Raw genomic sequence first — 144179 nt, forward strand, 5'->3', positions numbered from 1 at the left:
AGGACTTGAATAATAGATCTTAGAGGATAACAAGTCAATTAGGTGCAGGACAATTGGTGCAGAACAGACAACTTCTAGGAAAAAAACCATAGAAAGTATATTTAATATATTACATATTTGTTTTTATTGATCTCCACTCATTTTTTCAAATGGTATAACCTGCAAATCTCCATTTAAATCTTATTAATTACTTGACGTTTCTCACTTTTATCACTAATGATTGTCAACTAATGGAGTTTTAGAATGATTAAGTAATTTAGGAAAAGATTACAATGGTATGGTCAATAAAATATAGTAATACGACAAACTCAATCAAATCGTTGTGATTTCTTTTGTCAACAAAATGTAACAGTTTAAAATAAATAAGAACAATGAATCTATATAGAAAGAACAAGATTACTCGAAATAAAGTGAAGTAATAACGGATAAACTTAGGACAAGCAATGTCAGACAAGTAGAAGTTATAAAAAATAGAAAACATTTAATCGAGAGAAACATCCCATAAAAATAATAATTACCTTTCGTTTGGTGTTTTCGAAAAGGGCATTTTTTTCTTCTGTAATAGCCTTCATATGAACTTCTTTTCGCTATGTCAATTTTGGTTCCACCCTTTGTCTTTTACTTTTTACTCATATCATCGGTCCACTTTTCTTCTTGTTAAGTAGTGATTGATCTCCTCCTCATAGTACACCCTTCTTATCTTGATGCTGTTTTTATGTCTATTAGGCTTCTTTTGATATTCTTGTCCTGCAAATATCAAAAAGGAGATTTTATTTTGGTGGTCTACAACTTCCGTTTAATGTTGGATCTCTTTAAGCTTATTCCTGTCGTTTACATGCGAAGATGCTGGCTTTAATATTTTTTTCTTTTTGTCGAATGAACATACCCAAATTATTTTTAAATTTATACCAAAATTCTCACTAGATATTTAGTTTTTTAAACTAATATGGAGTTATTCCCAAAAAGGACAAACTTAAGTCAACAGGCGTTTGCGTCTTTTTCCTCTTCAGCTTCCGTCTCCTCGTCGGAGGTTGTAAATCAATATGGTGATTATAACTTTGTATACCGTTCTTCTAAACAGTTCAGTTGTAAGTCCAAAACAATCTTGCAAGTGCTTAATCCAGGATGTTCTTTCTCTGCCTTGGCTATGTTTACCTTTTATTTTTTCCTGCGTTATATTTTGTAGCACTAAGTATTTTGGTCTTTTAATGACGGGTTAAAAGCATTAAACCCTTTTATTTTCAGGGTGCTGATAATGTCTTCACTTTTTTTATCATTATCTGGAACATACATTGACTACTGTGTCAGTCCATAATACTTTTAACATGCGACGGTAACACCATCTTTCGACGGCCGTAAGCTTATCCATTTCAGTTTTTCTGAGTTTCCAAAGCTCTGATCCATAAAGAAGAGTTCAAAAAACCGTAGCATCTTAGCATTCTTATTTGGAGCCTTAGATTGAGGATACTACAATAAAGAAACTGTTATTTATTTATAAATGTTGCTCTTGCTATTTCTATTCGGACTTGTAGTTCATGTATAAGATCCAGCGTTTCAGCTAACCAGCTACCAAGATATTTATACATTTTCACTCCCTGTATGCTGAGATTACCCGAGATGATATGTTTTTTTGCCAGGGGACTGGCTAAACAGGAAAAATTGGAGAAAACGGTTGAGTGAAGGAATACAGTGAAAACTGTGGAAATCCTTGTATATATATATATATATATATATATATATATATATATATATATATATATATATATATATATATATATGTTTTTTTGAAATGACCAATCCATAGGTTTTACATAAACAGTTTAATCTTTTTACAAATTTTTTAAATCCTCAAGGTTATCTTTTATCAGAACAACTGTGTTGTTCGCGTATAGCTACCTCTCCATGAATAGGTACACCCTTACTACGATCGTTCAAAAATTCGCGGAAAATTGATTTCCTGTATAAATTAAATAGAAGAGGAGAAATAATACAGCCCTACCTGTCACCATCTAAAATTTGTACTTCCTCATAGAGCTTATCATATATGTACTTTAACTGTTGCTTTGTGCTTCCAATAAAGATTCGCTATGATTCTGATATTCGTACTGTCAATATGCATGCCTGTGAATATCTTTATATGAGTTTGTGATGTTGGACTTTATGAAATGCTTTTTTGGTGTATAAAGCATACATATAAGTTCTGATTCGCATCCAAACACCTTGGAGCCAATACAATAATACCAAACAACGCCTCTCTGATGATCATGCCTTTTCTAAACCCTACTTGATTCTCGCTGATTTCAGACTCTACTTTCTCAAATATTCTGTTGATAACTCTAAGAAAAACATTAAGAATGTGGCTAATGGGGGCAATCGTACGATGGAACGTTCTTTGACGTTCGGTTTTCTGGGCAATTTTACGAATGTCCTACAACCAATCTTTTGGAATAGTTTTTGTTAAACAAATTAAGTTAAAAAATTCAACTACAATCTTAATGTTATCTTAATCAATGAGTTTAAAGTGCTCTACTGGTAGCTAATTAGATCCGTTTCATTTCCTCCTTCTTTTCTTAATCGCGTGTATAACTTCCTTACGCAAAAGTTAATCTTCTTTAACTTTCTTGCGTTCCATAATTGTTCGTTCTTGTTGTAATTCTGACCTTTATCCCTACGTTTTTTCTTTATTTTGTTTTTTTTTCATTCCAAAATAGGTACTGCTCTACTTTTGAAATCTTTAGCTAGTATTTAATTTAAATAAACTATTTAATATTACTTTTAAGCAATGGTATTTTAACCTTTAAATATGTATACCTTTGAAGCTCCTTTTTTTGTTTTGCCAATACTAGAAATATTCATCTCCAATAACCAAACACTGACGCTTTAAAACTTATTTTGTTTGATTTAATCTTGCATCTTTTAACTAGTTAATTATTGTAAACCCTTACTGCAGTCACTGTTTTACTTCAAATACGGTGGAGCAAAATTCTTTACATGTCATGTCGCTTTAGGAGCATTTGGTTTTTTTTTCTGTATCAAACAGTTGTGTTAAACATAACACCTTTAGTTATAACAGTACATACATACTTAATTTTTTTAAACAAATGTCTAAACAAAACAAAAAAGTTATACATATAAACATAAATCTTAGTTTAGCCGCTCCCTCTGTTAGCCGCTCCCTCTGTAAAACTTCATAATCAAAACAGAGTTTACTTGTTCGTCAATAATAATTAATAAATACATTTTTAAGTTTCCACCAAAAGTATTTTTGTGCCATCAAGTTATTAACATGTTATAAAATGAAGTGCGGAATAACCTCATCAAGGGATAATAGAAAGATAGCCTGAGATAAAAATAACGTTTCTAATATATTACAGAATTCGATCGAGGAAATAAATTTTAGATTACGCCGTAAGGTGAACGCACTGCTTTATCTACAAGGTGACAGTCCCCGGCTCCCTGAAATATGACGCTCGATAATGAAACGTTATAAATTTCATTTTTCCAGGATGTATTAAGCAGTAAAAGGACAAAAGGAGGACGACATTGACATGGTAATTCATTGGGTAGATGCTTGTTTGGTTTATAAACATGTAAAAAGTATAAAAATAACACTGGAGATTAGATTAGTTGAAGAGCTGATGTTATTATTAGAGGAGCAAATTGGATATTTATTAAGGCAATAAATTTATCGGATAATTTATGTAGCGAGTAAGACAGTGACGTACGAAAATAATTGCTCATGGAACTTTTAATGTTTTATGGAATAATGGTATGCAAAATACTAGATAAGTGATGAAGGATAAAAGAATATTTTAGTACTTATGCATTGTGTAAACGTGATATTAAAATATATTTTATTATCAATAAACCACAACTTAAATTTTTCTGACTGCAGATATCTATTTTGATAGACTACCGTATAAAGAAATCTTAACTTATTGTACAAATAATTCCTACCACTGTCAGTAAAACATCATCTACTCTTAATAGTATCGGTTATTTACAGTACCTGCAAATTACTTGCTCATTTATTTAACGTAAAATACTGTAATTATAACGAAAAACAAATCCAATAACCAGTATATCCTTAGATTTTCTAAGAGCAGTTACAAAAGTGGTCAGCATACATACATATTACGTAAGTCACTGTCAATCTGCAATAGATCTTTCTCCTTTATTCTGATAGAATCTCCGGGATATTTTTGGTTAAATATGTGACCAAATGTTTTTAAAACTTTTATCCGACATTGGCCTGTGATGGCATCTATGTATCAACTAAGACTTGAGCAACTTCTTTGGCGTACTCATCACTGAACGTAATTGTTCGACAATGGTCAATTGCACAATAGAGGTTGTCTATAGAAAATGTCACACTGAGAGTGCAGTACGGGTAAGATACGGCAATGCTTTTCTTATGGAGAATAAACGCGCAGGGTTGTCGGTTTTCTTCAGCTGTTGATTGCTCATTGTCTCACAGGACCGGCTTGGATAAAATGCATCTACCGGCAGTACGAGTAAAATATTTTATATCATGTATACGTATACAGTAGAATAAAAAGGCATTGATGAGTTATTGACAACGAAAACTATGAATTTTGCATATAAAACGTCAACATGAGATATGTTTGTTTTTAATTATTGATTATGTAAACTTGTTTTTTTAATAACATCGCCGGGATTAAAAAACGTGCAAAGCTTTTTCGATATTCCCGTTCCTGATAATTTTTCACATATTTACAAAAGAAAAAGTTTTTTTGGATATTGGGCTGGGTGCACGGAAATCGAGTTACCGGAGGTTCCACCCGGTATATTTATAGCTATCAAGAAATGTAATTAAAAATACATTTGTTAGTTTAATAAAGTATACAGTTTTATAATAAAATTCTCGCTAAAAACTTAAGGTCTGTTTATTCAAATTCATGCCTCTTATTTGGCTACTTGAAGGCAATTATTTTATCAATATATTATTTTATAATAAATAACAGAGCCCGGCGTAGAGATCTGGGTACGGTTCTGTGACTACCACTTGGACCTGTTTGTATCGCCAAGCACAAAGCGTGAAATCCGGCAATTGTGCATTCCTATATTAGCCGTACTGCACTCTCGGTGTGACATTTTCTATAGTCCGTTCACGAAGGGTTTGTTTTCTTTCATTTGTCAGGCAAAGTGTTGGTTATAGACAATCCTATTCCAGAAAATCGTTATATACTGCATATACTTGTTTTCAGGGCAGCACAACCAACTTGTTGTTGCAGTCGACATTCCATCAATGGTTGTTTGAAGCTGATGTGTTAGCTAGAAGACGAGATTTATGAATTTAAAAAAAAATTTATTCTGTCCTCAACGACCTTTGCTAGATGTCAAAGTTAAACCTGTCTGATATCTACGTACAATTCTGCCTCATTAAACGGACATTAAATAATAAACTAACATCAATAAACAACATATTAAATTTAAAATACATTTTACATGTAGTGACTTAGTGGGTCTGTCCTATGCTTTTAATATTATTTTAATTTGTGACGTTTATGTATATGTACTTGTTAGCACCGAATTTTTACATGCTTGGTAAGTCAAAAGTTTTTCTTTTAAACCGTATTATGTCTTTGATAAAATGTTTTTTTATTCAATATTTCCTGTCGAAACGTCGAAAAAAATATATAAAAATGTCTTAGTATTAAAACAATCTTTTTTATTAACCTAAGCCCAAGAAAATCCACTAAAATATATATGGTCGTGTGCAACCAAGAGCTAATAATCAAAAACATTCATTTTTCAGCGACAAAGTTTTCGGTTTTTTGTATATGTCTAATAAGTCTTGCACATGTAACATCAAAATATTGACTCTGGCTGATGCAAAAACAAACAAAAAAAAAGAATAAATTTCAGAGGAATCCAACTGATATAACCAGCTGTAGGTAAAAAAGATCAAGCACCCGATAATGTAATATATAATATGTAACAAGAGAATACAAATAGAATACTTAAGAGTCCGTGGACTGACTAAGTCATAAATGAGAAGGTCCTCAGAAAAATGAAGAAGAACCAAGAACTACTGACCATCATCAAATCTCGAAAACAACACTTCGGACACATTACCCAATTTACCCAAAAATATGCAATAAATATGCATTTTTTTAGAAAATATGGATACTATCAATGGAAATATATACTATGTTTATTAATGAAATATTAATTAATGTTTCTTTTATTAATTAGAAAACACTATAAATAAATTTAAAAACTAAGCAGGTAATTTTAATATATTAATTAATTGTAATGAAAGTAGTAAATAAGTAAAATACTATTCCTTACAATTATGGAAACAATAAATGACCAAGTGTTTTTCAAAATTTTCCAATTAAAACTCGTGGCTTCTATCTGTGTACATATATTTGTAATTAGAGAAACTTCTTTCCACATCAACGGATGTAATGGGAGCATATTTTAAATTCACTAGAATATTTTGGTTCTTTATCTATTTTTTCGCAAAAATTAACAACAAGGACGTCAGCTACCTCAGTAAGTTTCTAAAAAGCTTTGTTTTTTTGAATTATTGTTTCAAATTAAAAAAAAATCTTTTCCAGTGTCACATTTTGACAAGCTGATATAATTTCTTTTATTAAGGCTATGCTTTCTACCACGGATTAACTAGTTTGATGATTGTAATTAAGCAATAGTTTTTTGAAGCAAACTAAAATTTGATTTAAAGAATGAAAGTTGTTGCTGAAAAACGTTGTTTTTAAAAATTTGTTTGGCATCTAGCAGATTTGGGAACTTTCATCCGTTAAAGACTCATTTATATTTTTTTAATCTATGAAATATTCTGAATAGAAAAAAGCGTCTTCCAACCATATTCCCTATCGTGTTGGAACGGATTCTGGCGGAAGTGGAATATTTGGAAGCATTTCTCTATAAAGTTGAATTCTGATAGGAGATTTAGTTGTGGATAACTTTTTTATTCTTGATATCAGGAATTTTACAAAAAGAAACTATTTTCTAATTTCCTCCGCAACTCATTCCATGTGCTAAACAAGTAACATGTATTAAATTGGTATAAAATATTTTTAAATTTTGTCTTGCCTTGACCATATATGGTACAGTATCGGATAAAAAAGCAATAATTTATAGCTAGAAACAGCTGCAGGAAGAAAAAGATTTGATATTTCTTCTTGTACAAAAAGTGATTTTGTTGCAGAGTTGGATTTTTCTAATTGCTTGGATGAAAGTAAATAGGATTTTGATACGATTTGATCGCTTAGAACACCAATCATTAAATGAGCGAAATATCTCTCTGGCGAATCAGTGGTTTGATCAACATATACGTAGAATTAATTTTCACTAATATTAGTTTTTATATTATCTATTACTGACGAGTAAAACGCGTGGTTTCTCTTTAGAGTCCTTTCACTTGGAATATTCAATTTACAATATTTCTTTAAAAAAGAAAGTTTTCCTTGGATAATTTTGACAGCAGTATATTTGACGAGATTAATGCACGGCACAAGTCTTCATTAAAAGTATCTGTTCGTTTCCTTTTTTAGAACTTGAACGAAAAGAATTGGAAACCAAAGCTTAATATTTTTTTTCCAGATTTCGTTTTGTCTTTTTTGGCTAAATATGATGCAGTTCTGACGTAGACCTATCTGAAATTTTTTATCGCATGCAACCTGCAATAAATTTTTTAATATAAATAACTACAGTTAGAACCGATTTCCTTATAGTTTTAAACTAAAAGCATCAATAAAAGAAACTCCATTCAAGTAATTGCACGATTATTACATGGCAGTCACTGATATTTCAGCTATAGTTAAAATATTTATCTTACAATAAATATACATAAATACATATTGGTACTATATTAAAATTATTTCCGTTTTATTAATGTTAACGTATGCAATCATTAAAATATTTTAAAAAACATATCAAATATAGAAACATATTCTGAACATATTTGTACAACTGAACAATAAACTACGTCCATATCCATAGTTATCTTTGTAAGGGTTAATCCAAGTCGCGATACTATTTACTTTCGTTACTTTAAAATCAAAATTGTAAACATTTTTTTTATAATTAAAATATTAAATAATTTTTAATTATTTTACCCCTGTTGCTGAGACGCCAATGGCCGTATTTGCAAATAATATATACGCGGTTGGTCGTGTTTACCATTAGGAAAATTCTTTGGAATATACCGACTGTCTCAAAACACGGAAGATCCGACTTATTATTCTCGATAATCCTCGGTTAATTCTTTCCGGTTTCAGGCGATTTCTTTTTGATAAATTAGGCGATTTGATAAGTTTTATGTTTCTCACGTTTCCAATTGCTAGTACCGTTCTTTACCTCGAACCTTTCTACCTCGAACCTTTCGAACTTTTTACCTCCTTAGAATGACATACAGGCTAAGTTGTCATTTTTAAGTGGAGGATATCTCACCTTTTTTAGGAAGAAGCTTGTGAAATTTGAGAGGAAGAATGGCACTTCTGGCAGGGCGATCTTTGTGTAATGTCGCTTGCTGATATTACCGTCTCTGTGAATTTTTTCTTTAAGTGTGTATACACTTAAATGTTTCAGGTCTTAATCTAATACCATATTAGATTAAAGATTGGTATAAACTACCTTTAATTTAATTTACTTCAGTGTTTAATACAAGTAAAGTATTTAGCTTCAGTGAAGAGTGAAGCAGGTTTACCGTTATCATAACATTCTATCTTTAACTATCTGGGCGAATCTCCGTCGACTATTTCTTCTCCTGTAGTTAAGGTTAACTACTGAGTTAACATTCAATTAAGGAACATTTAATATTTCCATACGAACTTTCAATCAACTATTAAGATATTCTAAATTAAGAACATTTAATTCTCAGTTAATCATTAAACAACAGTGCGATATAGATAATTATCTTGAAACCAAGTGCGGGTGGTTTATTTTGATAATACAGAATTCTTGAAACCTTTTTGTATTCTTTAGAATTTAAATTTAATCATTTTGTTATTTGCTATAATTGTCATACATTTTTAACCCATTATCTCGAGATAAGCTCATAAAAAGCAAAAAGTGATTTATATCAGCTTTAGTTGAATACTATTAAATACGATCAGGTTTTCTTCGCTGAGAATTTAAATTGTGCCTAATTTTATTATACTGCATTTGTAAAGGTATTTCTTAATTAAAATACTGTTTATTGTTATATGTATACCACCATTCAATAATTGATAGTGCATTTTTTATACATGCGTATACATTCATCTGCCTGTCTCATAGTGGTGTTGAATATATTGGTTTGTTTTATCAATGAATTTTATTTCTTGGCTCCTAATAAGTTTCCTGGTATAACAATAACACTGAATATTTGTTTATTATATTAAATAATTATTATATCTTCTCCCAGAAGAAAGATCAGGCTGATTAAGTTTCGTAGGAAAGTAGGTGGACGGAGTCTACCTAATATATTTATTATTTGTTTGTATACTGTGTTGACCAAATTTGTTTAATAATAAACTGTTGCTATCTTTCCTTGGAATTGATCTCAGAACCTAAATATCTTTCCTTACCTCTTTTCTTTTCTGTTTCTTAATTTTTTCCTTGAACCCAAAAAGTTAAGTGGCGCCCTGTTTCTATCTTATCTTATCTTTGGTAGTTTTAGCCATCTATCTTTTTGTTTATTTCTATATCTTTTCTAATATCTCTTATCCTGCTCTACCTTTACTTATTGCGTCCGTTGGACCAATTCCCGGTTCCAAAAGCTAGTTTCGAACCCACGACTCGCTCACCACCAACCATCTGGCTGCCTTCCGCAATGTCTCCATTGGTGACCTTTCTAGCACCATCCAAAAAAGGTTTCCGAGTTTACAAAATATATAGTTAACAAATTAAACAAGCTCGACTGACAATGCTTTTTACTTTCACTTTTGAGAACAAAATGATTTGTAAAAGGACAATTCTGTCCATACCCCAAGCAAATAAATTTTTGAAACACCCCTTACGGGATTATATTCAGTTATCTGCTACAACAATAACAAGAATATTGGGTAGTATCTATAGATACTATGTATTTGTAAGATTGAAGATTGAAATATTGAAATAAAATGAATATTAGAATTTTCAGTTACCTAGTCATACCAAGGTTAAATAAATATTATTTAAAATCCGCAATTTGAAATAAATTGACGTTTGTGCATTTTATGCAACTTTTTGTATAAATATACAAAACTCCTAGATATTTGCATAAAATATGCAAAATATGCAATATATGCATTTTGCATATTTGCGTAAGTGTAAATAACTAAATAGGTACCATGTAGTCAATGTCCAAAAATCCTTCACTTAATTAAAGGCATTAATTTGGAGAATTTTTTTACATGTTTAGCTTGTTTTAACTCGATTGTTTTAAAAATATAACCATATAAGTATCACCGTAATAATTTAAACCGCTTAATACTCCATCACAATAAACGATATGTGTATAAAACATTATGAGCTTTACATGACAGTCACAATTAAAACACAGGACGTCAACAGTCTTTATCTTACATATTAAGGGTATTATCGCTTTGTTGTTGTTTGTAAATAACTACTGCATTTATTATATTTTGTAATTCTTGTGCGGTGCTTGCTATTAGGACAGTATCGCCAGCATACCAGATTTTGTCTATGCTGGTTCCGTTAAGATTAATTTTACCTTAGAGTTCGTCTAACGCTTCTGAATATTGATTCCAAATACAAATTAAATATAGAAGGTGATAAGACGCAACCTTGTCACGCTCCTCGTTGAATTCGTATATCTTCGGATATTTTGTGCTCTATTTCAATTGTTGCCGTTTGATGCCAATATAGTTCGGAGATTTCTGAGATGCCAATATAGATTTGAATATAATCTTCTAAATTATTTTTAAACTCTGGAAAAACTGTTGCCGTTTTAAAAATAATGCATATTCAAACATAATGTGGTACTTTAATAAATTATTTCATATCTACTACCACAAACAAACTGCTTATGACTATGAATTAAAAATTGTACTTATTTCGATTTTTTTTAATTGAACAATTTCCAAATAGGAGATTGAAACGTCAATAAACCTATTTCAACCTTCAATTGTAGCTTATTCCCATTAAAATTGTAAGTAATTAATTGTATTTATACCATACGATAAATTCCATTCAACGAAATACCTATAAAAGTTTTCTTTCAGTCCCATCGTCAGTTGATATTGTAGGAACCAGAGTCAAAGGAAACAAATAACGCTAAGCTATCTTCAGCAACTAAGCCGTACGAGTACTTGTTTGTCAAATACAAAGTATCATCTCGGCAAATAGTGCATAAAATTGTGTTTCGCCGAATACCGGATATGTGTTGCTTAGCCGGGCAGTTTTTTTACCTAAGATCGTTTATGCCAATCCCTTATAAAAGTAATACAAAATACATATTTTCTTTCTGGAAATGCATTTATAACGTCTTGTAATATAACCAAATAGCTTGTATCCGAAGTCAAAAATGCCTTCACTTAATTATATTAATTTGGAGAATTATTTTGGCATGTCCAGCTTGTTTTAACTCGCTTATTTTAAAAATATAACCGGCTCAGTTTCACCGTAATAATTTAAACCGCTTAATACTCCACCACAATGAATGATATGTTTATAAAACATTATGAGCTTTAAAAACAAACAACGCATCAACAGTCTTTATCTTACATAGTAAGACTATTATTATGTGAAATAGCTTTTCCTTGAAATTTATATTTGTTTATGAGATACATTTCCGTAAATTTGATTAGATTTAAGGTATAATGTTGTTTATAATGTTGGTTATTAACTACGTTATTTTTAAACCAATTAAAGTACTAAGTATGTGATAGTAAATTAAATTTTTTAATCTGCATAGAGCAGGGATCTGAAGGTATTTACAGTTGTGGTTGTTTTTTGTTATACAGGATCTAATAAAAATGTAGGTCATAGACTAACCACATTTTTTAGGAACAAACATAGCTTTATTAAACCCATCGAGTTAGAATCTATGTAGAAGCTATGAGCATATTACCGTGTGTATTAAAAACGGCGTCAGTAGGTATGGCTAACGATCATACCAATATGGCGGTGGGATCAGGGCCTGACTCAACAATATTAAAACAACTATACAAATATGACTAGTTATTCAGAAGATTTAATCATAATCTAAAAAAGTGCATTACATTTTTAATAAACTATGATTTATTTATCCCGCGGTAAACACTAAAAACAAGACATATTATACATAAAGATAAATTAATACAGTCAAATAACAAGTTGTATCTGAAAGAGATAATAATATAAATAATATTTTAAAGGGTAAAATGAATATACGGTATGAAATAAAAGAAATACGTTCGTTTTACAGCTCATGTATTTGATAACTACAAATTAACTGACACTTAAAAATTTAGTTCAATTAAAACAGTTAGAAAAGTTATTATTAAAAATAAAAATAAAAACAATTATGTTGCAGTAGTTAATAGGAAATTTTAAGATATTTAGGATGAAGATATTTGAGTATTCTCAAGAATATCTCGATCTACCTTACTTATAAGATTTTTTATGAATACTATTAATTTATTTTCTAAAGTACGGCCCATTACTTTGTTTACATATTTATATACTAACCTGTGAAACGTTATTCCTAAAGATTTTTTATTAACAATGCTTCTGCTACTGCAACTATGTTGAGAACAATAAACCATTATTATGCACTATCACAATATAATATTACAGTTTTTATAAAAGTATTATAAAACTAAAAATATTCGAAAAACAACAAACGTAAACAATTATACACGATCTGTCAAAAATTCGTGTTCAAAAAGTGATTATTATATCAGTGTTTAATTATAAATTTTGAGAAAAATCTACTTATTAATATATATATATATATATATATATATATATATATATATATATATATATATCCATTATTATTAATCTACTGAAGAAATAAAATATGATCTGGCAACCTTTCTGGTGCCGGTTTAGGCTTCAGTCAGTCTGCTGTTTATTCGCATTTAAATAAAATTATAAACTCATTAAAAAAAGCTTTTCCCCAAATATGGTAAATTACTAATTCTGTTAAATACCATTTAAAATTTGGGCTAAACGTGGCATCCTATTATATTCTGTGCCATTGTATTAGGTTTATGAAATACGGAGAACTCTTGTTTGTTTTCACGTTTAACCTAGCCATACGGACATGACTATACACAATTCATCATCCTATCCTACACAACTTAAATTGGCTACCTACCATAGCATGTCTCATAGATCAACAGAAATAATAGTCAAAAAACAACTCTGAGATAGAATTGAATATTATGAAGCAAATAGCAGTAAACAATGGGTACAACGAACAATCAATAAATAAAATTTTAAAATAAATCTACAGAAGAAAGCCCTGAAATTAGTATTTCCATCACTAGAGAAAAAACCCTTCTGCTCGATACAATATACAGGCAAGATATTAACAAAAATTGCCAAAGACATAAAAATGAAAGGAAGCCATCTTTTAGAATAAACAACAACTTAGGCAAATATATTAGGAACAACAAGAGCCCAAAGAAAAGGCAATTATATAGCGGTGTATAAAAATTAAATGTGGCGACTGCCCAAAAACTTACATCGGTCAAACTGGTAGAACTTTTATCAAACGTATAGCAGAAACATACGATGTTTCCCTTAATAGCAGAAGGTGGCCTTTGACTGTGTTTTATACGCTCTTGAATATATGTGAATTTAAGTCCCAAGTGATCTATAAGAACAGCAATTATAACTATACATTAAAGCGTCAAAAAGATTTGAAATATCTTAGTTTGTCACTGATAGCAGATTGTAAGGAAGAAAGGCAACACAATCCTCGGTTACTGAGAAAACTGCGTGAGAGATCGTGCTATAAGACTGCATATTGTGATGAACCCTTGCCTAAACGTCAGAAAATACAAGGTAGATGTGTGGTGTGTCCCAGAACAAGAGACAGAAAAAGTAACTACGTTTTTTATTATTGCAGGCATTTTGTTTATTTAGAATATGCATATATCAAATGCGATACTTGCATCAACGAGGACAGTCAGTAGATGATGTTGTAAATTGTGTTGATATATGTATTATTCTTTATAATGTTTATTAGTTTATAAGTAAATAATGAAAAATGTCTTTTGTTTTGTGTTTTAAAGTCTTTAGTTTTTTTTTACATTTCAGAAAAATGTGATGATTTAAGGTACTATTTCTGTTATTTTTGAACTATAATAAACTGCAATAAATTGTTTGAGCCGATAATAATTTTTTTTTAATAATATGTTTTATTTCCAATAAAAAGTATATACTTTTGATGCAGATACTCAAATATTGAGTTTTTCAAGACGTATTTTACTATAGGGTATGTCACACCCCACCACACCAGGCACGTAAGTTTTAGCACCACACCAACACAGGGTTAATATTCACTCTAATTTGAATCTAACACTGAAATTATGCCTTTATACTAGGTATCCATATCAATTCAAAAGGTAGAAAAATTTTTATCTAATAATTACTTACTAACATTTTTATATAGTCTTATCCAATTGTCTATTGTTAGTACGTAAACTTTCATGCACTTGATTTTATAAACTTTAATTGGTTTTTATGTTAAAACTTTCACAGATTTGTCATTTTTATTACTATTGCAATCGACAGATTTTTTATTTCTATCTTCTGTAATAACAATGTTCAGTAGAAGTAATTTAAGTAAATTCACCATAAATTCTATCACTAAAATTCTCGATTGTTAAGTAGTTAGTTTCTTATCCATATGCTTTCGAACTTCTGAAAATACTTAAAATTAACCACATATAGGTAAATGAGGATTTGATCTCGAACGAGCTTGTTTATGAATTTTATTACATTACTGACAACTGACCTGTATATGTTACAAAAGTAACGAAAAGGACTCAAACAAATTATAAATTGTATACACAAGATAGGTTATGTAATATTTATTTTTAATTCCTTGTGTGCTAGTAACTAACGATCCAAAAGAAAGAAGGCTTATTCCAGGGCCTGCACTAATTACGATTTTTTAATGGCTCTATATAAACCAACACAACCAGTATTAAAAATTGTTTACGATACTAAAATTTTATAAAGAAATAAATTTATAAAATATTATATATAAAAAATAGTTGGTAAAATAATTTCCAGCGGTTATCTCTATTTGTCAGCAAAAGCTATTTTCGAAATTGAATTATACAAGTTTAACACTTCACAAAAGTGTTTTAAACTCCATAAACACGCCATTCAAATGTAAATGTAAAATGGAGTTCATCCGTGACAGATGCATAATTAATTCACCATTTTTATTATTAATGTTTTGCATGGCGATGAGGTGTTTAAAAATGCATATGCAGGACCGGCGCAGCCGGAACAACTTGTATTGGATCGAAGATGGGTGGGTTACAACAGTTAATTTATTAAATAAGTAAAGTCTAATGTTGTGACTTCCGTTCAAAGCTTTGCTATTAATAAGTTCACCATTATTTTTACCTCAATGATAAAAACAATGAAGGTTGCGCTTTACGAATGTCTACATAGAGCTCCATACAACTGTTAAATTTATAGAAAGGGAAAAAGGGCACATAAACAGATGCAATCAAATAAAGAATACCTATTATAATACATAAAAAATGCTGTAAAAATATATCTTTGTGGAAAGCAATCCCTAAAAGAATAATCAAGATTAAGATGAATGTATGTGTGTTTCGAACCAAAATTATAATACTCGGGGAAGTAAACGGTAAAGAACCTGTTGCTATGAAAGATGAGTTTTATCATCAACTAAATAATGAAATAATTAAGCAAGGGACTTCAATAATTAGCTTGTAGGTCAAATAAATAGGCCAAGTAAGTCACCCATAAGTCACCGGTCAATTAGTAATCATAGAAATTGAAATTTCAATACAATTATACAATGTAATTTTAAATAACGGTTAGAGTCACTATAAAACAAATTGGCTCATGCAGAGAACCCATCGACTTTCTACGACGTTATCAAGACAATAATATTATACCCTAAGGCTTGAAGCTAAGGCCATCCTATTCAAGCAGAAGATTGAACAGAATCTTACACAAACCCAATTTAGCCATAATAAGGGAGAAGATTCAATACCACAGGTTTAATTTATTTTCAATAAAACAGAAAATTTAAAATATTGAAGACTCTCTTTATCATACAATATCAAATTCTACACTAACACATACAGCAAACAGAAAACCTCACACATAAGCAAATTCAACAATATTTTAGAAAAGAGCACAAATAGTTGTCAATTTATCTAAAAGAAAGCTGAACACAACAGAGAAACTGATGCTTTCAAACTGATAGTCTGCAGTTAGTCTGCAATTAATGCAGTTAAAAAAGTCTACCAAGAACTACTACCAATACACGAAAAGGAAGAATATAGAGTACTGTGCAAAAAGGAATTAGAGAAAACCACAAAATCAAAATCAAATGTTGGTTAAGTGAAACTCAAAGCTACCAAAGCTCTAACAAGATATGCCTATCATAATATTACCAGCTAACAAGAGCAACAACTGTAATTATGGACAAAGAGGAGAACCAGGAGAAAATCCAAGAATTGATTGCAAATAAATCTTCATCACAAAAATAAAAAAAGGATCCAACCAAATCACTAGAGAACAAAATATTACATATATTAAAAAATACACAAGGAATATTTCACAAACTTCCAAACAAGAACACTAGCAACCAACTGCAGCAAGACACTATACTTATACAGAATCCCAAAAATAGACACAGAAAACGAACCACACAATATATACACATACAATACAAAAACACACAATACATAAACGCACAATACATAAATATATAAAACAATCAGAATTTGATATCATCCTGAGAGTACAAATACCGCTCTCAGAATTTTTAACTAAAAGCATGTGTGTATTTGGGCATATACGTACTAGTTTGTTCTGGCGGTCAGATTTTAATACCCTACAGAAAAGGATCATAGGTAAATTCGCTCCGGCCATATATTTCTTAAAAAAGATAGTTTAATAGGTAAAAATATTAATGAAAAACCAGAAATACACTTTCTGAAAAACAAAAAGGAATAATTGTGAACGGTGATGTTCATAATACGACCAGCAGTCGCGTATGGAAGCGAAACATGGACGCTAACAAAAAGAGAAATAAATAAATTGCTGGTGTGGGAACGTAAAATTCTTCGAATGATATATGGCCCTTGCAGAGACAGCATGACAAACAAATGGAGGGGCAGATACAATAACGAGCTAGAGTCTCTATTCGTAAAAGAAAATTTAGTCAGATATATAAAGGCCCATAGACAGTGTTCTGGGAAAAGCCAGAGGGAAAAAGGTCTGTGGGGCGGCCTAGAAAAAGGTGGAAAGATGCAGTCAAAAAAGATCTAGAGAAAATGGGAGTGCGACAATGGGAATTACAGGCACAGGACCGACAAACATGGAAGGCAATAGTAAACGCGGCAAAGACTCACGAAGAGTTGTAGCGCCATTGATGATGATGATGATGTTAATCAATATTTTGCAATATGCGGACGACACAGTATTCCTAGCATCTACTCAAGAAGAACTGCAAACATTACTTGACAGTATGGTTGAGAATTGTAAGGAAGTAGGTCTGGATCTGAACATTCGGAAAATCAAAATACTCGTAATAAGCAAATAATATAATAAATCCTATAAATAAATAATATAATAAATAAAACCGTCTATATATTTAAATATTACCAAATTTGAGTAAGTTAATCAAATTGTTTACCTTGGATATCAGTTAAACTGTAACGGAGAAAGTCACGGTAAAATTAGATCCAGAATTGAGCAGGCCTGGACCGCTTTTAGAGAGACGTCCAAGGTATTATGTAACAGAGACCTAAAATTAGCATTGCGAATTCGCCTACTTCGCTGCTACGTGTTCTCGATCTTATTTTATGGTGTCCAGTCTTAAACTGTTATTAAAAGTTATCTAAATCGCCTTGAGACTCTTGAAATATGGTATAAAATGCATCAAGAAGGCAAAACTGGAGTACTTCGGTCATGTAATGAGAGGTCCCAAATATAGATTGCTACAAAATATTATGCAAGGGAAAATAGCAGGCAAATGCAGTCTAGGACAAAGAAAGACTTCATGGTTAAATAACTTGAGAGATTCGTATGGTATTGATAGAAGCATGCTATTTAGGGTGGCAGTAAATAAAATTAAAATAGCTATAATGGTAACCAACGTTCTGAAAGGACATGGTACATGAAGAAGAAGAACCTCAACTACCTTTTACTTAAAATTTTCGGACCATACTAGTTCTCTTTTACCTTTCGCCCTTTTCCCCTTTTACCTATACTAGTTCGCTCCGAAGACCATATACTAGTTCACTCCCATGGTTAAGCTGATTAAGTGTTTAATAACAACTAAGTTCTAGAAAAAGTAATATCAGTAAAATTGGTACTGTGACTTTTGTATTTTATTTAAAAATTATATAAAATATTTGTTGTTACATATTTACAACAGTAAGTTGCTGTTCCATCGTTTTCGTGGTCTTCCTACTGATCGTCTTCCTATTGGGGAACCGTCTCTTGCCGTCTTTACGACTATCAATTTTTCATCTCTGCTGTTTCTAACATGCTTTTTATCCTCTCTGTGTTAGGTCGTGTTTCTGCCGCGTATGTCATTATTGGTCTGATGACTGTTTTGTAAATTCTGCCCTTCATTTCTTTCCGATATTTTGATTTCTCCATATTTGCTCCATTTACTTGATCTTTCACTTCAGTTTCGAGCTTTTTGTAGCTAGATAAAGTGATGCCTATATATTTAAACTTCATCACTTGTTCTATTATCTGACCTCCAGCTCCAATTTACATCTTAGTAAATTTTCTGTTATATCCATGCATTTTGTCTTTTTGGGTAAATTAACATGTTAAATTTGCTGGCGGTTATATTAAAGTGGCGCAGCATACGTTGTAAATCATCTTTACTTTGAAAGAGTAGTATTGCGTCGTCTGCATAGCAGATTATTTTAAGTTGTTTATCTCCCATTTGGTATCCTTTTTAGTTCTTATTTTTATTATTATTTCATCCATAATTAGCTGCAACAATAGGGTACTCAGGGAATTGGATTATATTGCCAGCTTCAATAGGGTTGGTTAGTTCTTCTTCTACTTTTACTTTTATTGTGTTGATTTGGTAGATATTTTTGATCGTTTTGATTATTCGTGGAGGTATCTCTCTTGCGTACAATAAGTGGATAACGTCCTTTAATTTAACACGGTCAAATGCCTTATAATGTCTACGAAACATAGCTATGCAGGTTTGTTGTATTCTAATGATTTTTCTTGCTTTAATGCATCGACGCTCTGAAATAAAGCGTCGATGTTATTTGTCTTTAATTTTAGTGTTGTGTTTAATGAATTAACTCCTTTGTAATTTTCCGGGTCCAATTTGTCTCCCTTTTTGAAGAGAGGTATTAGGATGCTTGATCTTCATTCTTGAGAAATTCTGTTTTTGAATTAGCTTTAATAGTTGTTTGGTCAGATCTGGTCCTCCGTACTCTAGGAGTTCCTTCGGTATTCTGTCCTCTCCTGATAATTTTCTATTTTTTAAGTTCCTTAATGCTTCATTTACCTCTTCCTCCTCAATATTTATTTCCTCGTTTGTCGTCACCTCTGGTGTTGGTGGTTCATTATCGTCACCTTTAGCAAATAGGGATCAAAAGTAGTCTAACCATGTTTCCTTCTGAATGTGTTACGTTTTTATTAGTTCATCTCTTTTCTTCTTCCTTTGATCATTCTCCATATTTCTTTTTGTGTTCCGTAGAAGTCGTGTTCTATCTGTTTTTAGAAGCTCTGCCAGTTTTTCCTTTTTATGTGTCTAAATAAAGTATTCGTTTCATTTCTGATTCGTTTATAGTGGTTATATGTCTGTTGTGTTTGTTGTGTTCTGTATTGTAAAAAGGCTTTCTTCTTTTCTTCTTATTTTGTCTTCACTTCCTCTCTAAACCATGATGTTTTCTTTTTTGATATGTTAGTGTTCGTTACTTTCCTCTCTCCAAGTGATTCAGTTGCTGCGTTAATTATATTTTTTTTGAATTTTTTCCAGCTTTCCTTGATGGTGCCGTTTTCTAATATTTTATTCAAAGCGATCTTCTCTGATATTCTTTTTCTGTATAATTATTCCGTAGATTCTGTATTTAATCCTTCGACTTTGATTTTTGTTTGTGTTGGTGAAAGTTATACATTAATATTTAACATTCGTACTGTGACTTTTGTATTTTATATAGAAATTATGTAAAATATTGGTTGTTACATATTTATGTATGAGCTAGTTTAATTAGATTATTTAGTTACTATTTAAATGGTAATAAACCGCAATTAAAGGTTAAAGTTAATTTATTGACGTTTTAATTTCCACTTCGGAAATCGTACTGTCAAATAGATTATTTAGATTATATTCTTTTTATTTTTGTCCCTATTTTGAAAAATGTCAGTGATTGATTTAAAAATTTTGATCTGGTTTATGAATTTTGTTAGCTATTTTGATATTAATTTTGTTTTAAAAAAATCGGTTGCCTGTAAAGTCGGTTTTACGGGCGAAGATTTTACGTGACAACGTCTTTTTCTCGGTAGAATATTTATTGATATGAATATTATTAAATTGCACAATAGTTGTTTGCAGTTGAAACGCGCTGTTTCTTCTCAATCGACTGAATTACGATTGATTGCAGAGTGATTTAAACTAATAATTTACTTAACACTATCAACATTTGTCAATAGTATGACATAACCTATAAACTCAGTTTCTCAACTTTTGTGTCAATCTAACAATTAATCAATCAATCATAGTTTACGATAATGAAATATTAGTGTACAATTATTTACCTTTATTGTTGTAGTTGTTGTAAATGACGAATCTAAGCACTCCACATTTTCACTATAGACACAGCTGACGATACTTTAACCACACGTGTGAACTTGTATTATGACGCTTTCTCGGTTTTCCAACGCCAAGAACGTTCGAGAAAGACAGAGACACAAGCACGCACATATACAACGCGCCTAATTCTCTAGTGCTGCGCGCGCAGCGGACCGATCATGTTTGAGTGGGAGAGAGACGCAAGGCATTCGCCGGTCCGGCGGGCCTCTCTCTCGTTCGGTGACTCATCGTAACAGACGTGAGCGGGCGTTACACTTTTTCATGAGTGACTCCGAGCCACAACCTAATTTAAGACGTTGTCACGTCAAAATACTTAAAGAATTTGTGGTAAGTAATTCAAAAATATATGAGACAAAGCAACACAAGTATAAAAACATCCAGGATATCCTCTACCTTTACAAAATTAAACAAATATAAATTAAAGCAAGTCATTTATTTTGCTGTAAATCTACAAATGAAATACATTATTTGACAAAATCAAATCTATTAGTTTTATTTTGCTTTAATTGAGCTAGTTTGTGATTAATAAATTTTGACTCTCTTTTTTTTTACTTTTCGGTACACTTTTTGGTTTCACAGATCTTCGTATTTTTATATGTGTGAATTTGAATATCTTTTAAAACTTGAAAAAATAGAAATATATTAGGGTGCGCATTGTAAAATATCGAATTAAATTTAAAATAGAAGCTTTCACAGGCATTGATTGTACGCTCAAGTCATTAACTGTTTTCCGCAATATCTCAGGAGGGATGTCTGCCCTTTCAGAAATATAGTTTTCCACCAAGTAGTCAGCAAATTGTGGTAAGTCTTGATGTTGTGCCGGTAATATCTCATCAAAGTCTAAAGCAAAACATTCATCTGCGTCTAATGGATGTAGGAAAGATAGACCAAACATCTAATCTAAGGTATTGCTGACGTCATTGTCCTTTGAACACTTAGTAGCTAGTCCAACTTTTTAATTTCTCTCCACCATGATTGTCCGAGATGAAATCTACATATTTTTATTGCATGGATCGCTGTTTCTAAATCGCCATACACAATCTTGGGACTAAAATTTAGTAGATAAATACTTAATTTGCTTAACCATGGGAACGAACTTGTATACGGTCTTCGGAGTGAACTATTATATAATTAAAAGGGTTTTTTTGACTTCGGGAGCAAACTAGTGTGTTCCGCTCTATTTGCCTGCAAGATCAAAGCCAGGTAAGTCAGCCGTTAATTTTGCAAACAAAAGCGCCAAAACAACTGCAGGATATATTAACTCCCTATATACTTTATAAAATCCCTGTATCTCCCTAATTTAATATAATGTTTTTTGAAAATGATTTCCGAAGTTAAAATCGAAACTTCAAAATAATAATTATAAAATGTAATTTTTATTACAATTAATTGTGGCTTAATCCCATACAAACATAATATTTACCTTGGACATGCCACAAGAAAACAGTTTCAGAACCTTTCTAAATATTTTCTTATAAAAGAAAATTAACTTATTATGTTGATTTATGTTATTTTTATTTGTTAATAAATTTTATACACCATATGTAACGCTTTTTTATAACCAATAAAAACTAACGGATAAATAATAAATAACGGTTTTATGTAGTATATTACTCGTACGATTACGTGACAATCGTTTATGAGAACAATAGATAGATAGGTTATTTCAATAGTCATTTTGCACAATGTTAGTTTTCTGAAGAGAATAAAAGCATATAAATATTAAAAAACCGGTATGTTAATTATATATTCTAATTGTTATTTTCTACATAGGCAGCAGCTATTTTTATAACAAAATTGTTCATTATGCTTCTTATGCAGGAAATATTAAAACCATGATTCTAAGAAAAATTAAGAAAAATACATCACTTTAACTAGTTTCATTTTTATTCAAGAAAATAATATATGTAGGCGCAGCAGAATTTTAATATTATCTAAAAAATACAGTAAGCTTTGTAGTTCCTCACCAGTTTTAATTTGGTGAGTAGGTTCGTTACGGCTAGAGTAGCAGCTTGACAATCTGCTGTATAAATATTGATTCTCTTTGCTTTGGTGTCTTTATCTATGATTTTAATGATGCAGGCCACCAAAGCAAACCTTTAACCTAGAATACAGTGGTATATTGATGTAGGCTTTAAGATTTGTTGGAATTATGTCTGCCCAAAAACACCTGATCCAGTACAAATGTTCGATCCATCAGTGAACCAAATAAATCACCATTAATACTTGGCACTTTTTGTCTTCTAGGTGGTATAATTGTGTTAATCTTCTTCTTATTGTGCTGTTCCCTTTTGAAGGTTGGCGATCCAAATGAGAATTGTAGCTTTGAAAATTGCCTCGCGGAAGATTTCTGCAGATAAGCGTTTAAAGTGTCGTTTCAGGTTTTTCAGCCATGAGTTCTGGCATCTTCCTACTGATGTATTGTCCTGTATTTTTCCTTACAATATACTTCGGAATAACTCATGTCCTTCACCTGTCAACATACGACCCAATTATTATATTTTTCTCTCTTTGATAATGCTTAGTAATTCTTTTTGTTTACTTATGAGCCGAAATAACTCATCGTTGGTAACTACTTTTTGAGCCCATAGAATTCTTAGGATCCATCATTTAATATAGACCACATACCCGATATTTCCAACATATTTATAAATTGTTTTTTGGTCGAAATAATCACGTTAAATATATATATATATATATATATATATATATATATATATATATATATATATATATATATAGCTTTATGGAAGAAGAGAAAAGATACACAGAACCTAAATAAAATATATTTCAATCTGATTTATTATTATTCTTATAAATAATAATAAATTAGATTATAAATAATAAGATAAGATAAATCAGAAAACTTACTACTATTATAAATAATAATAAATATAACACCATAAAAGACTTAAAGTTATAACATATCTCCACATTACTTTTTTCGAAGACATCAACAATACGCCCATATAAAAATAAATATAAATTAATGACAGTAAATCATGAGATATTAATTTTTACTTCTGTCAATTCATTACACAATTGTGGTCTCTATAGAAAATCTAAAAATATGCAAAAACACGTCAATTTTATTTTCGTTCAACTACATTTTCAAAAATACCACATACACTATATTTCTTTTAGTACTTTTGGAAAAATCAAGTAAAATCGTAAAGACATTAAGTATAGAGTTCAGAACACGTGACCGGGGACTATTTATTATTGGTATGTTAAGCTGACATAGTAGCTTTGACATTGATGACAAATGACGTCATTCTAATTAAATCTCATTTCTTTTTCACAATTTGTGAGAAATCTGGTGAAAATTGTAATAAATATTACACTGTATATCGAATATCGTCACACTAACCTCCTGAGGTATGAAAGCCCTATTATGTAGAATATAATTATATTTAAATAACGCAGTTAATGAGTAATTAACGACAATTATCTTTTCTTTTGTATGTTTAGTTTAAAATAAATAATGTCTTATTGCCTTAACAAAAACGAATCTTGTCTCCGACTGAATTTATTAGCCGAGGTTATCACAGTGTAAAATTAATTTTGCGAGTTAAAAGTTGTACTTTTATTCAATTATTTTTAAAATTGCTATAAACCCTTCAAGAAAGAACTGAAATTATTCTTATTTGTGGCGAATCTGGAAGTTGCACAAGAAAAAGGGCAACAACGTTCAATGTTTAAATCATAAATTGTAATGAAATTAGTTGCCAAGTTTAGTAAAACTGGTTCTGTTGATAACAAAAAAAGAAATAATCGCCGTGTTTTGGATGAAGCAGCTCAAATAGAAGTTTTAGACACCTTTACCAAAGAACCTTCCACATCACTTTGCTATGTGGCACTCCAAGTAACCATGTCTCACGAAACAGTAATAAAAGCATTAAAGTTACATAAATTTTACCCGTATCGTGCAAATTCTTCAACAGCTGTTTGATGATGATTTCGATAGAAGGATTGAATTTTGCGAAATAATGACGGATTTAGTAACATCAAACCAAAATATTTTACAAAATAATTGCTTTACTGATGCGTTTTATTTTAATGGACATGTTAACACGCAAAATTGTCGCTACTGGAGTGATGAAAATCCCCGACTTTTTAGGGAAGGTTATACACAGTATCTCAAGAAACTGAACGTTTGAGCTGATATTCTTGGGAATACTATTATTGGACCTTTATTCATTAAGGAAAATCTAACTGGTGAGCTGTACTTAAATCTGCTTAAAGAACTAATAAACCCGTTAATAACAACTACTTTAGAAAATCAAATTGATGGGGTTTATAACATGATTTTACAAGAAGATCTGAATGACTTTCAACAAGAGCTCTACCACGTTACATTCTTTTAGTTAAATAGTGGCTAAATGATAGACTTCCTGGCAGATGGATTGGTTGAAGAGGAGTAATAGAATGGCCACCACAATCACCCGAACTAGGACCTCTAGATTTCTTCCTTTGGGGATATCTTAAGTCAATTGTATATAAAACACAACCTGGAGATTTAGAAGATTTGAAGTTTTTCCAAATGTTAGAGCAGAGTTTAAAAGCAGGTTTATTACTGTTTATAGATAAAGAACAACATTTCGAACATTTACTTTAGTAAGTAACTCTGTTTTTTCTGGTTTATGTGTAAACGCCACCCTAGCTCTTCTCCAAAATTTGGGAATGTACCCCAGAGCAAGGCTAGCTCTAGATATTTGGACCAAACGACTAATATATATTTCCAATTCCTCTTGGAGTAGCAATTGTAGTATTAAAATTAAAACCCTTCGTTTAGAATAAAATCATGAATAGATACAGCGTACTAAATAATGATATAAAAGAAAAGAAACAAAATATATTATGTAATTTCAAGCATCAATAAAACATAAATATATATATATATATATATATATATATATATATATATATATATATATATATATATTATATATATATATATATATATATATATATATATATATATATATATATATATATAAGAATAATAAAACTATTCAGAATGGCAATACTAAATGGCAATACTAAAAAACGCTGAAGAAAAAAATTGAAAAAGAATGGAATTGGAACATGGAATATCATATCCTTATCAGGAAAAACTAAAATATGTATGTTAATAGAAAAATGGTAAATTACAATATAAAGAAAAGGAAAATGTGAATCACGCATAGTTAAAGATAAGAACAAGAGAATGAGCTGTACAAGAGATTACGAGGAAAATAAAGGTATATCGGAAAAAATAATTCAGAATAGCTGCTCACAGGACCAAAAAAAAAATAATTTACCAAGTAGTAGATACATCCTTTATTGGCAAAAACAAAAATATATCTAATATCACACATGTTAGCAAACCACACATCATACAAAAAAAAACATGAAAGTAAGTTGCCGCAAAAAGAGATGCACTTTCCAGGAAGCATTACAGGGTAAACAATATGGGACCGACAAAAAAAGTAAGAAAAAATGCCTGAACAAGATGTATAATAACTAAAATAAAAATAAAACATACGGTTTTTACAACATGTAAGATGGATGGAAATAAATTACTGAAGAAAATGTTCAAAGTTAAATTGATAGCCACAAGAAGAATAGACATACAACAAAGCTACAAGATTTTATTTCGTTCATTTATTTTTTTAATTAAATGCGCTGCTCATGACTTGCATATATATGTTTTTTATATCAAATAAAAGCCAATTCTTTTCATAATATGATAATAAGTTTGCCTGAGAAAAATGATCGAAAATTAGGGTTGCCAGCTGTTAAAGCACGATGTATCGAAGAAAAAATAATAGACAGCTAGCGCGCAACGATTATATAAATACTTGGGAACGCTCATCAATAAAACTGGTAACCAAAATCACGAGATAAAAAGACTTATTGAAATTGCCAGGTCTACCTTTATAAAAATGAAAAAATTATTTTGTAATCATGATATTAGTAGTCAGCTACGAAGTAGAATGTTAAAATGCTATGTATTCAGTACTTTGCTTTACGGTGTTGAGGCATGGACTCTTAAACAGAGGAATGTTAAAAATCTTGAAAGTTTTGAGATGTGGTACTACCGCTGGATACTAAAAATAAGTTGGGTGGATAAAATTACAAATGAAGAGGTAATACGCAGAATAAATAACGATCCAGAAGTTATACTGAATATAAAAAAAAGAACTTGAATACTTAGGCCACCTGATGAGAGGACAAAAGTTCACATTCCTACAAAATAGGACGCAGAAATTCAGGCCGTAGAAGAATGTCTTGGATGAGAAATTTAAGAGAGTGGTTTGGCTGTACCACTAACGAATTATTCAAAACAGCAGTAAATAAAATTAGAATCGCCCTAATGATATCCAATCTCCGATAGGAGAGGCACTCAAAGAAGAAGAAGAAGTGCAACGCTACTGGTTTGAAGTGTCAGTTGTGTGAGTTTTTAAAGCATGTGTCGATGGATATATAATAATATACTTATTATTACTTGTCAAATCAGCATCGTTGCACCTATCTCTATTTTATTTTATTTCTAATACCTCACGTTTTGAACAGCTGGAAACCCTAATAAATAAATAATAAAAGTAAAAATTAGCTTTAATTTGATATAAAAAACATGAAATAAAATATTTGTCAAAAACTAATAACTATTAATTGAATTAAAAATATTTGCTGCCACTTTTTGACTGGCAACCTATTCTTAATGTGGTAATTTTAATTACTACTAATGTTAAAAGTATGTAAAAATGTGAATTTAATGAACTACGTTATGAACTTGGTGATTCTGCAGTGGATCTTGTAAAAACTCCGAGTGTTCAAAGATATGCATAGAGGACGAGGAAAAAGTATTTGTATCTTTCACTTCCATATACCTTTACTTCTTCTGTTTTCTTTTCTATTTCATAAATAATTTTTTTTAATCCATACCGAATATCTTTTGGTTGATCTCTCAGCAAAGGGGCTCTTCTTGACATAATTATCTGTGTTTTTTGCATTATTTACGTTAGAGTTTTCACAGTATGGCCAAATTTCAAAAGCCGATAAGAATGTCGATTTTATCGGCATAAACCAAATCTATGGTAAAGCAATTATATGATTTGTACATGTTATACTTCAATAATCTATCAATCAGTGAATTACAACGACATATTATTACATTAACAGTAATAATCGCGGGGTTCAAAAATAGCAACTTGTCAAGTTTTCACGATAATTTGATTACAAATCTGAACACACAAATCGTAATTCCCGTTGTGTAAAGTCGGAATATGTTAATGGCAAAATCACACAATTACACACAAACCAAACAACACTTAATACCAGAAATTTACACTAGAAACACTGGGTAATTGCCGTAATATCTAGGCTGTCCTCACGCCGAACGCGACAAATGCAGATCGAGAGAACCTCATCGGCGTCTAATGATATAGATATAACGGTCTAACCTTCCCTCATTATTTTACTGAATGTGTTAGTATTGTTAAATTGGTAAAATCAGATTCAAATCGTTTAGTTATACAAGGAAATGATTACGATATTTACACAGAAATAATTTTATTATTAATAAACGATATAAAGTGTCAAAATGACATATTGATTGTAATATTGGGTAAATTACCATTTATTCACCATTTTTATAGTTACATTTTAGTATTGTTACATTGAAATCAAGTGACGAAAAATTTAGAATAGATCGATAAAAATACTTATTTTATAGTAACTTTTAGTAAGTATCTAATACAAAACATTAATAAATTTAAAAAAAAATTCTTTGTTACTTATTAAAAAAAATTTCTAATAATATAATTTTCTACAAACTTCCAATGGTTGTCTTTGTTATTAGTTTACTGTCACTACGCGGAAACACGTAAAATGGACTACCTAAGTCTGACGTCACAATGGGCGGAAATTTTAAAAACCTTTCCTTCTTCTTCTTCTTGTGCCACTCCTATCGGAGATTGTAAATCATCAAGGCTATCCTGACCTTGTTTGTAGCTGACCTAAAGAGTTCATTACTGGTACAACGAAACCACTCTCTCAAATTACGCAGCTATGACATTCTTCTACGGCCTGGATTCCGTTTTCTTTCTATTTTTCCTTGCATTATATTTTGAAGTTTTCTTCGTTTGATCGTTGACAAAATTTCTGGGTCTTTTCCTATCCTTCGCATTACTTCAAAATGTGTAACTCTTTCAACCCAACTTATCTTCAGCATTCGACGGTAGCACCACATCTCGAAACTATCAATATTTTTGATATTGTTCTGCTTGAGAGTCCAGCCCTCTATGTCATCGAATGCCATAGTCTGTGGACTAGTACGCATTTCGATGCGCATCGCCCCGCCTCGAATTTTCCCATTGGCTCTTGACCTGGAAATCCCTATTTATCGGTCGAACAGCGCATATAAATATTGGCGATTTTCAGGTCAGCCAGGTCAGTCCCTCACGGGCTCTCCGAGAGCTTAGTGCTCTCGGGGCTCTGCTTCCTGCATTTATTTTCCATACTCTGTGGCTGAGAATTGTTTCAACTTAACTTGGTGTTTTTATTTCGACGAAGAAATTGTCAGGTAAGAAATATCTTGCCTTTTTCAAGGCAAGACACCGAAGATAAATATTTTCCAAGTCCATAATCCGAAAATGGACTTAAGTAGAGGAGCTCTCGACAGTATATTCGAAGCTCTCTACAGAGCACCCGGGGATATCAGAAGGTGGTTAGACCCTTATTTGTTCCCCCGAGGTGACATCTACACCGTATAATAGCGTGTTAAATAAGCCCCTTAGGAGCATTCTTAATCGGAGAGGGATTCTTATATCTCTATTGCAGAAGAATTTCCTCATCTTTATGAAAGTGGCCCTGGCAATTTCGATACGTCTTTTTGAAGTTATACTTCTATACGCACGTTCGGCGTTGGAAATTTGCATGAGAGTGAATCTGTGAACCCATTACATATGTAAGATAATGAGTAAGAGAGAGACAGAAGATATATTTTCTCTCTCTTCCTCTCTCGAGAATAAAAATGTTCCTTTTGTATATATATATTTAATATTTATATTATATATAATATTGTATATATATAAATATATATATAATATAATATGTATTAATATTATTATTTATGTGATATGTTTTGTATTATTTAAAATTAAACGTTTATAATTTTATTATTTTAGGCTTTCGTATTTTAAAATAATCACTGTTTTACCGAGAACTGTCAATTTTGAAATCCGTTAGTGTCATGTCTAATTGGCAAATCCTTTACGTGTTTGGTTCATACGCTGGTGGTTGTGAGTTCGAATCCCAATTATGAACTTCTTTTTTTATTTTTGAAATATTTAAAAACCTTACGTTAATCTTATTAAATATATGTTATATACGCAAAAAACAAATTTTAAAATAAAATAAAAATTTACAACATAATCCGAGTTGTTGGTTTAAAAAAAGGGTTACTTTTAAATTCTATATTCTCAATTTAATCTTAGTACGCTTTAAAAATGCAAAATTATGTAACAAAAAGTTGGTAAGACATTATTGTAGCCTCTCTTTTAGTATATTCAGATCCATTTTTAAATATTAAAACAATTACGTAGGATCTTAAATTTTATTACATCCATGAAACGACACTCCAAATCGCCTAAAACAAAAATAAGTTAGTTAACGAGGTTAAAATGCTTTCCTTACATCAAACGAGGAGCTTTTGAATTGTTGATATTATATTACGTATTCCCTTCATTACTCATATAGCACCAGACTTGGTTTAGATCAAAGAGCGGCGTATGATGACCGGACTAAGAGTTAATAAGACTGCTTGGAGATTCAGACGCTGCAGCTGTAGTATGTTAAATTATGAAAATTGTAGTGGACATAACTCCTAGACTCAGCAACTCAGTTGAAGATAAAATACTGTTTATTTCATGCATTTCTGGTTTTAGCGTCCAAGTAGTATTTTGTAAATAGAAATGTATATTGTAGTCACGAACAGGACACTTTATTACGTGAAAATCATAGACATGAACTGTAAAAAACAAATAGATGTAAAAAATTATGAAGAAAATACATATTTTAAGTATGTAGGTACAATGTGTAGATCCTTCATTTGGTTTTTAGTATTACATATTATATACTATAATACATCCATAAGGATCAACTTTTAAATTAAAATGTTTCTGACATTCTTGCAATTGAAATATTTTTTGATTTAAGATTATCTACACCGTCGTTCTGAGTACATACGAATACCTTTTGAGTGGTTTAGTTGTAATATTTTATATTTTGTATGCACATAAATAATATATCCTTTCATGTCTTGCATACTTTAGTTTCAATAGTTCTGCAGTTTTCTCCCAAAATCCATTTCTACATTCTTTTGTGTCCAATCTGATTAATTTTAGATGCCATAGGTCAACATTAAATTCCATCATCATCATCAACCTGCATGCGTCCACTGCTGCACATAGGTCTTCCGTCTTTGTGCCTTGTGCGGCTTACATTCAGTTACTGCTAACACGCTTCAGTCCAACTGGTTGGTTGGCGTTCTCTTCTCCAGGGTGATTTTTGTCTCTGTTCGACCATAGGTTTTGTTTGTCGGTTGTCTGATAATCTGGCGACGTGTTCTGCCCAATTCCATTTTAGCGATGCAATTTTTTCGATAGCGTCTGTTTTTTTTGTCCTACGACGTGTTTCTTCGTTTGGGATTCGGTCTCTTAGAGAGACACACAACATCTGGCGCCACTTCTGAGTCACGCGAATCTATTCACCACCTTTTTTTTTGTGAGTGTTAATGTTTCCGCTCTATAAGTGAGTACAGGTAACACACACTCGCCATACACCGAATATGTAGGAGAATATTTTATAGGATGTATCTAGAATGGTAATAATTTATCGGTAGTTAAAGCATTCGAATAATTACCTTTGTTGTGTATTGTGCCGAATATTATAATATTCTAGGTACTAGGGAGCGATTTATGTCTTCCTATTTCTTTTATAAGTTGTCGTAGCGCCATTATTGTCTCTTGGTGGCCATATTTATATATTTCAGCCGAGAGATTATCAATTTCCGTTGATTTGTTTTTGGCTAGTTGATAGTTCATTATCATGTACTGTAACCGTTTCAAAAGATAAAAGAAAATCATTATAAATTTCAATAATTTTTTTTAAATAAAACTTCTAACCCCATCTATCTGTCAAGTACCTACCTGTAGCCGACTCAAGGATTCTTCTGTAATTCCCAAATATATCCGGTAGATGAGCATATTTTTCAACTTGTCACTCACGCCCAATTTCCAGATTCAGGCGCCATGATAGCGCTTCGCTCTTTTCTGTTAAGACCGTCCAACCGTTAAGACGTGTTTCCCAAGTGGGTCTCAATTCAGAGGTGAGCAAATAAATCCTTTTCTTGTCCATATTTCAGATAGATATTTATTTTTTTAGACCCTTATTGGAGAGGCTATAATGCTGATATTATATTTCTAATACTCGTCGCAAGATAGTATTGCTATGGAGTTATTCCAGATCATGGCCCAGTAGCAGTATCTTTTTATGGAATCCCTAACCCCTCTTATCTAGGATGGTGGTGATTTGATATAGTACGTAGCTGAATCAATGGTTTATTTGGTGACTGATTAAATAAGAAGAGAAACAGAGCAGATTAAGGTTGTACCAATTTTTATTATACCTACTTTCAAGACAACAGAAATGATTATGAACTCAAAAAAAAATGAAAATATAGTGAAGTGTTCTAATTTAATTTAAAGGTTTATTTTCTTCATTGTTCCTAGTTGATAAATAACTATATTATTTTCAATGTAAACAAATTTCGAAATTTGGGGTTAATATATATATACATTCATTTTCTTTATAACCAATTCTTAATTTAATACGATACAAAGATTTTTTGTTTATGATAATGTTAACATAAAATAATATTTTGGAATCCCTTTGGGATGACGTAACTTTTAATGTTTTCTTTTTGTTCATTACTAAGAAATAATAAAGAATAGTTTTCTTGTAAACTTTCAATAAATCTTAATTTTTTTTTTTGCTCTTCCCCTTCGAGGATAAACCAGGGGTGGCGTCCAATAATAAATAATAATTTCATATTATCTAATTGTGCTTGAATTTAAAATACGATATAGTTTCTATAACCCCGCCCTATTCTCTTCGACAACGAGCGATTCTGGCCTTGTAATATTATTGTAGCACGGCAGTGTTACAGTACATGGTAATGAATTCATATTTGAATGTAATGAGACCCCTTTATTGAACCTCTTGGTGATAAATGGCTGATAATTAACGGTATGATACTGCAACAGGTTCAAAACTAATTTTAAACTAACATTTTTTAGAAGAATACAAACATCCACAAAAAATGCATTCTGCATCAATATCCTCCATGTCGTCGCTGCTGGCGTAGAGAGAAATCTTCATCGCTTGTTTCACTAACATAATGTTTTCTTTTGGTTTGGTTTGATTTAAGTGTCACTCCGGATAGTTTTCCTTTTTATGTTGAAACTCCTTTATCCATCCCTCCACCTGAAACGTTTTTCTCTGTCGTTTTCCTATTTCTTTGAGTATTTTTCTTGTTTTCAGCGTTCATAGGACTTCGGCCGGCATTAGATTGTATTGTTGTAAACAACTGTTTCTTGGCTACAGATGCTGATTTTTTTGCAATACTCTTATTTAGTTTTGCTTTGTAGGGTGTAGATAGTGGGTATAAACCTGTCTTTTTGAAACTGTTGACACAATTAAGTTGCTTATTGTGGCAGCTTTATTGTAGGCGATTCCGAACAAATCTCCCACCTTTAGGTTTGTAACACCCTTGCCAGGGTTTGAATGATGCCAATCTTCAATAGCTTTTGCGTAAAATGTTTTTAATGGGAACAAAAATCCAACATTCAGGCACTGCATTTTGGGCTTGAGTGAAGGGACAAGCACACGGTGATTACATTGTTGTTTCGTGCCCGATTTGTAAGATACACGTTTCTCGTATGGCTTTAAGTCCGTCGAGTGCAAGTAGGACTGGGTCATCATTTAAGGGGTTTTGCGTCCGTCACAGTGCTAACTACATGGTGACTATGTCAGTCAGAATTTATCCTGATGTGTGATAAGCAGGAATGGAACCAGCGGGTGTTCCGTTCATTATTTCATCCTTGAATTTTTTTCTTTGGCATACAATTAAAGGTGATACATAAGATACGGCAACATTTATGTACAGTAATAAGATCTCTTTCTAAATAAGATCTAAACAGATCTCTTTCAGCAGATGTTAGATTGGCAACATTTTTTACCCTTCACCAATAAAACTTTTGCAGACTTATGTCCTAGTTTCGTCCACATTAAACAGCCTGATACGATTACTGTTGATCTTTAAAAGTTCAAGCTCCTAAATCTGAAAAAATAATTTTACATTTTCCGGGCTGAATCCCTTAACCCGAGCGCTTACGGGTTAAGGTTTGTTGTTGAAAACGGATGCTTTAGAGAATTTCTCATAGCCAGCTATATCTTCTTTTTTTTGTTAAGCCGTAAAACCAAGACTCTATTTCTAAGCAATATTTGACTAATACTTCTTTAATGTCCGCAGACAAAACGGCCCGTCTACCTAAACACACAGAGACTAATGATTTAGGAGTCTTTTTGGCATTCTTAACATAACGTTCCAATGTTCCTTTAGGAGCTCCAAAGTATTTTGATGCTCTTTTGTAGTCCATTACACCGTTTCTCACAGCTGTGACAGCTCGCATCATCATACCTAAGTCCCAGGTTTTGCGTTTTTAGCAGGCGGAGTCATCTGATATATTAAAAAAGGAACGCTATATACGTGATGTTATACACAAAATATTACCGTACTTTACTATGATATCTCACACACTTGAGGGTCTCATATAAGCAACCACGAGGGATCTTTCTAGTTCGGATTTTGAGGTTAGTTGCCTGTGTTTTTATTATTCATTTTTACGCCACCATAGTTGCCTGTGTCTACAAAAAATTTAAGTAGCTATTAACTAATTACTAAGGTGATTTTTTTGTTTCTTACCTTGAAGATAAAAATTTATTTTACTAGACCAATTAAAAAACTTTTGACTCGCAAAAAATTAGATCACCGCCACTCGATCCCTTGACAGACTACTGGAAACACTACCACAGGTTAGTTTTCATGTCGCTTACCAGGCTGCAGCACTTACAACACTCTAGAGACAAGGGTCTCATATTAGGAATGGGTCTCATAATACGATCCTTAACCATAGTATTGCATGTTCTCAAAATACATTTTTTTTACTTTCACACAATAACATTCCGTGTGATGTGTTTAATATCGAAATCATGATGTCGGATTATTCTCTACTTAGGACATATTAAATAAACATGCACGAAATACTTAACCACTCCGAGATCGGTGGTAGTTAATTAGTAATTTAGGCCACTAAAAATGACAAGATAACATCGTATTTTAACATGTTATTTTAATTATAATACATTGTGTTTTTATTTCCATCTACGTGATGTCCCTAAACTTTAAATTTTAATTTTCACAACTATCAAACTAGATATTGTTAACCCAACTATTACTTTGCATGTAAGACATAAGAGGTCACTGGCTAAACGAATTATAATAATATCAAAGAAAAATTGTGAATAAATTAGCAATTAATTTAAATATTACTAAAATTAGCTGGCTTAACTCATCGCTGTTATCTGTACAAAGAAAAAACACTTGCCTTTGAAATATTGGTGTATTAATCGTAGCAGGCAGTATAATAGTAGCTGCGCGTCGCGAAGCAAATGGATGCCGGGGCACGATAGGACGTAACTGATAAACAAACTGGGGATGTGTTTCGTTCGCTGTCTCGATAGAAAGTTTTGAGATGGTCAGAAAACCCTCTGACGACCCTTTTTAGTTGGTCGGTAGGTTGGTAGGTGCATACCCATAAATCAACCCTATTGTATTGCGCTTTTGAATGGCGATAATCTAACTAAATGGTCACAGAAATATGATATTTTACAGCGGTTTCTGTGCTTGCGACAAAATTCCGAAATAACAAAAGACAAGTCAATCTCTTTGAGCTTAAAAACAGACTATGAGATTTTACTGAATAGAAGAAAATAATATCTTTTAAAGTAAATAAGAAGTTAGAATATACCAATAAATAAGATCATATTATAGTACAGGGCTTATAGTACAGTAGTAAAATATAAATAAAAACAATAAATTATAAATAAAAAAGTAAAAAACATCTCCTTAAATATGAAATACATACATGCAATAAAAGATATCAATATTCCTAGGTTTAAGTGAATAAATTCCTTAAGGGGGTGGTGGTTTGCAAGATTACTTTATTTAATAGAGCTTTCCTATATATATATATATATATATATATATATATATATATATATATATATATATATATATATATATAATATATATAATTAAAATTAATATTTATATTAAAAATTAATTAATATTCAAACGTAACTTTGTGAGTTCTCGTCAAACAAAACGTGCTCCAAAAACTGAAAGTTATTGTAAATTTAAGCAGAAAATGAGATTTTTCTATAATATTGTTATACTCGGTTTGAAAAGGCAAAGTTTGAAAGTTTTTAGTTGTAGTTTTTATGGCAAAAGGTGTGTCTCAGTTTTGTACAAGAATATATAAAATAATATGGCCAATTCAACAAACTTCGAACATACAATACGACATAAAATTCTAATAAGCTCTATCATAAAAATTGTGCAATCAATAATTTTCCAACGGATAATAACTGTGTAATATAACTTATTTAATAACTACTTAAAGCAAACAAAACTTTTCTGAATTGTGAGTTATTATATCTTTAAACAAGACGTAAATTCTAGTTGTTTATCCAGAGTTTATAAAATAAATCCATTTTTATATTACCATAATTGAGGCTGTATAACGATTTAAACAGCTATTTTGATCTCATTTTCTTCGTAAGTCTTTCAAATATCTTAATCCTCCATTATTTAATAAATAAACTTTTTGGTTTATCCATAACTAAAATATATAACTTCGTTGTAGTATCTAGTATATTTATTAGGAATAACCCATAATTTTAATTAAAAATACGTTATATTTGACGTTTCCATTTCCACCTCGAAAGTCATCTTCAAAATTTCTGAAAATTTTAAGATTAATGGATGCATGGATGGTCTCGTAAGAAAAGGAGACACCATTCCCATTCCATGAAATTACCCAGTAACAAGGATATCATTTAAAAACGATGAAAAGAATAATTCATAATAAAGAATTTGAATTTTTTAAAACCTACTAAAGAACTCAAGCACAACTTTATTACGGAAATCTTGTACAGACATTAAAACTCAAGATTCATAGAATTTTATTGATTATTAAAAAATTTTATTTTTATTCTTCAATTTTTTTGTTTATAGGCCACATTTAACTAAGACAGTCTCTTTATATCGTCTAGGTTTTTTTAGCGGTAGAATATTTTTTTATAGAATACAAAATTTTCTAACATCGCAACAAAATAATAATGATTTTTTCTCCTAATTTGGTTATACTAACGTTCTCAAGATTTTCCAACGGATGCTCAGTTATTTTAATAATTTTGTTATTCTATTTTGTTATGCTATCCATGTAAATTTTATTAAATTTGAGTGACATTACATTTTCCATAAGATGTGTGCGATCACCTTTAATAAAAGAACTGAGTCGCTAAATGGAATGCTGGTATACGAATTTTCGAAAACGTTTTCTGATGTTTTAGAAAAATTCAAACGTTTTTAAAACAGTTTCACATAATATCCGATATAACAAGTTCTTCCAGAACGTTCCATAGAACATTTTTTATAAGCCAAATAATCATCTGTATAAATGAACTTAATTGAGTAGAATCAACGCCAATATCTTTTAAATTTGGGTACCAGCAACAAGTCCGTCCACTGGAACTGTTAGATTAAAAAATGAATAAATAATAATTATTCTTGACATATACAGATTGAATTTTTGATTCTTTAACTATTATAAATTGTTCTTTAAAAAATTCTTTTATTCGATCTTGATATCTGTATTGCTATTTTATAGTCGAGTAAAATAGATTGTGTTTCGATTTTAAAAAATTATCAATTATTTGGCATTGGAAAAAAAGATGGGACGTAATGCGTCAAGTCAATAAAAAAATCAAAAGTATAAATTGTTTAATAACATTGTTCGACAGCAATTTTGATAACTAGATAATTCTTGATGTTTTTTTATGTATTTGACCATGATAAAACCGAATGTAATCTCAAAATTTGTCCTGTGCTCTCGGTTTTCTTTTTACTACAACCTTTTCCGAAATGTCTTTAGTGATGTTTCTGAAGATAAATGCCAAGAGAAATTAACGTAGAGCTCCTCCCATATCCGTGCTAAATCCGCACCAGACGTGTTAAAGGTCACATGCTTCGAGCATATGCTAAGTAGAGCCATCCTTTTCATATTTCTTGGGCCTTCCAGTACGCCATTTCCGACAGCAGTGTAACGTTAAGCTCTCGGTAAAACATATTATTATAGACTGACCAGTTATCTCCGTAGGAAGAAGTAATTACGGTACCCCAACAAACTTAAAGAAAGCACGTGGCCCAAATTGTTTCTTCACAAATATGCTAAATTACTTAAAGAGTATTAACTTTGTAAATATATTTAATATTGTAAAGATTTGATTCTTGCTTATAACCTTCGGATTGATGCAAATTTGTAAACAAAAAAAATTTAAAAGATTTAAATAGAAATATATGGGTCAGATAAGTAACCACACTGATAGACGTTGCAGAAGTGGTAATACTTAAATAGTGGAAATCTGTAGTCCAAGTGTAGTAGATTAGTAAAAAAAGGTAAGAAATTATTGATTACTTACGTAAACGTAAACGAAGAAACCACAGGGAAAATATTGATAATAAAATCACTAAGAACTTAGATACCTACTTTATTATCTTTAAAAACGGCTACATCATTATTTGTAGAAATTGTGTAAAATAAATTAGCTAAATCTCTTATTCGCTGTTATTTCCCTAAAATTCTAAAATATAGCTAAATTGACTGTACCATAAACAAGTCATTTAAACCCACGTTCAAGGTCATCAAAATGTGATGCTTCTCCTCCTTGTGATCAATAAATAAAGATTGTAAACATCTGTCATTATGTAAATGATTTTAATTTGTATGGAAAGCACGCGCTGTAGCTACTGTGCTGCCGGCTTATGATCTACGCCGATCTAATTTATGTCTTTATAGTAGAACAGTTTGTGGAATCGTTGTGTTTGCTGCTGCTACTACTACGTACTTTGCGAGATTCTCTAACGAGATATTATTTCTTGTGTGCACACTAAAACGTTACAGTTTAAGTTTAAACTAAGTCAGAATGTGTCATTTTCGGGGCGTGTCTACTAAAAACAAATAGCTGGATAGTTTTCTCTTGTGCATTATTTTAGATTGCATAAATATTTTTAAAACAGGATATTTATTAATTTTGAAAATGATTTTTCAGAAATTAATATGAAACCAGTGTCTCTATCCAGTTAACAATATTCACCTTCATATAAGAAGGTTAATAAATATATAGGATTGGAACTCAAAAGAAATTAATATACAGCTTGCAAATGCAAAGCCACAACTACCTACTTCTACTCACTAGTAGCTTTGGCAAGGTCACTGCAACGCTGTATAGTGAGTTTAATGTTAATAGATCGTGCTATACTTTTTTTGACTAGCATAATAAGTAATATAAAATGTTAGCTAGCTTTTATTTTCCAAATATATCCTTCCACTAATTCACTTTTAATCCATTTTAAATCAATCACGGTACCGTTCTGGCTGAAAGACGAGACATTAAGAAATTAATAGTTAATTCTAATACGAAATAAAAAGAATATGGTATTGTAAAAAGAAGTGGCTTAACCCTGGATTACTCGCATAGCAACTTGTTACATGAGCGGCAGGGTGGGATACACCTGTGTCCCAGGATAAATCTGGTCTATAATATATATTCAATTGCCGTTTTAATATAAAACAAAGTTGGTGTTTATGAAATACTAGACAACCTATTTTGTTAAAAGCGAATAAATACATTTCAAAAATTAAAGTTGGATACAATGGTAACCAGATCTTGAATCTTTCTCTGTTGCGTATTTTAAGCAGACGACCGATGATTATTTCTGATATTCTTTGCAGATCAAATTATTGCAGAGGAAACAATAATACCTTGTCCTTTTGTCTCTTTTTCAAGTACATTTATGTAGCATCGACCATTTCCTGTTTTGGCTCTCTTTGGTTCGTTGGTTGTAGTTGTTTTTGCAGAGGTCGAAGCCTCTTCCGGGCGACCTTTGGTTCCAAGTAAAAATAATCATTTTTCCCTCACTGGTTTTGAAACATCAGGAGTGCAAAATCTCTTTCTCATCTGCGGCTTCACCAGGCCAAAGCTAAGCTGTGTAAAAATCGCACCGTATAACACTCAGGTTCAAGTTATTCATTTGGAATAGTACTAAGGCATTTAGTCCTGCTATATTCATAATATCAAAGAAAGTAGTTAAGGGCTATCTCCTACTGTTTTTGGCGATAATATAAGAACCATACATTTGATCTACAGCATCGACCCCGAACTTAAAATGATTGAATCCACTACCATTGTTGTTTTACCAGTATCCTTGTCTATGCTCTCTGATTGACTTGTGGATAGGACAAGGACAGTTTTCTTCTTTCTTGGGACAAAAGATTCAAGCGTGCAGTCTTTATGAAATGCAAATTGACTACTGAAGTCTGGTCTTTCGGTGGTGTTTATGATTTCTGTAGGTATCATCATCAGTAGCATTACAGCTCGTTATGAGCAAAAGCTTTCTTCTGAACAATCTTCCATTCGCCTCTGTCTCTGGCAACTCTTCTCCATGCTTTAACTCCGATGGATTTTAGATCATCCTCTATGTTATCTTGATACCTAAGTTTTGGTCTTCCTCTGGTTCGTCTTCCCACTGGTCCTCTTCGGTCGAAAATTTTTCTGATCGTTGCATCTTCATCTCGCCTAATTACATGTCCTATCCATCGAAGGCGTGCTAATTTAATACATTTTACAACGTCCGGTTCCCCAAAACTTCTATATAACTCAAAGTGGTAGCGCCTACGCCACAAACCCTGTTCTTGGATTCCTCCATATATTTTCCTTAGAATTTTTCTCTCGAAACGTTTAAGCAATTCTTGGTCGTTCTGTGTAAGTGACCACGTTTTCTGTAGGTTTCTTCTACTTGTTTTTCTTTAGTGTTACGAGCATAGTCAGCTTGAATTCATGCATTAGTTGTATTGCTCGTGAGAAACTAGAAAACCAATTGTCCATAGTTATACTACGGTATGTTCCTCTTATAAAACTTACAAGTCAACATCCAATTCGCTATTCGACATGTCGAAAGGAGCCTTCGAGTTGAGTTCCTGCGTATATTTCGAGGTTCACAGTAAACATGTTACTTAAGTCCACTAATGCGAACACCTTAATGCCACATTTAGCAGACTTTCAAGGTAAGTACAACCTAAAGTACAAGTTATTCGTCAATTGTGAGATCAGGTGCAGGTATTACATAAATATCTCGCATTGATGTCAACTTATCAGTTTCACTTCGCTCCTGACGAATGATTATCAAAGCGTAAGCAACGTAGAAGAAATCGGAACCGATTGTATGACATCGTGCAATATATGGCGTCCATCCCAGTATTGTCTGTTCTCCAAAAATCTGTTATGTTTTGTCTGCCTGATTAACTAACTCCATAGTCCATTCCATTATATTATTATAACATTCCATTTTTTTTATTAACATCCAAGATTTTTTACAATCTCTTTCACAATAAAAACAATAAGTAAAATTGTTTGTCTTTACAATGTCAGGGAGATGTAAGGTCCAGTGACCAAAGCATTATAACACAAATATTAGCTTGTTTACCGGTGGAATGCCCACATACACAGATACGCGAACACGAATACTAAAAACGGCACAGATCTTAATGGCTGGGCGCTGTTGAAGGCGTAACTTCCACTACTGTAGGCACTGCCAGGAACGGTTTGGTAGGTCCAAGGAATCATACCGCTTCAATCTCTTCGCTTGTTAGTTGTGGAGAAGATTGTATGCCGGGGTGTTAGGATGCTCGCGCAACCTGTTTTGATGTTGTTCAGAAATTCTTTTGCACCCTTCAGAGACTGTTAGTACCTGCAGATCTCTATGTAAGTCGTCATTCCGGATATACCAAGGGGCATTAGCGATTATTCTTGGAGTTTTAGATTGAAATCTTTGTATTTTCATAACATTATATTTGCTAGCTGATCCCCAGAGCTGCAAACCATATGACCAAACGGGTTTTATTATAACTTTGTATATCAGAGGCTTGTTGTCGATCGATAGGTGAAAGTTTTCTGTATAAAATCCCTAGTTGTAGTCTTTTCGTCCATATATGTTTGGTCCATGTTAATCGCTTGTTCAGATGAATGCTTAAATATTTTACGTCATCCTTTTGGAATAAAGGTTGTTCATCGAGGTTAACTTTGTGGACATATACCTCTTCTTAGAGTTAATGTAATATGTGTGGACTTTGAGGAATTTATTTTAATTCTCCAGAGTTTAAACCATTTATTAGTGTTGTTTAGATGTAGTTGCAGTATCTTTAATGCTATTACTTAATTACAATGAGAGCGAGAGAGAATGTTCAGAGCAGTATCATCTGCAAATGTTGCAAGAGTAAGGTTATTGCTTGTTGGTAAGTCAGCCGTATACAGGTACAAGATCGGTCCGAGCACACTACCCTAGGTAGACCAAATATAATGGGGTAGAGTTTTGTTTATTCTTCACTACACCTTACTAGATATCTTCTTTCTGTAAGGTATTATTTAAGCAGCTTGAAGTAAGTGTAAGGTAGGTTTTTCTTTAACTTGTACCTGTGTGTCACACCTCGTTAAAAGCTCGGGAGACATCTAAAAAGGCTGCAGTACAGTATTTCTTGTTTTTGAGACTAGTTCTTATTGTTGTGTATATTCTGTGAACTTGTTCTATTGTAGCGTGTTGGTTACGAAATCCTAATTATTGGTCAGGTATAAGACCATTTTTGTCTAATATTGGTTTGATTTGTCTTAACAGAAGTCTTTTAAAAGCCTTAGAAATGACTGGGAGTAAACTAATCGGTCGGTATGAGTTGACATCTTTTGGATCTTTACCAGGTTGTTAAATGAGTATAATCTATGCCACTTTCCATTGCAAAAGGAAATAAAGCTGGCTTAACATAGCATTGAAGATCATTATAATTATTCTGTAACAATCATGGGTTAGTTCTTGAAGGACCTTACCTGTAATAAGATAGTATCTAGGCGCCTTGTTGGGTTTTATCTCATTTTTTATTATCTGTTTTACTTCTTTAATGTTAAATTGGGAGATTTGTAGTTCCATTTGATATGGAGCGTCAAGAAAATAATGGAGTTGTTCTTATTGTTTTACAGGCACTTCTCTGGTAAATGGACTAAATACTTTCGAAAAATGTTTTGCGAATGTCTAGGATTTCTCTGCATCTGTTGTTGCCCATTTACATTTGTCATTTTTTAAAGGAGGTATGATGTCTTGTGCCTTTTAATTTTCTCGTTGCTTTCCATAAAGAATAATTTGTATCTTTGAACGGCGTCAGATTTTTCTAGATAAGTTTGGATTCTCCTATTTCTTTCTTCTTTTACCAGATTTGTAAGTCTTCTGGTCATTCTGTTTAGGTTTGCTTTGTCAATAGGTGCATGTGTGTTTTGCCACTTTCTAATGAGTTTTGTTTTCTCTTCAATCAAACTTTTTGTACTCAGAGAACAATTTATTCTTTCTTTCCATATTATCAGTTCAGGAGTAGCAATCCATCCCACCTTTTCTAGGGAAGTAGTAAGATATTGTACAGGGCTATTCATTTGTCAATCAATTTAACGATTTAATACATATCCCAGGGAATTTCAAAATATATATCAAGGAAAATGCAAATGCTACAAAATACACAGAACAAATAGAAAATAAAACTTTAAAAATAAAACATTGGAGAAAAAAAGCACGACGCAAATCAGAATGGAGAAGAATCCTGAAACAGCCCAAGCCCCAATAAAGGTTGTCAAGCCAGTGATGACGATTATTATAAACATATTCAACGTTAATATTCCAAATTCAAGTCAATGCAATATGAAGATAATATTCTGAAGACCTTTTTGTAAATACAAAAACGTATAAGATCATGCCATCATACTTTCCACCAATGTTGGCTTGGCGAACGTGTACGAATTCATCACTGTATAGCCCCCGTAAAATTAATAGACCCTCCGAGATATAACAAACTAATCACCGGTATCCTTTGAAGATCGGTACTCATCACCGCAGATAAATAAACTCATCAGCAGCATTTTTGCCCCTAGGCCTGCTACATGTTACATTTCTTGTTTAGTTGGCAATGTGTTGAATTCAGAACTTATTTTAAGCAAATTGCTTAAAATGTAACTGATATATTTATATCAAGTGTCTCTCGGTAAGTGGCCTATTAGACCTATCTGCCAATCTAAACAGATTTGAAATCTAAAAATTCAGCTGTTTTTAATAGTGAACTTTTTAATGAAAATATTTGTGAGCATGTTATATCTGAAATATTCCGCAAGTTCGTTATTTTATTTGCGTTTGGACTTTTATTATTCTTTCAAATTATCAAACCTTATCGGTTTGCCACTATTTACCTGCCACAGGATGCAGGTAGGCCAGTGATCAGTTTACAAATCTCTTCGGATTTATTTTAAAATCCCTGATTTTATTATGATGAAGAGTTTGTACTATCTACGAGGCCATTTATGTTAATTGGTGATGAGTTCAAGTATGCCTATGTTGGTATAAAGTTTTTTTTTGTTTTGAAATTAAAGAAGTAGGATTATAACATTGTGAAAAGAATATGTAAGAAACAAAGGACTTATGTACTGGCTACTGGGGAAGCATACATGTAACCATTGTTACCATTTTGAGGGCGATGACTTTCTTCTTCTTCTTAACATGCCATACACCAAAGTGCGTAGGCGACTATCTTATTACTAGAATTCTGTTCTTGGCGGCGTGACACAGCTCGCCTGTATTGTGTATTCCTGTCCATTCTATAATATTCCTTAACCAGGATAATTGTTTGCGGCCGGCTCCTCTCCTACCTTCGATCTTCCCTTGTAGAATTAACTGTGGTATTTCATATTTTGCTCCTCTCAATATGTGCCCAAGGTAACCAATCTTGCGTTTTTTAATTAATTTAAAGAGTTCTCTTTCCACGCCGGCTCTCTTAAGGACGCCATCGTTTCGAACTCTATCCGCCCAAGGTATGCGCATCATTCTTCTTAATGACCACATATCAAATGCTTCAAGTTTGTTGATAGATGTTTTTTTCAAAGTCCACGTTTACATGCCATAAAGCAAGATGGACCATATGTCGCACTTGACCATTCTGTACGTATTTCGAAATTTAGGTTTTGATTACATAGGAGCGGTCTGAATTTCACAAAAGCTTGTCTTGCCATTTGTATTCGGGTTTTTATCTCTTGTTGTGGATCCGATTGGTCATTGATTGTGGTGCCAAGGTATTTAAAAGTTTTCACGCGTTTTATGCGATCGTCACCTATGCATATTATCGGGTTTTCTGGAGGGTTTCTGCTAATGACCATATATTTCGTTTTCAAAATGTTGATTTTGAGGCCATATTTTTTACCTATGCTATTCACCATATCAAGTAATAACTGCTGATCTTCCAAATTATCAGTTATAATCACTGTGTCGTCCGCATAGCGTAGGTTGCTAATTGGTATGCCGTTCACCTAAATGCCTAATTCCGTGTCTTCTAATGCCTTTGTGACTTTGTCATCGCCCATTGCTAAATAAGCATTAATTGGCAAAAAAGATCAAAAATTTTGCCAACATCTAGAACAATTAACGTTCTTTTAGTGAAGAGCGTTCAGCGGGATCCTTATCAAAAATTTTGTTCAGTGTATAAAATTAGTTTCAGTATGGAAATAAACTAATTGTACAGACATGTGATGGTGTGGCTGTAATGAGTGTGCAACACAACGACCTACAAAAACTGGTTAAAGATAAGTATCAAGATGCAATTTTCGTTCATTGTTATGTGCATAGACTTAATTTTCAAAATTAGTTTTCAAACGTTATCAGGACTTCCTATATGTTTTTCAAAATCGTCAAAAAGGTCTGCTGTTTTGGATAAATTAGTACAAAAACGTTTACCCAAAGTAGCAGCAACAAGGTGGATTTATGCTGGTAGACCCGTTGGGGCTGTTTCTTGTATTCGTTCAGAGCCTCTGAAACTATTTAAAGAAATGCATACTTATAGACACAGCAAAATGGGATAGACAGACACGAATTTGTTCGAAAAGTTTTTACAATACATTGCAAGAATTTGATTTTAATTTGATTTAAGTTTATTTGAGATTATTCTACCAAAATCAGAAGTTTTGTTTGAAATTTTACAGAAAAAAATTTATGACATTGGATTTTGCACGAGAAAGGTTAATGAATTTCTCGAATTTTTGCAATCCAAGCGGAATCATTTTGAAAGTCTATCGTCAAAATAAGAAGATTTTGTAAATGATAATGTCCAAAACCCAATAAGAGACAACGAATTATCAATAATAACGATGATAAAGAGATGTCCCATCGACGACATTTTTTTTTGAAATTTTTGACACTATTCAACTTAAAAATAGGTAAATAGGATTTACAGGATCTAGAGTATTTGGCAATTATGATTTTGACAATTTTAAAAATTACGCAAAAAAATTCTCATATAGTGCCTATTATCAACTTGTAAAGCTATATGGACAAAAATTTCCCATAGTAAATTTAAAAACAGAATTGACAGTTCTTTATAATGATACAGATTATATTAAAAAAAATGTACAAGAATTGTATTAATATTTAACGTCTTCAGAGCTTGATAATGCATTTCCGGAAGCTTTTAAATTGGCAAACCTATTTTTAACAATTCCAGCTACAAGTGCATCCGTTAAAAGAAGTTTTCAGCAATGAGGCGGATTAAAACATGCCAAGAAATACCCAATTGCAAGATTGAGTGTTGTCACTTTCAATAATTTTCATTGAGAAACGCTTTTTGAATAGATTCATGACAAAACCCTCTTTCTACGATTCTGTTATTAATATTTTTGCACTTGGTTTACTTTTATCCCACAGGCTTGGATTAGTCATACGATGCTCTACTCGCCAAGTCCAGTATGTAAAATAATATAAAATACCTAAAATAAACAAAAACTTCTATTTGGGATGTTCAAAATAATTTTTTTAACCCTTAACTATAGAGACTATAGGGGATAAGAACTAAACTTACAACCTTTTTTAATATATTTAATAGTACTCTAGAAGCTGTTTGTATTTGCAATTGAACACAGTAAAGAAACTCAAAATATGGTCAGAGAATAAAAAAATAACTACGACTTTCTAACAGCTAATCATTTACAGTTCGTGACAGTCACATTTTTTACTTTTCATTACAGTGAAAAAATAAATATACATCAAGTAAGTTTTTTATATGAAAGGCACTAACACATACTGGATTACGTAAAAATTAACTCGCAAAATTATTTTGATGTTGAAAAAAATGTCCAGCAACTGTAAAAGTTACATACAATTGGTACAAATTGGTTTCGTACACTGAAGACACACAGGTTTTATACATCGGCCACAAAGGTATTTTGTCATTCGGTTCTTCTTGCGAGGACACAAATAACATATTTTTCGCTTCTCTACTACTAATGGCTCGTTATCAACTACTTGGTTATTCTCAGGAATTCCAAGAATACTCGCTATATTAGCACGAATTAGCACATTAGTATATGAAAATTACCCATTTTTCGCTTCGTATGATCTTCTACTAATTGTTTTGCTAATATTTTAGCAAAAGCAGATTTTTCTTGAATTTTAGAATTGTTTTTGTAACTTTGGTGCAGTATGTATGCATTTACAATAGTAATATCTATTATACGAAAGAAAACAGCAATAGTCTATCTGCGAGTTCTTCGACTACACGAACTTTTAGCACATTTTTCGTCCATGCAGTCTACACCTCCTTTATTGAGATTATAATATGAAATTATTTCTGGTTTTTCTACTGAAGAATCATTACAAGCTCTACCATGCATTGATGATATTAAAATTGTAGCTTTGTTTTTTCTGGTCACATAAGATACCATTGTACACTCTTCTCTAAATACATAAACATTAGAACCAGGTTTTCTGGTTTTATTGGCCAAAAATGACGGAGGTATTTCACGTGTGTTCTTTTTCAAAGTTTCTTCATACGTAAGATTATTTTTCTGCAAAACATCTATTAGCTCTAATGACGAAAACCAGTTGTCCGCAGTTATGTTTCTGTTGCTGCCAATTAAAGGTTTAGCTAACCGCAAGACTGCTTGGGTTGGTTTTGAGTTTTTTTTTCTGCGGGTAAAAGACTTAATCCGTCCGAGTCTTTACCACGGTATATATGCCCGTTATAGAAATAACTGATTCTTGCATCAGTATATCATAATAAGAGCCATTATTTTGATGCTATACTTACATGGCTTATTAGGCATATACATTTTAAAACGGCACCTTCCCCTAAAACTGACAAGCCTTTCATCAACAGTTGCCAATTGACATAGACTATATGCGTTTTGAAAATTTTCAATAAAAGAATTGAATATATAAGAAACTGTTGCTACTGGATCATGTTTTTTTCATTCATAACAGTTCTAAAAATTTTCCTGCAGGTCCATCTGTTGCAAAAATCGTTTTTATATTCTCATGGTTTGATTTGAATACCGCAGAATATACGAGCAGTCCTATGAAAGCTTTCATCTCCGTTATGTCAATATTCTTGAGGTCATGTTTATTTGGATCATTATACTTTATTTTCATTAAATTCAATTTATGATTGGTCCACTGAATAACACATAATAACATATTTTCGTCAAACAATAACTGCCATACCTTTAGAGGATCAGTTTCCTCTCCAAGGCTTCGTGCTTTTGTTTTTAGGACGGGAATTTTTGTTACCAAATTATGTTTCCTTGTACGAGATACCGGTTGAACTTCAGATTTACACCACCTGAATCGGTTTTTTCCGTAGAAATATGTTTTATTATTAGTCTCAACTATATTTTCTTCCGAAATATTTTCTTCGTAACTTTTTGTAGAAATGTTTGAATCCGTTTGACTATCAGATTCCAAATAAACATTATCTTGTACTTGATCAACATCACTAGCGTCACTATCTAATTCGTCAAACCACTTCCAAAGCAGTATCTTCAAAATCAGCATCGGTAAAACGGATTTTTTTTTGATGGACCGGCCATGATTTTAACAAATACGCGACGTTTTCAATGAAACCAAATGTAACCTGAACCGAGACGTGCCGTTTAACGGACTAAGGCCATCCGCACATGAAGCTACTAAAAAGAACCTAAACTAGTTGGTAACTAGCATTACCAACTGTTTACTAACTGTGAATCGCACACTACGCTACTGAAAATTAATAGAAACGAGTCACTTCTTGCCTGAACGAGTAGCTTTGTCATAGGGTGTTTAAATTTTAACCTTTATATTATATTATTGAATGTTATTATCGCTTTAAAAATGTCACTCACTCGAAAAAATTATTAATATAACACAATATGTTTGTGTTCTACATAATTATGTATGAAAACGGGAAGGAATACCATATAATATATCATTCCAAGACTTTTCGGTAATATCTTTACGCAAATATTCATTTAACGTATAGTTGTATAGGCAGGGATGTTTTTCCACTTCTTGCACTAATTTTATATTAAACGACTGTTCTACCAATTTCGCCATTTCGCGTGTAAACTTTAAAAATATCACAACAAACTAGAAACTAGTCACCAAGCGACCTGCACGTCCAGTCTGCTGTGGACTGATCAGTGATGTATTAGAGACCGGTTAGTAACTGGTAGCGCTGTGTGCGGATACTCATTAAAATACATGGACAGTAACTAATAAGCAACTGATTGGTAACTAAAGTTACCAACTGGTTTCTTTTTAGTAGCTTCATGTGCGGACGGCCTAACTAAAACTGATTTTTGGTTATAACTTTTCCAAATATGCGTATTTCTTTACCTAAGTCGGGTCCCTAATAGTCAACGAAAAGAATATTCTTTATGCTGTAGTCTGTCAAACGGCACGTCTCCAGTTAAGGGTTAAATAAAAATTTTTACTTGACTTTTTTTAAAGTGTTATTCGAACATTTTAAAAAAAAGTCACGCGTCGCCACTGGTACTGGTCAAAGGACTATGTAAAGAAAAGCATTAAAAAACTAAACTAGACAATAATTAGGAACATGCAAATTAACCAAAAACTACTGTAAAAAGTTCTACATAATTAATGAAAGAAGCCATCTCATTTTAATTATTATAATAAAAACAGAAAATACTACCGCTTAATTTTCCTCACAAAAGATCAACTAAATTATATAAAATTTAGGACAAACATTTACCTATGAAGCTGCTCCTTTTTAGCCCTTTGCACATCTGATTGTGTACCGAGAGTATTCCAATTAAAACTTATAATTTCAGCAAAAATAATCCCCTATCCCTGTAAAAATCTGTCTCTGTTACCGACGAACTCAAACAAAGTCGAGATCAACAAATATTATTCTAAACTGTTTTCAAAGGTGTGGAAAACTTTTATTGTTTGAACTGTTGTATGAAACTTTAGCGAAATGGAATATTCAAAGTTAAATTTGATTTATAATCTGGATAATAGTAAAGCGTGAGATTTGCACATGTTTCCATTCGTTCTGTTACTAACAAAGGTTTACTGGTGTCTCTCTTAGCTACCTGGCGTAAATTAAAAGCTGATTTATTACGCTGTATGTTTCTTCGGCGGTAAACAGCGGAAAACGTAAGATTTATTGGTATTATGACACCAAGGAAGATTTAAATCAATGATCATTATACCCCGTTTGCCCTCTTTGGTTTTCGGGTAAGATGTTTACTGCAGTTCGTTATGCCCGTAATTATCTGCATTATATAATATATATATATATATATATATATATATATATATATATATATATATATATATATATATTAATGTGATATTAAAAGTCTGAGGTGCGCCAAGCAATTAATTAGCTAATTAATTAATTAATTAAACTTATTTAAATGATGCAATTATAATTCTATCACACTATTTAATTTTCTTATCTCAGATCTTATCTCATACAAAAATTAATGGTATATACAATATACATTAAAATTTAAAATCAAAATTGTTGTTCTAAATCTCCTGATCAAAATATTCCTATCTTTTCTAAAGCAATTGTTAAAAAATGTATTGTTAATATAGAAAAACTGACGAATGGTAAAACTATCTATCTGATGATGAGTTGTCCAAAACCTTGTTCCTTGTAGCCTACACTATCTATTCTTAGCAGTCCACCAGGTAATCAGCAATCTTACAACAAATTATTGCGAGCCTATCGTCTTTAATGATCTCCTTCAAATGCACGTATCGTTCAAATGATGCTAGTCTCTTCTCCTCTCGATAAACTGAATCTCTCGTTCCGGCCTGAACAGTGACCCTTGGAATATAAGTAGAAAAATATAACTTACAATATTTTACTAGATCAGCTTCCGTCAGATACACTAACTACTAACTAACTACTAACTAACATGCTAATCGGTTTCTACAAATTCTTAAGAACTAACGGAGAATTATATTTTCTAAATATTTCTATTCTATTGTATTATTCACTGTATATCGACGTACAAGTCTATTTGGAAAACCCGCTCGCATTGTTCACGATTTCACTAAGCTCACTCACGTCACTCGAATATATTTTACAAACAAAATAATTTATGCATATCTTTCAATTTTGTTTACTACAGGTAATCCAGGATAATGGACTTTCATTTCTTCGAAATATCTTTTATTTTGTACTTTGAAATATATTAAAAGCAAACCAATATTATTTTTAATTTTACATAGCATAACAATATATAGTATATATATATATATATATATATATATATATATATTTATATATATATATATATATATATATATATATATATATATATATATATTTATATATACTAGAATGATTTTTACAAATATGTTTGTGACATATACAACATAAAATATTAATCTTGCTTTCGTTTTCAGAGCAAAATTTACAGCGTGCTCGTTTAGCAGGTGTAGTTGGATTGTCCATAGACGGTTCACTAGAATTTCCATTTTCTCTACTCGCTTCTGTCCGTGTTCTTTTTACCAGTTCTTGTGAGTCTTTTGTTCTTGGTAAATTTTTCCTGGAAAGGATAAGTGGTTTCGCCAGTGTTTTTCTCAATTATTCTCCCAGTGTTCCATTGGGGATTTATTGATGCCCATAAAACGAATGCGTTCTAGGCAGAAATGTCCAGCATATTATAAAAAACAATCATAGGCCAGCGATTTGTCTTCCTCTTACATGTATATGTACCAACAAGCTGATCTAGAGTATCCACTGCCCCCTTACTGGAATTGTAATCTAAAATAATTTGGGGCTTTTTGTCACTTCTGTCACTAATAGCCTTATCATAATGCAAAGTACTCATAAGAATAACATTTTTATTCTTTTTAGGAATATAGTTAACAGTGGTATCTTGCGTGAAGTAAAAAGACGAACTATGAACTTCTTTATTCGCAATTTGTGCTGGAAGCTATGGCTTATTTTTTCTTATAGTTACCAGCATTGTATTTTTTCTTTTTAGAAAAAGTTGTCCTAAATTGTATAAAATTGTAAAAAAGTTATCACAAGTAGTATTGTGGCCTTTCAAATAACTACACAAGTCGCACACCACACGCATTCCATGATTCAGTTCCGGCGCGGCACCTGCTTCCTTTCCTGTATAGATCTGCAATTTTAGAGTATATGAACATTTACTGTCACATAAAGCCCAAATTTTTGTGCCATATTTCGCTGGTTTGCTTGGAATGTACTGTTTGAAGGGACAGCGGCCTCTAAAGACAACTAATTGCTCGTTGACGGTATCATTTTCATCAGGATTGCAGCAAGTTTATCGGTACGTCTTCTATCCTGTCTAGTAGTCTTGTTATCAAAACGTATTACTTGCGAAATTATTGTAAATACTTTCAGGGACATTGTTGCTCGAAATACACTACAATCTCTTTCTTCATTCCACAAACTTTTAGTTGATTCGCCATGAGACTTAAAACTACAGCTAACAATACAAGACCAATGTATGCTTGAAAACCAATTTTATCCAAGTCTTTCCAGTTGGATCCAAAAACACGCTGTCCTTCCATATTTATCATATTTATAATTTGGTTTACAACTATGTCAGAAAAGATTGGGTCTAATGAATTTTTGATATTGAAAATTCGTGCACATGCGTACCTTGTAACTCCTGGAGCATTATTTATAACATTGGCCGTGGAAAAACGACTGCGTTGATAAGGAGGATCGAGAGACCACTTGATATTACCGTCTTTTGAAAGAACTGTTACAGAAGGTTCTACAGGATGTTGTATGTAGAATGGAACAGCAGAATCATCACTACTTTTTTCCTCACTCTCACTACTTGTATTGTTTTCTGTTTCCGATATGCCCTCATCACTCTCTGAAACGTTCGCGAGCTCGCAACGCTCATCTTCGGTTAGTGTTCTTTTATGCGACATTAATAACATGCAAACATAGACTGAAATTTGAAATGTAAATGAATGCGCTTGGCATATCAGTGTCCTACCAGCCTACCACTTGTCTATGACCTCCACTTTCTTCTACGTGACATGCCCTTCTAAATGACATCGTCCAGCTACACTACACAGTTTTTACAAGTTCTAACTTGCACAAACTTGTTTCTATTTATAGACGTACCTGGCTGACAAACAGAAAATATAAAATACTGCCAACTAAACATACATACACAGGTAATTTTTAACGGTACGTGAGTCATATTGACCCGAACGTACTGTAGTTAACAATTAATTTTTTATCAAAAAAATCAGGAAGTTGAATTTTTATCTCGTATGCAATTGAGACCTCATATTAGGAAATGAAGTCACGAAACACCAAAACGTTACACAGTGTATTAATTTGCAAAATAAGAAATAACTTTTTTTTTGGGTCAAATAGACCCGAACAGGACAGCAGGGTTAAATCACGTGTATTAATCCATCATGGTGTTGTTCATCCTATAAATAAATTCATCTTTTAACTAACTGCTATATATTTAATCTCCAAAACTGTTATGAATATTTAATGATACAAGAGTTTTCATGCTAACATTGTTGAAATGCTAGATAAAATAATATATTAAATAATTTAAGTACTAATTCAATGGTATTACTAAAATAACCGGCTCCTGTAGTTTTGTCCATTGGTAGAATTATTTTAATTTTAGTCTCTTAAGGGGTAATAACTGGTGAACTTCTTTTGGATATTTCCAACTGTTTACTTTACCTCAGTATGTTTATTACTGTAATATTTTATGAAATGCTTAAAAAATTTCCTTGTTTAAAGTCAATTATTGGCAATGCACCAAGTTTAAATTATATTTAATGCTCATTTTATAATATAATCCATGCATGAAAAGAGTATTTAACATTCCTGGCCATGGAAATCAAAAATGCAAGAGAAATTGTAACCGTTAAATTTATATTTTCTTATTTTTTAATCAAAGTAATAAAACGTGCGAACGAAATGTGTTCGTTTTATAATAATATCACATATATTATACTAATAGTAGCACTGATATGATTCCCTTAGGCCAACATTTCTCAACATTTTAGTACATAGATTCGCACAATGTTCAATCACATTTGCCATCACCGCTTCACCCTTAATACAATACTCAACTCTTTAATACCAAATAATATTAATACTAAATCTCACTGAAGTAGTGTTGTAGTATTAATATTTGTTTGGATACAACTATATTTGGAATATGTTTATTGATGTGTGATGTGCATTACATAATTAGAATTCGTATGATTATTTAACAAACTTTATGTCAAAACTTGGCTAGGTAGTGGTTTATATCAGTATATGATTTGTTGGACAACCAATACATGTACTGGAGAAGCTATGATCATATTAACGTGTGTATTAAAAACGGCGTCAGAAGGTGTGGTTAACGATCATACAAATATGGCGGTTTATACAGGGCCGGACTCAATAATATTAAAACTACTATACAACTATGAATAGTTAATCAGAAGATTTAAACATAATCTAAAAAGGTGCAATAATTTTTTTAATAAACTATGATTTATTCTATGATAACTATAATATTAAGAATGCAAAAAGGTAACATTTATTGTTATTTACTGACAAAACATCAAAACTAAAATAAAGATTTACTTTTACATATACACACCATACTATACCTGCATGCAAAACATGTTGCATACCATCAAGACAGGTTTAATATACTACTTCCATTAATAAGACATGAAGAATACTTAATTAGTTTTTAATCATACTATTTTTGTTTTTTCTTTCTGTTCGATATGGATCAGTTAAAACACACCATTAAAAGATGTCACAAACGAAGGTTTACTATCAATAACTAACTTTTAAAATGTATTTTTTTCATTATTTTATATGTTATATTTTATATGTGTGTTATTAACGTTGAGTGTCATAGCTTTATATAAATAATCTCGACGACTAGTAAGTTGCACTGACAATTTGTGATATATTGTAAATATTTACAGATTCTTCTAATTACAGTGTCTTGAAGAAGGAATAAAAACAATTCCGAAAGCTAGACCAAAAGTCAAAAGAGTGTTTCTGTAACATCCCGGCCAAACTTTCTGACTGCAGCCCTAATAAACTGTGTTGCTTGTTTATATCTACAGTCAATAATATCCAGTATTTCATATATATATATATATATATATATATATATATATATATATATATATATATATATATATATATGCGAAAATGGTTGCGTTTCGATTTAATTTGAGCTTCTTACCACTCCCTGACACGTGTTTCTGGGTCTTCCCGTCATCAGAGAGAGCTTGTAAGAAAACTCAAACTAAACCAAAACGCACCGGCTACTCGGCAATTATAGACAAAATAATTACCAGAGTATGCTACTAGAGACATCTAGTGATGAAAGATGAAGTTAAATGTGTCGATAGCAATTAAAGTAAATTGTATACTCACGCTTAATCAAGCCATTAAGAAGCCATCAAGCCATTTTTTGTTATTGATAACTAGCTTTTGATTGTTATTATGTTATTATGTAACCATATAAAATAAAACTTTATTTTATATATATATATATATATATATATATATATATATATATTTAAGGAGTAACGACTATCAAACTCAATAAGCAGTGATAAAACAATGAAAAGGAGTGGAATCCCTTTCAAGCTGTAACTCTTGATGTTTTCAGTCAGATAAGAGGAGAAGAGAAACAAGTTAATGTTAACTATTCCATATATTAGCGGAATCATTTCGTTTTGTACTTATAAAACAGTATCAGTTCATATCTTCAAGAATAACACTCTTCTAGAAGGGTTTGTAAAGCTCCTTAAATTAAAAAAGAGGGCCAAAAAGTGACCTCTCATGTTGAGGAAAAGAAATAATAATGTAAAATTTGACTTACGTGAAAAGTAATACAATATCAATGGTAATTATAGCTACCAGTATTACCACGAATTGGTCATAAAATAAAAAATTCACATATCAGCAGGATTACAATAAATTACTTAATCCATATAAAACAGATTTAAATTATTATTATATTAAAGTTAAATTGAAAACCAATGTAGTTAAAAACACAAAACATTTTATAGTATAATTATTAAATGATTATTAAAAACTTATTAGAAAGCACTTAAAAGCGCCTACCGGCAAAATTTATGATTTAAGTCATGGCTTCGATATTAATTGCCAGTCGCCATTATGGCATTTCAACAAGTTGAACGTAGTTACAAATATAGTTCAACTATACCGATTTAACTCTGTTAGACATGGATTAAGTAAGTTATTGTAATCCTGATAATACGATTACATTATGTGAATTTTTGATTTTATAACCAATTCTTTGTAACACTAGTAGCTGTAATTACCATCTATATTGTACTATTTTTCATGTAAGTCACATTTTACATTATTATTTCGTTTTACTTAACATTAGAGGTCACTTTTTGGCCTTCTTTTTTTAATTTAAAAGCTTTACAAATTCTTCTAAAAGAGTGATACTCTTGCAGATGTGGACTTATGCTTTTTTTAAGTAAAAAACGAAACGTCTCCGCTAATATATAGAACAGTTAATATTAGCTTATGTAACAATAAAACACTGAAAACTTTGTTTTCAAACTTCCACAAAATTTATTTTAAATTCTTATCACTACAGCTGTTTCGGCTGATTGCCTTTCTCAAGTGATCTGTTTTTGGTATGGACTTACACTTTATAGTCTCTAATGAAATAGGTTGAGGAGGGGAGAACTGTTTGTCTCAAGCTGGTCATTCAGAATTATATCTGTGTTTTTTAATTTGTTTATTTCCATAGATTCTAACAAAGATAGCTTAAGGCCTTTATTTTGAATGTGGAGAATTTTAAATTCGTCATTAAAAGAATGATTATGATCTAGAAGGTGAAGTGCGTATGTAGAATTTGTTTTTCTATTATTGAAAGCCCTTTTATCTTCTGCTATTCGTTTATTAAAATTTCTACCTGTTTGACCAATGTAAGTTTTTGGGCAGTCGCCACATTTAAGTTTGTACACACCACTGTGTAAGTGTTTTTTATGTTGGCTCTTGTTGTTTTTAATATATTTGCCTAGGTTGTTATTTGTTCTAAAAGCTGGTGTTATTCCTTTCTTTTTTATGTGTTTGGCTATTTTTGTTGATATTTTGCCTGTATATGTAATCGAGTAGAAGGTACTGGGTTTTTTCTCTGCTAGTGGAAATACTAAGTTCAGGGCTTTCTTGTGTAGTTTTTGATTTAACATTTTATTAATTGTTTGTTCGTTGTATCCATTGTTTACTGCTATTTGCTTAATGATATTTAATTCTGTCTCAAAATTGTATTTTGACGTAGGAATTGCTGTTAATCTATGTAACATACTATGATAGGCTGCCAGTTTATGTTGTGTGGGATGGGATGATGAATTGTGAATAGTCGTGTCAGTATGGGTAGGCTTATGAAATATGGAGAAGTCATGTTTGTTTTTAAGTCTGGTAATTTTTAAATCTAAAAAATTTATGGATTGATTTTGTTCTGTTTCTATTGTAAATTCAATATGACTATGAAGAGAATTAATATACGATAAAAATTGGTCGAGTTGCCTGTTAGATACGTAGACGATGTACTGGTATGTTTCACAGTGTTTTATTATTACATAAAATGAATTTCCATCAAGTAACGGTCGAATCCATCAATTTAATATTAACGTTTCTTTTCTCCTCTTATCTAACAGATCTTCAAGAGTTACAGTGTGAAAGGGATTGCACTATTACATATATATATATATATATATATATATATATATATATATATATATATATATATATATATATATATATATATATATATATATATATATATATATATGGTGGAAAGGGTAAACTTTGTTGCCAAACTAACCACATTTAAGAGAGGCGTATTTGAACACCTAATTGCTTCAAAATATTTATAAAGGACCACTAAAGCAATAAAACAATTAAGAGGTATTTTCCTTCGATTTATTTACACAATAGACTTAAGGGCTGGTTCAAACATTGACAATTATCGCAATTCTGATAGTTACATAAAGAGTTATACAAATATTAGCTTTACAGTGAGTGCGGGGAGGCAGTAACAGATATACATGAAATGATAAAATTGAGAGAGACCAACTATATACGTTTTAACACAAAACACCGGGTTTACAAGCGCGTTTATCCCTTACGCACCACGCACTTATCGGAATCACACACAACACCCGGCCTTCACTTGCCGAGAGGCAAATTGGCACTGTCTGTCTTAAGTCAGAGAACAACCGAACACAGAGAACAGAGAACCGTGTTCGGTTTTTCTATGCTTAACTTATAAATCGAGGGGAGGACGGGTCCCTTATGAAGGGCATCAGTCGCACACACGTTAACACGAGAGCTGACGACCTGAGCACACAATTTGATAAAACAACTTATATACGATTACAATACTATACAGGTTGTTTTTACAACAATATATATAATGTGTGTATACAAAGTGAGAGAGATGAAAATGAAACTCTCATGTTCAGGTTAACGATCAAGGAGAAAAAAAAAATGAAAATATTATTTCAATCTTTTAATAGAAAAGGTTTCGTGCAGTATTTCTGCATTCAATTAGAATTGAATTCTAATGATTGTGAAGTAAAATACAGAGTAAAGCCATGTAAATTGCAATGGTTTTAGTTTTTAAAAAGTTAAAAATAAATTAAAAATTACAAATAAACTACAAACAGTGTCGCAATATTCTAAAGTAGTTACAGTGTCATAAGGTTTCGTTTATTAAAAACGGTTAAGGTTAAGACATGAATCTAGGAGAAGCACAATCTTGTTATTTATATGATATTATAGTTAATAATGTAAAAATATTTGTTAAAAATTTATTTTTCCACATTACTAATATATATACATATATATATATATATATATATATATATATATATATATATATATATATATATATATATATATAATCAATGTCATAATGAATTTGTACAAAATTAAATAAAATTAAAATATTGTACTTAGATAACTATATAATTTTAATAAGTTAAGTTTTAATGTTTTGCAAATTTGAAAATTTAATGGATTAAACTCACGTTGTAAGTTTTTATACTAGTTTTATACAATGCTATTTAATTCTAATTTCATTGTTTTACTGATACCATATTTTAGCATATCCTGAAGAAGCAAATAAATTTTGCGAAAGCTTGATAAAGAACAAAGAGTTTCACTTTCCTGCCCTATTAATGACTGCAACCCCAAAAATAAAACTTTATTTTATATATATACATATATATATATATATATATATATATATATATATATATATATATATATATATATAGATATTTATATTCTTAATGGGTTTTCATTATTCTTTGTTTCTGGTTAACTGTTACAAATTTTCTAAGTCTAATGTCTTTCTCAGGTCATTACCTCTAGGAAGCACAATCATTTTTTTATCTCTCCGCTTAACACACGAAACCATGAAGATCCACATTAAACACGGCAAGGGGAATTGTCGTTTTTTAAAATTACGCTACAATTTAAATAAATGCTTTCTTTGAACTGTCGTGGGAAATGATGACATTGTTGACTGTATTTAAAACGAAAAAAGAAACTATACTTCAGGGACACATTTAATATATAAGGAAAGTTCAAGCCATGTTTATTTTAATATTTCAGTGAGCCTGAAGCGAGCGTTATTCTTCAACGACGAGGAATGTTATTTTATTCTTTGCGAATGAAGAATTCAGAAAACTTGCATGGTTTGTCATATTAAATAATTTGCCATATAAACGTTTCATTTTTCGGGTTTTTATACTTCTCATGCTCCAGAAGAATATACGTGTGTCCTTCTTTAACCGACAAAGTATATAAGGACAAGCAGTTTCTATAAATAAAAAATGCTGATTTTAAATTCTTATTATTAGGTTAGGTGACATAAAAAATATGATTTTTTTAATGAAGTTGTCACTAGCATAACAATCATACTCTTAGTTCGATTACTCACATTTTTTCATAAATATCCACGTTTTGTTTACAGTAATTTAGACCAATTCCTGTTTTATCCTTAATTATTGTTACCACTAAACTAATCTAATACTGAGATCTGTTTAAACATAAAAAGTAAATCTTAGTTATATTGCTTAGTTGTGATTGGTTGAAACCCGACTAGTTTTACACAAGAGAAATATATGGAATACAACCGAATTCACCATGACCTCAAAAATTCAGAACTTGTTTTAGTGTATTTAAGAATATACGACTTGCTAAACTCAAGACTAGTTTATTCCTAAAATATCATGTTATTCTTTTTCGTTTAGACTTATGGTTTGTCTTGATCATAGTCTTCAGACCATGTTTTCCTGCGACGTAGATTGTCAGCTATCTCTCAACCTTTGGAAATATCTTCCTTATGACCCACAGGTAGTGGATTTGCCGTTAGAGTACTCGCCTCTATATATTTGTAACAATCTTTTTATGGTCATACTGGAAACGATTTCCTTGTCTCCTTATCTAACTTTGCTACCCATTCTGCATGTATGGTTCGATGCGTATCAGCTCTGGATAGATGTTGTACGTTAGTATAAATCTTACACTTATTTTGTATATTTCCAACTTACCCTTTGTTGTCATATATTTATTTTTTCACACAATTCTTCCCAGATCTCCCTAAGCAGCAAAATTTGAGAGAGTAATTTGGCTGCACCAGGAATGATAATCTCTTTGGATGAGCTGCTGTGGCGCACCCAGGGGGGGGTTTGGGGGTTAAACCCCCCCCCCCCAGGCCATATAAAGTAAACAATATATAAAGAATAGTAGGAAAATGTAACTTGTCTTTCACACAGAATAAAAAAAATTCAAAACGCTAATTGAATAATTAAATTACCACTTTAAATATGTAGAACGCAATAATTATTGTATAAATACACAATAATTAATACACAATAATTAATAATATTATGTTTAGATATAGATACCTAATATTAGGCTTATGAAAAAGTAGACAGAACGAGTCTGTTGCGAGTAGCATGCGCCTACAGGACTGTACCTGCGGTGGCCTTGTGGACTATCACGGGTTGTGTTCCTCTGCATGTGCTAGCAGTAGAAAAGAGACATCTCTATGAGAGAAGAAAGCATTTGACAACAGCTATAAAAAAAAGGAGAAAGGGAAATATCAATGGAAATATAGCAATAAGAGTGGAAAAACAAGGAAGATGTTGCCCAGTGGACCAAGATGCTGATCTCGAGCTTAAGGGACTGGGTAAATTGTCTGTTTTATGGCGTATCTTCATAGGTTCAGAAAGACAGATACAGATAAATGCCTATACTGCAAATATTCCTACATTGTTACACAATGCTGGAGTGTAACAGATGTACAGTGGAGAGAAACAGAATGAATAAGAAAATAGGTATGAACCCTATGACTGTAAGAGAGATGATCGTGAATATGACAGAAAATACGGAGGGGTGGAATAGTGTTCACAATTACATCCGAGCAGTCATTAAAAAGAAAGAAGAAGAAGAGAAACACCAACCGGGCCAACGACATAGATAATAGATAAGATCTAATTACTATTTTAATGGGAATAAGTCGCAATTGAAGTTTAAAATAAGTTTATAGACGTTTGAATTTTTGATATCTGATCTTGCACTGATAACTTGTTTATACTCCAACAATTAATAAATAGAAAAAAGAATAGCGGTTGGTACCGAAGTACATCTAGCCTTCATCGACCTAGAAAAGGCGTATAATACAGTTCCAAGACTTAAATTGTGGCAAACTTTACAACTCGACATTAGTCCATACCTTTTAGGAATAATCACAGAAGTATTCTGGGATAACACTACTTACCTAAAAATCGGATATAGACTATCAGAGCCAATAAAAGTAACTAAAGGACTAAAACAAGGATGCAGTATGTCACCCTTACTGTTTAATTTATATATTAAGGCAGCCCTCCAAAATTGGAAAAACCACTGCCAGGCAATGGGAATCCCTATAGGAAATGACGTACTGTTCTCCCTTAACTTTGCGGATGATCAAGTCGTCCTAGCTCAAGATTCTTATGATCTAGAATTTATGATAAAGCGTCTATACAGAGAATATTTAAAATGGGGATTACAAGTCAGCATGAAGAAAACAGAATATTTAGTTATCAATTCAGATGCAAGGTTTGAAGTGTTGGAACAAGTGGAAAAATTTAAGTATTTGGGTGCTAAGAACGGCTTGGGAGAAACCGAAATTAAACACCAAATTAATCAGGGACGTAAAGTTTTAGGATGTCTAAACTCCTTATGGTGGGTCACAACATTTCCAAAAGGAACAAAAAAAGAATAGGGTAAACCATGGTTGAATCAGTTCTTGGTTATGGCTTTGAAGTATGGACAATTAATGCAGACCTTAAGACAAGATTGGTGGCAGTTGAAATGAATTATTTGAGAAAATGTGCTAGAACATCAAGGCAGGAAAGGAAGACCAACGAATCTATAAGAAATAACATGAATGCTACAGAAACGGTCATTGACAGAATAGAAAGAAGAGATTCAAAATGGTTTGGACATCTATTGAGAATGCCTGACGAACGTTGGCCCTAAGAACTTTACAAATGGAAGCCCCCTGGAAGAAGAAAAAGAGATAGACCTCGACGCTCACGGAATGAAGGAATTAGAAGAGCGATGGAATCGACAGATTTGGAGGAGGAGCATGCCTTGGACCGGGAAGATTGGCGAAGGAGAACGGGAATACGGCGAGCCGTCTCCAAAATGTATTGTATTTACAAGTTGGATTGATATCAAACGTCAATAAATTTATTTTAACCTTCAATTGTGGCTTATTCCCATCAAATAGTAATTACAATAAAATATCATAAGAAAATAGCTTCAGAACAATAGATAAGATCTAGATAAGAGAAGGGAGTGTTCCAAAAATTATGTCAGCCTTACAGCGGCCATTTCACTTTCGGAGTACGGTACGTGCGACAGTCAATTGCGCACAAGTAAAAGAGGGTGATTTTAGTTGGTAGGCAGGATAATAGATACCTGAATCTTTGGCACTGCTATCTTTAGTTAAACTAAAACCCTACAGTTAAACTAAAACCCAAATTTTAGGAGCTCAAAATGGAGGTAGCATAAAAAAAATTTCAAACCCCCCCCCCCCACAGACAAATTCTGGGTGCGCCACTGATGAGCTGTAAATAAGATCAGGATATACTTGATGATTTCCAATCTCCTATAGGAGTGGCACAACAATAAGAAGAAGAATCTAATTTTCAGTCCTAAATTGATACTGTTTCCACATAAGATTTTCTTCATCTTAAAAAATGCAGCTCTGGCCTGTTACATACATATTCTAATTTCTTTCCTTATGTCCCAATTCTCATTTAGATTACAACCAAGGTAAGTGATACTCTTGGTTTTCTCAAGGTGTTCCCCGTAAGCTGTTACCGCTTATGGGTTGCGGTTTACTGACAGCCATTACCTTTGTCTTTGTGGTGCTTGGTCAATTCGATTTTTAAGTTCTTCATAACTACTTGCAATTAATACGATTCCACCAGCGTATCTCAAATTATCAATATTGACGCCACTGATTTTATTACTACATTGAACATTATCCAATGCTTTATTGAAAATTAACTCAGAATAGATGTTAAATATTGGTGGAGACAAAATGCAGCCCGGTCTTACTGCTTTTCGTATTTATACACCTTCAGAATTAACCGATCAATCCTGTTGTTTGCACGTTGATGCCAGTAACGATTTTTAATGATATGTAGGTCTTTATTATCAATATATACCTGCTAAAGAATGGCTATCATTTCAGGATATTTTACTTGATCAAAAGTCTTCTCAAAGTTAATAAAATACATATAAACCGGATAGCTGACATCTCTACACCTATGTACCATAACTTCTATACGAAACGATGCTTCTGTGATTTCAAGGTTATTGCGGAACTCAAACGGTGTGTCACTAAGTTGTTGTATTTTTTGGTACATTTTTGAGTGCAAAATTCGAAGAAATATTTTTAAAACATAGCTTATCACGCTAATGGTTTGGTAGATACTACATCTATTTGCACTTACTTTTTTGATATCGTTACAAAAGTCGATAGTAGCAAATCCGTTGGTATAGAGCCAGACTGATAAATTTTGTTAAAAATATGAAGGAGAGATCTTTTACCTGAACTTTCGAAGATCTTCTTTATTTCACTCGGTATTTCATCTGATCCAGTCCCTGTATTGTGGTCTGTGTTAATCTGATCTGATTGCTCGTTTTATTTCATCCACAGTTATGCCACTACTTTAATTTCTAGATCGGGTCTTTCATCATTAAACAGTTTTTCGATATACTGCTTCCATCTGTCCCTTTTATCTAAATCAGTGATAATCAGGTTGCCGTCTTAATCAACCATGTTATTTCTATCATTTTTACTAACCTGTTACCGGTTTTATGTTGTTATACATATTAAAAGCATCCTGTTTTTTCTTATTAATTCGTTTATATTATATTTTGACGTTTTAATTCTTAAATTTGGGTCTTTTATCCATTAGGTTTAAAATCTCATGGTTCATAGTTTGCAGTTGGCTGCTTATAATCGTTTTGATTTGGTTCCAGTGACTCTCGATAAATTATTGTTTGTTAATTATTCCCAAAATTGCTCTCTAAATTATTTGCAATCCATCACCTGACTATTGTTTCTAATAAAATACATTAGAAGATTGATGTTGTTTTATTCGTTCCAATTTGTTTTATTCGTTATTGTTCCAATTAAAACTTTAGATTTAATTGGACCAACAACAGACTGTTGTCAGATGCAACATCGACACAAGGACAAGTTTGTACAGATTTTACTGCTTTTTGTATTGCTCACTGATTTTTATGTAGTTAATTTGGTTTCTTATAATTTTACAAGGAATATCTGCTAGAGATTTCCACGTATATAATCTTATTTTGGTAGTTTTAAAAAAGTATTCAATATACATAGATTATATTCTTTGCAAACATCTGCGAAATTATCTTCCGTTTTATTTCAATCATCCAGTCCAAAATCTCCAGTAATGTTACCTTGCCTGCCTTTTTTATATTATCATTGGGGTCATCATAATGGTTAACTCTTTGATCTTTAGTTGGCCAGTTTTTACATATACGTCGACCTTGTCAAGTTCTTCTAGTTGACTTTCCGCTGTTGGTGCATACACTTGTATTCCTAAACTCCCTGTGAATCGTACATCATTACGATGATACCTGCTGTCTTCTCCAGAATAATACACTTCTTGATTGTTCATATTGCATTGGCCAGAATACTGAGACTTAATATATATAGTCCTTTTATCCCATTTATTGCATTATATGTTTTTAAGGTTCATATAATCTCCGCATATTCCGTTTGTCAATTCTACAACTCATGCAGAAAATTCTTAGCACCCCTGCCTCTTTTAAGGGGCACTCATACACGGGGCCAATATTTCTTTCCTCAGTTATATATGATATTTCTGGAAAAAATAGTGTAGTAATGATTCACTTGACTTTTTACACCGATGTGGGCTGTTTAGGTGGCTGCCACCGCACCAGGTACTATTCTGTATTGATTGTGCTGCCCTACATGGATTTCACTTAATTATATATATACAAGGATTTCCACAGTTTTCACTGTATTCCTTCACTCAACCGTTCTCTCCAATTTTTCCTGTTTAGCCAGTCCCCTTCCTGTAGGTTTCTTCTACTCATTGCTTCGTCCACTTCATCTCTGAAAGATCTTCGGGGTCTGCCTCTCTTTCTTCTTCCTATCGGGCTCCACTCTGTTATTCTATTTATCCACCGATTTTGGTCTGCTCTTCTGACATGTCCGTACCAGGTTAACCTCTTCTGTTCGATGTAGTCTATTATGTCGGAATTCATTCCCATTCTCCTCTTAATCTCCATGTTATTTATTCTATCTCTTCTTGTTACTCTGCAGCTTCTCCTTAGGAATTCCATCTCTGTTGCTCTTATTTTGTTTTCGTTTTTCTTCTGTATTATATATTTTTTTCTTTGTTTTCATGCTGATGTTATTATCCCATAGTACCGCGTTTAATTTTCGTATGCAGTCTCTTGTTTGTCCTAGTCTATTTTTTATATCTTCCTCCGTTGTTCCTTTGTTTGATATTATAAAGCCTAAATACTTATACTTGTTTGTTCCTTTGATTTGTTTACATTCGTCTATTTCCAGCTATTTGATTTCTGTATTCTCCGTTGTTAGGTATTCAGTTTTCTTTAGTTTTATTTCCATCCCATTCTTTGTATATTCCTGCTCCAGTTTTCTCATCATAAAACTGAGGTCATCCTCGTCTTGTGCGATCACTATTTGGTCGTCGGCAAAACTTAGCGTATATAGATATTCGTTCCTTACTGGTATACCCATTCCTTCGCACTTTCTTTTCCATGGTTTCAGGGTTTTTTCCAGGAATATTTTGAACAGGGTGGGGGATGTGGAGCAACCCTGTAGTAGTCCCTTTGTCGTCTTAAATGGACTGCATATTCTATTGCTCGTTTCGATAACTACTTCGTTATTCTTGTAGAGTGCTTTTACCGCGTTTATTAATCTTCGTGGAACTTCGATGTCTTCCATTGCTTCCCATAGCTTGGTTCTAGGTATTGAGTCATATGCCTTCTTAAGATCAACAAAAGCCAGATCGACGGATCTAATTATGTTTTCCATTCTTTTTTCTATTAGTTGTTCGACCATGTAAATGTGATCTAAGCATGCTTTCCCCGCTGTGAAACCTGCCTGGTCTTCTCCGATTTTATCTTATATATATATATATATTTCTAATTTTTCTTTTATGGTCTTTTCATACAGTCTGCCTATAGACGATATAATGCTGATTCCCCGATAGTTTACGCTGTTTTTTCTATTTCCTTTCTTGTATATTGATGTCATATATGCTTGGGTCCATTGTGCCGGTAAGTCTTCTCCATTCAGTGCTCTCTCAAACATTTTATGTATCATACGGAATAACTTTTCCTATCCGTTTTTTATCAATTCATTCGGTATTCCGCCGGGACATTCTGCTTTTTTGTTCTTTAGAGTTTTCTTTTCTATTTCTGATTCTTTGAATTCGGGGCGGTCTTCGGTTAGCAATTTTTTATAGTATTCTTGCCATTCGTTTTCTTTGATTTGACCGATCTTGATTTTCTCTGTCTTATTTCTTTGGAGCGACTTTAAGATGCGCCATGACTCTGAATTTCTCGTTCCTCCTATGTGCTGTTCTATCTCTGTGCATGTTTTTTCGCATCTTTCATTTTGTTCATTTGCCACTTTTCTTTTCACTTCTTTATTTTTTTTTCTGTATAGTTCCAAGTCCTCATAGTTTTTTGTGTTCAGGTATTTTACATGGAGTTCTTTTTTCTCTTTTATGCATGTTAGTGTGTCTTCGGTTAATTTCGTAGTTTGGTGGGTGTATTTTTGGTCCACTTCTCCAAGAGCTTCTAGGGCTGCTGTCTTCATGCAGGTTTTTATGTGTTCGTATGTTTGTTCTAATGATTCATACCGAAACTCTTCTAGCTTTTTGTCCAATCTTGGCTTATATAGGTCTTTTATTGAATCTTCTTCTAATAAATTGATTTTGAATTTCTTTTCTTGTGTTGAGCACGTATTGACAGGTGTAGCCGGAGCCGTAACTTGGTCAGACTCTCCCTGGGTCGGTTTCTGTTGGGTCCATATGAAGGGGAATTCCATCCAAGCGATTACTAGTTTGTGATCTGGGCCGCATTCTGCGCCTCGCTTTACTCTCACGTCTTTTATTTTTATCGAGCTTTCGTGGTTTAGTATAACATAATAAATAATAGACATCAATGTTCTTGTTCCTTGTGTCCAACTGTATTTGTGTATGTCTTTATGTTTGTAGAAGCCGTTTGTGATCTTTAAGTGGTTTATTTCGCATAGTTCAACCAATCTCTCCCCGTTATCGTTCATTATATCTTCTCCAAATCTACCAACTGTTCTGTCGTTTTCTTTTCTTTCTGTTCTTCCATTTAGGTCACCGGCGATAATTATTTCTTGGTTCTTCTTTCTGTTTTCGATTTCTTCTTGCAGTTGTTCTATGAATTATTCTTTTTCTGCAATTGAGCTGTTTTCTGTTGGACCGTATACTGCTAGTAAGATAATTTGTCTTTCGTATACTTTTAAGTTAAGCTTGGCAATTCTTTCGTTTATTGGTTCCCAGTTTTCGATTGCGGGTTCCCATTTCTTTTTCAGTATAATTGCAATTCCTGCTTTTGCCCTTTCTTTCTTATCTATTCCGCTCCAACAGTGAATGATTTCTCCCATTTTTTCGGTACCGTTTCCTTTCTTTTTCGTCTCAGTCATTATCATTATATCCAGTTTCATACTTTCGAATTCCGCTATTACCTCTTTGTCCTTTGTTCGCCATCCTTGTACGTTCCATATGCCGAGTGCGAGTTTTCTCTGGCTTTTCTTTCTTGTTGTTGTTGTTTGGTTAAGTTTTGAAGCTGGGATGTGGGTTACCACCCGGGGATTAATCTTTGTTTTTTTCATTTTGCCCTTTGTTTTTTCAGCCCTTGAGGTTTTTACTATGTGCCAGGTTGCTAACGCCTGACGCCAGAACCCCCTTTTGGAGGACCTAGTATTCAGCCGCCCACTCTGGGTCAGGCGCTGTTCGTAGCCGTCCACTCTGGATCAGCCGCTACTATTGATTTTATACAATCCCTAAAATCCAGGGATGCCACTTCCGCCATCCACGCCGTACCGAAGATCTTCTTCTCCGCCGTGCCTACCGTTGTGGTCTTCACCTGTATCCCTAGGCAGGGGTTCGTGTTATACCCCACAGAACTGGGTCCCAAACCTGAACTTAGTCATCTATTCATTCCGGCCTACTGAAGTAATAGATGTCCACCCCCGCGGCTTGGAAACGTCAGGTTAGAGTTACCCACGTGAGCGACAGAGAAGATGACTCTTTGCTCCGTGAGCTGAGTTAATGGGCATGTATGATTCCATACCCAAAAGCATTTCACTTAATTCAAATTCTAAAAAGCCAATTGTCGATTTGCAGGGATGCCGCTTCCGCTGATACCGCTGTTCCAAAGATCTCCCTCTCTGCCATTATCACAGTTACGGTCTTCACCCGTATCCCTGAGCAGGGGTCCACGTTATACCCCACAGAACTTGGACCCTACCTAAAATTTGCTACCTATTAACTCCGACCTACTGAAGTAAAAGGTACCCACCCCACGACATTGACACGCCAGGTATGAATTGCTCACGTGAGGGACAGAAAAGAAACAGTTCCTCTGTGTTTTGAACCGAGTACTTCGTAATTTATCTGTACAAAAAACTAATTTGACGACAACATATATTTTCCAAAAGAAAACAGTTGAGTTATAAATAAGAAATCTCCATTTGCTAATAATCAAAGCAGTTACAACTACCAACTCAAAATTATTAGGCAAAACGTCGTTTAAGTTGACGTATGTGATAAAAGTATGGGAAACAGTGGCAAATTTTAATACAGACATTATGCATATCACACATACATTAGGATTATTGTCAATATATCTTAGTCAAAAACGTCATACATCCACATTCAGAAGTAATTTATATCAAGAAAGAATTAAGTCGAACAAAACAATACAAAGATCGACTGAGGGCGCACCCAAACCATTAGCAAGAAATTTGATGCAACAATTGCGTGCAATGCGTATGTTAAAACGTAAAGTTCACTGTAATTTAGTATAATTAAATAAAAAAGTGTAGTGCTAACCGAGTTTTCCTCAGCATCAAAAATATGAGAATAAGATTAAGAGCGCCATATCAATCAATGGATATGTTCGCCGCATGTTAATGGTATATAATTGTTATAAATATTTAATACTCGTACGCTGTGATTTGTAGGGAGAACTGAAATATAAATAAAAAATGGTACGACGAACATTATTCTTAGGTTATTTTCTAACTGGAGCAAAGTTTTCTTTTATTCTATATTTATAAGAGATATTTTAGAGTTTTTTTAAAGTTAAAATAGTTAATACCACAACGTGAACATTTTGCTGCTACCTTTTTACTTAAAATATCATCTTCTTTGGGTGATGTACGCTGAGCAGCGTGTGGGCATTAACGCTGATTGACGAATGCACAGATATTCTTTTCCGCTCTTCTTATTATCGTATTGACCTCAGCTATTATCGCAGCGTATTATCGGGTATGCCACACCAGTTTTTTATGCCCCCTAACCATGAGTGTTGCTTTCGCCCAGGGCCCCTTCGACCTACAACTTTACTCATAAAAATGACATTTAGGAGATTATATTTGTTATTTCGTTAGATATAGCCCAAATACGAAACCTTTTTTATAGCCCAAATACGAAACCTTTTGCTGCTTAACGAGATCTAACAATTTAACTTTCTTAGAACCTCATCATTTGTTACATGGTCCACCCATGGAAATCTAAGCAACCGTCTGAGATACCACATTTCGAAAACCTCTGTACGATTCACAGACCTTACTTTAAGTGACCAGGTCTCACTTCTATTCATCAGGATGGGCCATATGTAGCATTTCAAGACCCGGATTCTACGAGTTAAAGGAGGTATTTGCCAACTTCAGTCAAGGCGTTTCTAGCCATTACTACTCTTATCTTCACTTCCAGGTCAAATTAACACTTGGTGTTTATTGTAGTTCCAAGATATTTAAATCTTTCAACCCGTTAAAGAGCTCTATTATTTTTTGTATTCAACTAAGCTTCCATATGAGGTTGTCTGCTGATTATATATTTGGTTTTTGCTATGCTGATGTTAAGCCCGTACTTTCTCTCCCACTCCATTTATGATATTCACTAAATCTTGTAGATAATCTATATATAGTTCGCTATTATCGCCGTACCTTTAGCATATCTTATGTTATTAATAGGAAGAGCATTGATTTGGATGCCTAATTCGTTTTGTTGTGCGAGCTGAAATATCTTTTCTACATAAATGAACATTAATTGGGAGAGAATAGGTATAAGCCTGTCTGACGCTTTTCCTTATCTCTTTTTCTTCTGTGTATAGGCCGTTGACGATCCTTAGTTCGGCTTTTTGATCCAAATATAGTTGTTAAATCGTTCCCATATATTTGTCATCGAGCCCAATTTCATTATATATATTAGATTAGATTATGTGAGGTCGTTAAGGACATGCGGCCTCACCGCACTTCGACCTATAGAGATCTTTTGTGCATACCTTAATCTAGTTAAACTCTAGAATGCCAATACTTCTGATGAAGTTGATTAGCTTCCTAGGTGACTTGTTTCCTATGTCAGAGGCGGCCAGACTGACCTCTCCTAGGAATTTTAGTCTTTTGCAGAACAGTGCTACGCAGTTGCATAGTATATGTTCTGCCGTTTCTTTTTCATTGTGACAGAAACGACAGTTCTCACTATCTGATTTGCCCATCTTCTTGAGATGATATCTCAGAGGGCAGTGACCAGTGAGAAGGCCAGTGACCATTTTGATATCTTTTTTACTCATTTCGAGAAGGCGGTTTGTTGCAGTAGGCGACACTTTTATGAGCCTTTTTGCTTGCCTTTGTCCTGGTGTGTTAGACCAATATGATCTTAGTTGATTGAGTTCCCAGGTACGGAGTTCCTCTCTGATGTGGCTTTTCGATAGTCCACAGAAGGGTTCCGGACCCTGGAATGGGGTATTAGCTCCTTCTTTTGCGAGGCTGTCAGCTTCCTCATTTCCTGCAATTCCCTTGTGACCTGGCACCCACATCACAGTTACATTGTTGCGTTCCGCCAGCTTCTTGAGAGATTGTTTACAGTCCCAAACCAACTTCGACTCACATGTAAATGACTTTAGAGCCTTTAAGGCGGCTTGGCTGTCTGATAAAATAAGGACTCTTGCCCTACGGGTGTCTCGGTTGAGACATTCTTGGGCACTTATGTCTATAGCATGTATTTCTGCCTGGAAGATAGTTGGGGCGTTTCCAAGAGATTTAGATAGCCTGAAATTGGGCCCAGTAACTCCCACTCCTGCCCTTTCATCTATCTTAGATCCATCCGTATACCATACGAGTGAACCTTCTTCCACTTTTGGTTCAATTTCTTCACCCATTTGGTGGTTTTTTATGACCACTTCAAAGGGTGTTTCAAAGTCGAATTTGACTGGCATAACATCTGTCGGCAGGTCCTTAGAATCCAATGGAATTTCTTCTAAGATTTTCAGGTGGCCAACTAGATCTCCAGGTTTCATTATTTGTGTCTGTCGCAGTTTTAAGGCGGTAGTTACTGCCTCCCTCCTTATGCAGAACTGCAAGGGACGAAGGTTCAGCATCGCCTCTAGAGCTGCAGTGGGACATGTTGACATTGCCCCTGTGATTCCCAGACAAGCTAGCCGCTGCACTTTTTGAAGCTTGGCGTTAGCTGTTGTTTGTTGTGTTTTTGGCCACCATACGAATGATGCGTATGTGACCATGGGCCTAATTATTGTTTTATATGACCAGAGAGTCATTTTCGGTTGTAGGCCCCAAGTTTTTCCAAACGTCTTGCGGCAGGTCCAACTTGCCACCAAAGCTCTGGATAAAATTTTTTCAATATGACTATTCCAGGTGAGTTTTTGATCTAGGGTTACCCCCAGATATTTTACTTCCTTGGAATAGTCTAATGTGATGCCATTCATAGTTGGAGCCTGTAAATTGTATTTACGTCGCCTTGTGAAAGGTATCAAAGTCGTTTTACTGGGGTTGACATTTAAGCCCTCTTTCGAGCACCAACTTTTAATTTCGTTAAGAGCAGTTTGCATGAGACTAGATATAGTCTGGTCATGCTTGCCTCTAATTGTAACAACTAGGTCATCTGCGTAACCTTGGGTTATAAAACCAGAATCATGCAACTTAGTGAGAAGGTCATCCACAACCAAAGACCACAACAGAGGCGATAATACTCCCCCTTGAGGGCACCCCTTTACCGCTGTCACAGTCACAGATTCTCCTCCAATACTAGCAGTGATGATTCTCGTTTTTAGCATTGACTGAATCCATTGTATTAGTGAGACTTCAATGCTCCTCTTTAATAGTGCTCTTTTTATGGATTCAAAAAAAGTATTATCGAATGCTCCCTCTATGTCAATGAAAGCGCAAAGAGCTATTTCTTTTGCCACTATTGTCTTTTCAATTCTTTCGACTAGCGAATTCAGAGCATTTATAGTGGATTTGCCAGTCTGGTAGGCAAACTGATGTTTGTGAAGTGGTTTCCTCGCTAATGTTTCGCTTCTTATGTAGTAATCTACTAGTTTCTCCATTGTTTTTAGGAGAAAGGAGGTCAGGCATATAGGACGATAAGACTTCGCTTCGTCTGTAGGACGTTTCCCCGCCTTTGTTATAAATACCACCTTTGCGTCCCTCCAAGCTTTTGGAATGTGACCTAACACCAGTTAGGTTAGGTTAGGTTAGGTTAAGGTTAGTTAATTATATATATATATATATATATATATATATATATATATATATATATATATATATATATGTATATATATATATAATTATATATATATATATATATATATATATATATATATATATATTTGTAGCACACGTCTTTCCGGATGAGTAATAGCTTAAGTCGCTCTGATCCGCGCCGTATCCAAACAATCAACCCACTAGAGATTATTCTTGTTATACTTCTTGATCGACTTGTTTTACTACTTCATATAAAAAAAAATATTTTTTTTGCTGTACTACTTGATGGTATAAAATAGTTGACTCATGATCGTTAAAACTTGTTACTGCATAATTAAATAACCCCCTGTATAACAAAACTCATTTTTAATTCTTGTGCGCTTATCGTTCCCTATTAGTCCCTGTTTGTAGCATAAAACTATTTTTTAAAAAGTTCAAAAGAATAAATGAGCTGTATGCGAGATAAAATATTTCTACATTGTTCGGCAACAGTCGTGATCGTGGCGCTGACGTTGGTATATTTGCGTTATGTGACGCTCCTACCGATAAACGCTTTTGTCAACGATCACGTGGCAGTCTCGTTGCGTCACAGTGTTTTGAACTCGCCAATTTTTATGGTACTTTAATACACCTGCCGGATGTGGATTTTCTCCAAAAATATTATTTTTAAAATTATTTTTTTAATTATAATGTCTTCTGGGGAATTTTGTTTAGAAAAATTGTTTCATGTACATTTCGTTAAAAATATATAATACAATATTTTATTATAGGTTACTAAAATTGGTTGTCTTCAACTTAAAGACGTTGAAGAAGTTGAAGACTTCTATAAATTGATGTACACAAGGCAACTCAAAGCAAATAGTAGAGAAGATCAAGTACCAGAAATATTAACAAGGAAAAAGGGAATTATCAACCAAGGATCAGAACGTAAATCACCATAGACGAAATAAAAAGCTAAGAACAACAAAACTCCAGTTGAAGATATAGTTTTCCTTGCAGCATGGCTTGAAGGAGAGCATATCTGGATTCATTTCGCATATGTCCGAAGAATTGTAACTTTCGAGATTTGATGATGGTCAGTACCTCTAGGTTCTTATTTATTCTTCTGAGGATCCCCTCATTTGTGACTCGGTCAGTCCACGGGATCTTAATTATTCTCCGATATAGCCACATCTCAAACGCTTCCAGTTTTCTGCACATATCTTCGTTCAAGGTCCACGATTCAACACCATAAAAAAGTACAGAGAAAACGTAGCATCGCAGCATTCTTACTTTTGTATTAAGAGAGAGGTTGTGACTCTTGAAGAAGGCCCCCATCCGATTGAAGGTGGATTTAGCTTTTCCGATGCGTGCTCTAATCTCCTGGTTGTTGGTCCATTCTTCATTTATTATGGTGCCCAGATAGTTGTAGTGCGTCACTCTTTCTACAGGGAATTGATTGACGTAGAGTTGACCTTCTGTTATCCTTGTCTTGCTAATTATCATAAGCTTTGTCTTCTTAACGTTTATATTGAGTCCATATTGTTGACTGTAATACTTGATTTTGTTCATAAGAACTTGAAGGTCTTCTAAGTTGTCCGCAAATACTATGGTGTCACCTGCATATCTGATGTTGTTTAGCCGGTAACCATTTAGTAGAATACCTTTTTCAGTTTCGTGAAAAGCTTCAATAAATATTCTTTCAGAGTACAGATTGAAGATTAGATGAGACAAATACAGCCTTGCCTAATTTCTAATTATTCTCAGATCTTGGTTGTTAATTCCTGCTTCTTTTAGTATTTGCATCCTCTTGGCGTGCTGTACTCGATCAAACGCTTTCTCGTAATCAACCAGACATACGTATACGTCCCAGTTGACGTCTCTGAATCTCTGGAATAAGACTTGTATTGAGAACAAAGCCTCTCTAGTTCCAACAGCATTTGTGAACCCGAACTGGTTGGGGGAAATTTGACTTTCACACAGCTTGTAGATTCTCTTATGAATTATCTTTAGGAACAATTTTAGGAGATGACTCGTGAGTACGGTAATCTTCGCATTTTTTGGCTCCTGGTTTTTTTGGAAGTGCAATAAACTCAGATTTCAGCCATTCTGTTGGTATTTCTCCAGAGTTGTATACGTTGGTGAATATATTTGTGATAATTGCTATTGATTCGTTGTGTATTAGTTTGAGTAGTTCTGCTTGTATATTATCAGGGCCTGCCGCTTTGCTATCCTTTAAGTATGTTATTGCGGAATAAACTTCCTGCTGTAATATTCTTGGTCCATCATTTACCTCTTCTTCTAGCTCAAAGGTGTTATCTCTTTGGTCTTCAAATCGTTGTTCTAGATATTCTTTTCACGTTCTTATTTTACTCTGTTTGTCCAAGATGATTTTTCCGTCAGAATCAGTTATATTTCCTATCTGCCTTCGTCTTAGTCCCCCTGTGAGTTCTTAAACTTTCCTATGTAAATTGTAGCTACCGTTCTTTGACTGCAGAGTCTCAATTTCTTCGCATCTTTCCCTTGCTTCTTTTTCTTTTGCTTCTCTGATTTTCATTCTTATTAATATATTTATGGTTTTATATTTGTCTGGGTCATTTTTGGCTTCTCTTCTCTCGTCCATTAGTTTTAGGATATCATCTGTCATCCATGATTTTTTCTTCATTAATCTATCTGTCTTTAAGTGCTTATCCTTTACATTTTGCACTATTTCTCTAATATGTTTGATCGTTTGTTCTTCGTTCGATTCGTCTCTAATTGCAGTCACTTGCTCGTTTAACGTCGCTTGGACGCTCATTCTCGTATCAAGGTCTTTCAGCATACGTAGGTCGTATGATATTGTGCTTTCCTTTTCTGCACTGTTTTGAGTTTGACTCGAAATACTCCCACCAGTGGGACGTGGTATGTCTCCAAGTCTGCTCCAGGATGTCTTGACAGATGTTAAGCTATTTCGGATTCTTTTATTTACTAAAATGTAGTCTAAGGTACAAATTATCTAAGGTACATATATTGTACAGAATATTGATCAAACGGAAATCAGATTTAGGTCTTTTGTGATGTCAGATGATCAAATATTTTAAAAACAAATATGGGACAAAACATAAACTAAGTAACACACACAACAATATAAGTGGATTAAAAATTGTACTAATTAACTACAAGATTACAATTAATTATAATGTTTAAACGGTGCTGGTATTTTTTTTGTGCCCAAGTAAGTTAAATGCAAATTTATCAATTAATTTGAATAGTGTGTGTGTATAAAAGTTATATTCCACGGTACCTGTAATGATGAATAAAGGCTTCTTTCTAGCGCTGGACTATGTAATCTCGGGTTGGTCTGCTTTTATTTACTTTTACGCAAAGCTGAAGTGTTTCTCGGACAGTGGTTATACGATTACTGAGTGTGAGTATGCCGAAACAGCTACGCATCCCTTAAGTAAGTAGGGCGGTGTCTATAGGGCCGTATTAGTTGCGTAACGTAAACACACACACACACACACACACACACACACACACACACACACACACACACACACACACACACACACACACACACACACACACACACACACACACACACACACACACACACACACACACACACACACACACACACACACACACACACACACACACACACACACACACACACACACACACACACACACACACACACACACACACACACACACACACACACACACACACACACACACACACACACACACACACACACACACACACACACACACACACACACACACACACACACACACACACACACACACACACACACACACACACACACACACACACACACACACACACACACACACACACACACACACACACACACACACACACACACACACACACACACACACACACACACACACACACACACACACACACACACACACACACACACACACACACACACACACACACACACACACACACACACACACACACACACACACACACACACACACACACACACACACACACACACACACACACACACACACACACACACACACACACACACACACACACACACACACACACACACACACACACACACACACACACACACACACACACACACACACACACACACACACACACACACACACACACACACACACACACACACACACACACACACACACACACACACACACACACACACACACACACACACACACACACACACACACACACACACACACACACACACACACACACACACACACACACACACACACACACACACACACACACACACACACACACACACACACACACACACACACACACACACACACACACACACACACACACACACACACACACACACACACACACACACACACACACACACACACACACACACACACACACACACACACACACACACACACACACACACACACACACACACACACACACACACACACACACACACACACACACACACACACACACACACACACACACACACACACACACACACACACACACACACACACACACACACACACACACACACACACACACACACACACACACACACACACACACACACACACACACACACACACACACACACACACACACACACACACACACACACACACACACACACACACACACACACACACACACACACACACACACACACACACACACACACACACACACACACACACACACACACACACACACACACACACACACACACACACACACACACACACACACACACACACACACACACACACACACACACACACACACACACACACACACACACACACACACACACACACACACACACACACACACACACACACACACACACACACACACACACACACACACACACACACACACACACACACACACACACACACACACACACACACACACACACACACACACACACACACACACACACACACACGTTAATTACGTAAATATAACAGAAAAATAATAATAAAATACTTTAAGAAATAATAAGAAACATATGTGTGGAGTGAGAAAACATTTCCACCCTCCAAAATGAATTTTTAGTCAATATAAGGCAGAGGGCATAACTTCACTAAAAGTCGCCTAAGTTCACCTTTCGCGGTTTGTACAATAGCTACGATAGCAATACCATCTTGACCGAAAATTAAAGTTTTCATTTGACCCATTTATCATTGTGATGGAGGCTTGGTGTCATTACGAATTAACATGAGTGTACCTATATTAGAATTATCCTCATATTTATGCTACTTCGTGCTTTACTTCGTAAATAATTTCTGCTCCATCTACGCAAAATCTACTGCATGTACTTGTTTCAGTAATTGTTAACTGTTACGTCTATTTAAGCGAACATCGCTGTAATCTAAATTGGTAATTATCTTTAAAGGTTCTAGTGTCAGAAAACATCTCGGTATTAACACTGAAAAATCATTTGAATCATTACCGACAGTACACAAAGGACGACTATTTAAGACAGCCTCTATTTGTATAAGTAATATATTAAATTATATCTAGATTAGGACTTGTTCGCATATGACTCTAGACAAATGTATTTTTACCCTTTTTATACCAGCTTCAAAGAATCCACCAAAATTGGAAGATGCAAGAAGATTTAAATGCCATGGAATGACGTTATTTGTATTAAAATGTATCGTATTGTATTCTGAATAGGATTTTGCGCCAAGAAAACTCGTTCTGCAATCAGAATAGACAACAGAGCAACGTCCTTGACGTGCTATAAAACGTCTGAATGGGACTAAAAATGCCGCTGTATTAACTTCAGATACCAATTCTAAGTGCAAATCCTTAATGGCAATATAAACAGGCAAATGTAGTTTTAGTGCTTTAGCGTTTTTAAGCTTATTGGCTCGTATCAGAAAAGGACCGCCAAAGTCGACGCCAACGCAAAAAAATGGTTTAGCCTTGGATATCCGTAGTTTTGGAAGAGCCCCCATCAATGGCTGATAATTTTGAGGTTTTAGTCTTCAATAGGAAAGACATTTTGAAAGCACAGTACGAAGAAAACGTTTGGACATAATTATCCAAAAGTTTTGTGACAAATCGAAGTGGGCCCCTTAAATACCTTCATGAAGATGTACAATGTGAATTTCCGAAATAAGCTGTTTGATAAAATTATAAAATCTTCGAAAGAAGATATCTTTAAGGGAGCTTGTGCTTACTTTAAAGTCAGTTACTTTAAAGTAAGCACAAGCTCCCTTACTTAAAGTAAACTTACTTTAAGTTTCGTTAAGTGACTAGACGCTTTGGAAAGTAGAAAGGATTTAGACCCTGATATCGATCCCTGCTGATTCTAAGCGAATGGTAGGAGGCGCGTAACAGCTGGGTCTTCAGTAATTTCAAAGACTGGCTCTTTGAAATGGGCCTTTTACCGAATTTACTCTTGGTTTCTCTTGGTCCAAGGAATTTCGACTCAATGTGTCAAAGGTCACCTAGACTCCTTCCTAACTAAGTCATTATACGTTCGGCAAAGGCTTTGGTTATGTTCAAGAATTCTACTCGTCGATACTCTGTTGTATCGGTTTATTCATTATGAAAAATTTACATATTATTTGCTTAGCCGAAGCAAAAAGTGCACTTCTTGTCGTAAGTATAGCTATACTTAAATAGCCTTTGTATAATATACTATCATATGGAGGTAAATTGTATTTGTTAGTATCTATACTATTGGTCAAAAAAATACGTACGCTCTCCCCTGTCATTTATCACTCGTAAGGATATAGTGACGTTATGCTTTTTGGTTGATAATCGCTGACCATTCATGACATTCCTTCTGGTTGCTTTTTTACTTACCAAAATAAGTAACCACTCACGTTCATTATTTAGCCCGACCATCCCGATGAAGATTTTCCTCTAGCTTTTTATCCAGATATATTGCCTTTAATTATTATTCTCACGACACCTCGTCCTTTATTATGTTTCAAAAGCTATTATGCATGTAGAATCTTTAATGATTCAAGTTTTCGCAATGTAAGTACCAATAGGATAAATGAATTCTCAGAGAGTGCGTAGTTATGTTTTTTGGATAATGTTGTCTCTTTTCATATTTTGGTGAATTTTGGCGTAGCTAATCTGACTATTATAAGGCGCTGACGTATTTCGTCTTCACAACCTTCACTGTTGGTGAAGACGGAGCCTAAGTAATTAAATTGTCCAACCACTGCGTACTCTGAGTACTGCGTACTCTCATTTCTGTTTGATTACTTCTGTTTTGGTCAATGAATATTACGTTGATTTTATGAACATTTATTTTTAAGCCATGATCTAAACTTATCATGTCTAGTCTAGTCAAAATATTTTTGAGTTCTTCTGTTAATGACACTAATACTACATCAGCATATTGAACGTTTGCTTATATTTCGTTCTACTATGACTATGATTCAGCATAGCTGAGAATTATACCATCGATTTTAAAACATAATGTATTTAGAAGACATTTTGTTTTGTAATACAAGAACTTAATATTTCAATGTGTTCCAACATTCCTTCACCTTATTTTTGTACATCTGCGTTATACGTTAAATATAGTATTATTTTTACATGTCTGGATTTTCTGTAAGCCTATAGAAAATAATATTAATCCATTTTGAATAAAAAAAAGCGAAACTCGATTTGAAAGAGTATTATAAAGGCTTTGGATACTTCTATGTTTTACGTCACTGCTATCAATCCAATAATTCGCACAGGATTAGATTAAGACCGTAAAACAATGGTCCTAGTCGGCAGTGGCATAGCCTAATACAGGGGAGAGGCGTACGATACATTGTTGCTATAAATACTTATGTCGGATTGTTGTTATTAAAGTTGGTAATTGCGACTCATTGTCGTTTTCATTATGCAATTTAAAGCGTAATTTGCGATTAACGTCCAATGTTTCTGCCAGAGTCGGCGTGCTTTTACCGTAATATATTTGTGTAATTCCATTTATTTCATGTATGTACAGGATTTTTCCAATAATTGAGAGGCGACAAAGACACATTTAAAAAGACTATGACTAATACAGAACAAAATATGATGTATGTAAAAGAGATCTTAAACGAGTTTGGTAGTGTTCCATTTGATTTATTAAAATAATTTTTTCGTCGACCATCCATTTATGATCAATTTTAACACCCTCAAAATAATTGATTAATGACCCCTATTAATGAATGATTTTCTATTAATGAACGATTTTATTATAGGCAACAGAACATACATTACTTGCATAAATTAATTTAACCACATTTAACGCTGTGTGATTGGCAGTTACCTGTGGTGTAGGCAACCAAACATACCTATTTATATTCCCACTAACAAATTATTTAAAATGTAGTAGCTGCTGTAAGTACTGTCTGTCATTGTATGTCATTATTTATCGTTAAGTAAATAAAAATTTAAACTAGGATATTTTTATTTCTGAAAAGTATGGTCGAAGGAAAAGTTTTGTAACGAACTCGTGAATTAAAATGGCGATTAACAATCTCGAACATTAACATTAACTTAATATCTCAATTGTTAATCGCCCTTATTAATATACTTGTTGGTTAAATAACTAATAATTCTATTTATTGTTAATATTCGGTTGATGTAGCTAATTAATCAATGGCATTTAGTTTAAGAAGGAATCTAAAGGAAGATGCATAAATGGGAATAACCGAAAGCTTTTAGGTATTTCCATCAGAGTTACTATCGTATATCATAGATAAATGGAAAGAAAACTAATAAATCTTTATAAATGCCTAAAAAACGCACTACAAAAACTAAATATATTGGTTCACTTTTAATGAGAATCGCCAGACATTCATCATTTTCAACTACCATAATAATTGGGCTAAATAAATCCTATACAAAAATAAAAGGTTTTATAGAAATAATTATTAGATATGAATATGAATGGTTTTGGAGAGTATTTCTGTTGTTGCAAATATAAGCATTAAAATAACCGTAAATAATTTTTTTCTTTTGATCCACACAGTTGTCTCTTCTTCTTCGTAAAGTGCCCTCTCCTCAATGGAGGTTGGCTACTACAATTTTAAAATCTTCTCTATCTTCAGCTGTTCTTATTAGCTGTTCAAAATTTAGCCCTGTCCATTGTCGGATGTTTCTGAGCCACGATAGTCTTTTCCTTCCTAGGCCTCTCTTTCCCTCGATTTTTCCTTTCACTATAAGTTGGGCATATTGGTACTTATTATTTCTCAGTATGTGGCCTAGGTATGATGTTTTTCTAACTTTAACTGTGTTAAAAAGTTCTCTTTCCTTGCCTATTCTATGCAGCACTTCTTCTTTTGAGGTATGCGACACACATATATACAGTTGTCTCTAAAAACATAAAAGATCTAAATGGAACCTCAACCTTATTGTTAATGAAATGTTTAAGAAATGAAACGATCAGGTTTGCTTGTTTCTTCCCAACCATCTCATCATTCGTGTAAATAGATGTACATAGATGTTTATTTAGTTTCCACAGAAGAAAAACATTAATAATTGTCATAAACAACCGCCAATTTTTATTATCTTAAATTTTCCGCCTGTTTTTCACCTATGAAGGGATGGTTTTGTACCTTCTGAAGGCATGATATTATTTTTTTGACTTTGCAATATAGTCAACTCAGCCAAATATTATACAATGAAGTTCTGAAAATGTCTTCTAATGAGTGAACTGAGATTGAGGAAACAGTATATTCATCATTTACTTTTTATTATTATTGGACCTGGTATTGGACCATGCGTTCCGCGCATGAGCGCTGGTTACCTACATCTCTTGTCTACGCACTGACGCCATTACAGTCTGATTCTTTATTGTATACTTGTTTACTTCAGTGTTTAAGATGCCTCCAACAATCGTGAATCACGCTGATTGTGAAGTACGGGCTGTTATACGATTTCTTAGTGCTAAAGGCGTAAAACCGATCGATATTCATCGTGAGATCGTTGAAGTTTACGGACAAAACAATATGAGTGATGGAATGGTAATGAAATGGGTGAGAGCATTTAAAGATGGCCGCACAAATGTGCATGATGAAGAACGAAGTGGGCGTCCTTCGGAATGAAAATTTGGTGCAGAAAGTGGACGAAAAGGTGAGAGAAAACAGACGCTTTACAATTTCATCATTGTCCGACTGCTTTCCTCAGTATTCTCGTAGTGTTTTGTATCGCATTTTTACCGAGAACTTGAATTACCGAAAATTTTGTTCACGTTGGGTTCCAAAAATGTTGACGGATGACAGTGAAGGTGAAGATTTTTTAGACCAAATTGTTACTGGCGACGAAACGTGGGTGGCCTACGTCACACCAGAATCGAAACAACAATCCATGGAATGGCGACATTCATCATCACCCACAGGAGTCAAGTTTAAGCAAACAATTTCTGCCCGGAAAATCATGTGCACAGTTTTTTGGGACAGAAAAGGAGTATTGCTAGTGGAGTTTCTGCCTCGTAATGAGACAATCAATGCAGCTTCTTATTATGAGACATTGAAAAATCTGCGTCGTGCAATCCAGTACAAAAGACGTGGCAAGTTGAGTAAGGGTATCGTTTTGCTGCATGACAATGCCCGTCCACATGTGGCTAATCAGACCAAAGATCTCATCAAATCATTTAAATGGGAAACTCTAGATCATCCTCCATACAGCCCTGATCTGGCGCCCAGCGACTACCATTTGTTCCAGCACTTGAAGAAACACCTGGGCGGTCAGCGTCTTCAAGACGATAACGAAGTCAAAACATTTGTGATGCAGTGGTTAACAAGTCAGGCAGCAGAATTTTATCAGGAGGGTATTCAAAAACTGATGCCACGTTATGACAAGTGCCTCAATATTCACGGAAATTATGTAGAAAAGTAGATTAAGGTACAGGCTTTCATGTAAAAATAAAATTATTGCCATATCTTTGCACGTCTTTTTTTAATTCCAAAACGGTACTTACTTAAAACCACGCCTCGTATAAATAAAAAGATTGATATGCTTTTGTACACACTTACGACAAATCAAAAATTATTTGAGGGTTGTGAACTGAACAGCCGTCTTGATGGAACCAAACATTCTCCAGATTTAAATCAGGAAGATAGAATAGCGGAAAGAACATGATTCTGTAACACATCCAGGTATACTCTACTATTCAAGTTGCCGTCAATAAAAAATGGACCTATTATGTGGTCTTTTAAAATGTCAATCCAGACGTTAACTTTTTGAGGACGTTGAGTTCGGCAAACAACACTTATGTGCTGGTATAATGTTTTTAATAAAACTAGGTTCATCATTAGCCTTTGTTATTAGAGCTTCACAAAACTACATTCTTCGAAATCAGTCATTTGTAACCGTGCTTTTTCCACATTTCGTTACAGTAACATTGCTAACATCTAACTCCTTAACAACGCTTCTACTTGAACGTGTTGAATCTACCTCGATTGTTGAACACATTTGTGTATCCCGGTATCCTCGCTCCTCAACTTTTTCTCGTGACACTTCTTGAGCTTGACATTTTCTGCAAGTTTTGAGGCAATAAAAACTCAAAATTTTTAACAATATTATGAACTGCAAGGAATTGGTCTCCCCTCAAAAAATACAGAAAATAAATCTACACACTGTTGTCCAGAATTACCACCATAAAACTATTGTATTATTTGAACTTTTTCTGCGGGCCTATAGACATGTTGTTTACAAAAATAAATTAAAAATCTATGCTCTTATTGCTTTAAACAACCACGTATAATGACAAATTATTGGCGACGGGGCAACGGAGGTTAGTGGAAAGTCGACGGCGCACAGTGTTGCCATTTATAGTGTGTATATCTAATTTAAAACTTAACGTACGGTATTTGCTAGAATATATTTTTCCATATTTTACATACTTAAAAAAAATTCCATTTTACCTACATGCCAAAATGCTAAATTATTTATACTTACATTGAACATATTCTTTTTACATATTTTTTTTTCTTTTGGTTTGAATTTAAACCGATCCTCAAAAGTAATCAATACCCCACAAAATCATGTGAGTATTTGATATATAAATGCGAGTTTTAGATCTATTCCCTCGTTATAATGACTTGGAAGTTTTCTTTCCGGATTGCTTGAGTGATTGAACAGCTTTTTAGAAACTTTATCTTTCTTATCTGGTCGGCCATTTTCGAGCAGACCACCAGACCCGGATTTAGAGGGAATTAATTAAAGTTTTGGAAGTTTATAGGAAAGTTCAAAAGTTTTAAGTTTTTTATTGATTTAAATCGGTTTCTTGAAAATAGTTTTATCTAAATGATTTTTTGGTTTTCTTACCTTATTTGTTTTCTTCAGGTATCGTAGTCATGAAGTTGGCAATATTTTTAAACATTTTTAAACATGTAATGCCATTGTATTTGTCGTATTTTAGTTTTCATCTATCTAAATTTTTAAGAAACGGGAGCTATGTAAAAAAAACTTGTATTGATACTTTTTGGCCGGTGAAATGTTTCGAATCCCACCGACTAAAAAAATTATAATTGAAATAATTGATTAATGAGATGGCAAAATGTTTAATCCTTTTGGATAATTTAACATTACACAACATTACATTTATATATATATATATATATATATATATATATATATATATATATATATATATATATATATATATATATATATATATATATACGATCTAGCAGCAATAAAAATAAATTGAACAATTATTCGCCTTGCCGACGATACTGTCATACTTTACACTAGTGATTCTTGGAATAAAGCTAGAACTTTGACAGAAACAGAAACTGTAAAGGTTGTAGAATGGAATGGCTAAATAGGAAATTATTGACAGTTAATACTGATTAGGTGGAACATATGCTTCTCGTTTGATTAAACTCAAAATATTACAAAGGAGATTTTTGAAAAGAATGCCAAGAAATCTCGCTTATATTTATCAGAACTTCTTTATCAGTAAGCAGGTATTTTAAATATGGGACTGTTATATTTGTTCATAGATCATACTTTCAGCAGTAGAAGAAAAGTTTATGACTATGTCCAAATTACTTGTACTTATAAATTAATTGAAAAACATAATTTCACAAGCTTTATTCCTAAATATTTAACTATGTACCCGAGATATGTGAAACTTACATGAGAAAAATCAACTAATTCAACATGATTAAATCCATTTTTATAAAATTTCTTAAGAACACGGGATCAGAAATTTTGGATGCGATCTTCTGTAATTAAATTTATCATATACATAATAGACGTCAATCAAGATATATACGCATGTTTTATTGACTATAATAAAGCAATCGATAAAGTACGACATAAACATTTAATGAATGTCCTGAAATCAAAGAAGATTGACTACAACGACCTCAGGATCATATCATTTATATATAATTTATACTATAAACAACGAGCAAAAGTACGTGTTAACGAACAGCTGTCAGAAGAAATTGAAATTAGATGTGGAGTAAGACAGGGATGCGTATTGTCGCCAATTCTTTTCAATGCCTACTCCGAAGAGGTCCTGAAAAAAGCTCTTGAGGGTGAAACAGCTGCAATAAAGGTAAATGGAGTTCCCATTAACAACATTAGATATGCGGACGACACTGTGATCTTAGCCGAAAACATTGAAGATCTTCAGAGACTGGTGACCAGAATAGCAAAGTATGGAAAAGAGCATGGTCTAACAATGAATGTCGAGAAGACGAAATTTATGAGAATATCGAAAACTCAAAGAAATAACGAGAATCTTCTAATAAACGAAACCAACGTCGAACAAGTGGACAAATATGCATACCTGGGGACAATGATTAACTCCACAAATGATTACAATCAGGAGATAAAAATAAGAATAGAAAAGGCTAGAGCAAATTTCAACAAAATGAGAAGAGTTCTATGTACCAGGGATTAAAAACTGGAACTAAGAGTTAGGTTGGCGGGGTGCTATGTTTTTTCGACTTTATTTTATGGAATGGAATCTTGGACCTTGAATGCGACATCAATGAAAAAACTGGAATCATTTGAGCTGTGGGTGTACAGAAGAATTTTGAAAATATCATGGACAGAACACGTCATAAACAAAGAGGTTCTGAAAAGGATGAACAAAGAAATGGAAATTTTAAATTCAAAAAAAACAAGAAAGTTAGAATATCTCGGACATATTACACGTGGAGAGAAATACACCTTGCTCCAACTGATTATGCAGGGAAAGATCCAAGGAAAGAGAAGCATAGGGAGGCGTAGAATGTCATGGCTGCGCAACCTGAGAGAGTGGTACGGATGTACATCAAATGAACTTTTCAGAGCAGCCGTCTCAAAAGTCCGAATAGCTGTGATGATTGCCGACTTCCGCCGCGGAGATGGCACTTGAAGAAGATATAAATAATACTATACCATATACTTTGTAATATTTTATATTATACTAGCTGATGGTCCTGTAGAACAAATATTTGAATAGTGTTATATTTTTTTAAAAAAATCCACAAGGAAAATAATTCCTGCAGCTGGCTGTATACCACGTATAACAAAAAGAGGTTAGTCTTTGTATGTGGGTATATTTTATTTTATAAAAACCCTTAAAAGGGCAACATTAAAAGCACGAACGTTTTCGGAACAACTGTTCCATCATCAGGTTAAAATACAGGTTACCATGCCTGAGCCACCAAAATATTTGGGTAAAAACCCTTTAAAATGTAATGTGTTACCAAAGATTATATTTTTTTAATTTTTTTATTTTTAAATGCATATTTACAATCTACTCATAAACAGTACATTGAGTAATTAGTAAATGTGATAAAAATATTGACTTGATTTGGGTACCGTCCAGCGACAGTTCTCCATTTTCACCTATGTAACCAGGTCTTCTGGACAAGTCCTCTTCAGTCTTCGTTCTTCCATTGGTGGCTGATATAATTCACTGATAATTTGGCTGTGGTGCGTTGAATAAAGAATTTTGGTTTTAGTATGGATTAGTAAAGCAGTAGGTATTTTGTTCTCTAATTATAGTTGTGACTTTCTGCCAAGTAACCAATTCATTTGTTTTAATTTTATATTGAGCTGAGTTTTTTTTGGCGTTAATGTGTTGCTTCCTGGACAGCTTTTGGTCCAAATGCAACCCAAGATATTTCACAACGTCTTAAGCAGAAATGGGGGCATTGTTTAGGCTAACTTGTGGACAAGTGCGTGTTCTTGTTGTAAATGTGATTTGGGCTGATTTTTCGTTATTGACTTTAATATTTCATTTTGTCAATAAATTCTCTAATGTATGCAAGTAACTTTGCAGCTTTTCAGATGCTTTGTTTAAAACTATACTAGGGCTGTATCATCGGCAAAAGTCGTTACTGTGACGTCATATGTAATAGGTATGTCAGCAGTAAAGATTAGGTACAGGAAGAGACTAAGGACACTTCCCTGAAAAAATGCGGGTTTAATTGAGTGATAGGTTGAAAAATTATTATTGATTTTTACTTGGAATGAACTTCGTTAATATAGGACAATCAGGATAATGTAGGTACATATCGCTAGGCAGTAAAGATTTTAATTTATATAGCAAAGCATTGTGCCAAACTTTATTAAAAGCCTGCTGAATATCCAAAAATACTGAGGCACACATAGTCTCTTCCAAACTTTTCTTGATTTTATTTACTGTTCTATGATACTGTTGAATTGTTGAATATTTTTGACGGAAACCAAACGACTGTTCAGGTATTATTTTCTCGAGTGGTACAGTTTCGCCTTTTTTTAGCAGGAGTCTTTCAAATATCTTGGACATCAAGGGTAACAAGATAGGAAGAAGGTTTTGTGAGCAATTTACCTGGCTTTCCAATCATTATAATATGAGCATATTTCCACTGGATTGCAAAATGGCTTAACTGCAGCATTTTATTATAGATAATAGTAAGCATGAGAACTGCTTTCCTGGGTAGATGTTTTAGGATTCTCCCATCGATTAAATCGTATCCTGAGGCTTTGTGAAAGTTGATACTCAAACTCGGATGGGGAGAGTGCTTTTATTGAAAGTGAAAGTTGACAGGATAAATCTAGATATTCGTTAACTACATCATCATTTATGTTTTGACCTAAGTTTGTAGTAAATATATTTTCTAAAAATTCTGCAAATACACTAGCTTTTTTATTGTCAGTCTGCGCCCAACTTCTATCAGGTTTTCTTATTGGAGGAATTGGTAGTGTCGGTTTCTTAAATTTTTTAGTTGCTCTCCATATAAAGTGGTCATCTGGAGAGGGATTGTTAATATAAAAATTGAAGGTGTCATTACGAGCTTGATCTAGCGCTGACATTAGCTGATGTTTTAATCTATTTTAGCTTTGTCTTATCGAGTGGATTTCGAGACCTTTGCCATTTTGCACGCGCTCTATTTTTTCGGTTAGATTTTGTTTGATATGTAATGGCACATTTTTGTCTTCAGAATTACCCTTTTTAGTTATAGCAGTAGATTCCCAAGCAGCGTTTTGTATTACAGCCGTTAGCTTTTTGTACTACAAATTTCAGCTCATCAGATTCTTTTATTCGGTAATCTAACGTTATATTATGGTCAATGGTGTTTTCAAATTGTTCCCAGTTTGTTTTTTTTTTGTTAGATAGTCTTAATGGCTGTTGATTGTATATTACAGTTGTGCTTAATGTTATTATTATGGCGCTAAAGTCCGAACTTAGGTCAAAATTAGGCTCTATTTTTAAATGCGTGTCAGATTAACCTTTAAATATTGCAAGATCTGGGATTGTTGTTATCTGTTGGTTGTCCTGTGGATAAGAAGAAAGAATTGTTTTTCTGTAATCATCCATGTACATAGGTTTCTACCTTTCGTTGTAGTTAGTCGTGATCCCCATAGAGTATTTTTGGCATTCCAATCGCCTACTACCAGGACGTGCGAGCTAAGGGTTTGGATAGTGTACTTGAGTGTAATTCCTGAGTACAAACTCTGGTTCATCAGGGAATTTCTTCTTTGTTGATTTACTAACAACTATTTGTTTGTACAAAATATTTTACTTATAATTAATTTGTAATTATATTATAATAAACTTTTACTTTGTAACATTGTTTTGTATTGTACAATGGGAAGTAAATAAACATTATTATTATTATAATATAAGTAGGTATTGTTTTCAAATATCCTATTTTTTAAATTCTGTATGCAAATAAGAGATACACATAATTATTATTAACATATCATAAATTTCCTCACTAACTCATTATTACACAATATTATTGACTTACCTCAATACGTCATTGCTCAAATATAAGATCATGCAATAACTATATTTAATCCATTAACGTTACTTTGTTAACTAATAATATATATTTTACAATAAATTAATTTAATTTATTTTATTACTTTACTTTTCACTTACTTTAATTTTAATATTAAAACAATATATTTAATTAATATAATATTTTTAAACACAATACCTATATGATACTCTTATTTGAGTCTTTGCTAAAAATTCCCTATCCACTGTAAATCCAAGAAATTCTTCTAGACTTGGTCAGTTGGTTTGTACTATCTGGTCTGGAAGTCCTCCTTTTTCGAGCAGGGAAAATGTATGTTCCTTTTAGGTTAAATCATATGCCATCTACCACGTATTATTACTTTACTAAATATATCCATGAGTGTCGTTTAATATAAAGGTCTTTAAACGTATTTCAGTAGCTAGTTTCAACTACTTTCTAGTATTTTCTAAATTAAACTGCTTTAAGAAAAATTTAGAAATGCTTCTTTAGAAATTTAACTGTTAAAATTTTACTTATTTTTGTGTCATTTTAAAGTGTACAAAAACGTTTTGACAAAATTTTAATCACAATGTATAAATTTTAATTAGTTTTTTAATAAAATAATATACTATTATACACTAGAAGTTTTTACTTCTCTGTAAGAAGTATGAAGTGATTTCACATAAAAATTCAAAAAGTTTATTTACTTATCATTGTCATAAATCATGATATTGTACTCTTTGTTCGTATTGTATCTAGCTTGCATAGCTTCTAACTAATAATAATTTAATATGACAATCTCATCTCAGAAAACTAAAACAATAGTAGTCAGCAAAGAACCAAACAGATGTAAAATAGAAATTGATGGCATCCGTATTGAACAAGTAATGGAAATAAAATACCTGGGAATAACACTGTCTAGCTATGCAGACCTGGACAAAGATGTGAGAGATCAAGTACAAAAAGCAAATAATTTGGCATGATGCCTTAATAACACTATATGGTGAAACAGACACATTAACACTGAGATGAAGTCAAGAATTTATAAAGCCACTGTAAGACCAATACTGACATATGCCTCAGAAACAACGCAAAGGCTACTGGAAACTGCGGATATGAGAGTATGTACTGAGAAAAATTACAGGAAATACGCTGAGAGATCGAAAGAGAAGTAAAGACATTAGAAGAAAATGTAACGTACAGTGTGTAAATAAATGGACACAAAATAGAAAAAAAGAATGGAATAACCACATAAGCAGGAGGAGACCCGTGTCGTCAAAATAGCAAGAGATAAGTCACCAATCAGCAGAAGAAGTATCGCACGAGCGCGCAAAAGATAGTGACAACCTTCCATAGAGGCATTAGTCCGCCAATAAACAAGCAGAATTGCTTATAAAGAGGAAAAAGAAGAAGAAGAAGAGTGTTTAAATCTTATTTAAATATTTAGGTTGGGATGGGATTTAAGCGCTCCTGGTTTTCATTCTGCCATCAAAAATCAAAAATGTTGAATCGTTTCTCTGTATGCTGTTAGTACCCCTTAAAAAAATAATAAAATATATTTGAAATCACAATATGTGACAATTTTATATTATTTTGTTGGCTTCTGCGTTTTATTCGTTATATATTTTCAAATAATAATTTTTTTTTTCAAATTTATCTTCACGGTCATTTGATAATATATTCATGGTTCGACTTATTGCCAAATTTTTTATATGTGTGCTTTTAAGAATGTAGCTATTTCATTTACTGCCTTTTACCTTTAATTTAGTTTGCTTATATTCGTTAGTTTTTCAGTAGATTTTCAGTAGTTTGTCAAAATACCACATTGTCCTGTCGGAAGCCGCCCCCTTCCCAGCGCAAACCACACTGGCCCGCTGTCTACCAAACACAGAATTACTGCTTGAAAACCATAACGACCCAAAGCACCTATCGTCAGACATTGCCCTAAGGAAAGCCGCCCTAGAGACGATACACACCAAGTACCCAGCACATGAGTGGATCCACATATACTGCGATGGATCCTCGATGCCGGACTCGGGAAGAACAGGAGCAGGATACGTCTCAACGTTCTTCAAAGGCTCTATAGCTGTGGGTGCCCCTCTCACCAACTACGACGGCGAAATTGCTGCTATACACGAAGCTACAAAAAATCTTGAGAATTTCCAACACCCCCAAAAAGTTGCCTTTTTCATCGACTGCCAAGCCGCAATCCTCGCCCTGTCGACAAATCGATACACCGACTGTGCCAAAACAATATCTTGCCGCGTCCAACTATCGAACTTGATGGAAAAAGGGTGACTGATTACTCTACAATGGATCCCTAGTCATGTCGGTGTTGAAGGCGGCGGATGAACTTGCAAAAGAAGGCACTACTCTTCCACAGCCCCCTAGCTTCCAATCGTACACATCAGCAAAGTCCACCATTAGAAGAGGAATCAAAGCGAAGATAAAAGAGCTGCAAATACAAACCGGTGCTGGAAAATCTTGGGCCCACCTAACAGAGTCACCAATCCCTCGCAACTTGCCGAGACCCATTAGTGTAGCCGTGTTCAGAACAACTACGGGGCATGACTACCTGGCCTCCCATCTACATCGCATCGGCGTTCGCGAAAATGACAACTGTCCACTATGTGATCAGCCCCAGATGGATGCTGCTCACCTTCCAGAGTGACCAGCCCTGAAAACAGACCCACCCGAGGAGGATGAAGATCGCCTACGAGAAACGGCTCGTCTATACTGGTCAGCGCGCCACCAAATGGCTAACATGCCAAGGGTGGGCGTTGGCTAGTAAGTAAGTAGTAAGTTTTTCAGTAGGGATTTATTAGCTAGAATTATTTTGTTTTATTAGATTGTAGTAGGTATTATCCCAGTTTTGCATAACATAATAATTTTTTTAGTCTTCTTACTTCAGATGTTTTTCCAAATTGTGTTAATGTATTAAAACAGGTTGCACAAGTTACTAAATCTAAAATATTAGCTTTACTTATTTTTCGTTCTTCAATATAAAAAAAACCAAGTATGTAATTTAAATATCACATTTATTTGGGTTAGAGTCCATGCAAAACTTGCAATATACATATTTCCAGATACAACTCACTTTACCACTCCCACTCCAATACACATTCAATTACTCTACTACCAAATTCTTCTCGGCAAGTATATTTCACTTAAAAACGAATCATAGTCGATTCCCGTCGCATTTATTTAAACTTGGAATATTACCGGCACCATCCTGCAGTTGTGATATAATAAGTTCTTACGGAGATCTTAACCATATTTTCTTTGGATGCAACAAATATTTAGAAAAATCTAATAAATTATCTCAAACTCTTATTGAAATAAAATATTTGCTTCCGTTAAGTCTATCACACATTTTGGAAACTGCTTAAAGAAACGAGCCCCCACGAGAACGTGTCCCCCCACAAGCACGTAGTCTTATATGGCCTCTTAAACAGAATAGCCTAAAAAATATTGACGTTTTAAAACATGTTACCAGCGCCGGATTCTGAAATTTATTTATATAGAGGCAAATATGAAAGTAACTATAAAAAGAAGAGATTATTATGCAAGTAATAGTAAAGAAATAATTAATCCCTGCTGCAAAGGAGAGTCATGGATTCGAAATTTGAAGTTGCAGTAAGATATTTTATATTACAAGTATATGACATGATCACAAGAAGAATATTATAATATTCGTTTAACTTATTATAAACTATTCTTCTATTCTATAACTAAACACTAAAAGTATTATGTAGGTACTGTTAAAACTGTTAAAACGAAGCATCTATACTGGCGGTATATTACTTTTTCTCTATATTAAAATGCTCAGGCGAGCACCACGGAACTAGTGACACAAGATGGCATCGTCACGTCACGTCACGTCACCAGTAGCGTCACAAAATAGCGGTTCTTGATATCGATTCATTACCCTCGATCAATTCGTTTTGAGTCATCATATATTTATTTAGGCCTGTGAGAAGTAAACAACGTATGCTTTGTTAATACGTCAACAGGTGGCATTAGGAGCAAACATAATAATTTATTGAATTATTTTAAATTAATATAATGTGTTTGAAAATATAAATAATAAACAAATAATAAAATTACTTTATTCAATTATAAAAATATTATTTAAATGTTAAAAATATAGAAAACATAGTATAAAGCTTTGCGCTAGTCTACTAACTGTACTGCTTACTGTAACATCTTTTTTAATATAACTTACCAAAACAAAGTCGTGATAAAGAATTAAGTAATTGTAGGACATAAAGTTTTAGTTAACATATTACTACTTGCATGATAGCAGTGAAGTGGTAATTTTTTAATGAAATTTAGAACCATTCCGCTTTTCATTTCACACATCGATAGTGTAATATGTGTTAATATTATCTTAAAAGTATTCTTTCGGGCTTGTACTACTCTGTTTCTAACTAAAAGCGGCTGCCGTGCGTTATTTAATCCTCTAATGTATTTGATGTCTTGATAGGTGGGGCTGTTAGCTTCCGCCCTTTGCTACTGCATTTCTTTATTGCTTTTGACTCTGACCCATATTTGCGATTAACGAACGATTCTGGAGAACTTACTGTTCCACTTCCACGAATTTAATAAACTTTGAGTAGATAAAGTTTATTCTACACGTGAAATTTTAAATCACTACTGGAAAACCGAACTACGGAGCGGAAATATCAAAGTTTCAATGCCGTCTCTACTGTAACTTTTATCAAAATACCTTTTTGATAAAGTATGGTGACATGATGGAATAAAGTATTGTGGCGAAAATCACATCTTTACTTAAACGTTAGCTTTTTCTGTTTTATGAACTTTTGAGTTATTTATGAAATGTTTATGAAATGTATCTCTAATTTATGTTTGAAAATTATCATTTTTTTAACACTATACCTATACATTTAGGCACAGCCAAACGGAATAAAATCAACAATATTGAGTATGTAAGAAAATTCTGAAACAAGTTAATGTTATTGTTAGATTTTAGAATAGTTATATCCTGTTACGTACGAATTTTATACCTAAATTTAAGATAGTATAGGAGTTACAGCACAGGATTAAGGTGGAGGGAGGGCGTGCCAAGCGACTACCGAGCGCCAAATTTTAAGGGGTGCCGGTATAAAAATAAAATATTTTTTTGCAATAATGGTTTTTTTAGATTTTATAAATTAAAATTAATTAATTTTTTATGAGACATTTCTTTTATTATACCAACAAGCTGAGGGTATTTTGTACTACAATCAGATCAAGAAGATTAACTATCATCATAAATATTCTGGCGTAACAACTATGCGTGGGTACTAGCCTCCTCAAGAATTCTCTCCAGTTGTCCATATGCATAGCCTTCCTCCGCCAAGCACGTATTCCCATATTTCTCAAGTCTTTATCGATGTTGTCAAGGAACCTTGTTCTCGGTCTTCTTCTTCTTCTCTGACAAATGGGTCTGTGAAAAAGCGTTTTTCTAGTTGGGTCATTTTGTTCCATCCCCATTACATGCCTTACCCACCTTAAAAGTCATATCTTACGTTTATATGTTTATATCTTTTACGATATCTGATTCCTATTATATACTATAAAGTTCTAAGTTGTATAGTCTTTTCTACACTTCATTGTCATTCACTACTCCATAGATTCCTCTTAATGCTTTTCTTTCGAAACATCCTAACATGTTTTCATTACTTTTTGTTATGAGTCCAGATCTCTCGACCATATGTTAGACTGGGCGTATTATTGTTTTGTAGAGGTTTACCTTTGTATTTGTATGTGATATAATTGAAGATTTAAGAAGGAGATTGATTTCAAAATAGCATATGTTGGCCGTGCAAATTCTGCGGTTTATCTCTGCGGTTGTATTATTTTCAGTGTTAACGAGTGCTCCCAGGTATACAATTCTCAGGTTTTTTCTACATTTGTGTTGTTAAGAAGTTGGATGATCTAGATATTCACATTATGAAATAGACGTTGTTTATGTTTGCTGGCACATTTGGCGATAATTTGTTCTACTGTCTCCATCTTCAGATCTCGGTGGATGCAGCTATTTTTTTAAGTATCATGGTCAATGCTGGTACTAAGTACCCCATTCTAAAACCACTGTATTACTTTAATGTTGTTTTTAGTGGGCATCCTCAGAGCTATGCGCTGAATGTCCATACTGGTCTTAGCATTTGTTTGTAAATCTGTAGTGTGTTATTAATGGAAAGTTTAAAATTTCTTTCAAGCATCCAGTTCATTTTTCTAAACTGTATACTGAGTTCTTCTTTCTTCTTTTTAATGTCAACTTTCCAACGCAGTCTCTTATCCAAATGTAACCCAAGGTATTTTGCAGAATCTGCAACAGGGACCTGAATATTATCTATTCTAATACGCTGATAGCTATCTTTTATAGATGTAGCTGACATCCATTGATTTTGTACCATGAAGAATTAAAATTAATGTTTCAATAATTTGTCCATTAATTCATTTTATTCACTGAGATCTGCAGTTTTTTTGCAACTTCTTCATGGTCTTCAACTGATCCGATAGCTTAATGGCCAGCGAAAGTACCTATAATATCTTCTTTAATTTCTAGAATATCATTGTGTTTTCTGGAAAATCGTATAATCGGTAGAGTAGCGGTCCTAGTACACTACCTTGCGGTACTCCCGCTTTGTTTTCTTTCAGTCCATAATAGGATTCCTCCTGCTTGACTCTAAAGATTCTGCTTAAAATTTAAGATTTTAATCATTGAGAGTATTGTTTTGATACTACTCTTTTTAGTTTGTGAATGATGACCTTATGCCATCGAAAGCTTGAGCAGCATCCAGAATGACTGCCGAACAAACTTTCTTTCCTTGCCGTGTCGTTATTCAGACGTTAGCCGTCATCATATTTACAATTTCCTAGAGCCTGTCTCTATCGGCTGCTGCGCTAAATAATTCTTCTATTGTGGCACCACACCATTGTCTATAATTACGCAACCATGAAAGTTTTTTTTCGACCAATCCATCTCTTTCTCTTCATTTTTCCATGTATTATAACGCGAAGTAGATGGTATTTGGGAACTTTAATTATGTGTCCGAAGTATTTTGTTTTTTCTCCTCTTTATGGGGCTCATACATATAAACCTTTTTAAATATCAAGAAATTTTGATTTAATTTTAGACCAACTAATATCTCGTATACATAATCCCGTTATATTGAAACTAAAAATATCTACCTAAAAGTAATTACGCCGTGTCGTGCCATGAAAAAAGTTGTCAAGATTTAATTAATCACTTACACGAAATATTGTTCACAAAAGTGAAATGATAACAATAGAGTACACTCCTCCATCCGTTTCCGGCTATTTTGGAATTATTCACAATGAGCGTGGTTCTCGCTGTCGGATATTTCTTGTCTTAATTGAACTGTTGAACATAAATACAATTTTATACTTACTATACGATACAAAGGTACGCAGTTTCTACTTGTATTGTTATTCGTGTAAGAAAAAAAATATGTTAGTGATAATTAATGGTTTGAGAGGTAGAATATCAATATTAAACGTATTAAGAAACAAGTTTATAATCATGAGAATAGAAATAAAAAATGTCAAATACTAAATAAATTAACTGTAATTTCTGATAAAGTAAAAATATTCGGTAAGAAAAAGTCATTATAATCTGATCTCTATATATTTATCCCCATATATATATGTATATTACATTTACCGTTTTCCATTGCTCACATTACTACTTTCTTCCAGTTTCCTCATATCAGTGCTTTGCTTTTGTATCCTGAACTATTTGTATGGTTCTTAAGATGTTTTTTAAGATGCAGGATCGAAATAACACAGCTTTTATTACCTGGAAAGCAGTTTGATGTAACAGAAACCTGTCAATGAATATTAACAAGAAGGTCTGAAATATTATCTGTGGTATCTCATATTATACGGTTGTGACATGGACATTACAAACCAAAATACTAAACAAATTGGAAGCATTTGGATTGTGGTGCTAACAACGGATCCTAAAAATATCGGGGGTTTCACCCCCGATATTTTTAGGATCGCTCATGAAGTATGTATATACTTCTAATAAAGATGTTCTTAAAATGATAAATTCAGTCTGCTTATAAACATGAGAAAAACCGAATGCTTCAGCCACACAATTAAAGGACCTAAATACCGTCTACTTCGCCTTCCAATACAACGAAAAGTGGAAGGAACAATTTTGATTGGTCGAAAAAAACTTTCGTGGCTATATAATATTAGGCACTATGTGGTTCCACAGTAGAAGAATTATTCGGCGCAGCAGCCGATAGAGTGCAGCGAAATAAATGCCACTTGGATAACAATGGAAATAGCTATCACGGTTAGGCGGAGGAGAAATGCCTAATGGAAGATGGAAAAGGCTCTGATCATTGGTAACACACCTACACAAATATGGGGACGATGGTCCGAGCTTTAGTGTGGTAGAGGTATCTTGGTCGGCGTTCAATAGAGCTAAACTATAAGAGATTCGCGAGTAAGGTAAATAAGGGAGTACGGAAAAAGTTTTGGGCACTACCCTATTTTTTAAGAAATAGAGAAACCTAGTAAATACGAGATTGGACAAAACAATACGAGAAAGATAGAGATATCTATTAGACGGGAACAAAATAGTAATGAGGAGTTTAATTATATTAAACGGTAAACACAAACAATAAGACATAATATACAATACACATATGCAGATAAATTAATAAAGTACACAATAAACCATATCTAAAAGAGAAAATGTTAATTATACTAAAACAACTAATCAACTACCTATGTGTTGACATTAAAGAATAAATATTTGCTCTAACAGTGTTATATTGATAACTCAAAAAAGATAAGGTTAAACAAAGTTAATTATAAATAATATATGTGGCATTGCCACATAGAGGTATCTAACTAGCGACAGGATACAAGAAACAAAATACGATATACGATATGCTGGATACATTATGCAGGATACAAGATACGATATGCAAGATCCAAGATACAATGGGAAACAAAACTGACATCCAAGTCTATGTATAATTAGTAAAAAAAATCGAAATTAGCGGGAAAGTTACAAAAAATGATTTGAATAAACGACTTACCACCAAGTTGATCTGCTTAATTCGAAGGCTGGTACACAAGTAAAGTAATACTTTGCGATATTCGTATGAAAGCTTAAATTTTCTCTAAAGAGGGCTTCTTCTTTTTTTTTTGGCTCACGCGAGATTAGCCTAAGTATATATACTTTAGGAGTGAGAACCGATTCGGATAAAAGGGACTTCCTCGTAGTTCTTTATTAAAATTAATTTTTTGAGAAGGTTTTAGAAAGAGAGAAAATTTTAGGTTTTAAAAAGTAAAGGGTTAGTGAATAGACAAAACATACGAGCTATTGACTTGTTTCTGAGAAGGAAAAGGACCTTAGGAGAACCATGACTTGATCTTGATATGCCAGATATTAACAATAGCTAATAGTTTCTAATAATAATGAATAATAATAACTAAGAACTAATAATAAATAGAAATATAACTCTTCTAAGCATTTTCTAGCCATGAGCTTAGCTAAAAGATATTTCGGAGGGCAACAATTGGAAGAAATTGCGGAAATGTTTCAAGAGAACGGTTTCAGGAAATTGTAAACAAGATGACGGTCAACGCCTTAATACGGACATGGCACCTTAAAAAGAAGAAGATGTTTCTTGGTCCTTAATTATTCTTTTAGTGGTTTTTCTCAGTCAGTCTCAATCAGTTTTTTCTTGTCAGTTATTTTAGTATTTAGCTTAATTTTTGTTGTTCTATCGTTTCTTATTATTTATGATTTTATGTATGTTGTTATTTTAGAGTCATTGTGCAGTGTTTCTATCTCTCAATTTTTTCTTCTTCTGGATTTTCGGCCTTATTCTTAAGATAGAATTTTTAATTATTTCTGCAGATTACCTAATCTGATCGAGATTTTCATATCTTATTTTTTTATTTGTTTATTTTATTTTATAGTAATTTTTTGTGCCGTCATTCTTTTAATCATCATTAAAACTAAATGGGATTGTTACAATTTATTTTTTTATTTATAGTGTAGTTCTTAATGGTTGTATCCTCTTGAATAGTATTTTCATTAGGTATTCAAAAACAGAACTATCTTTTGCAGAGTACTCTCCATAACTTTAGGAGATTATACCAAAATGTTAATGCCACAGCTACCCTGTTTCAGCTTATAATACAGTAGGATAATAAAGTTTAGCTACTAATTAAAATACATCGATACTAACAGAAAAATGAATGAAGGGAAAAGAAAAGTATTTTTTAAGTGTATAAAATATTTTTTATACACTAAGATATAAAGCAGCTGTCAACAAAGTTGTATGGACCAACGTGATTGCCAACATCCACAGAGGATAGGCACCAAAAGAAGAGGATAAAATATTTAATTCCTAACTAAGCGCTTTCGGCTTACAACGCAATCCTCAGAGCTATGATCAAATTTATAAACTACCACTACTAAAGAGGGATCCCATTGGTGAAATTACAAAATTTTTTTAAAGTTTCAAAAATTAGAAAGTTCTACAAACAACATTCAAAAGACAGCACATTAGGCTCCACAAAAACCACATTAAACAATTTTTTGTTTAGTATATGGGTTTAAGAGTATGCTACCATCTGCATGGAGTTAAAGAGACATACAGAATCTGTCTGTCTGAATTCCGTTTATTTAAAGTTTAAATGGAAATTATATTTTCACGACAACTCTTCGTGAAGACATTTAAAACAAAAAAGACATTTAAAAAATAGAAATTTGACAACTTACGAACTGTAATTGGAGCTTTATGATTTATGAATAATACTGTAAAAAATCCAATACCGGTCCTGTAAACTGTTGGCGGAAGTTTTAATATCCAGCTTATTGAATAATAAATCTTACCTCACACAATAATCCATGTGTTATTGAACACAGAATATAAAAATTAACTAACCATAATGCAGTCAGACCCATGCAGATATAACGGCAACATTCTGACGTAATACTGTCATCTTCATTTCAATTCTAAGCTGGATATGGACATGGATTATGGAGACGGTTGCGAATGAAAGAGTTTGTTGATTTGCGGCCGACTCGTGGTGTGTGTAATAGTCTCAAGTAACCTTGAAACATCACTTACATTGTTGGCTCCTGCAATCAATTCTAATTTTAGTTTGAGAACTACTTAAAACTGCATTAACCGGTCGATTTTGTTAGCCACATTTGCCTGTCTCGAGCCAATGATTCCGTCAATATACTATGATAATAAATGTTTTTGATTTTGCAAGTCATTTATTTTATACAGATATATTTATATATATGTAAATATTATATTTCTTTATAAATGTTTTGTTTCCATGTCGTCCTTGTTCTTTATTTTTTCCTTTTATTTCATGGTATATATTCTAGCTAGGGCTTTCTTCGGCTATAGTTTTTTTTTCATCTGCATAACATGTCCATACCAAATTAACCTGCGAATTTCAATTCGCTCTATTACTGATTTTTCTAGTTTTGTTATTGGCCTTATTGTGTCGTTTTGTACATGTGGTAGTGTTGATATTCTACATGATCGTCTTAGGTAATCCATTTCAACTACTTGTACTTTTGCTCTATCTTTATTATTCATTTGTCATCACTCTGTCCCGTATGTCAAGGGCATAAAAAATATTATTCTAAAAATGTTTATAATGACACTGGCATTATTAACAAGGCTAAACAAACTTTTTCTCATTAAATTTTCGTACGTTTAATAAAAATTACCTTTACGTTTGAAAAAATAAAGATACATATTAGAAGCCTGTCATAAAACTACTGTATGGAGATTTTTAAAACACAACGGATTTAAAAATAGAATAATTGACAAAAGACAACCATTATGTGGGTTCTATCATGCAGAATCGATGAAATAACAGAATTATTTATTTTCTAGATAAGATCTGGTTTTACACTCACAAAATAGTAAAAAAAGTATTAGACTGATGCAAGTTCAAAATAATATTGCTCCTCCATCTCGCGGAAAAGTAATATTTATTTTACATTGCGGTGGAGAATTAGGCTGGGTAAAAGCGTTGATTCAATTTCAATCAACGGTAAAAGGAACTATTTTGTTGTCTATAATTGATGTACAGTTCAGTAGAGTCAAGACTACCATTGAAACAAAGAAAACAGTATTTTTAAAAGTCGTTTGAAAGTACATTAATACCACAATTGGACATTAATAGCGGAATAGTTTGAGATAACAAACAGTACTTCTATTAAATCCTTGATTTAAGAAGTTTTCGCGGAGAATTTTGAAGAAAATTACACGAAAAAACAGTTGGTAAAACTTTTAAGGTTAGCCTGAATTTGTTATAGAAAACATTACCAAGAATCACGGATTTATAATTGTACGTTTACTACCCTACTATTGTATACTCTACCCTATAGAACTATTATGGTCACAATTTATTAATATTTCTTGTGAACTGTTCTCGGAAATTTAATTTGTCTGTAATTACTTTACTAAGAAATGCAAATGAGTACAACTGTTGATTAAATGAAAAAATTCTATCAAGAATGTAAATCAATTGAAGAAAAATATATGTCATTTTACCATACCTCCTAAAACCTGATGTTATACCTCCTAAAACTCGAAAAATAAATAATAATTTTTGCAACTGTAACCTTGAACTGAAAGTTGTATCACACCATAAATTCTTAAGGGTCGCTGTTCCTTACTCTTCTTCGCCACTCATCTCTGTTCATCGGATCTTCTTCACCTAAACCATTCTCGCTCAAGTCATCTCATCAAATGTAGCTCTGTTCTCTTCTCGCTGTATTTCTATATCAACTTTCTCAACGAAAACAAGGCATCGGTTGTCCTCCTTCCTGGCATAAACCCAAACTGTTCTTCTCCTATCGATGTCTCTCTGTCCTTGATGTCTTTAACCTTTGCTCTACAGTTTTCTGCAGAATTTTTATTGTGTGCGATAATAACTTGATCCCTCTATAGTTCTTACAGTTCTAAATGTCCCCTTTATGTTTATACAATGATACCATTACACTCTCTATCCTCTTCATGCATTGGGCATCCTTTCTTCCTTATATATCCTACTTATCATTTGCCACAAAATGTCAACCTCTTCCTCTCCTAGAGCCTTCCAAACCTTCACAGGTATTCCATCAGGTCCTACTGCCTTACCGTTCTTTGTCCTATTTAACGCATTGACAACTTCATCTCTTGCTATCCCCGGTATTACATTCTCATTTAGGATCCCGAATCCTCTGTCTCTTCTCTAGTGTTCTTCATTTAGCAACTTATTAATGCTTTATTCTTATGCTTAATCTTTGCTTTATTTCAACATCGGTTTTTAACACACTTCCATCTGCACTCTTAATCTGCCGAACGTGGATCAAGTCCTGATGACTTTTCCCTTGCTTTAGCAATGCTGTATAACCCTCTGATCTCCTCCGGTGTTTCCAACTCGACATACAGCTGTACAGACGATGTTTCCTTAGCAGTAGCTACAGCGTGCTTTGCTTCCCTTTTTGCCATCTTGTATATATCCTTATCTTCCCCTCTTTAAGACCTGGTATACCGCTTTCTAGCATCTCTCTTTTCTCTAACCTTCTGTTGCACTTCATCGTTATACCATCAAGTTTCTGTGTCCCTAGGAGGCTGTTTACCAAATATTTTTGCCTAGCACTTACTTTTACACTCTCTTTACAACTTTACTGTTGGCTTACCATCAGTCATTTATCGTATCTTTTTCCTCAAGCTCTTCCATCACTCTACTTTTAAGATTCTTGTTAAATTTCTATCCCTTAACTTAAACCACTTTACTTTCTGGCGTCCTACGTGGTTTCCTTTCCGTCTCACCCTTATCTTCGTATCCATTATCACCGGTCGGTGTTGATTAGCTAGACACGAATCCTTTATCACTTTACAGTTCGTCATCAGTTCGTAACCTCTTTTAGCTGACTTCTTGTACACAGTACAAAATTTATCCGTCCCCCGCTACTATAGGTAAAAGGTAACATACTGGTCTTTAGTCTTTATAAAGAACACCAAATCCCATGCCACTGCAAAGTCAATCACACTATTTTCTACATCATTTTCTTATTCCCATCCCCAAACCTTCATGAACTCTTTATAATCCTGCTCTTTCTGATAAACTTTATAATGATAATGATTTATTACTCATATCTTTTTATTGATGTAAACATTTTTTTTTCAAAAATCATTTTAAAACATGCAGAGATCCTATCAATAATCACAATATTAATTTGAAAAGATTACTACTCGTATTATTTTTATCACACTTTGAAGTTCTTGCAAAGAAAACGTTGTTTTCAGTCGATCGTAGATTAGAATTGAAAAGTGTTAGAATTTAATGCTGGTTCTGGCTAAGTATTGTTATCAAAACTGGTGCTAAAAATATCATTCTAGATCGAATATAGGGTTCAATCTTCATTCAAACAAAAATGTTGTCTCCTAACAAAATTGACTCAATCCGACTTATCGATACTTTATTATACTTTTTATTTTTATATTTGTATTTATTATTGGTAATATTATTAGTACATATACTTTCAGTTTATTCTATTAGTTTACAAATGTATTCTATCTGTATATTATCTTTTTTAAATAATACTACTATTACTTATTAATTGTTTTGATCCCTTGCATACATTTTTCTCTACGACCCCCCACAGAAATGTTTGGCAGTCCTGGCTTGAAAAAACAAGGAAGTAATTTTATGTCCTAAGATATATGTAAGTTTAATAGTAATATGTTGTCCTATATGTACAAATTTTAAATAAAATTTTAAACTTTAATACTTTGAACTACTTATATTTTTTTTCTTTGCAGGTAAGGATTGTTATTAAGTCTAAGGGGGTGAGTACGCTAAATATATAAGGTTGCTTTTCTTGTAGCATTTATTATTTAATTTGAAAATTTACCACAATGCAAAATTGAAAATACAGTGTAGCTCATAATTTATAGTGCCAAAAACAAATTTTTTTAAGTAAAAATAATTCTTGCATATTTGTGGCAATATTTGAAAATGATCTTGCATCTATCGTATCTTCTATTTTCTTTTTTTACTGTTGTATTTTCGATGGAGTGTTAACTTGGAAAAACCATAATTTTGGTATTCAGTTCCTGGACACCCGTTTTCCTCATTGAAGTAAGCCTCAATTTCTCGTCCAGAAATTTCTACTCAAACGGTCATTTTTTCACTATGTGACGATATCTATTCCACCTTCTACTGGTCGTTAAAAACCTAAAATTGTATTGTACGGCAATTTACACGAGCCAACAAGTAAAAATGACATCATCACTGTACCATAATATGTTAATGATGAAACTGGGAATATGATATTTCAAAGCAATAATTCTACATCCTTATTCTACGTTAGATTGTCTTCATAACGTATAAGCGCACAATAAGTTTTTTCAGTATCTTCTGAAATATCTTTCTAATCGTATTCAGCCTTGAAAAAATCATCCCTGTTTACTACGACGTAGTTAGTCTCTAAGTTGATTGTGTATATCGAGATTTTCCTCTCTAGTATCCATCGTTTTCCATCCTCCAGCTCTACTATTTTCCTAGATGTAGCACACTTACAGTTTTTATAAATTCAGAAATGCCTATTGTTTCGTTCTAAATTCAATGCTTGGTTCATGTTGTCTACTAAAGACCGTATGAGCAGAAATAGTGATTCAACTTTTTCTTCAGTAGATAACATTATTTACAAAAGTCCAAACATATTAGTACATATAACGAAAACCAAACGACAATGTTTATGTCAAATAATACTGTACATTTTTGGAGGTTTATAATCACACATGCTATTATGACTCTCTGCTTTGATTAAATGTTTTTAAGTATGTCGCCTAATTGATAATAAAAAACTTTTCTTTCTTTCCTATACAGGTCGACTTACGGTCGAATACACACAATACATACATATTTTCTATATTTTTCATATATATATATATATATATATATATATATATATATATATATATATATATATATATATATAGAATAATATTTTATATAAGAATTTAGTCCTAAACTTCATAAATTAATAAGCAAACATAAATGTTTTTTTTATAAAAATGCATCTTACTAACGGATTTTTTATTTTATGCACCGTCTTGTCTAGCCCTCATAATAATTAAAATGACTTCTGCATGTTTAATTTTAAGTAATTTTCGTCGGCGAGAGGGCGCTGCTCTGACGTGCCGATAACAAAGGAATCCACCAACTTTTTGAATGGATCTCTCCTCGAAACAGTATTTTCGACATGGTGAAGTATCTCACCGTCTCTTTTTATCCATCCAGCTTCTCCGTCGGGATCATTATTAAGAACAAAAGATCGCGAAAATGAGATGATTATAGATGAGGCCTCAGTTCCCTTTATCTTCAATGGTTTTCGCATGGAATATGTAGACTTGAAAGCCTCTTAACGCCCTCTTTGCAAGGACTGCACACCCCCGGACTGCCGGCTGTCTCGACGGGATGTACAGGGTGGCGCGATTATGCAGATTCCCGAAGGGATTATAGCTATTATCAACAGATTATTCCTTAAATTTTCCCTAAGTACTAATGCTATATTTGTTTAGAGAAATCGAATTGTAAAAAGTATATAAAAGAAACTACAGACAGTTCTAAACATGGCAAGACATCCTATTCCAAAAATTTTTGCTTTTGAGTTTGAATTTATATTAGATATATGATACATACAGATACATTAGATACATTTATACAACGATCATGACGAATTAGTTTAAACTATTTGATTAAACGTTTAAAATATGTTTAAAAACTAATTGTTAATTAACTAGGGACTAGTCAGAAAACGAACTAATACACTATAACCTCCTTATCCATATAAAATGAAAAATAATCAATTTAACGAAGTTGGCTAAATTAAACAAACATATATCTGGACTAAATAAGCTAACTAAACTTCCTATTAAAGTTTATAAATTATAATTATAAGTTTATATTTAAGTTATAATTAAATAACCTAAAAATCAAACTTAAAATATTGGGACTAGATATATGTTTGACCAACTCATTTTAACCAAAGAAGAGTGCCACAATAACTTTAAATGAAAATGTTGACGCTCTTGCATTATCTCTAAATATTAATGGCGAATTACATTAGATATAACATTATACAAAATAGCTTTTTCATGGCTCAACCTTTTTTTATAGCTTTTTTTATTTACAATTCACTAGTTTTACTGGGAGTTAACCACAATTCGCTATAACGGAAAATGCTACAAATCAGGAAAACACCAGTAGATGAATTGGTACAAATAAAAAAAATTCCGTGTTGGACACGGAAAAGATATTTTAGAGCTCTATAAAAGTCAAAAAACCAGCGACGAACCGAGATACAAAACGGAAGCAAGATATCTATATCGCTAAACTAACCAGAAGTAATAACAATAATGAAGACTTTAAAGAACCGACGATCGCCAGGAACTGATGGAATACCGAATTAAATGTTAACATTAGGGCAGGAACTAGAAAATGTCTCACAATATTGTTTAAAATAATTTTAGACAGAACCGTGTTACCAAAAGACCGGTATGCCAGCATTACGATTCCGATTTTTAAGAAAGGTCAAAGAATATTTTCGGATAACTATAGAGGAATCTATAGTTATGCGAAATTCTAAATGAGATAAAAACTAGAAAGATGGAATACTTGGGGCACATTGTGAGAGGTGAAAAGTACGAACTTTTAAGAAATATCATGCAGGGCAAAATTAAGGGCAAAAGAAGTGTGGGAAGAAGAAAAATATCGTGGCTTCGTAGTCTACGTGAATGGTTCGGGTGTAGTTCGATTGAACTTTTTAGGCGCGCTGCTAACAAAGTCGCAGTGGCCATGATGATTTCCAATCTCCGCTAGGAGTGGCACGAGAAGAAGAAGATAGAGGAATGAATCTATTTACTAGCCTACTCTAGGACAATTTGGAATCACAATCGTCGGTCGACGACCGACGCAATATTTATTATGAAACAAGTTAAAGAAAAGTCGATAGAATACAACAAGTCAGCGTATGTATGCTTTGTAAATCTAACAAAAGCATTTGACAGAATCAAACTTAGCAATATATTACAGAAGTAGGGAAAATTCCCGACAAACATCTTTTTAATTATAAAACAAAAGAACAACAGTATGACAAAAAGTAAAACAAACATCACTACAGCCAACATACTAACCCAAGAGATATCAGATAAAGAGGTAGTCTCAGCTCGTTCATACTCAGCATACTAATGGACATAATAATAAAAGAGTGAAATCGCTACAACTAGAATACAGACTTGGACATAGTAGAATTGGCATAGTGTGTTATGCGGACGAAGTAGTCATGATTGGAGATAATGAAGAGACCTACAAAGAAAACTTCACAGATTCTACTAAGCCCGCCTTCAGTTTAACATAAACATATCTATGCAGAAAACGAAGAGTATTGCTCTAGTTAAAGATCCAATTGGATGGGAGCTCGTAGTGGAGAACAAACACATAGAACAGTTAAACCAATTTAAATACCTCGGCATAGATTTATCCAGTTACCATAACCCAGTCAGAGACTTAACAGGACAGCTAAATAAGGCCGCAGTCATATCTGGATATTTTTATAGAAATGTTTTCTGGAATAACCTATACTTGTGAACGGATAGCAAAGTTAAAATTTATAAAACCTGTATCAAACGCGTAATGATCTATGGAATAAAATCACGGGAACATACGAATTAAGTCAAAAGTATGCTACGTAGAACCGAAATGAAGGTACTAAGAACAATATTAGTGAAAACAGGAAGGGACAGAATAAGGAACATCATCAGAAAACAAATCGGCGTACAAGATATAGTGAGATGGGGTAGGTAAAATTGAAGAGAATGGTACAATTATGTAAAAAGGATGGAGGAACACAGAATATTAAGAATTGAACTTGAACTAAAACCAGCTAGCAAGCGATGACCGGAGAGACCGTAAAAGTGTTGAAGATATAGCTGATAGGCTGCTTCTCAAGAAATACTTCAGCAAGGGAATTAAAAAATCATCTGATCTACAACAAGTACAAGAAGAAACGAATTGGAAATCACCTGTGGAAATCCCAATAAACTAAGAACAAATTAAGAAAATACATGTGGGACATTAAGTCAATAATTATTAAAAATATTAGCTGACACAAGATATTGGTAGTTAGAATATATTTGCTTAGATCCAAAAACGGATTCGTGTTGGAGTCGGAGTTTGACCAACAACGCTACAGACATCCTGATTCGGCAGGTTGGGTAGGTGGAAGTCTGCTGTCGGAATGTCGCGGTTGCATAACCGGATCTAACTTTTTTTATTAGTCAACATGCATACACACACGTCGGGCCTAATGCTGTCGTTCGCAACAACAGTTGTTATTTAGTCGGGACTTGTGTACAGAACGCTCAACATATCCTATGTATATATATATATATATATATATATATATATATATATATATAAATAATATATATATATATATATATATCAGGAGCCTGGAAGAGTAAGGGCGAACCGCAAAAACCAGGTTTCGGGAAAACTGAGTTAAAGTTTACGAACATATTAAAATAGTAAGGGCGAATAAGTGGTGCTACGATAGTAGATATATTATTATACGGTCTACTGTCGCGTTTCTACTATATTATGCGGTGTATCTTTACAGTGAATAAAACGCGTAACACGTAAAAATTAAGAATTATCATTTTTATTTTAAGGCTTATTCTCAACCAAAATAGTAAATTGATATGACAAAGTATTAACCTATAAAATTGAAATAATAATTCGTTTTACCTATGATTTTATTCACTCTGTAAAGATGGTATTTGTGAGTGTAAACACGTTCTACCTACTGATACGTCGGCCTATCACCATAATCTTTTCTGAGAAGAGTTTGAACACAATAATGAAAGGCATCCTTTGTAAGCAAAATATTTATTGCTAAGTACTAATAAACATTTTATAAACTTTATGATTATGCAAATTACACCGTAATCCCTTCCCAGGGTTTTCGAAATCCAAATCCTTTAGGTAGATTAAACCAATGAGGTGGAATGCATACTCTAGTAGCACCGAACAAGTTTTATTTTATTAATAAAAAATAAAAGAGGATTTTGCAAGATTTGCAAGGATTTTATGAAATAAAATGAAAAGAGGTTTAATATTTTTTATTCTACAAAATAAACATACCTAGTTTTTTTAACAGGTTTCTGTGAGAGCTAGTGATAGTGGAATACATTGCAAAATTCACAAATACAGCTTCAATTAAACTCAATTTGATTTTCATCGTCTACAGTTTCTTCAACTTCAGTTATATCACTTCCTCCACTAATAGCTTCTTGTAAAGTATGCTTGTGAGGCATGGGTACATAATCAAGAAGATCTTGTAAGTCTTTTTTCTTTTCTTCTGTAAGCTTGATGGCACCCTGGTATTTGAGAGGAAGTTCTATACTATCTAAGTTAAAATTTGTTATATCGTGAAGTCTCTTTTGTCCCTTTTGGAGTATGACATTTGTAGAAATATCCGTGTTGTATGCTATTTGAATTTTAAAGCCCATCTTAAAATCTGTTGAAAATTCGAATATTCTACCATCCTTGAAGTTAGCTCCCAATATTTGAGATTTAGTTGCTGCTTTTTGAAGAACGCTGAAATCCTTAACCATTTCCCTCGTGACATTAACAACTTGGAATTTGTTCTTTTTTTTCGTGTGTTCAATGAAATGGATATAGTGTTGTTTTGAAAATACTTCACAGTCCTTGATCTTTAATTTAATTGAACCGAAATCTCGATCACAACCCATCATCGAATGCCCAGACATTAAAAAAACGTGCTTAATAAGATCAAAGCGGTTTGCATGAATGTGGCGGAGGTTAGACAAAACAACGTTTATGTTCTTATTTTGCCCGGCACAGTTATCACTAAAAATTATAACTTGTCGCACTTGCTTGTTAACAAAGTTCTCCAAGTAGTGACTGAGAAAACTGGCTATTTCACACGATCCGCGTTTAGCGATGGTTTCATCCCATACATACATTACGGCTGTTCCAGTTTTAACGTTATGGATTCCTAAATTATAAGTCCACATTTTTCTTTTGTAATATTGTACGTTGCAGGTAAGTTTAGGCGTGGGTAATGCTTGTTGTAAATCAACACATATAACTTCAATATTTGTATCCTGGTTGCTTTCGTAGCTTTTCATCATAAATTGAGCAGCTTTCTGCTTTGCTAAATGAACCTTCAGTTTCGTATCCAATTCAATTATTCGGGGAGAATTCGGGTTACTAGTCTTTAACCCATTAATTTCAATTTTAGTCTTAGAGCAATTATTACATTCATCAACAGAAGGAGGCTGAACACCTATATTGAATTCATTGACAAAAATATTTCGGTAGTAGGACTCTATCACAGGCTGTTCTTCAGGATATGTGTTTCTTAGCCATTCCATATAAGCTCCATATGCCCCAGTAATTGATGAACCCGGTGGCATATATTTTCGAAAAGGACTTTTGGCTCTGTTATAGTGACTGGAAACAGTAACAAGAGAATCAATGTGATCTCTGACCAACTGCTTTCTATATCCAAACATTTTATTTCCTGGGTATAGCTTCCCTCGGTTGTCACTCAGCACAGTTCCTGTGGTGGTCTGCTTGTCTAAAACAACGCGAACTCTTTTTTCACTTACGCCATGGATGCTAATAAAAGCCTGACGACAAACACATTTTCTTTCTCCATTTATTGAAACACTGTACTCTATGGTCCGAAGCTTTCTACTAGCTCTGTCAGTAATTAAAGAATTTTTACAATCACTGAAACTTAACACTTTTTTGAAAGGTATTGGTTTTGATTATCATAGTTGCCCAGTTGCCAAAAATTATTGAAAATCATATTAATATTGTTCATGCCCAACTTTTCAAAACACGATTTACGACACTTACATGGTGGTCCGATTGTGCGCGCAGATACAGATCTGTTTGTATTTCTCGAAGTGTACGCTTCACCACAGTTTCGTTTAGTTTTACATACGTTAACAACCCATTGTTCCGTGTTCTTTTGCTTCCGCCTTGTCGTGTTCTCGGTGTTCATTTTGAAAATAAATCGGAAAAAACACTATAACTTTAACGCTAATGTAACCGCTAATGTAATATTAAAAACTACAAGCATACGATCGTACAGAAAAACTTAAGAAAAACGCATACATCTGCATACAACGCAAGAATGTCTCACCAACTAAAGCTACAGAAACACCGGTGCGTTAAGTAACAGGGTTATAGAGGAGTAGGGGCGAACCTTGAACGGAAACGCAACGATAGCTTGTGTGTTCGTCTTTCCTCTTCTAGACGATTATGCCGTTCAGTTTCTGACATGAATTGGTTGCTATCTTATTTCCTACAGAATTTTGGGAGTATGAAGGGCGAAACATGGTGTTATAATGATACAGACGTATTCTTTAATAGTATGTGAGCAAAATGAGACTGTTTTTAAAATGACCATTTTTCGAATTCGCCCTTACTCCTCCAAGCTCCTGATATATATATATATATATATATATATATATATATATATATATATATATATATATATATATATATATATATATATATATATATATATATATATATATATATATTATATGTGTATTTGGTAGGTCTGAGAATAGATTATAATCTATTTTTCATACTCCTATGTAATAAGGGTGGTCCACCCCAAACACTTTTTTTTATATAATTTCGAAATTTTTTTTTTATTTTTTTATGATGTGCTGAATTTTCACTCTTTTTTCACCAACCCCTATTTTTAATAGCCATATTGGTGTCATATAGTTAGTTGCTATACTCATCCGAAACGGCTTGACCTATGAAAATTTACATTCGTTACGTCTGAGAATTAGTCGTAATATATTTTGCAGACCTTTCAGTGATAAGGGTGATCCACCCTAAATATATTTTTTAATTTCTTGGACAACAATCTTATTTTTATATTTTTATTATGGGACGTTAAACAATGTATACAACCCTAAATTTTTACCATTCCATCATCAACCCCTATTTCTTAATGGCAATATTAGTGTCACAGAGTCAATTGCCATATTTTTACAAATTGGCTTGACCGATTTTATGAAATTTTTATGCATATTCGGTAGGTCTAAAAATCGGTCGTAATATATTTCTCATATCTGAAGTGCTAAGGGTGATCCACGCCAAACATTTTCTTTTGTTTTTTGGACTTCTTTTTATTTTTATTTTTTTGTGATGTGGCATTAAATAATACAACTCCATTTACCATACATTTTCACTCTTCTATCGCTAACCCCTAGCCCCCCCCCTCTACACAGTTTTCGGCCACTATTATAGTAGTGACGTTTACAATTATCAGTTTACCTCTTAAATTAGTTAATTATATTATTTAATTAAAGCTTAAATTTATTAATAATTTGCTGAGTCGAGCTTATTCAGCATGTTTTTCTGGACATAGGTCACCAGTTTAAAAACCATAATTGGACGAGCAATATTGGCGGCAAGAAAACAGATGTGGATGATCTAAATGCAACCCTTCTGAATTTTTTTTCAGAAAAGTTGTTTTCGTTCAAATCAGTTGACACAGTTATAAATCAGGATGACGTAGATGTTGCGTAACATTAATCAACCTCGACTGTGCAATAGAACAAGAATGACTGTGAAAATGCTAATCAATGATGTCATTAAGGCAACGGTCATCAAGGAAAAATACAAAGAAGAGGATGTCTTGATCCCGCGTATACCGATGATTGTAACGAACTTAACATTTAATTTTAAACGTTTACAATTTACCATGCGTTTGGCTTTTGCACTGACAATAAACAAACCACAAAGTTAACCGTTGGAAATTTCCGGAATTAACTTTCCATATTTCGCGCATGAACAATTCTTGTATTATGCAACGCAAAAAAATAAAAATATTTTTTATCAAAAAGCATTAAATTAATTCTTTTTTTTATACATAATATGTTTCAGTATTTTTTTTTTCTATTAATTTTTCACATGACACATTATTCAATAATAAGGCGGTACAAAGTTCGTCGGGTCATCTAGTAACAATATAAACTTGTTTTTGAAAATAAAATATGATATTTACCTATTACTAAAAACAAGAAGTTTTAGTCCTGTACGAATCAAAGGAGACCATCCGGTAGTTGTGTTTACCGTATGTTATTTCCTCCCGTTTCTTTCTACCCTAAGTAATCAAAATTTTCGTTGTCCACCGCTTCTTTTCACACGCGTATATTTATGAATGAAGTAAAAAGCGTTTTTGTGTGTACAGACTACTTGAGTTCTTTATCTTTCCGTACTTCAGACAGACGAAAAACTTGCTATATATATTCTTTTTATGCAGGCACAAAGATGCACTGCAGTAGAATAAAAAATGACTGAGATGAGACGTTAAAAGATTTGAAGAATGTTTTTATGAATATATTGTACAGGTTCCAACGCTTTCTCTGTATAATGTTTATTGCTACTAAATCAGGAATAAAGTTTGATGATTTTATAGAAAACAAGAAAACAAGACATACCACAGTATGAAATAAAAGGACTAAAAACGATGTAAATTGAAAACTTTGATAGTGGTATATATTCACTGTTATAATTCTGTTTTTCTGTAGAGTCTAAGAATGAAAGACTACAGGTTCATGAAGAGAATATACTTAATAAGTATATTCTCTTCTAAGTAAGTATATTTGAAAAACCATAAATTATGAGGCTAGAGATAATAGCACGTCTCTTATTCCAGGAATGCATTACTCACATCTCCAGTCATCCTGGACTCTCTAGTACTCTTAATTTGTTCTTTACCCTGAAGAGCTGACGAAAAAGACTTGTCCCATACAAATCCTTAAGAGACAGTGAGCTAAAAAACAGAAGTTTAAACATGCCATAGCATTGAAGTAACCCAGTGATCCAATTTAGTAAATCAAAAATTTTCGTCCTACGCTCGTATATATTAAAACGCCGAAAAAGATTTTTAATATTTTTGCGTTTCGAAGATTGATAATATAAACATCTTTAGTCTGTTTAGAATAACACACATTGCTATTTCGTTTGATCTTGGTTCCTTCTTGACATTTGCTCGTCAAATAAATATGAATCTTTCCACTTAGATTGGTCGGAAAGTGATGCGGGTAAGAGAATGATTTTGAGTGGTGAGATCACTACTCAGTGGTCATTTCGACGTATGACAGTCGGTATTATCCTTTTTCTGTCATTTGGTACATAACCAAAATTTTAAATTCTGTTTTGTTAAAAGGTTAAACTCAATGTAAGGTTTGTCGATAAATTTAGATAATTTTATTTGTAATAACTGTTTATGTGAAATAATACTACATATATAATTTTTCTTTTCAAACCAGGAGTTTAAAATTACTTCTTTTATAAAGATTTTCACTCTTCCAGGCTCGAAACTGAAGTGGAAGATCAAATGAATAGAGCAAACAGGGCCACAGGCTGCCTAAATGAAGCAATATGGAGAAATAAAAATATCAGGAAAGAAACGAAAGGCAGAATTTTCAAAACTGTCATCAGACCAATAATGACATACGCGGTAGAAACAAGATCTGACACAGAGAGGACAAAAAGAATGTTACAAACAGAAGAGATGAAAACACTTAGAAAAATTGATGGTAATACACTATGGTACAGACGGAGAACATCAAGAACTGGGTAAGAAATAGAAGAGTAGAATGGAACGATCATATAAGCCGAATGACAACAAATAGAGTAGTAAAGACGGTAAGAGACGGTTCTCCAATAAGAAGACGATCAGTAGGAAGACCACGAAAACGATGGAATAACAACTTACTAGAGGCACATTAAAAAACAGACAGTCATGTCTATATAAAAAGAAGAATAAGAAGAAGAAGAAAAATTTTTAGAAAAGAAAACCCTTTTTTTAACCTGTAAGAGGATTTTCTAAAACGGCGTCCATTTTAAATAGTTTAGGAATCTTCTTGTGTATTGTTGTCATCGAGCAAAAAGACAGAAGAGGGAATGTAAAGGTAGTGGGGGCAAAAATATTGTTGGACGGGAAGTGCTATTTTGAGAGGCCACATTAAACAAGGAAAGAGAGTCACTTTCCTTGTTTAAGAAATCAAATTTAGTTGGGTTATGTTATTGTTTGTCCCAACTGTCACATGAAAGGTTATTTATATTGAAGTTTTTTAACAATTAGGTCACATTTTAGACTATTATCGTTATTATTTAATTAAAACTTTCTCGTCTAAGACTCATTCTGAAAAATATTTTACAGCTACTTTAAATTTGGCGCCTTTGCATTCCCGGATATGTCCTTCTTGGTCATTTTCATAACGATTGGATTCCCTATTTTGTCTTTTTGCTCGATGATTGTTGTCCAGGAAATCTCTGTGAGATTTTTGTGATTTCTTTTTTTGTAGTTAATTACTCAAGTCCCTTAAATAAAGAAACCTTTATCTACGACCTAGCTCTCCAATCAAAATATGAGTAGCCGTTCGCAAACGTTTCAATTTATTTGCTTACCATATCTCCAGCCAGCAATTGTTCAGTTTCCACTTTTAATCCTCTATACGCAATTATATATTGTTACAAGTGATACCCAACGTGGTAGGCAAATTTAAATTACTACAATTGCATCATGAAAAAAAAACACGTATACTGGTTATTGCTGAAATATGTAGAAATACACTCAGTCAATTCAATTAGTCTCAAAATCAACAACTTACGGAAATTGGCAGTTCTAAAACTACTACTAAAGCAGTACCTACTTCTATTGGAGATGACAGACTGGGCTATTTAGGTTATTAGCTTCTAATCTGAAAATATGCGGTGTGCAATTTTACCATTTCCTGAAGTTTCTTAGCCACAATATTCTCTTTCTTCCTACGTTTTTTATCCTTAATCTTTCCCTCCGTACTAGAAAAGTACTATATCGTACTTTTTGTATCTAATAATATAAAGCAAATACTCCAGTTTTTTCACTTTAATACTTTTTATGACTTTATAGTTATTTTGCAGACGTTTTAGCACTGCGGCATTTTTAATTCCTGCAATCCATTGAATCTTTAACAAATGTGTAAACCTAGTATTGCATAAAACATTTACTTTTTAGCAATTGTTAATTCATAAATTCTCTTATAGATATTCAACCTGTCAATTTTTCTGTAACAATCTTCAATTTCAGAGTATACTTTCATACATTAGATATAACTTTTGTACCTTTTATACGTTATATAATCAATTTGATTTATTCGATCTTTGGTATTTGCAGACTAATTCTGAGGATACAATCTTCTATCAGCTAAATTGTAACAACATAATAGTTATCACAAACTGTTTAATTTGGTAGAACAACCCGATCTGTCGATCTTTCTTTTTCTCCCGTCTAGTTTAAATTCTCCCACACACTCATTAACTTTTTTTTAGCAATTTAAGCATTAAAGCCCCTGCCACCTGCCTTTGTAATATCTTATTTTTAGTAGATTGTAAAATTATGTCCAGCTACATGTAAAACTGTTATATTTCTTTATATTATTCTTCTTCTTTGAGTTGGTTGCAGTTGCTACTTAACCATGCTTTTGTTTACAGAGAAACGAAAAAAAAAAAGAAGTGTTTCTTAACATTTGGTTTATAAGTGTTGTCAGAAAGTTAATAACTATTTAACTTTCTAATAAACACATTTTTTCACATTTTTCAACTTCTATTCGGTATTCTATCAGGCTGTAGTGCCTTATTAACAAATGTGAATAATAATAATTCCTTAATTTATGAAGGGTATATATACAGCAACAATACATGGACTCCTTGACAGTTATTCGTAGCTCCTTAACTTCCTTGATAAACTAATCCACTTCAATTTGCATACCTTCTAATTATTGTTTATTCTCTTTTTCTTAAGGTGCCCTATCCATTACTGAAGGTTGGCTATAACTATCTTGAGCCGTTCTTAGTATCGAATGTGTGTCCATGCCTGTCCAGTCTCTTACATTTTTCAGCCAGGAGCATTTTCTTCTTCCTGGGCCTCTTCTTCCTTCCACTTTCCCTTGCATTATCAGTCGTAGGAAGTTGTATTTTTCTCCTCTGTAAATATGTCCTAAAATAGATAACTTGTTTTTTTGGTTTTTACAATATTTAGGAGTTCTCTCTTAGTCTCCATTCTTCTCAGCACCTCGTTGTTGATCACGTGCTCTACCCAAGAGATTTTCAGCATCCTACGAAAAACCCACATCTCAAAGGCTTCTACACGTCTCATACCCGTGATTCCGAGAGTCCAGGTTTTCACTCCGTATAACAATATGGAATAAATGAATGTTTTTACAAATTGATATCCAACGATAAGGTAGAGTTTATTAGGAATTTTTTCATTCTTTGAAAAGCGGACCTAGCATACTCTATACGAGCACGTATTTCAACTTCATAGACAAGATCGTTTGTTATCCAGCAACCAAGATACAGGAATTTTTGTACGGGTTCTATTTGTTTGTTATTAATGTCGGCATTTGGTGCACGTGTAACGGCCATTACTTTTGTTTTATTTGTGTTTATATTCAACCCCAAGCTATCTCCTTCCCTGACGATGGCATTCAAAAGTCGTTGCAAACCCTCAGCACTGTCTGCAATAATGTGTAGCAGTCACAACTGCTAACATATAATTAATTAATATAATTATTATTAAAATCCTAAAACCCCTCAGAATCCCGTTTATGAAACGTTCATGGGCAATAGACGGTACGGTGCGCAAACTACAGGTCAAGAGGCGCTCGCTAAAGTCAGTTTTGGCCAACAACTCACACTGAGAGGTTTGTTTCTCCAAGCCTTTACCGGCACTTTTCGTCTTAAAATCGGGTAGAAAATCTGGGATTGGATTTAATGTTTTCCCCGAACATCAAGGGAGAAATTGGAACAAGTGATAAAGAATCTTGATTGAAAAACCGACTTCCAAATCTGTAGAAATGAATATTTAAGACCCGGTTTCCAAATCTACCGAAATAATTATTTAAAACCCAGATTTCACCCGATTAGGATAACGTTTAATACTAGAATTAGTTTAACCAAACACCTAATTCAACCCTTTGGTAACCAGGAACCGATTGTCTCCAGAACCACAGCGTTCCTCTTCATTCGTTTTTTTTTCGGAGCCTCAAGGATCGTCAGAGTCTTAAGGGGACTTATCCAGGACCGCTGTAGTGTTGTGACAGACAGTAACAACTAGTTTCTCAGGGTTAAGGTTTTTCTTGTAATTTACAACTTTGTATATGCATATACCAAGGTTAGTGCTTATTACAGTTTTTGTAACATCTATAAAAAGTTAGGTAAATAGTTATTAATTAATTAAATTAGATTCATTGTTAGGGAAGGGGTTCATGATTTTTGTATAGCGGTTTTTAAAAGGGAAGGGAAGAAATTTATGTATCAGGGTTTTTAAAAATTATATATATATCTTTCCGAGTCTGTTGGCCATACTCATCACACTTGATCACTTTAGATATCTCCCAGCATCTATTTGTAAGCATAACACTTACACATAGATCTGGTGTTTAGCTGCTTCGACACATATTAGTCGTATATTTGTTAGGTAAGGTAGTTTCTTTTGTATAACCGTCACGGTTTTTTTTAGTATTTATATTCCCTACCTTACCTATCTGGGATTTAACTTTCGTAACTAACCTTAGTGTTAAGATTTCGCTTCTCCCATGGACTTAGATTATAGATTTACTAATACACTTTTTCGTTTGGCCCAGTAGTGGGGATATTTAATTTTGTCGTGGCTTTTTGGTCCTCGCATACCGTAGCCCCACTACTGTAATTATATTTTCTATATATATATATATATATATATATATATATATATATATATATATATATATATATATATATATATATATATATAGGTGAGTTTTGTTAGTTGTTAATATTATAAATATATTTGTTACAAGTAGTTTTGCTTTTATTTCAGTTCCTGCTTACAGTTATAATATAGCAGAACAAGGTCAATAGTGTCTTTTCGGTTTTTAAACATTATTACAGGGTATTAAATCAATAGTACTTTATTCCTTGTTGTTCATAACTTCATTTATTTTTTTTTGTTAATTTCCTTCAGAAATTAGCTGGCGCCCATTTTAGTATTTTCCTAGGCATCTCCGTATATTCTCTTATCTTATCCCTTTTATAGTTCCAGGTTTTCCAGTGCATTATTATATTGTATTCTTTTGGTTTAAAGACCTCTTTTCCCCTTATCTCAAAGCCAAATTCTAGTGTAGTGAGGCTAGCTCGAATTCGTGCTTGAGGTTTTGTGTCTCTGTGTTCTTTTGAGCTAAGCCATTCTTTTTATTATAACTTCTTTGCTAGTTCTTCTCTAATTTATCATCTCCTTCTCCATATACCACCCCCTAAATTTTATTTAGGTTTCAATTGGCGCTTTTGCGTTTGCAATTTGATTACGTTTCAATTGGCGCCCAACGTTTCGGCTTCATCATATTCATCGTCTGGTTTGTCTTTAAGGCTAGATTGTCCTAGACAATAAAAAAAAAGGAAACTTCTGGTAAGTGGAAAGTTTTCCTTTTTTTTTCTGGAGTTGAGGGAGGATGTAGCAGTCACAACTGCTAACATAATATAATTAATTAATATAATTATCATTAAAATCCTAAAACCCCTCAGAATCCCGTTTATGAAACGTTCATGGGCAATAGACGGTACGATGCGCAAACTGCAGGTCAAGAGGCGCTCGCTAAAGTCAGTTTTGGCCAACAACTCACACTGAGAGGTTTGTTTCTCCAAGCCCACTTGAGAGGTTTGTTTCTCCTTTCAATTGGCTAGACCCAAACGTGGGGCCTCTTTTTTTTTGCACGTACTTTGGGCTTTATATCTTTGGTTTTTTTTTTCTCCCACTTTAATTTCTGGTTGTGTACCTTTGGTGTTGTATTTTAATTTTCAGCTGTGTTCTTTAACTCTTGGTTTCTTAACTGCAACATTGGTTTTTGTATTTCAATATTTAGTTTATCTACATTATCTATTAAATATACCCGTAGTACCCTTGTTTTGCTATATTGTGGGTAGACTGAATAAATTGTTTTTTTTTGATTAACTAAATATCCATATTGGATTAATAATAAATAATATAAGTATATATTAAAAAGGAAAATTATTTAAATATTTTAAATTTAACTATCTTAACACTATAAAAGTCCGGAGTAGCACCAAAGTAATTCACCACTGTCTGGAAGTAACATTTTTTTTGAAATTTCTAGGTTTCTCAGGGATTGTAGCCGTACCTTGCATCTGAGTTCACGACTGGATAAACAAGCAAACATTACTGGTAAAATAATTCAATTATAATAATAACCTGGAAACATAGAGTAAGTTAGACTTTACCTATTTTATCATAGTTTTCCTCATATATTTTCTGGTATATTTCCAAGTTGTATAAAATGTCTGCTTTCAAGGTAGAGCATCTGTTAGGTCCAGAATTAGAGTACGAGTTGAGAGTCCGGCACTTAAACGATCCATCTTTGACAACAGTGGAAAGGAAAAGGGTAGTGTTGCGTGGTGCATTAAAGCAAGCTGCAGCAAATCGGAGTTATGCTGTTCTGTCTGCTTCCCATCTTAATTTTAAGGACGAGATTGCGGAAATAGAGGTTACTCTTGCAGATCTGGTGGTCAAAATTGGTTCTTTTGTTGGTTCTCCTAGTGATACTGCCTATGCTCGCTATACTTCTCGCTTAGGTCATGTTGCAGCTAGAGTCCATCTGTTAGAAGCTACAACAGAGGAAGAGGAGGAAGTGAAGAGGTCTCTTAATTTCATGGTTCTGATTCTGGAAGGTGAACTTGATTGTAAAGTGATTCCACATGTACAGTCAACTCCTCATAATGCTAGTGTTTCAGTAAATCCATTTCCCTTCGTTAAGTCTGCTCCTATTCATAAATGGGGTGTCCATTTTTCAGGTCAAGATAATGAAAATGTTGTTAGTTTCTTAGAGAAGGTAGAATGTCTGCGTATAGCGCGTGGTAACAGCGAGGAAGAGTGTTACTCTTCTGCTGCCGATTTATTTAAGGATTCAGCCTTCACTTGGTATCTCAATAACCGAGGTAGTTTTGCTTCATGGCAAGAGTTAGTTGCCAAACTTAGGTCAGATTTTCTTCCATATAACTATGAGGACAATCTTCTTGATGAAATTAAGTCTCGAAAACAAGCTCCGCAGGAGAAGGTAACTATATTTGTAAATGAGATTGTTAGTTTGTGTAAACGGTTGGAGACTCCTTTGTCTGAGTCACATATCATAAGGATCATTAGAAAAAATTTGTTGCCATCGTATCATTCTAGTCTGGCACTTACAGATATTTCTTCAATTGCTGACTTAACGGAAAAGTGTAAGAAGTTAGAGGAAGTTTTGTGATGGTCTTCTGACAACGTGTCTAGAGTCCCTATTCATCAGAATTTCAGAAATAATGACTCATCTTATTCTGATAGACCCAATTATTCACGGTCTAGTAATAGTAGAAATTTCAGAAATAATGACTCATCCTATTCTGGTAGGCCTAACTATTCTCGGTCTGGTAATGTCTCTTCTTTTAATTCGAAGCTTACCTGTTGGAATTGTTGTCAGTCAGGACATGGGTATTACGAATGTTCTGAGCCTAGAATTCGGTTCTGTTATGGTTGTGGACGTCAAGGTGTCCGTAAATTTGAGTGTGAATCCTGTTCGGGAAACGACAGAAGGGGTGGGTTGGCCCTGGCTCCTACTCCTCGTCAAAATACAGGGAATACAAACACTGTCCAAACTCCTCAAAACCAAGGAACCAGTTTCTCGAGTCTGGATGCCCAAGCTTCCACAAGCCAAACATCTCACGCTCTACCGAAAGACAAAAGACCACAGAACGGCAAATACCAACCGAAGAGAGGACAACGTTAATTGAGCATGAACACCGTGATTCTTCTGTAGTTTCTTCAAGTAATCTCTTGTCGTCGTTTGTTGATTTAGATATAAACTCATTGTTAGTTCGAAAAAACAAGGATAATCGTCCATATCTATCTTAGGACATTCTTGTTTAGCTTTACTGGACACAGGGTCCAATATCTCTATTTTAGGTTCTCTAGGTCTGGAATTTCTTCAGAATTCAAATGTAAATATAGGAATAGATCAAAGTTTGCAAGTGACTACAGCTGATGGTCAAATTCAACCAATTTTAGGTCAATTCACTACTGAGATTTCTGTTAGTTTTTGTAAAAGAATGATTACATTCTTTGTTATTCCTTCAGTTAAGAATTCAGTCATCCTAGGTATGGATTTTCTGAAAACTTTTAATAGTGAATTAAATTTTACTGAATTTTCCTTATCTGTGTCTTCTTTCAATATCTCTTGTGTCAATGCTGTTAAAGATATGAGTCGACTTAATGCTCAGGAATTAGAGCAGTTAAATAGTGTCATCACATCATTCTCTTCTATCTCATCGAAAAATCAGTTAGGTCGAACTCATCTCATCGAACATCACATTGATGTTGGTTCGTCTAAGCCCTTCAGGCAATATCAATATCCCTTGCCTCAAGCCTGGCATAAAAGTTTAGTAAAGGAGGTAGATGAAATGCTTAAGTTAGGTATTATTGAGCCCAGTACTTCTTCTTTTTGTAGCCCTCTGTGGCTGACAAAAAAGAAAGATGGGACTTTTCGTGTCTGTTTTGACGGACGTAAACTTAACGGTATAACTATGAACAGAGATGCTTATCCTATACCTCGTATAGATATCATCCTAAGTAAATTACAGAATGCAAGATTTATTTCATCTATCGACTTAAAGAAGGCGTTTTTACAGATTCCTCTCAGCGAGGAGAGTAAAAAGTTTACTGCCTTTGCAGTAAATGGCAAAGGATTGTATCAGTTCACTACAATGCCTTTTGGTCTTGTGTCTGCCCCTCAGACTATGTGTCGATTAATGGATTTGGTAATAGGTCCTGCTTTAGACCCATTTTGTCAATACTATCTTGATGACATTCTTGTCATTACTCCTGATTTCGAAACTCATATCTCTGTATTGCAGCAGTTGTTTCAGCGTTTAAAAGACGCAAATTTGACTATTAATTTGGATAAAAGCAGCTTTTGTCGTGACTCTATTAAGTTTTTAGGATATGTTGTAGATTCTCAGGGTCTTCGTACTGATCCTGATAAGATGTCAGCGATTCGGGATTTTCCTGTGCCTAAAAATACCACTCAGGTCCGTCGATTGTTAGGAATGGTTGGTTATTATAAGAAGTTTGTTAAGTCTTATTCGACCTTGTTGTCTCCTATCCCAGATTTACTTCAAAATCGGAAAAAGGGACAAAATATTGTGTGGACTCCTGAGGCTAATGAAGCTTTCATTAAAATCAAGGAGGCTCTCACAAATTCTCCTGTTATGGTAGCCCCAGATTTTACTAAGCCTTTTTATCTGATGACAGATTGTTCTAACACTGCATCTGGAGGTGTACTCTATCAAATGGTAGATGGAGAAGAACACCCTATAGCTTATACAAGCAAGAAATTAAATAAAGCCCAGAAAAATTATACTACAACTGAAAAAGAGTTGCTAGCTATAATTACTGGTATTGAACATTTCAGATATTTTCTTGAGGGTCGTTCTTTCACGGTCATAACTGACCATAGTAGTTTGGTGTGGTTACAGAATATGAAGAACTCATCTCCTCGTTTGGCTAGGTGGATTTTAAAATTGGCACAATATGATTATAAGATTATTCATCGTAAAGCTGCAGGTGTAGTAGTCGCTGATGCACTCTCTAGAACGTTCGATATTAATTTGTTAGATTTATCTTCCTTGCAGCCAGATGACTGGTATCGAAAAATGTTGTATGATGTACAGAATGTACCAGGTAAATTTCCTGATTTTAAAGTTGAACATGGTGTTTTGTATAAACATGTCTTAAGTTCCATGGATGCCCTTACTGGAATGTCGGATTGGAAGATAGTCGTTCCAACTCCTAATAGAGCAGAGGTTTTGGCCACTTTTCATGACCATCCTACTGCAGCTCATTTTGGTTTTTACAAAACTTTCCGTCGTATATCGGAACTCTATTACTGGCCGAAGATGCGTCAAACTGTACGTAGCTATATCGCTAAATGCAAAATCTGTGCTACATGCAAACCGACAAATCTTCCCCAACCAGGTTTAATGGGTAGTTATCGACGGATTGATTTTCCATTTCAACTTATATCTTTAGATCTCATTGGTCCTTATCCTAGGTCTTATAAAGGTTCTCAGTATGCCTTGGTAGTTGTTGATTATTTTACAAAATTTCCTTTGGTTCATACTATGTCTAAGGCAACTACTCCATCCATTATCAAGTATATTGAGAATGAGGTTTTCTTAATTTATGGTGTTCCACAGATCGTGTCTTGCGATAATGGACCACAGTTCACAGCTAAGGCTTTTCGCGACCTCATGTCTAAATATAATGTCCAAAAGATCTGGTACAATGCGAACTATCATCCACAAGTCAATCATACCGAAAGAGTTAATAAATTAATCGTGACTGCTTTAAGGTCATATTCCTTTCCTGATCAAAGAGCTTGGGATACTCATATCCACTCTATAGTACAGGCTATCAGGACTTCTTCTCACGAAATAACCAAATGTCCTCCATCTTATTTGATGCTTGGTCGTCATGTTCCTCTTTCTGGTGATTATTTTGGTACAATTTCAGAAAATGCCAATAACTTTCCCACTATATCAGATAAATTACACCGTTTAGAAGATATCCAGCATCTTCCTGATATTTATGTGGATGTTCGCAAACGTTTGAAAGCATCTTATGCTAGAAATAAATGCCATTATGACTTGAGAAAGCGAGAGTTATCCTTCAGAATTGGAGATTCTGTGTTGAAAAGAAACTTTGTCAAATCTGATAAAGTGAACTTTCAATCGGCCAAGTTATGTCAGAAGTACATACCTTGCACAGTTATTAAGGTCATTTCTCCTTTAATTTATGAGTTGAAGGAAACTTCCACTGGCAGGAAACTAGGAAGGTTTCATGTCAAAGACTTACTGGAGGACAAGACAGTAGGTCCACATAACTTGTCAGATAATTTGGATTCTTCATCTTCAAATGAAGATTAACTGGTCCCTTATCAATGCTGTCCCAGTTTGGTTGTTTAAGATCGGTTTATCTATTTTTGTTTACCTGGCAAAACAATAAGATGTTGTGCTATTTTGCCTTCTATTTTTTTTATCTTATCTTAATGTTGGTTATTATCTTAGTTTATGGACTTGTTAATTTTGTTGTTTGTTTTCTCTTAAAAGTCCAACTGCATATCATAGGAGTACAGGATGGATATATGGGAATTTCCCCATCTTGAGTTCTGAGTTGAATAGATATCTACAGGGATAATGCGGAAAACATTCCAAATATTTTCTTTAATAGTGTTGTATGGTTTTGTGGACCATGGCCATAAAGCTTATGCATTCATATTCACTTACTGTGTCGGTGTTTTAGCGTGGGTTCAGGATTGATCACCCTGGATGTGTGCCCTCACTTGGCTCAGAAATATATCAATACATATTAGTTGTTTCTTGAGTGTCTCTTAGGTTGAAATTAGAATGTGTCATTTAGAATTGGATCGTTCTGATATTCAGCAATAAGTAAGTCTGTTTAACTGGGTTTGTTATCTCCTATGTTGTTATCTTCTCAAGAATTTGAGTTTAACATATCTTAGTATCTTGAGTTTGTACCTGTCTACCTACCATTCGTACGGATTGGTAGATGCGAGTTTATCTTTACCTTGAGTGTACCTTTATCTTTACCTTAATTGAGTTTATCTCGTACCTTTACCTTAATTGGTTTATCTCATACCTTTACCTTAAGTTAGTTATCTTTACCTTTACCTTGATAAGTTTATTTCTTATCTATATCTTATAAATATATATCTTATCTTTATCTTGATTATGGAGTCCTAAAAATCTGTCCTTTACTGTTCTTGTCGTGAGTAAAGAATTGGACCACGTCAATAGTACAGTTTGGGTATTACAGTTAGGATCTCTTTTACCTTTCCTTCTACCAAGTGTATAGCTGGTAGAAGTGAGTTTTGTGCATATCCTCTACCATGAGTAGATCTGGACTTGCAATTATCTTTTACCTTTTGTGCATATTCTTTACTACGAGTTGGGATTGCAGTTAACTTACTTATTTTTTTTTAGCATACCCTATACCATGAGTATAGTGGGCTTGCTAGTATCTAGGCTTGCTAGTGCCTTTACCGATTGTGTGTTTTTCCTACCGCTGCTAAAGCAAGTAGATGTATTGAATTATCTTTTACCTTGAATTTTCGAATATGTTGCTGATATCCAGAACCATATCATATAGATGTTTAGGTTTGTAGTAATATAGTTTCAACTAGTCCTAATAAATTAAGCCCTCATTGAACTCTTGGGTGATTAATAGAATCTGTTCGCTCTAGTGTCAACGTTGGGTAAACTTGATAGGACTTTGTTTGAGTTTGTGTTGTGAATGGTTCTTGGTCCTATCTTTCAGAGGTTGTTAACACACCTCAGTAGTGTAGTTTATTTATAGTTTTACTAATACTTGGAAATATAGAATTTAAGTATTGTCGAAGGTTAATTTACTCTATATAAGGTTGAATTGAATTATATTGAATATATTGGTATTGAGATTGATATTGCTATAAAGTTATTGAATTATATTTAGAAAGTACCTAAGTGATTGGGTTATATGTTTTTTTTTACTTTTCTTAATACTTTGTCTAAATAAATTAAATTATTTTAATTTTTTTTGGTAAATTACGCATTATTAAATAGATCACATGCTGTCTGTCTACTGTACGTCTGTCAGTGTCATTACTTTTATCCCATCTAATGAGTAAACAGTGTGGCTGATAAGCTCAAAATCCTTGTGGTTGACACCACAACGTTTCGGCTTCATCATATTCATCGTCTGGTTTGTCTTTAAGGCTAGATTGTCCTAGACAATAAAAAAAAAAGGAAACTTCTGGTAAGTGGAAAGTTTTCCTTTTTTTTCTGGAGTTGAGGGAGGATGTAGCAGTCACAACTGCTAACATATAATTAATTAATATAATTATTATTAAAATCCTAAAACCCCTCAGAATCCCGTTTATGAAACGTTCATGGGCAATAGACGGTACGATGCGCAAACTACAGGTCAAGAGGCGCTCGCTAAAGTCAGTTTTGGCCAACAACTCACACTGAGAGGTTTGTTTCTCCAAGCCTTTACCGGCACTTTTCGTCTTAAAATCGGGTAGAAAATCTGGGATTGGATTTAATGTTTTCCCCGAACATCAAGGGAGAAATTGGAACAAGTGATAAAAAATCTTGATTGAAAAACCGACTTCCAAATCTGTAGAAATGAATATTTAAGACCCGGTTTCCAAATCTACCGAAATAATTATTTAAAACCCAGATTTCACCCGATTAGGATAACGTTTAATACTAGAATTAGTTTAACCAAACACCTAATTCAACCCATTGGTAACCAGGAACCGATTGTCTCCAGAACCACAGCGTTCCTCTTCATTCGTTTTTTTTCGGAGCCTCAAGGATCGTCAGAGTCTTAAGGGGACTTATCCAGGACCGCTGTAGTGTTGTGACAGACAGTAACAACTAGTTTCTCAGGGTTAAGGTTTTTCTTGTAATTTACAACTTTGTATATGCATATACCAAGGTTAGTACTTATTACAGTTTTTGTAACATCTATAAAAAGTTAGGTAAATAGTTATTAATTAATTAAATTAGATTCATTGTTAGGGAAGGGGTTCATGATTTTTGTATAGCGGTTTTTAAAAGGGAAGGGAAGAAATTTATGTATCAGGGTTTTTAAAAATTATATATATATCTTTCCGAGTCTGTTGGCCATACTCATCACACTTGATCACTTTAGATATCTCCCAGCATCTATTTGTAAGCATAACACTTACACATAGATCTGGTGTTTATCTGCTTCGACACATATTAGTCGTATATTTGTTAGGTAAGGTAGTTTCTTTTGTATAACCGTCACGGTTTTTTTAGTATTTATATTCCCTACCTTACCTATCTGGGATTTAACTTTCGTAACTAACCTTAGTGTTAAGATTTCGCTTCTCCCATGGACTTTTTCGTTTGGCCCAGTAGTGGGGATATTTAATTTTGTCGTGGCTTTTTGGTCCTCGCATACCGTAGCCCCACTACTGTAATTATATTTTCTATATATATATATATATATATATATATATATATATATATATATATATATATATATATATATATATATATAGGTGAGTTTTGTTAGTTGTTAATATTATAAATATATTTGTTACAAGTAGTTTTGCTTTTATTTCAGTTCCTGCTTACAGTTATAATATAGCAGAACAAGGTCAATAGTGTCTTTTCGGTTTTTAAACATTATTACAGGGTATTAAATCAATAGTACTTTATTCCTTGTTGTTCATAACTTCATTTATTTTTTTTGTTAATTTCCTTCAGAAATTAGCTGGCGCCCATTTTAGTATTTTCCTAGGCATCTCCGTATATTCTCTTATCTTACCCCTTTTATAGTTCCAGGTTTTCCGGTGCATTATTATATTGTATTCTTTTGGTTAAAAGACCTCTTTTCCCCTTATCTCAAAGCCAAATTCTAGTGTAGTGAGGCTAGCCCGAATTCGTGCTTGAGGTTTTGTGTCTCTGTGTTCTTTTGAGCTAAGCCATTCTTTTTATTATAACTTCTTTGCTAGTTCTTCTCTAATTTATCATCTCCTTCTCCATATACCACCCCCTAAATTTTATTTAGGTTTCAATTGGCACTTTTGCGTTTGCAATTTGATTACGTTTTAAATGACGGAGTCGTCTGCGTATATTAAGTTGTTTACATATTCTCCGTTGATTTTTATTCCTTCTTCAGTATTTTCGAGTGCATTTTGGTAGATCTTTTCGAAATAGGTATATATTAAACAATAGTGGAGAAAGTGCACGGCTCTAGCGAACTTCTCTTTTTATTGACATATCTTCTGTCATACGATTGTCTATTTTAATCGACGCCATTTGATCAAAATATAGGTTTTTAACAAGGGCCATCATGTTATGGTCTATACCATGTTGTGTTAGGGTTTTTATGAGTTCTGAGTGTTTTACTCGATTAAACGTATTTTCGTAGTCGATAAAACAGAGAAACGCGTCTTTTCGCTGATCTCGGCATTTTTGTAGTAATATCTGGTGGCCAAATAATGCCTCCCTCGTACCAAGCTCCATACGAAATCCAAATTGATTGTCGCTCAGATTTATTTTGCATTCTCTGTATATACGTTGATGTATAATTTTGAGTAAAATTTTCAGAAAATGCCTCATTAGGCTAATTTATTCAGAGAGAAGAATTTAACATTCGTATCGTTGCTCTACCTTATTATCTTATCGTTATATATTTTCCTTATTTGATTTCACTATTTCCCTTCTTGTTAAAAATGATCACTAAATTCCCTCCGATTATACTTTTTAAAATGCTTATTATAAACTTTGAACCCTTTTATGTAACCTTTTAAACATATAATGTTTTTATTGCTGATATAATGCTACAAAAAGCATAAAGCGCGACATATTTTTCGCCGCTCTAAATTCCATTTAAGTCTAGCTTTCTTGTTTAAGATAAAGAAAACTATTTATGTCCTCCAGAACAGTAGGTATATGTGTTGCAATAAATCTACTTGGCTTTCATTATATAAGTTGGGTTGCACTAAGATAAATCAGCCATCAAGACACATATGCTTTGAAAAGGTTTATGGACAACCTTTGCCCCTGAAATTAAATCTACGTGTGTAGTTTTTGTACATAAACCGAACGATTTATATGTTAGTATGTAAATGACGTTTTTATGTTATATTTATTTTTAAAACAAGGTGGATTTACACCAACCACTTTGTAGTTTAGAAATCGATTAAATAACTTCTAGAATTAAGTACTAAAAGAAACATCCGCATGACGTTTGTTTCACTAGAAATATACGGTGAAGGTTATAATAAAAAAAAATTAAACATACGTGTATATTAAATTAATTCAAAATTTAACAGAAATATAGTCTAAAACAAATATAATAATATGTAAGATTAGAATTGCAACAATAGTTTTTTAGTATTTTTGGGAAAATGAATTCTAAAATTATGCAAATCAATCTTAATCTAAAAGATATCATTTATTTTAGGTCTAGATCAAAAATTGGATATGTATAATATACAACTAACTAACTTCAAAATGACTAAACGTATTTACTAAAGTAAATATTCTGATGGACTACGTACACACAATAGTTCAGCCCTATTTAGCTCACAATATAAAACAGAACATCATCAAAAAAGCAAGCAATTTGGCCCAAGGTGCTTCCATACATAAAATATTTTCGTTATGACATTATTGTTATAGTATTTTACAAATAAATCTAGTTTTACCGGAAGGAAAATAATCACAAATATAGATTAATATAAGGTTGAATGCTCGAATAAATGAACTTTGATCAAATAAAAGGCATATATCGAGCACAGTTTTATTAATTAAATCTTGCCCAAGTACTTTCGCTTCCTAGAGCATATTCAGGGGCATTTCGTCAATTTTGGCCTATCCAACAATTATAGAATATCATAAACATAAAATTTTACATCACACTACACTAAACAAGGACAAACATGTTAAAATTTTTTTAAAAATAAGGGAAGCTACATTATGTATGAAAAACGGAGACAGAGTGATGTTTAATTTTATGTTTATGTTACGAGCAATGCCCGAAATTGGACAATCCTAACATTGTTCGGAAAATATTGTCCACTTCTAGCATTGTACGTCCAAACTGTACAATGTCCGAAATGGTCAAAATTAAAAATGACAATCGAAATGCTCATCGATTCGAATCGATTATTACTGACAGGCGACATACTAAATCAAAAATCGAACATTTTGGTTAATATTATGCAAAATTATATTTTCTATTTATATATATTTAAAGTTGTTCTTTTTCGAAAAGGCAACGCCAAAATGCTGTGTGCAACTAAAATATAAATAATAATAGTCCAACTACAGAAATTGGTTTTCGTATCACGAACTTTTAGGCCAACTCGCCAACATTATTAATTATTCCATGATAGTAATGGTAAAACCCAATCTCAGAGAAATCTCTTCCTGGACTTTAGTAGTAAAGGGAAATTAACGGTTTTGTTAAAAATCATTAACGATTAAAAAATATGTTGAAGAAATTGTGTTCTACAATAAGTGATAATGGTATCAAAATGGTAGTGAAACATTTCAAAGATTCAAGAGAGAGAATGAGAGAAAGAAAAAATATATAGAGTAAACAGGTGACATTAAAAATAGAAAACACAATGCGAATGTCAAATGAAGCAGTTAAAGTGGAGATATTTGGTTATGTACAACTGGACAATAATTAACAGTCTATGGGACATGTCATGAATCAGCATCTAGTGTTTATCGAATTGTAAAATCCGCTGCATTTCACCTTTATAAAATTAGATTACTTCATTGATTAAACAAAGATAATCCTGATATTTAGCTCCAATTTTGTGAAGAATTTTGTGAAATTATAAGTAACAACCCATATCAACATGTGTTTTTCCAACTAGTGTACCTTTATGTTTAATGTTGAAGTTAAGCTATGTATTTGTCATCATTGGAGTGACAGTAAACAGGGTGTTGGATTCGCAAGTGTTCCAATAGATTGGCTGACCAGATCACTGGATATTTTGCCTTTGAACTTCTTTTTGACAGGATACCTTAAATCAAAAGTATATACAACTTTTCTGCAGATCTTGCAGCATTGCAAAATAATGTCCAATGTAGATACCTGAAGTATGTGCAAATGTATAAAGAGGCTTTGAACATAGATTATATCATTGTATAGAGGTCATTTTGAACATTTTATTGGTTAATTTGGTGAAATTTGATATTTTTTGTTATTACAGATATTCAACAAATAAATAGTTTAAAATAATTTCTAAGTTATTTCATAAATTATAAAACAAAAGGTGTACTGTGTAATTAATAAGTTACCATTAAAATTATATGTTAGTAGGCTAGACTTATATAATCCAGATTCCAATAAAATTTGAAATGTTTTTATTTTAATTATTTAGTAGCTCTTGGTTTCTTATCCCTGCAACACCATGTATATGTCTATCAATGACTTGTTCCCAAATTTTCACATTGATATGATTAATGTTATCCTATACTTAGTTTATACATTTTTAAATGTCTTCTTTATTTTTACTTTGATAAAATGAAAGGCAGATATCGAGCACACTTTTCTTAATTTAATCTTGCCCAAGTACTTTCGCTATCTAAAGCATCATCAGGGGCATTTTGTCAATTTTAAGCTAGCCAACAAGTGCAGAATGTAATAAACATAACATTAAACATAAAACTGTACAAACACTACACTAAATAAGGACAAACAGTTTAAAATTATTTAAAAATTGGTTAAACCTACATTCTTGTCGGCAACAGGAGAGAGAATTCTCTCATTCTTCTGAAAGTTTTCATTAATGTAAGATTACAAATTAAGAGTTTACATTAAAAAGGAAGATTCTCCTAACCCTTCAATATTATATTAGACACGTTGAACCATGACACAGATCTGTTTTAATAGATCTCTAGCAAAGCTGTTCAAGAAGTAAATCAATGGAAAAATAATCATAGATGAATGATTAAATATGAATATCAAGAAAACTGCGAGAACCACATAAAACAGATAATTTATTTATTACGAGCATCGCTTAGTGATTGGAAAAAAACATTTTAATTGTCTAACCTCGGTAAAACTTATGACAATCACAATAAAATCAACTACAAAAAAAGTTTTAATGTAGCTTAATGTATAAAATTCAGCTCTTCAATATAAAGGTACAAAAATTATGAAAATATAGTCACAAAATTCAAAAAGTCTAATAGTAGAAAAAATCCGATAAAATGCAAGATTGTAACCAACAACTAAATCGTAGAACAATTAAATAAATTTAAATACATGGGTATCAAGATATCAAGTGTGAATAAAATAAGGAAGAAGTAAGGAAAAAAGTAAAAAAAGCAAGCAGAATTACGTGATATCTCAACAACACAATGTGGAGAAACAAACACCTGAAAATAAAAAGAACAAGGCGCATAAACAAATCTGTAATCCAATATGTTATTACGTACACATTAAAATAAGACATGACATTAACATACTTTAGTTAGACACTAACATCTCTGTCTCTGGTACTTTTTTTAAACTTATGCATAGGTCTTTTGCATATTACTCCAATTTGGTCAATCCACCTTGTTGGAAATTTTCCTTGTGATTTTCGGTCTTTTACCTTTCCTTGGATAATAAGTATTTCCATGTTTTGAATATTTAATTTAATTGAAATATTTAATTTAATTGAAATATTTATCCCATCGTCGGTACATGAAATTCGTACCATTCTTTTCCAACAGAACATTTCAGTGGCTTCTATCTTTCTTCTTTTCGCTTAGTCTTGGGTCCGAGATGCACATCCGTGTATTAATATTGGAAATATAAAGCAGTTGATCAACCTCATTTGTTCGTGAAATTTGTAAGTCATTCCATATTTTGGCCATCTTTTAGACGGTAACCTTTACTAGATCACATCTACGTTTTGTTTGTTCCTGTAGTGACCATGTGTTTGTGTCAATAGTGGTTATGTTATATAGTCCATCAACTATAATGATCTGTATCTTTGATATGTTTAACTGTAGACCAAATATTTTACTTTCGTTTTTAACAAGTCGTATGATATTAATTGACTCTTCTTGACTATTTGCAAGAGGGGCTGTGTCATCTGGCAGGTGCAGGATAGATAATATAAATTAGTGGGCTCCAAATAGGAAGCAAAAATGAAACAGAAATATTAGTAGGATGGCAGAAATCACAATAGTTAGAATAACCCGAAAAAAGCACCAATTGAAAGAGCAAGGGACATGTTGGCCTATAAGTAGATGGAACAATTATAGATGTAGACTTTAAACAATCGATTGGACAGGTAGACCTTGTTACACTGCTACCTATAAGATATTCTATGTATACCCTAAATATATATTCCAATAAATAATAATTGGACTTTAGTCCAAGTTAAATTAGGAGAGATATTTGTTACCTAATTAAGTTCTAATAAAGACCTGTTCCAAATAATTCTTATTTACAAGAAGTGCGAGTTCCAGATGAGTGACACTCAATTCGGATTTCGAAACGGATTGGGAACACGAGAGGCTCTTTTTGCTTTAAATGTGTTAACGCAACGATGCAGAGACATGAATGTAGATGTATATGCATGTTTTATTGACTATCGAAAAGCATTTGACTTCGTTAACCATCAAAAGATGATCGAAATTCTGAGAACAACTGGAGTTGACGAACAAGACTTGCGAATTATCTCAGAACTATACTGGCACCAAACGACAACCATTGAAAAAGAGCACACAACATCCGAAGATATACAAATTCGACGACGAGTGAGACAGGGTTGGGTCTTATCACCGCTACTGTTTAATTTGTATTCGGAGTCTATATTCAGAGAAGCATTAGACGAGGTCCAAGGCGGAGTTAAGATTACCGCAATCAGCATAGACAACATCAGTTATGCTGATGATACCGTTTTAATAGCAAGCAACGCACAAGAACTACAAAATATAATAAATGCTGTAGTTCACCACAGCGAAATGTTCGGTTTACATCTAAACGTTTCCAAAACTGTAGTATTTTCAAAGACATCAATAAACGTACATGTGTATGCCAAGGGTCAAATAATAGAGCAGGTAAATTCCATAAAATATTTGGGAGCAAATATCAATAGTCAGTGTAATCCAAAAAAAGAAATCCTATCAAGAATCGAACAAGCAAGGAAAGCATTCATGAGCATGAAAACATTTTTTACAAGATTAGACCTCAACCTGCAGTTTAGAATCCGAATGACCAGATGTTACGTTTTTTCTGCCTTACTTTATGGCTGTGAAAGTTGGACAATGGACTTTGAAATAGGAAAAAGAACAGATGCATTTGAGATGTATATATACAGACCAATGTTGAGAATTCCATGAGTACAAAGAGTTAATAATGTTGAGGTACTTCGTCGCATGTGTAAACAAAAAGAATTACTAAGAATAATCAAAGAAAGGAAAATGCAATACTTGGGTCATGTGTTGAGAGGCGAAAGATACAATGTACTTCAAGTTATACTGGAAGGAAAAATACAGGGCAAAAGATCAGTAGGAAGACGCCAGAACTCGTGACTGAAAGACCTGAGGAGATGGTTCGACCGCTCAACCGCAGAAATCTTTCGCGCAGCAGTTTCCAAAACTACAATTGCCATTTGGATCGCCAACCTTCGAAAGGAGACGGCGCCATGAGAGAAGAAGAAATACTTATGGCGTTAGAGAACAATATTTCCTTCTGTAGTTTTACATATTATGTTCGGCCATTTCCTCTACTTTTTCGCAAAATCTACATGTAGCTCTGTGTTCTTTGCTCTCCAGTAATAATACTCGTAGTTACTCTAAGTATAGTTTTCTAAAGCTTCAAGAGTGTTTTTGAATAGCAGCAAGAAGGTTTGTGTAGTGACTTGTTTGCTCGTCTTCGACCTGGAATATTTTTTCAACAGGCTACACTGAGTTTATTTTTTCATTTTCGGATATCCTTCACTTTGGTGGTATTGATATATCGCATAATGCCTCTGGTCTGTTAAAAGGAGTATTTTTTCGTTCTTTAGCAAGATTATCAGCAATCTCATTATCAACAATTTTTATATGCTCTGGCACCCACAACAAAGTTAGTTTGTTGCGCCTTGCCAGTAGCCAAAGGGCGCTTTGCAGTTCCAAGCTGTCATCGAAATATAGGTCATAGACTTCAGAGCTTTCAGTGTAGCTTGACTGTCTGGGGCAATAAATATTTTAACTGAATTGAAGCGTTTTTGCAGGCACTCTAAAACACAAAAATTGCTTGGTAGCAGTCCTACTTGAAATATTATAAGAGTATTTACAAGGCTATTGACAGTTAGGTGTTAGTATCAGTTACTTCTATTCCTACCCCCCTGTTGTGTTTTGACCCATTAGTATAAAACGTAAAAGCATCTCTTTGTACTGTGTTAACTCGCACTCAATGATAATGAAATTTAGTTTAAGTTAAAAATCTTGTTTTGGAAACATATCTACAGGCATCATCACGGATTAAGTTGTTCTAATCCTTAAAATATCTAGATGCTCAGTCAGATCGCCGGGTTTTAGATTCTAAGCCCATGTTAGATGTACAGAGAAGAAAGGTCCAGCTTGGCCTCTAAGACTGCACCATAATTATCACACATGCGAGTCGATGCATAATTTACAACTTCATTATTGCTTTTTGATGCATTGTTTTGTTCCACCAAATCAGCAAAGCCTAAATAACTATGGATCTAACGTCCAACAGCGACATGTACGAGAGGGACCTTCCACGTTCCTTTTATTTGCGAATAAAACAAGTGTAAGTTTTTAGGATTTACTGAAGTTTTTCTTTTAAACACCAGGTAATTACCAGATTTACAGTATCTTGTAGGTAGTTAGCAATAATACTGTTAGGCTTACTTCTAACCATTATAAGTATATCGTCTACATAGCCCACATCGTACAAAATCTTTCTCTTTTTTGCGTTACTGAAAGGTAGTTAACCACTATCGATCACAGTGGAGATGATAATCCCAAGAATAAAAGCAGAATAAAGGTTGATGGATAAATCCAAGAGTAATGAGATTAAACACACGTGCAGGATAAGGACTATGAATCAGTGGATCGAAGATAGAAAGGAAGAAAAAAGCTACTATAATAATAGAATGCCATAAATCACAATAGTTAAAATAAGAAAAAAAGTACTAATTAAGAGAGGAGGGTACAAGGTGGCCTAGAAATAGATGAATTTATTATTTTTAAAAATATTTTTACTGAATCTAAATAAAATATATTTCAATCTGATTTAAATAATAATAGGTGTAACAAGATTAAAAACTCTTAAAGTTAGAGTAATTATGAGATCTCATATATCAATTATTACTCTCGCTTTACATTTTGGTAAGTTTTTTTTATATATTTTACACTAATGTTTTGTTCTCAATCTTGTACATTTTAGAATATTGACCAAGGCAAGGGTGACCTGCTGAAACGTTGTACACAATTAAATCTAGTTCCAAATTTAAAATTACTTATTGAACCTAAACCCACTAAATAATGACAGTGTCTTAATAAGGTCAATTGTAAATGTTTCCTTAAATATAGACAATATATACTAGATGTCACTATAAATCGCTTTTCCAGTTAAAATCGTCTACGTCATTCAGTCGGTAGTATCAAACAGCAGCGCGAAGTATACTGGACACGTGTTTACTACGGTGCCGAAGTTTGGTTATAAATTTTAGGTAAGTTTTAAAATCACTATAAAGTTACGTAAATAATATATACCAAATATTATTTTTTTGTACAACAATAGAAAATTAATACTGTTTTAGGAACTGATACTGTTTTTTCGCTATATTTCTTTTTATAATTGTTCTTTTATGTTAAATAGAAAAGTAGACAGTGCACTAATAAGGCTAATTGATTGGCCTTATTAAGAGCTGGTTGACATTATAAACAATTCGTTTACATAATCGTTTAAAATATTTTTTCTTTGCAGATATATACACCAGGAAAAAGGCACAGTGGTCCGAAAAGGCCATTAAAGCTGAAATGAATGCCGTACGAAATGGCATGGCTATTCATAAGGCAGCACTTACATTTAATATTCCTCGGCGTACGTCACGTAACCATCTAGTTAGTGGTAATTCACAAAAACGACTTAAGAGGCCTCCAATATTTACAATACCTCAGGAAGATGAATTGGTTAAGCGTATAGGAAGATTGTGCGACGAGGGTATGCCATTAACCCCCAAAATATTACAAAAAAACGTGTATGCTTTTGTCAAGGAGACGGGAATGAGGCATTCATTCTCGGTTAAAAAGGAGGTAGCTGGAAAAAAATGGATAAAATTGTTTTTGTTTTAGGCATCCAGACATTGCAAAGCGTCGAGCTCAAAAACTCAATTTGGCCACAACGCATAAATTGAATCATACAGTTATTAGTGACTATTTTGAGAAACTTTGACAGATTTTATATAAGATTGGCTTCGCAGGGAAACCTGCTCAAATTTACAACATGGACGAAAAAGTATGTCAGCTTACACTGCATTACCAACAAACTGTATTGGCTAGTAAAGGTGCTAAAAGGGTGCATATCGTTGCACCAGAGCACGGCAAAAATATAACAATCGTGGCATATGGCCCCGGCATAGGCAACAGCATTCTGCCAATTATCAATATAAAAGGGCAGAATGGTATTGTAATTTTGCAGCAGAAACAAAAATTATCATGACCAAGAAAGGAAGCATGACAGCAGATGCATTTATAGAGTGGTTGGATCACTTCTGCCGATTTAAAAATCCTGGACCAGCCCTTTTAATTTTTTATGGAGCTTCATCTTATTTAGACTTTAGAATTGTAGAAGCTAATCTACCGTCCAATACCACCAATCAATTCAACCACTCGATAAAGCAGTCTTCAGGAGTTTTGAATCTTACTGGGATGAGGTGTTAAATTTTTGGGTGAACCATAATAACGAATGTTATTATGGTCAACCGAGCAAGATTTGGGCAAATATTTACGCCGGTTTGGAAAAACGCAATAACGCAAAAAAAATATTTGTTCTGGATTTAAAGCAACTGAAATATGGCCATGCAATCCATATGCTATTCCAGATGCTGCCTTTGCACCTTTTTTTTTTTTTTTTTGATGAGGGTGGAAATGTTCTAAACACCATACCATTGCTCGGCGTGTGTTGGATTCAGAGCAGAGGAAAACATCTGAGCCCATTTCCCCCTATGTAGAGGAGGTCCTGCAAACGGATGCCTTTCTGTTGCCCTGCCTACCAACTAAAACCACCCATTCTTCGTCAAGACACCCCCGTACGTGTTCAGTTAGCGAACGAAACTTAGAGATGCCTTGCGCTGCCTGAATTAGTAATAAAGTTTTGTTGCTGGTTCTTAGCTAGAAGCGGTAAGGAACCAGAAGAAAAATGTATGTAAAATAGGCCCATATGTAAATGGCCTTGCCGATGGTATTACCTAAGAGCGGTAAGGAACCAGGGGGAGAGTATATGGAATGTATAGGTATACAAGGTAACAATAAGGTGTAAGAATATTTGGTATTAGGTAATATTAGGTAACAATAAGTAAGTATACATACGTATGCAATAAACAAGTGTACTACACACATATACACACATACATACGTACATACACATACACACCTACGAACACACAAATACACATATACACATATTTACATACATATTCATACAATGATAACTAGTTTTAAATGGAGGTGGATTGCCCCAGATCACTCTCATCCTGTCTCAGTTTCTTTCTCTATCATGGACTTTCTCTTCATAATTTTTGTTACTTGGTCTACAAGAAATTCAAAGTTCTCTCTGCGTTCCATAGCGACACGTATCAAGTTGTCAGAGGATATCTCTCCTAGCTTTGTTCGCATTATGTGTTGTTCCGACGCAAACACCTTGCACCTAAAGATACAATGCTCTGCATCGTCTTCTACTTTACATATGACACAATTATCATCGCTGGTTTTTCGTATACGATACGTGTAAGACCTGAAAGATCCATGTCCGGTCAGGAACTGCATAAAATAAAAATTTACTCGTTTGAACTTACATTTGTACCACTCTATTACATTGGGTATTAGTTTTTTGGTCCATTGTGCCTTGTCTATCTGTGCCTCCCATTCTGCTTGCCATTCTGTTAGTAATTGTTCTCTAATGGCGGCTCTGACCTGAGGTAGGTGGCCGTTTCGAGAGTTATAAAGCATCTGCCGTTCTTTAGCTAGGAGGTGAATAGGGAGCGTGCCCGCTATTACCTGTAGGGCCATCGTTGAAGTGGTCCTGTACGCACTTGTAACTTTTAATAGAGGCTTTCGCTGGGCTCTGGTTATCATGTCTCTGTACTTTTTGTAATTTAGTACGTCTGCCCAAATGGGGGTTCCATATAATATAGTTGACTGTACCACTTGCAGGTACATTCTTCGTTTTTGGTTGCTTGGGCCTCCTATATTCGGCATGATTCTTTGTAGGGCTGCCGTTCTTTCTTCCGCCCTCTGGACTACATTTGTCAGGTGTTTTGTGAACCTTAGACCTGTGTCGATGTATATGCCTAGGTATTTTGCACAATTTGTAGGGGTTATAATAGTACTACCAATTTGAAAAGTCATCTCGGGTCTTCGTCGTGGTCCTTTTAGTATGACCACTTCCGTTTTGCTTCCTGCTAGTTCGAGATCGTTTCTAGCCATCCAGCTGTTGACTTTTCTGCAGCATGTGTTGACTTTGTCTTCGATTTTCCAGTTCATGTCAGTCATGACTAGTATCGCCAGGTCATCTGCGTATGCAATAGCTAGAGTATCTCTACCATAGTCTATTTCTAGTACCCCGTTATATAATATATTCCAGAGTGTCGGACCTAATACAGAACCTTGCGGTACGCCGGCTGTTAACTTCTGTTCTGTATTTTTTGCCACTGTAACGTATCTATTAGTAAGATACCTTTTAATGATATTGATGAGATATCCTGACACTCGTGCTGATTCCAGTTTTGTTATGATATGTGCCCAGTTGGCAGAGTTGAAGGCATTCTTTACATCAAACATAACCAGTATAGCCCATCTTTTCTTTGTGTTTTTTACAGTATCGGTTAAACTTTTTACCGCGTCTATGGCTGATTTAGCTTTTCTAAATCCGTATTGTCTGTTGGAGATAGTCTCTCTTTCACTTAATTCATCTTCTAGGCGATTTTTGACAATATTTTCGTATAGTTTTCCTAGACAATCTAATAAACATATAGGCCTGTACGAATTGGCTTCGTCCGGGTTTTTACCGGGTTTATGTATTAGTGTAAGTTTAGCTAGTTTCAGCTGGTCTGGAAATTCTTGTCTTGTTAGCAGCTCATTGAGTGCTATTCTAGTAGCTTCTGGGCATTCATTCACTAGTATTTTTATCGCCTCTGGTGGCACACGGTCCGGTCCAGGGGATTTACCTATTTTGATGGAATTGGCGGCTCTGGTGAGTTCAGTCGCCGTTAATTCTTTGGGACAGTTCTCATCGTCTCTAATCAGGAAGTCGTTTATAGGCTTGTTAGGAAACAGGGTATTCGCTATTTCCCTTCTTTTGTCATCGCATAGGTTATATGGGGTCTCTGACCTCAGCGTCTTAGTGGCGATCCTGTATGCTTCGCCCCATATATCGTTCTCCAATGCCTCGCACAAGTTCTGCCAGCATGTACGTTTAGCCCATTTGATCAATTTATTGAGTTCCTTTTTGGCGTTCTTATACTCTTCTTTAACTTGCTGCGTCCTATTTCTCTGTGCCGTACGCCTGATTCTAAGACATTCTGTCCGCTTTTGGTGAATGTTTTCATTCCACCAGTATGGTATTGTGTATGTGACATGTTTGCTTTTGCTGCTCGCTTTGTGTGCTTTTATTATGTTGTCTCTAAAGTTATTAAAGTTGGTAGTTTCTTCTTGTAAGTTCCGTATCTGATTCCTGAATTTGTTCTTATCGAACTCGAGTAATTTCCTGCCGTGCCTGGTTGTGACCTTAATGCCGACTTCGTATGAGATGTACTTGTGAAACGTAAAGATGT

At 33.4% G+C, this 144179-nt stretch overlaps 1 protein-coding gene across 1 annotated transcript; it reads right to left on the minus strand.

Annotated features, from left to right (window-relative positions):
* Positions 1–68851: 68851 nt before the first annotated feature.
* On the minus strand, positions 68852–69301 carry LOC140435803 (uncharacterized). Its single transcript, XM_072524521.1, has one exon. The coding sequence runs from the start codon at positions 69299–69301 to the stop codon at positions 68852–68854; it is 450 nt and encodes a 149-aa protein (XP_072380622.1).
* Positions 69302–144179: the final 74878 nt, after the last annotated feature.

The sequence above is a fragment of the Diabrotica undecimpunctata genome, chromosome 3, assembly GCF_040954645.1.
Source record: "Diabrotica undecimpunctata isolate CICGRU chromosome 3, icDiaUnde3, whole genome shotgun sequence".
Lineage (NCBI taxonomy): Eukaryota > Metazoa > Arthropoda > Insecta > Coleoptera > Chrysomelidae > Diabrotica > Diabrotica undecimpunctata.

What these genes read in the sequence shown, in the direction of transcription:
- LOC140435803 (XM_072524521.1), bottom strand. Translation starts at nt 69,301, where the DNA reads ATGAAAAAAACAAAGATTAATCCCCGGGTGGTAACCCACATCCCAGCT.